This window comes from Amblyomma maculatum, chromosome 10, assembly GCF_055883805.1.
Source record: "Amblyomma maculatum isolate TAMU_Amacu chromosome 10, ASM5588380v1, whole genome shotgun sequence".
NCBI lineage: Eukaryota > Metazoa > Arthropoda > Arachnida > Ixodida > Ixodidae > Amblyomma > Amblyomma maculatum.
In genome coordinates, this window is record NC_139353.1 from 110,926,143 (window position 1) to 111,070,321 (window position 144,179).

Genomic DNA, 144,179 nt, shown 5'->3' on the forward strand with positions numbered 1-144,179 from the left:
GAAAAATTAAAGCAGTAGCAGCGTTTTCACACCTTCAAAGCATCACATTATGGTAAAAAAATTCGTGGCACGCTTAAGCTTTGCCTTAAGGGTTGACGGAAACACTTTTAACGCTGCCTGTGTATTGGGCGCTTTTTATATTGTTTTGGTTAATTCATTTGAAATTGAAAATTTTACTTTGAATTACCACAAAGGAGAAAAAAGGAAGGAGGAGAAAGATAACGAGGAGGAAAGGCAGGGAGGTTAGTACTGAGGCTATCGGGGTCAGGGTGGATGCTGGGAGAATAGTGTCTTTTTCCCAGGTGGCGTGGAAGGTTCTCAGCAAGCGGAATTGCAACCCGTACGCGTCAATCTCCAGAAGGAGCTGAGTGCAACCGGCTATTATCGATGTTTTGACTTTTACCACTGACCATTGAATCAGATAGCTGAGATAAACAAGATCGTAGAATTTTAAAGCTTTAATCACAAAAATGCTCGTTTACTAATTGACACTCTGAAAGTCATAGTATCGAGTTCCTTGGAAAATTAGTCTAATCAAACTTTTATTTTGCACTCATAAACAAAATTTCATATCCCAATAAAGGTGTTCCATCCACCTCGCCTACGTACATTTATCTTCCATTCACTCTTCAAATTTGTCCATCTGTACCCACAGAAGCTGTTATTCACCGACCACCCATAATCATTCCTCAGAAGCCCCAGCCGGCACTGTCCCAGGACTAAAAAAAATTCAGAGGCATGGGCAAATAGATCAACGAAAACCCAAAACTGTTAGCCAATACTGCTGTCGCAGATTTTGTTTATCGCACTCTATGATTGCCTGTGCATCTCGAATGTGTATCTTTAGCTGTTTTAACATATGAATATTTGTCGCGTGTCTGCAGGGTGCCGAGGCTCTTGACATCATGCCGAGACCCGGAAGCGTCCGAACCCATCTACCTTACCGTCTCGTTCCTCGCGCGGAATGCGCGAAATACATCTACGTTGCCAGGAATCCATACGACTGCAGCGCGTTTTTTTACGAGCAGTTGCTCAATGTACGAAGGAATGAAACCTCGAAGGAAGACCTCGAAGGCTTCTCTACGTTCTACGATCAGTTTGTCGAGGGCCGCGCCGTGTGTGGTGACTATTTGGATAACCTAATATCTTGGTACGCGCGGAGGTTCGACGACAACGTACTCTTCCTGACGTACGAGGAACTGGCCGGGGAGAACAAGACGACAGTATTGCGGATTGCTGATTTCCTGGGCGAAGACGGGGAGTACGGTCGGAAGTTGAGGAGCAGCCGTACGTTGTTGGAGAAGATCTGCTCGGAAACGAGACACGAAGGCGTCTGGGAATGCGTCGAGAGTGACACAAAACGGAGGATGCAAGAGGCCGCCGAAATTTGCGAAGAAGAAAAACCCGAGTGGGTTAAGCGACTGCAGAAGGCGGCGAACTCAGTACCCTGCGGGAAGCTTTTTGATAAGAAGGTAGAAGCGAGCGACCAGAATGTTACACGTGATTCTATGTTTACACCCGATATGAAGAGAAAGATGCAGGAGCGCATCAAATCTGTGGCCGGTAACAGGTGTGACGTAATGAACCTGTGGAACAACGAAGATTGATGCAAACGTGAAATAATATTCTGCTGCCACGACCCATGTTCGATAATATCCGAGGACTCGATGTTTGGATACTAATGTTTGTACACAACAGGCGTTTCGTTATTTTTTTTTTGTTTTTTACGATGTCTGAGGTGCGTTGGTGGAGACGACGGCAATTTACTTTACGAGAAAAAAAATGTATTTTTTTTACAGCTTACGGCCGTAGCCGTGTGAAGAGAACAGAAAGAAGTCAGTGAAATATTTTAAAGGAATTAGCGGTAAGGATTGCAAAATAAGTATTTCATGAACAAAACTAAAATCATTTATTATTATGAATTTTCAGACATGTGAGCTGTTTCGCTAGACGCTGTTACCCAATGCTGGTCTGGAGCGCTTATAGAAATAGACGAAACAGTCATTGTCATCGCGTTGAACGCCTGTGTCGTCGTATTTTGTGCTTCGTTTGTGCGTCTGAGCTGTGTTTACCAAAATGATTCTGTACAACTCTGTAGTGTTAAAGCGCACACGTGTTGTGTTCAGTTGCCAGCTATCACTGGAGTTCCAAAGGTTTCCCATTTTTTATAAACATTCGAGAGCACATGTGGATCGCTCTTTGAGCAGATGAAAACTGATAGAGCGTGTTTTTAGCTGGTTGATTTTTACCGATAACCAGAGTTTGTGTTTCTTAATGTGCGTTTTCGAAACAGATTAAGAAATTTATCCTTTTGTGCGGCGCAAATGTCAAAATATGAAACGTCGCAGTTAGTTCCTAAATTAGCAGCAGTGCGTACTTTCTCGCAATAATTTGATTGAAAATATTTGTTCAGAAGTATGCTAAATGCTGTTTGGTTCTCTTCTTAGTACAAGAATGTTTTAAATTTGGTTGCTGTTGTGGCCTTGCACACCAGCCATCGCTGAGCAGAAGGTTGCAGCTGGACCGAGCTGTCTTCCAGCTCTTATCGTTGGGCTTGTTATTCTTTACAGATCTGGACTGTAGATGAACACTATACCTTCATATCATAACCTAGAACACCAACAGTAGCTGTATCTTGGCCGGAGTCCAATATTGGGAATACAGTGGTAAAATGTGGTCCTACAATGGTCCGCATTTTCGACGATTCCCAAACATAGGTTTTGTCAGTACACAAAAAATCCAATAATGGACCAAGTTTCACGTGTTCCCGAATGTTACTTCAGTTTTTGCAATATCTTGCAATATTGGACCAGTTTGCATTTTGCCCTTCCAATATTGGACAAACCTATCTAGAAACTGGCAACATTGGAGCCTTTCTCCTGTGCACTCCCGATATTGTACAAGGTGCATTTAGAAACTGGCTACATTCTACCATTTTGTCCTGTGTCCTGATATTGGACAAGCCATAGTCGGAAAACCATAAGTCTGAAGCCGTTTTTAGACATTGGTAATTTGGGCCATCTTGTCTCTTAGTCTCGTGATGTCGGCCGTGCCGTTTTTGACAACGGGCTACATTGGACCAGGTTACCGTGTCTTCCCTATATCGGTTGTGCCGTATCTAAAAACGCTCCATTGAAACGGTTTGTCTCTTGTTCTTCTGATGCAGGGCCAACTCATCGGCTTTTAGAGACTAGGCGAAAAATTAATCGCCTAATATTTTTCCACAGGCTTTACTATAACCCTTCAAATTACAACATCGACGAAATAAATCCGGCCACTCAAATCTTTCCTCGCCGCGACCATGATCACAAAATGGAACCTTCTTTTGCGCGAACAAATTTGTTACAGTATTCATTCCTCCATCTCTCAATTAATGAATGGAACGATCTAAATAAAAATATTGTTTGCCTCATGAACAATGAAAAATTTAGGGAAGCCTTGGAAACGATGTTCCCTGCTTAGTCGGAAATGCTTAATAAATTGAGAACTGCGCCTGTTTTAAAGTTTTTACGCTCGTTTATTTTTGTTTTTGTCTGATTTGGGCTCGTGTTGCCATTAATTAGGTATGTAATATTGTTTGTAATTGTTTCTAGTTCTGTATATCACTTTTTTCATTTTTTCTTGTTAACATGTGATGACACTATGAAACGTTTTAACAATGTTTTTATGATTTCTCCCCCCCCCCCCCCTATGTAATGCCCACTTTGGCCTTTAGGGTAATATCATGAAAATGAAAGTGAAATTAAAAAAAAAACATCGACGATCGGCTAAGTTGTCTCTCGATATTGTTAGTGCTCCGTTGAAAACCTGGCTATGAATGACTCCAAGATAAATATTATGCTGCGATGATTATGCGACTGTAAACAGGTTTTCATATTTCTCTATGTTAACACGCATAAAGAAGCGATTTCACGGCATTTCATAAAATGAAATTTCAGTACAATGTCATTCAAACGCATTCACAGACTCGCTGCAGGCACCCAGCTTCGGGTCTGCTGTCCGCTAATTTGCTGTATAGCCGGTATTCTTATGCTTCCTTATATATCGCACTTTGGTTTCTGAGCAAATCGCGCATGTCGTCCGTGTACCGAATTGCGACACAATAATTTTAAAACGTGCACATGGTAGTTTTTGAATATTGATGACTAGTGAAATTGATATTACCATTTTTATATCTGCAAGGCTAATAACTCGGACTGAAATACATAATGTACTGCCACCTGGCGCTCCTAGTGGTGTATGTATCTAATGACGTATCATTGAAAAATGAGTTCACGTTTCAAACAACGCGTACTGCACACGCAGTAAACGACATCAGCAGTTAGTTGGCTGATAGCGACTGAATTTAGCGTTTTACTTTGCTCATCCTAAAGGGGAAATTTTCTTCACTACATCCATAATTCCAATACGGGTATACGTATGTAGAATGCTGCATCGCATCTGTGACGGGAAAACATTCGTCTATGCAGTATGCTGCAAAATGTATCAGCGCATGTTCCTGCCTGCATTGGTGAAATATTTCCTACCTTCCCTGCCCACGGTGATGAAGTATATTCTGTTCTCTGCGTAAAACATTGCACTCTCCCGGAATTTGTCTTGATTTGCCCTTGCAAATTTTCTACGTTTTTTTATGTTTTTTTACTTGCAAGCATGTTATTTTTTGAATAAAGAATAAGAAAAAGTTATCAGTTGTCATTCTGATGATTTTTCTTCGTTTTGGCTTATTCTAGTGTGGTGTTGCAGTACGTTTGGAATCCGTGCCCTGTGCAACACTTCGCCTAATTTTTAGATAGACTAGTCGCAAATGAACGCTCTACATAGTCATAGATTCGGATTACCTCTCAAACGTCTTACGCAAGGAAGGGTAGAATTTCTTCAATCGGCAACAAAATGAGCAGATTGACGATAAGTTTTTTTTAGTGTGACAGCTTATTTTATTATAAACCCTTCATCTGAATTATTATCTTAGGCATTGTCTTATTATCTGTTGCTCTCTATGAATAGCCTTTTTTTTTCACCATCAACCAACAGGTCTCAGCACCAGGTCGCACATATTAAGCGCCTGTTTGAATTTGTTTTACAGAAACCGGTGGCAGAGCTGCGCGCTTATTTGCTGGAAAGTAGTAGGAACAAGATGTTACATAATTAAAAATAAGAGAAAGGGCAAGACAAATGTATGTGCGAGCCGCGACCTGAGCTCGATATTCGCGGCGGGCAGAAAGTGCGAGACAGTGAGTGGACAGTTAGAGGTAATTAAGGAGAGGAGTAATAGGGATAAAGGAAAATCTCATAATAATAAAGTCTGAACACGAGCGCGACCCCCGCCCAGTGTACCTCTCGTCATGCGATTAAGCCCGAAGAGCGCGGTATTGCAGTTTTCCGCCGCCAGCTTGAAGACATCAGTACTGGCAGCGGGGATGGGGGAAAGGCGAACGCCGCTTATATTTTGTTTCTGACCGTACCTTTGACAGAACAATACCGTCTCTTCCGCATATTTCTTCCCGGTCGACCCTTTACCAGAAGAGTTCTAGCTTTCACCGTGCGAGGTGCTATTTCGTGTTTGTGACTTTACATGCTGACCTCCCCGAATCTGTTTTCCAAACTGCGTGCAGAGCGCCGCGCATGCACCCTCCTCCGCATATCTCTATGTTTTGTATTCCTATTTGTTAATTTTCTTTTCCTGGCGGGAGGGGGGGGGGGAGAGTACGGTCTCGTAAGCTCTCGGTCCGTACATATGTATATATGCGCACATAAACGCACATATGCGCGCTTTAAGGAGCCCTTGGAAAACCGAACGGAGCGTCTGGAACCGGGCATTTGCTCCTGCTGCTGAGCCCGGATCAGGCGTGTTTGTAGCTGCCAACGGGGCTACACAGTAAGTGCAATGGACTCGCCCGCTGAAACGCCGAAGCCCTCCTTTGCTCCTTAAATATTTGAGTCTTAGAAAGAAGACGTGCGTGCCGTATTTCAGGCCTACCGCCCCTTATGTAATTTTTATTTATTTATTTGTCTACTTATTCATTTTTACAAAGTACAGACAGCGCCCTCACTGGGGTACTCAAAATTGGTTTTCTTTTTGTGTTAAGGAGTGTGTCTACGTGTCGTCAGTGCATCTTCCAGCAACATTCAGAATCGCATGATTCAACTCAGCATTATGAAGCTCTTCGTGGCCTTCAGAAGCAAAAGCCACATCTGACTCGTGGTGATAGCTGAAGCGTACCTCAGAAACCCGGCCTGCAAGATCATATTTGCGAGTAACATTTTCATTTCGTCCTTTTATATTTTCAAACGTTCACAAATTAATGCACCTATGTGCCAGTTTGTTTTCCTTAGGGCGGAATAGAGAATGAGACAAAAAGCTGAGAAAAAGTTTATTATCAAGTATTTTAAAGCAGCGCTCACCGATTGGTATGAATTTCCTCATTCGTCGTTGCTAATATTGTCTTTTCACCACCTTTACCATGTCGTCTGCTAACTGTTGCGTTAGGGAACACGTTGGACACCTACCGTTCGTTCACGAGAGAAATCATAAGTGTTTCAGCTTCCCGTGCAGCGAGTCAGTACCGTCTAGATCATAGGCGATTGAGCGAAATTCACCCCAACCGGCAGCAATCTGGCGAAATAGTTCGAACCTATAAGAATCTTTTCGTTCTTCCCGCTTGACTAGCTTTATCCACTCGAAATGTTTTTTGCGACGTAGCGACAGAAATAGCGGTCGTGTTCATTTGAGTATGAAATAACCTTAAAGAAGTGTGCAATGCTTTCATGCTGTTCATATTAGCGTGCCAACTTTTTAGCACACACAGATTCCTTTAGGTGTGCAATTTCTGATTCCAGGTAATTCTGCCGATATTTCCTTACAGTTGTCTCACAGTTATACTGTCTTGTCCCATGGTACAGCATGTGTAGAGACCTGATATACCGATTACTTTCATTTACGCTTTAAAAAAACAAAGCTGTTCTAAATTTCATACGTTGAGCTCATATAGAAACCTTTTCTAAAGTATTTCCCTGGAATTAAAAAATATTGTTCAAAGAGGCTAAAATGTGCCATATCTATACGTGATAAAAAAAACAAAACAAAAAAACATCATAATCTAGAGAAACGAAGATCGGACATTTTGTTTTAAATATGTTTATATGTTGTGTCACACGGTGCATTTGGATATAAAATCAAATTGATTAAGACAGAAAAGGATATTTTGTTTTCAATTGCCCTGGGCTTGAATTTCAAAACTAAAAAAATGCTATCATTTTCTGCAAGGGGTGATAAATCTGACCTTGGTGTAATTGCCTTCGTTTGGACAGAGCGATCATCATTTGATCGCTCTGCCCAGACGAAGACAAGTCCACTTGTCGAAACGTTGGCTCGACCTACAAACTGAGGCTTTCCCCTCTACCCTTGTTCAGTGCTCTTTTAAACCGTGTCATCCATCCCCTTCCTCTCGTTCTACTTGTCATAATTAATTACACAGTTAGTTATCTGAGATTTCGTGGCTGGATAAAACTCAACTGTGAGAGAGGAGATACCTTTCAAGCAGAGCAGAGGTTCTCGAACCATACAAATGTACCTGTCGGCAAGGTGCCGTAGCCGTTTACCTTGCACCTGCCAGTCACCTACATTGTCACCTCGACATCATTAAATACTGCATACCAAACTTCCTGAACAATCTATTTTATTGATGGTCACCGAGACACCATTACTAATAGTTTCACGCCGCTTCCTACGAGGTGATATTTCACATTTTAAAATTTGTATTTAATTACTATAAGATGCTCGTGATACGGAAGTGTGTGCAATGACACATATGCTGCCCATTGTTTCGCTTTCTATGCTAGACTATCCAAGCAATCAACTTGATCTCTACTTGGTGCATTAAGGCCTTTGCTGCGTTCGTTACAGACGTCATTCGTGCAAGAAGGAATAACAGTTTTTAATTTCCAGGATTTCATCGGCATCGTCACATCGGAAGGAATAAGCGCTTCGCTGAGCCAATCGACCCTCTCCAACCAGTCACTGTTCCCATCCCTGCGCATCCTCTGAACATCTGGGTCTTTCCTAGCAGCGCATCTCCAATTACGTGGACACCCCGAACCGCTTTCCAAGAACTGTTCCTCTGTTCATTCATACGCATCCATGGGTTGCTTTTCACTATTAGGGTAGTTAAAACGCAGGCAGCCTAAAAAAAAACCATAGAAGATAGTTATTTTTGTTGAGTAAATATACCTTAGATATTTGGAAGGCTGCTTCCTTCGCACGGAATAGCCAGTCGTTGAACCTTCCATTCGCCTAGATATTCTGCCAGCAGGCACTGAAGCAGTGTATCCAAAAGTAAAATAAATACTTAGAATAAAAGGTAGCGCAAAAGGACGAGGACGGAGGAAGGGACAAAAACACGAGCGCTTCATGTCTGTGTTCCTTCCTCCGTCCTCGTCCTTTTGCACTACCTTTTATTCTAAGAATGTATAACCAGCTAGCCCAGAAACAAGTTTTATTAAAATAAATATTTTTTTCCTAATCCTTTTGCTGTCTTATTTTGAGAATGGTTCTAGTTGCTTACTAACAAAAAGATTCATTGAACCATTTGCCACAGAAATTTAATTTTGCGTCCCTCCTTACACTCTGAAATAGGAAAATAAAACTGTATATCTATGCAGAATAAGCTGCTGTAATGCTCGGTAATGCCTACCGAATGCGCTGGTTTATAACAGAACGTAAATGGAAACGCTAGTGATCATCCATGTAGGGAAAGCCACTGGTTTGGCCACCTTGGAGACACTAGTGCATCGGGGAGGTTTTTCTACACGGGCTATGACTGGAAACGCCAGCAATAAGCTACAGATGTAGTGCCAAACTGGCTGTACGCTGGAACAATACCGGCATGAACGATGTCTAACAACAGCAAATGTATGTACCGTCTTTGCCAAAAGTAACCAGGCTGCGTGTTCCGCTTCGCAGTCGGATATAGCAGGGAATTCGTACCATTTCTGGAGCTGTAAATCTGTGCTAAGTAAAGACGAGCTCCTGTCCTCACTTCTTAACAAGTTGTGGTCCTCTGGAAATACTTGTAGGCTTTATAATACAAGCAAGAAGCAAACCATGCAGCCTGGTTACTTTTGGCAAAGACGATACATTCCCAGGAAGCCGATACTGGCCTGGTATTGATGCCACTGTTTTTCAGCATTGGGTGATTGTTGGTTCAATGATGGTGTGCTGGGGAGCTGCCTCCCAGTACTGCATCGTTGGGCTTGCTGTTCTTCCCAGGCCTATATAGGAGCCAAAAAGTACTTTCATGGAGGTCCATGGTACGTATGTGGCGGTTAATATGCCGAAGCAACAGAGGGGCTTATGACATAGTGCTTGTATCTAGTAACAGTAACATTCGATTGCATCGCACAGCATGCGGACGTCATTGAATTTGCCCATAGAAGAAGACTGCCGCACCTGGTTCGATTCCGCAACGTTAGAATCAGCAACGCTCTCACCAAAGAGTTGTACATATCAAAATCGACGTTATTTCTATAGGGCAATTAGATGCGGTTATACATTGCTTTGATTTGTCGTACGTTCTTATAGAGAGCTGAAGAATTCTACTCTCAAATGTGGTCGAAGTTTCTTCAAGGCGCCTCTACTAGGGTGTTGCTGATGATTGGGAACTTGATGTGGAACGCAAGAACATCTAACATAATAATTAATTTTCTTTGCAGTGCATGCTGTTGGTCGTTAAGGCACGAAACACATCGATGTTGGCTAACAACTCTGTTATACCATCGTTCGCTTATGCAAGGAAATATATCTGAAAAAGAAAGTAAAAATGGCAGGAGGCAGGCATGTACGTCTGCGTACTTATTGCCGGGACAAAACGTGTGACATTTGACAAAATTTGTGCAAACTTTAAAACTTGTCCTTTATCGCTAAGATTGAAATGCGAATTGCGCAAATAAGGCAATGTGTAAATGACTCTGCCAGCAAGTTTCAATATCATAGTGAAAAGTTTTATGGGGACTTCAAACCTTTTCGTCAGCTAACGATGGCATGGCGTTTTAATACGTAACCTTTGATTGTCATTTTGCTCTTGGAATCGTATGGTTTTATTATAACTGGCCTTATTACTGTTAAAGCGAAACGCTAAATGGTCCAAGATTTACGGGAAGCTTGTTCGCAAACCAGCGTTTCGTCATGAGGACTTGTCTTTGGCGAAGAAAAGCCCGTTTATCGTTTATAGGTAAGCCAATCTTGTCGACTCAAAGGCAAGCGGGCTGAGGCTACCTGGCCACCCTTGTTGGTTTAGATTTGCGCTCTAACAGAGTCAGGCCGCAATGTCTTTGTTTACTGGGGATTCAATGTTATCCATAGCTGCCCAGAATAATGAATATGAAGAGAACCTTTCATGATTTGAGTTCTGAAGCGATTGGAGATGCACCTGACAGTGGCCTTACCGCTAATTGAACTATTGATAATTGCAGCGATTGTTCACGTTCATTCGATTGGGTGGCGGCTAAGTAACGAATACAAATCTTGAGGAAGTTCTCACGAAAACGAGATATAGAAAAACCATTTATACGTTCGTACTGGTTCGTGTCGTCGCTTAAAGGCGATGACTAGAGGGGCTATATCGCTATAAACACGGGGACAGAATCAGCAATGATCTGTTGATAGAGTAGTAGCAGGATCTTCTAAGAAGGTTTCACGTCATGGGGTCTTCTCCTCATAACTTGGCAAGTTGCGCAGCTGCTAGCATAGCTTCAACATCATGACGCTAGGTAATTTGTAAAATTTCAAGTGGAATAGAGTTCCTAAACTGAGGTTGACACTGGAAGCCCTAAGACAGCGCTGACAGCGGGTTCATGTGGGACGCCGGCAATCTGAATTTGTACAGCTCATTGATTTATAACTGCGTCGGCGCCTTATAGTAGTAGTATTAGTTTTCGAAACCGGTATGTATATAATGTTCGTGCGAAAAAAGTCTGATTGGTCGACAAGCGGATGACGCCACAACCACATGACATCCTGAGGTAATTCCGAAACTGCATACAAAATAAAGCTATGAAATATATTCAACAACATAAATTTGCTTCCGTCACGGTCTGAACCGAGGTCCTCTGCATGCCAGACGGGCACACAACGCGCGAACAACGACCTTCCCGACCTCTTCGCCTCACTAACCGACATCCATCATTTCAAGACTGCCATCGAAAGACAACTTTTATTGTAACCGCTGTAATCCAAGCCCATCCCTCATGTAATGCCCCTTAAATGGTGCATTTGAGGATTCAATAGATAAATAAATAAAAGTGTACGCATTTGGGGCGTATAACATACTTATTTGTGCTTGGGATATGTACTGATGTTAAAGTAGTAATAATTTTCAAACCAAAACGATTTAAACTACACAAATAAAAACAAAACATTCCGCTCTTCTTAAAGGCAGTTATAAAGTCGGTTGGAGTTTACTCTTATGGTAAAACCTAAATGTCCAACTATTTTTGTACAGCGGATGCACCCACGCAAAAAAAAATAAATAAGAAAATGGATACATTGAAATGCTCCTGACGATTTATTCCTTGCAAGCCTTCATTGAAAAATCCCTGAAGTGCTGAGATGAATTTCGGGAAAAACAGATTACGGCTGCTCGCAGTCACAATGACCTTGTAAATTGAGTATGCTCCTGAGAGGTTGCTACTCTGAGTATGCGCAGTTCACTTATCCTACTTATTTTATTAGAAGTTGCAGTTTGACCTTGGTCAGCTCTTTAAGATTGTTCGGTTCCGGCGAAGCGAAATCTTAAGTTGCGCTCGAAGTATTAAAGCTTCCACACTAAAATGGCACTTAATACAGAGCTGGGCTTTCGTGACATATTGTTCAAGCACGGTTCAAGTAAGGATATTTTTTGTGTTAGTAAACTTATTTATTGTAACCCCTTTTGCTCGTGACGTTTTTAAATTCATTCCTGCTTGGTTCCGATAAAGATCCTGACTGGCGCGGTACAAGAGCAGTAGAGAAGCTCCGAAGGTGCTTTACGGACCTTGGAGCTGTAAAGCTTGTTACAGCCTTAATCTTCTGCGGATCCGGCCGAACACCGTCCGTATTGACTAGGTGACCACGGACAATTATCTGGTGTTCGACAAAGTGACAATTCTTAGAGTTGAGGACGAGGCCTGTTCTTTTAATGCAGTCAAGAACGATGGCGAGGTGGCTATTGTGCTCCTGAAATATCTTTCCGAATATCACGTCGTGCAGATAGCAAATAAATTTTCCACTTAAGTCAACGCATAGTGATTTTCATGAATGGTTCAAACGTGGCAGGCGCATTTCACTAGCGAAAGGAAATGTTAATCTTATAAAGACCGTCTGGTGTCACAAATGCCGTCATTTCTCTGTCGCTCAGGTGCATTGGCATCTGCCAGTACCCTGATCTCATGTCCACGGAAAAAAGTATGACGCTGCGCGAAGGGAGTCAATTCCATCGTCAATAAGTGGACGCGGATACACATCTTTTTTGGTTGCAGCCTTAAGCGAACGATAGTCCACGCACAAGCGCAATATATTAGTTTTCTTTTTAACTGGAGCAGCCGAAGGACTGGAAGACTCCTGGATGACGCCACGCTGAGCATGTCGGGAACTCGTTCGTAAATTAGCTGACGTTCGCGCGGCGACACACGCTGAGGATTTTATTTGATCGGGCAAGAGGTTCCAGTATCAATCGAATGATTAATCCGATTATTGGAATCAGTGGCGGAGGATCCCTGGCGAAGTCGAAAACAGAAACATGCTTGGAAAGCAGGTCAGTCAAAATTCGGCACTCCTTTGCTGGCAGAGGTGTATTGCCGACTCTGCAAATGAGTGATTTTTTTCTACAAGAGCACAGTTACTTAGTGCCTCCACTGAAATCGACGCATCTTCCAAGAAATGAGTGATTTTCATGCCACGAGGTAAAGCGACGGGCTCGTCTGAATAGTTCACAGTCTACAGCAAGGTGTGGCCTCTGCTCACTGGAACTGCACAACGGAGCACAAATGCACTCTTCTTTGCACAAGTGTTGTAGGTTCCACTACGACATAGAAATACTCGCACGAATTTGCAGATGAAAGAACTTGGATGAATTCTCCAGACATCGCAGAGTCAAATGTATCTCCAGACACAAAAAAAGCTCCCGAATACAGCGACCACGCTTGTATAAGAGCTGACATGAGCTTAGTAGTCATTGAAATCTGTCCACTCCGGCAGTCTAATGTTGCACCACACTGTTTGTTGCAAAAAATCTATACCTAAATAATTTCATATGTAGAATAAGATAATACTACGAATTCTGTTCAAAACGTTTGGCCAGCAATCACAACGTTCGCGCAGCACACACAAATATTCACCACCAACACCACGGAATACCACCGCTTAATTCACGCTGAACATTAGATTACATCCCAAACAATTCTTGAATGCGAAACTCATTAGAGACACTGTTTCTCCAGTGTCAAGTAACACCATAATATAGATGCTATCAATGAACACTTGAAATTTGTTCTTTAGCATAAATACAGGCAGAGGTATCGACAACATTGATTCCCTGGCGATCTCACCTACATCCGCCGCGCCTTCTAGTTTCTCGAAGAAGAGCGACGCCGAAGAGTCGGTGACTGCGTCTGTGTTTGGGTTGGCGGCCTCAGGCAGCGCTCGGAAACAGGCGAGCCATTTCGTATCTGTGCCGGAAAGTAGTGTCCAAAGTCGCTGTAGGCGTCGGTGGATGAAATTTAGTGTTGAGACGGTAAGAAGCGTGGGACAGCGGGTGATGGTTGTGCAGCAGCAGGCCTCGTTGCCGATAGTACCGGGTGATGTGTCCGGTCACGCCACAGCTAAAACACACGGGCTCCAGACGCCACCGAGCCCAAAAAAGTGGGTGAAACCTTGTTCTGGATTGCTATTGTAGCGGGGCCTGTGTTGCTGACGAACCACCCCGCCTGTGTAGGCGGGTCTTCGTCCCATCCGTGGCTGGGGATTAAATCGTCATATTGTCTACGGCCGTCAAAGCGGGGAAAATTTAGAGCCGAAGTCCAGGAAGTAGATTATGTCGCGGGTTCAGTCTGCAGTGCGCAACCGTCATGCTGGTGTAGATTCCTGCACGCAACATCTTTTGTTATGCAGCAATTCTCGTACAATCTGGCGTATCAGATCAGCCATAGTCTTCAGAGCACTGACATCAACGCTCGCGAAGGATGTGACGTTGGTCAGAGGCCCTAGTGTGGGTGTGATGAGGCTCAACTTCAAGGTTTGAAACGTGCGACATGGCCTGATGACATCAGCAGTGGAGTTGAAATTATATTGGCTAATGAGGACCGTATAGACATCTTCAGCGGTGCCTTTGAACAAGTGTACCATTTTATCTTCATTGGATATCCGTGGGTTTAAAATCTTACACAACTTCAGAATGTTCTTTATGTATGTGGTGCATGTGTCACCAGGTACCTGGGCTAGCTACGTTTGCTATGCGTGTTCGTGCTTCGCTGATCCATCGCCAAAGTAATTCATTTCTTCTGCGAAACGATCTCAGCGTATGAGTCTCCAAGGTTGTCAAATAAAATTAGTGCAGTGCCTTCCAAGAAGAACACTACTTTCGCTAGTTTCATGGTCGAATCGCAACGATTATACCGGCTCGCCCATTCGTAATTGCTTAGCCACTCGTAGTCATCCTCGTCAGATTTCCCACCAAAGGTGCGCGGCTCGCGATAATGCTACCAGTCGCCCAACGTGTTACCCGGCCACCATCACCGTCTTGAGCATATTGAGTGGTAGGGGCGGTAAGCCAGAAAGTCGGCGGCATCGTCGAGTACCACGGGGATCTGTGTTGAGTTACTCCACAAGATCCACCGTAGCTGTAACGTACTCTGTACATAAGGGAGTGTTTATTTTTTGTAACAATTTGTATTGCCTCAGGGCCTCAGTAGGGTATGAGATGAAGGATGAACAAATGATTAAATGAATGGTAAAATGTTGGCTGATTTTATTAAGTAGAGAAGAGAGCGATCATGAGGTCCCTGCGTCCAAGCGACATATGAGGCAGGGTTGCTTGCTGAAAGGCCAGCTATCGGCAGGTGCGAAATTCGTGTCGGTTTCAGTGCTCGGCAATGCCACAATCAGTGGTGAATGTCGGCTATAAAAGTATCGTTTCTACAGATAGGACACCCTGGGCGGAGATATAACCATCGAATGTGAGACTACGTCCTAGTGACTGCTGGTGTGAGGGACAACGACGGATCCTCCTAAGCGCAACGTCCTCTTCACGGGTGAGACCGCGGGACAGGGATGCCGCACACGGAGAGATAAGAGCACGTGTACGACGCCGGAGAGATTATTTTCTTGATAAAACGCGGCTAGCGTCATCCAATTCAAGGAGCCGTGGAATTGATGAGCCTCGGCTCACGAGGCGGGTCGCTAAATCTGCTTGACTTTGGGAAGGAAGCAGGACACGTGGACCCACTCAATACGTACTGACTGCTAGATGCGCACCGCCGCTGCTGAATGTCTTGACATATTTTCAGGCAATGGCTGACACGTCGGAGCAAACGTACTGCTTGAATTGTATCAGTGCGGATGACAACGTTGCGGCAAGGAGCATGGGTATGGTAGCTACAGGGCAGAGTGCTTCCTGAACTGCCACGAGCTCAGTGCAGAACGATGTAAGTGGTTCCGAAAATTGAAATGTAGAGGTCTGATTCAGGCTAAGTCTCCATGGAAAGCAGATTGCTGTTTTTTCTCCACAGCCTTGTATGCTTACATCCACTGCATGTACACTACAATGAACCCTTGAGGCAGATGAGCATCTTGCTCTTCAAATCTCTGGCGAAGCAACGATGCCGAGTTGGCAGACGTTGGTCTGCGGTTATCATTTTACTTGTTGTCACCAAACTGTAAAAACTTCCGGGAGGGAGAACTGGCGCAGGTGTCTAAAGAATAATGTGGGAAGTTGCATACGCACTCAGTCTGCAAGAATCACGGCGCTGCTGCACCAGCTCATAAATGGCGTTCAGCTGTACATTCTCTTGTAACGCTACGACCAGTGTGAGTCGTGGAAGACATGTAATGGTCCTCATAGCTTCACGGTTTACGGCTTCAAGGCGATCCCATTGTGCTGTTGTAAGATGCTGGAACTGAGCTTGATAAACAATACGTGGTTGCAGAGCTGCCCTTACCAACTGGTGTGCAGCAGACGAGCCGGCGCCACCCGTTTTAGATGTAATTCTTCTAATCAAACTCAGAGTCTGAACTGCTTGCTTTTTTGCCTGAGAAAGCCAAGCTGTCGGCTGATCCTGACTGCTGAATCGTTAAGCCCATAATTTTTGCGCTTGGAGTTATACGACTGGATTCGCAGCATGTTTATGGCGTCTCCAGCGATTGGTGACCGACTTGTATGTAGTTTTACACGCGGAAAGCTGAAGGGCAATGAAGAAAGCGCAATCAGAGGTAATATCTAATGCTGATTGAAGGGCGGCCCCCTGAGGGATCAGATCTTGGTGAGTGCTCCATACCGTGATATCATCAGCGTATTGCAAAAACTTGATTTCAGGGAGGTCATGTAAGCGCCATGCAAATGGGATGAAAGCAATAATAAACAACGTCGGAGACAATACTGATCCCTGGGGCAGGCCGCCTGGCGAAACGAATGAACGAACTGCGTCACCAGAGAGGCGAATTTTCAAATTTTCTTCAGTCAAACATGATTCGACTAAACTGCGTAATTGCGGCGGGAGATGAGTCAATAGAATTCAGAATTGCAGAATGACTGATGTTGCCTTATGTTTTTTCAATGTTCATTGGCAATATGGTGCGCACATTGCGGCTGCGGGTAGATAATAGAACTGGTGATGCCAACGCCGCCAACCCGTCCTCTGTACCTATGTATGGAAGAAATGCAATTTGTGCGGGGTGATAAAAACCAAGCTGTTCAAGCCACCAAGAAAGTCGTGTGGCTAGTATTTCCTCTCCAAGCTTGCTCAGCGTTGATGTTAGGTAGATTGGGCGTAGGTTAGCGAGGTCTGTTGGAGGCGTTCCAGGTTTGGAAATGGGATCACGACAGCGATTTTCCAGCTTTTGGATACCACTCCATCCAGCCACACTTTGCTTATGGTGTCTAGTAGTTGAGGAAATGCAGCAGTACTGAGGTTCTTGTAAACCTCATACTTAATTTTGTCCAGGCCGGGCGCTGTTTTCCGTTTTGCATCAATTGCAACCAGTAGCTTAGACATAGAAAAGGGACTCGCAATAACATCTGCGCCGGCATCAGATGATAGTTTATATGCATCTGCAGGGATACCTGCTAAATTAAAATTAGCAGGTGAAGGAGGCAATGCATCGCACTTTGGGAAAAACTTTGGAATTCCAGGCGGCGAAGGCTAACATTGTCTGGCTAACTACCCTGAGTTACGCCATATTGGCTTATAGTTACGGTGTACAGCTGGCGTGGCCAGGACTCGCTTTCAAATTCTTGTGCCGTCCCTTAGCTGGGCTCCGTGGTGGGTGGCTCGGACTGCAGGCGGATAATATACTTTTTATGGCGTCTTCCAAACCAATTTGTTGCCTTAACAAACAAAGGCGGACTAATGTCACTACTCAATTGTTTCAGAAACCAAAACAATGGCTCCCGACGAGTCCCGTTGTACATAGTGAGGAATCGGAAAAATCAACAATGATTTCGCTTTTCCCAGTTTCAAGATCACTGAGTGGCAGTCTAGGCCCTGGCTACAAAGACGCAAAGCTGTATAATGGTGATGTACAGCTTCAGATCAGAGATAATGAACAGTACTTTAAACTCTCCAACTCAATGATATTTTGAAACGGTGCTGTTACCATCACTGGCTACAGATCGCTCAATACAGTTGATAGTGTAATCTCTGAACGTGAGCTTCTGACTGAACTAGAAATGCTGGATAACCTCAAAGACAAAAATTTCACTGACGGCCAAGGAATAAAAATTCAGAAAGACAATAAGAAATTATCAACCAAGCACTTTATCCTAACGTTTGCTGCTAGCTAACTTCCTGAATCTATTGAAGTTGGATACGCGTAGATCTGTCTGCCCACACATTCTTAACCACTGGCGTTGTTTGAACTACCAAAAATTTGGTCCTGGTTCCCAAACATGTCACGGTAACCAGACCAGTGTGGACAGCTCACACGGCGCTAATTATCAAAGGGACCACCATAAATACTCTAGATCATGCCCATATTGTAAACCTGAGAAAGACGTTATTACGCTAAAAACAAAAGAAAATATTTCCTACAAAGAAGCACGCCAAATGCTCTTCTCGGCAGTTATATTTTCGTTCACTAAAATGTGCATTTGTAGGTAGAGCGCGTATAGCGCAGGGCTGGCGCACTGCAACAGGTTTCTGCCCAAGCAAATATTCTCTGCCTGTGGAGTGGGCCATCCACTCCACAGGCAGAGGTAGCGCAAGTTGCTCTGTCGTCCCAACTCAAGAGCCCTCTGACTGCCTTGTCAAGAGCCCACAAGGCTTCTCCGAGTAGGGGGAAGCATGAAAGTTGCACATTCTGCCGCTCCGCGGGCCTCGTGTGCCTTTAGTCAGCTGATGGACATCATCCCCAGGACACCCTTGTCGCAGGGCTGGCGCAACTTCCTCAACAAAAAGTAAAAACTCGAATAAGGGGTCCGGATAATAAATAATTTTTATCTACACACCAAACACACAAATATGGCTTTCTTAGTACAATAGAACTTTAGTCTACAAAAAAAAAAAAAACTACAGTGACTATAAAAGCATACTTGAATCAATGACACCAATAGCCGTATGTATACAACGAACCTTGACCCTAAAAACACACATTCTTTAATATTATACAATCTTCCGCTGCGATAGAGAGCAGACAATATACGGTTGTGTGGTGTCGCAGGTATGACTCAAAATGGCACCCCAGCTCGAGAAATAAAGCTTAACATCAAACTTGAAGACGGACTCTAAAATCCAGAAAGTGGAAGATTTTATTCTTTAAAACAACGTGAGCCTAATGAATACCGCTATACCAACGTACTGCTCTCCCAGCTCATGTAGAATTAGCTGACTTGACTTTGCCTTCTCATCACCATCTGTTTTTAATCATCTTGACTGCTATGTTTTAAAGGCCCCCGCCGAGGGATTATTTACCCGCTTTTTTAAAGTTAACGTTATCTGCACCCATTATTCCCACACCTAGACGTTGTACGATGCAGCTTGCAGACTGGTCATTTTTGTGAATGAATGCCACGTTAGAAAAGGGATATTCATAGGAGCTCAGCATAGACAAGGTTATGAGTTTACAGCTTGTATAACACTAGCCATTGCCCGAACACCAGGACATGCACAAACAACACATAATGTATAGTGGACAAACGAATGCAGACAAGCAAAAAAAAAAGAAAACGCAACAAAACAAATCCTGGGGCGTTTTGCGTAGATACCCCACAGCAGAGAATGTATTGAACATTAAGAAGGCTCAGGCCAAGGTACGCCGAATTCGAAGGAATGCAGAAAAAATTCGTGGCAAGAGTATGTATCTTCAATCAGCAGTGCACCTCCCTCAAAGAAAATTTTGCAGCTGGTCCGGAAATTCACTGGAGATAATAAGCCATTCACGTCTCCAATGTTAACACCACCCGATTCCCAGACATCATGAGAAGAACATACTTATATATCAGGAGGGCATATTTCAGAGGTCTCAAGCTCATTTCTATACGCAATGTTCCGCAAACACAAAGCAATGAGAGAAAAACAAAAACTCTCCTCTGAAGCAGGCCTACAGGACGATTACAATCAAATTTTCACAATAGAGGAACTAAACAGAGTCTAAAACTTCGTGAAAAACAGCAGCTGGCCCAGACATTGTACACTACGTGATGCTAGTTAGTCTCTCTCAGGCTATCGAAGAGGCACTCGTGGCATTTTTTGAAATAAAATATAGATAACTGAGAAAAAACTGCAAACATAGCAAACAGCCATTGTGGTACCATTTTAGAAGCCCGGGAAACTTCCAACAACTCCTAACAGGCACAGTTCACTAGACCTTACCAGTTGCCTCGCAAAACTGTTCGATAGCATAGTAAATGCCAGACCCCCTTTTGTTCTTCAATCTCGGCAGCTGCTGCATATACATCAGTGCGACTTTAGAAGGGCAGCTTCAACAACTGGTCATCTTGTCCTGCCTAGATAACACAGTGCAGGAAGCGTTGATCCACAAACAAAACTCCACAGGGGTTCTCGACCTGGAGAGCACCTACGATAAAACGTGGAGGATTGGCACCCTCCGTGACATGGCAGACGTATTACCTACGGTATCATAATGAACTGGGTGAGCGTGTTCCAAGCTGACCGCACATTTAGAGTTCGCCTAGAGTTCACCTTCTCCAACATATTTATTCAAGAAAATGGCCTACCCCAGGAGTGCATTCTGAGAGCAGCTCTTTTCATATGAAAGATGAATTCTTTAGCTAAAGTAACCCCCAGTCCGTAATGTACTCCCTTTATTTAGATGACCTACAGATAGCATGCGCTTCCTCCACCATACCTACATGTAATGGACAAATACAGATGACAATAAATAAACTAGCTGCATGGACAGAAAGGAATGGATTTAAGTTTTCACCAAAAAAGGCAGTAGCGCCCGTGTTTTCAATAAGATGAGGCTTACAGGTTAGTCCCACGCTACATCTGAAACGACTCAATCCTGTTAATAATCTCGATCTGCGTCTATCACCTGCACCATAATAACATCCCCTGTAGCCAGTCTTTATGCGTACGCCAATGAGCCTCCACTAGAGGATCGTAGAACAGCACTGATGTGCACATACGTCCTAAACATTCGTTCTTTCCTGCAACATTTCTGCTACCCAGTTGTCACCTAATAACCATCTGAAATAACTTTTCAGGTGCCATCCCTAATCAACAACACACCAAATGTGAAATTTTCATTGGCAGCTAGGGTATTTAAAAAGAACGTAAAACAAAATTTAAATGAATATCCCCTATAATTACAATGGTGGTAGTAACTGCATTTTTCTCATAAGTAATCTTTTTTGAGTAAATATTTTTTGGTTTTAGTGAAAATATTTATGTTATTGACAGCGTGATCTGTTGATTTGTATATCTAATGAATACTGCATGTGTTCATATCTTTTACATATCGTATGTAAGTGTTGCATAATGTTTTTTTTTATTTTATATACACTAGAGGTGTGTGCTGTTATCTGTTGTTATCTGTTTTGGGAGCCAAGGCCCAGTCAGGCTTGCCGCCTTTTGCCTTGGCTTCCCCTTTCTTGTAAAAGAAAGAAATAAAAACAAACAAACAAACAAACAAACAAAACAAACAAATATTATTTCTCAACAAGCCACATTTTATAAGGCTTTTGACATTGTGATTTGGAGATAAATGCTAAAATATAAGCTTGTCTAATGATTTACCTAACATTGCATGATGAAATAACTCTCTACCGTCATGGAACAACTTCCCTGCAGTATGTGACGGTTCACTGAGACATCTGCAGAAAAAGAAAACACAGGAGCACATACTAAAAGAATTCGTTGCACTCCAAGAAAAATCTAATGCCTATATTGGAAATTATGCGAACGACTCAAAAACAGAAATGCATGTTGGAAGTGCAGCAGTTCAAGGTATAAGTAAATGACGGTACGACTGCCAGAGTGCGCCTAGGTTTTAACTGCCGAGTGTTACGGTGCAATTTTTGCTGTACAGGAGATGGTCAAGAAGAAAAAAAAACAGCGTTATCTGCACTGATTCTTTGAGCATGCTCACTGCTCAACAACCAAAAAGTGCTCATGAACCTTTATTAGTAAGCATAATACAGAACAGGTAAAATCAGAGCTGGAAAACACATTATAAAGTTCTGATGGCTCTCTAGCTCTGTTGGAATTGAGGGCAGTGAGAAAGTGGATGTATGTGCTGCACAAGTAAGATTTGTTGAAATTAGACAAATGAGCATGCCGCATAGGGATTGTTTGAAACTAATATACAGTAAACTCCTAGGTAAATGGCAAGCTACATCGAACGAACAACTAAACAAATTACATTGTGTAAAGCTCTTTTAATCTCAATCGACATCCTGTAGACATTTATGTAACTAATTTTATGTTGTTTACCCATTGGACACACCCGCCTCACTCACAATTTATTGCTCTCAAAAGAAGACAAAGCGCTCAGTAAAATGTGCAGTGATAAACTAACAGTAAAGCATCTTTTAATTTCATGTAGTGAATTGAAGATCTAAGAAAATATTTTATATTATTTTACTAGCAACGTATCCCATTACACCCCTTGCTCATTTTAGGCGAGCAAGCACATGTTGATTCTGCCCAGATTGTTATGTTTGTAGGTAATTTAGGTGGTCGCAGCGGAGCACAAGAACAAGATGACCAGCGTCGCAGGCTCCTCGAACCGAAAAGTCCGTGCCGTGCGTGCGAACCCAGGACGCGCCGTTCAACCTTATTTTTCCTTTCCCTGGCTGAGAACCCCGATCTCAGCGCCTCCGCTTTACAGCGTCACTGCGCTACAGACGGAATAACGAAATGTGCATGCCGACAAGGCAGGAATGAGGGTGCCTCTGCGGCAGGCAGGTCGGCGGATGAGGCAGCAACATCGGAGGGGCGCCCCTGTGGAGGAGCTCCCTAACCACTGCACCACCACGGCGGTGCGGAGGTGGTGCAGAACCGGTGAAAAGACTCGTAAGTGTGCCGGCCTGGCGAGCTGGAATGTCAGCAAGCTGCCGATGATTGTAGGCGCAGGTCTCAAGGTTAGTTTGTCCTTAAACTGAAGATGCATAGCAGCAACGTCAGTGTTATTTAAATAATTGCAAAGAAGAAAGTGTGATCAATGTAGCATCGCAGTAGCAGAAACGAGACAATGAGCGCGCTCGCTGTAGCATTTACGCTTAAGGCGAAGCTTAATCATTTTGTCTGAGATGTCTTGCATAGCCGTGTCTACGGTGGGCGAAAGAAAGAGTTCAAAACGGTTGTAGCGTTAGCTACACTGGTCGATGGTGAGCTGTTTCGTGTGGTTCCTAGAGAGTCGCGCTGCCCAAATGCGAGGAGCAGTGACCTCACACCGCACGCAGCTGGCGCGCCGTCTGCGCATTGATTGATTGATGAAATAAACCTATATTTTGCACAGATTTCGGAGGCCCTCTACTCCCCGCTCCTGGCACGCAGGATTGAGCAACGGGGGCTGGAATCACAGCGACTAAGGACTGGCGAATATACATACCCTGCTGCGAAGCGACGTCCCAGCTGACCAGCCGGTCTGCGCATTCCAGAGCAGTGAAGCCTTAGCCGCGGCAGACACACTGACGGGGACGCGTGCCCGGCTGTGCACCTCCGTCAAGGTATATGTACAATGGTAGCGAAGGTTCCATAGGCTCCCATTGGTCCAAAAAATGGCGGCTCATGGGCACCGCCATATTGGGGGGCAACTACGTATGAGTAACGTTGAATGACGTCACGCATACGTATGTTTTTAGCGCGAATTTTAAAGTGGTCTTTTTAAAGAACCCGCCTTTTCAAGCCGGTATCTCATGAAGGTTTCCTTTCAGTGCGCACCAACCTTTTCCAGTCAAATGTGCTCGAGTTCCTGCTAGTTATGGCCTTGGTAATGTGCAATTCGGAACCCAATGAAAGTTACTGGCAAAGAAGGCAGCATAGAAAGGCAGCAACACTTTCAGACGCTGGCTTATCTTGGCTGGCTAAGAATGCAATCATGCATGATTCGTAGGGGAAACCTTTGTGGAAATACTGGTGCTACTACTTTTGAGTACAAGGTATGATGCACAAAGCACAGGCTCAAGTGCACAGTTTGCAATACAGTGTACGGCAAGTATGGTTTTCATATTCATGCTTTATTACAGCAACCAAACAAATACAGTGATAAAGCACACCAACAAAAAATACACCTCACAGGCAGCTCAAGCAGTAGTTTCTTTAAGCTGGCTATTCATCTTAATGGTCACAGTGCGGATAGAAAAAAGCCCTGCAGTTCCACGAACGTTGCCAGGTAGGAAATTGAAAAGCATAGAAGACAGTGCTGCTTCAATTGAGGCAAACATGACATGACATAAGTAGGCGCATCAACACGGGTCGCAGTTTTTTTGACGACAGATACGCAGACGGTTCGAAGTGCTTGAAAAAAAACCCCGCAAGTCTCGCAGCTGCCATGGTGTCTTCTTCTCCAGGCTGACGTTGTGGTAGCACCCACGCTCACGCTCGGCACCTGGACGTGATGCAACGTGCACGTTATTCACAATTGCGCCGTAAGGAATACTGCATACTCCAAACGCCAATGCGTCATTATTCCTGTCAATGCTAACTGCAGTACATTATATTTCCATTATATCTGAACTATGGTAGTAAATGCTCGCCCCAAGCTCTCAGCGCCTAAGAGTGCGGTTACGTACGCTCGTCCTCATGGCATGCGGGTAGCTATACTTTTCTATGGTTAAGATTGACGAGAATGAAGTGCGTTTAAAGTTACCCTAACGTTCATGCATATGCAGGATAGCAATAAGAAGACAGGCAGTAACTCCCGAGTGAATTCAGTTAAAGCACCCTCAAGGCCGCGCATATACACGTGGCTGAATTTTGATACTACCAGTTGCGAGGGTCAAATTGGCTTCGCGGTGTTGGAAAACTATACAGTGTTGTGCTCAGACTTGTCAGGCAGCACAATTGGTTTTAAATTGGCCTTCCGGTCAGTGGCATGCGCGTGGTTGCTCCTGAGAGCCCGGTATCAAGTTAACGCTGGTGATAGCCGGCTGCATGAAACTCACCATAAATCAGACAAATGGTGGGCCTGGGGGGCCTCCTTCGCACAGCTCAGCACTTAAAGTGTGTGCCCTGTAGTGTATTACATAAATATCACCGAAAAAATGAAGCCACGTGCGCACGAACTGGTTACAGAAACAGAAGCCCAAACAAACAGAAACAGAAGAAACAGCCCAACGAAAGCATTCGGAGCATACCTAGAGCAGACGCCTTGTAGCAGACGACACTGACAACAGCTCACCTGTGAAAGTCCAGCGGGAAGCGGTGTAGCTTGACACCGACGCCACTGTCCATGCTGTCGCAATGTGCCACGGCGCATCGTTTCTTCACACGCCGCAAGCTCATCTTGAAATAAAGCGCTAAGCGCTTCAAAAGAACAGCGCGAAGCGTGCAAAGACGGAAAAAGACTTCGCACTGGCCGCACGTCGAAGGAAACGACAAAAACCGAGAAAACTGCCGCAGCGGTGCGGCGGGGTGCAAATTTTACAAAACGGTGACAGAGACGCGACGCGCAAGGACGACGAAAACTTCGCAAAAGGGGCATTTCGAGACTGGCGATAAGAAACCGCTTCGTGAGCTCCCGCGGCCACTGTGGCTGGGTGCCGAAACAAGGCCTGCAAAGTCAAGCTGCAAATGCACCGCACACTCGTCAACAGGGGGCGTAACAAGAACATTGCAAAAAATTAAAAATGGGGAGTAATATTTTGCTATAATAGTTTACCTATTTTATAAAACGTGGCATTAAAATGTGTATTTCTTTATGTTGTTTTATAGCGTTTTTATTTGTGCTTTTGAATTTCATTATCTAAGTGTTTTGGCCCCCCCAAAGTGGCTGTGCTGCTGTCGCGCTGGACCGTTTTTGGGCCCAGCCTTCGCTACCATTGTACATATACCTTGCCTCCGTTGCGTAGTAGCCGAACGCTACGTATAGACAGTTTACAGCGAGTAGTTCCACTCTTCCCTAACAGGTGGCGCCACTAGGACGGCCGTCATTGCTGGCCTTCGGAACGCATCGGCGCGCAGTGCTAACTGCTGCTGTGTATCTTGTGTAAGAATACCAGCTGACTTTTAAACAGCGCTGCTTTGATGCAGGTGTCATCTGTATTATCGAAGTATTCTGCGAGGAAGTAGAGCTAATGACCCTGTTGTTTATTGGCGGAAGAACAGAAGAGGGTTTCTACATAAGGTGCACATCATGGCCTAGGCAACCGTTTTTCTGGGAGATGTATCACGAGTTCATGTTTCTCTCTGGGACAAGAAAGCGCCTGTGAATTGAAGATAAAGACTATACCTCACGCCCCAGCTCGTTTTAGCACCGGCAGTAGCCATGGGAATGCGAGAACGACCCTGACGTTTTCTCAGGAATTGGATATTGAGTCTTTGCACTGCTGCAGAGTTTTTTTCGCAGGGCGTTAAGAGGTACCTTGACGTTGCTATTAATGTCTATGCAGTTATACGAATTGATTGCGCAGAGAAGGAAAGTTAGTGTGGGCATGTAAGTGAATCTGTTTACAGTTTACTTTAATTAGGTACTATTCCCTAGGATATGCGGGATCGAACCTCGGCGGCTGCTTTTCGCTGGAGCCAAAAACCCAGGCGCCTGTGTTTTGTGTGATATCAGTGCACATTAAGAACACCAAGGGGATGGGAATTTCCGCAGTCCTCCACTCATAGCCTGAATCGCTTTGGGACGTAACACCGCACAAACAAAACCAAACTTTAATTAGACAAGTACTGCTGAAATACATATGTAATAACTGCTGCTTTTATGAAACTAATGCAAGGGCCAATGATGAAATTTACCATGATAAGATTTTTTTTATATCCCCGCTTGTTTGGGCTGCGTACTGTGCGTTCTGAATTCCGGTGCAGTTTCCAGTCACCTTCGCCCGAGCGCAGGTGAACGCCGCTGAGCGCCTGATGCGGCCTTCAAGCAGCGTAATAGTCTTTTGAAGCCAGAACGTTTACAGGAGATAAAATTATATCTTATCAATTGTCGGGGATTACACGCGCGTCCATATTGAGCAGTAAGTATTGTGCACAATGTTAAATGAATATTCATGATGCGTCTCAGCCAGCATAGTCTTAGCATGCGTTCGCCCTTTGCGCAAGATAATGAAAAAAAATTAATAAGTTTGAGGGAATAATCAGTTTGTAATCTATTCAGTTTTACAGAAAGTCACGTTTTCCACAAAGAGCACTAGAGAGGGAATTGATAAAAAAAGCAAAACAAAACAAAACAAAAAAAGAGTCGACGGCTGATGGGTTTGTCGAAACGTTCTAGACAATGCAGATAGTTAGGAGGATGCAATAAATGAAATACGTGGGAAAATTAAACATTTTTTAGCACCTACACACACACTATGAGCATTCACAGGAAGTTTTTCGGCTGTCTACAAGCTCGTTGTCCCCAGCGATAGCGGGTACGCCGCACCGTGCAACCGAGTACTAGCGCGCCGAAAGCCGTCAAACCAGAAGGCCCGAAGGCCAGCGATGGCGGAAGGGTCACATGATCAAATATGGCAGCGCCCATGCGCTCGCGCTGTAAAGGGTCTATATCCTGTCATATTCCAGCTAAGGCACTGCCCTTTGTGGCTCTGCAGCCAGTACTAGGCAGGAGAGGGAGAACGACAGGCCCGTGTGATAGTGTTGCGCCACTACGCCCACTGTGCTAAATAAACGAGGAGAGATAGCAAAACTTCCCTCCTAGTTAAAAAGAGACAGTACTTTCAGCCATCCGCCAAGCATTGACCACCTCTTTTTTTGTCGCCACCTCACCTTATATGCGCAGACGGGACGGACTGAGTCGTTCAACAGTTAAACGCGATAGATGAGTGAATACCGTTGAATTAACATGCTCACCTCGTGTGCAGCCTCCAGAGCACTATAATCAGCCATTGAAAGACACTGGCGCTTCTGTCATCCGGTCTTCAAAGGAAACCTCAGTGACATTATATTTCTTTCCTTACACTACCAGTTCATTAGCACAAGGTTGGGACAGAGTTTCGAGACATCGACTACAGTCGGTGCTATTGAAATCTTTTACTTCTTTAATGATAATATTAACAGTCACGTATCACACTGGTGTCATGAATGTATTGAATAAGTTAGCATTCTAATTAAGATAAATTTCCTCTTTGCACGCATTGAAGAAATGCCTTAGGTTTCCCTGCTTTAGGATTGTAACATTTTTAATGTAATTGTGACGACGCGACAGCTCCTGATTGCCTAGTATGATTTTTTTTTTACGTGAATGCTATTACGATTTCCTGCATTACTTCACGGCATTTTAATCTTTAATACGCTCGATTCTGTATATGTTGTATTCCTTTACTTAATTGTTTTATTGCTTGGTATTTAGTGTCAGCACTTTCAGATATGATTGGTATTCATTATTTTGCTCCCTTTTCATTGCAACACGCTAGCTTCCTTAATTTCCAGTATTTCTATTTATGTGCATTGGGTAGTATGGGTTTTGTTGTCGGTTAGAACGTAGAATGCCATGCATTGTGGTTTCGTTCAGATCTTTCGTTTTAGCTTGTAACAATCTATCGAAGGCGACACTCTTTTATGACCCAATTGCCTTCTTTTGTGCTGTAATTGTCGATGTAGGAATTATTAAATGCTGTGTTAATGAAGAAAACTCTAGACTACCCGATGTGGAACGGTAGGAAAGAAGGATAGACAAGGCCGTGCCAGGCCGATTCCACCGGATCTGGCTGGCGTTCACAAATAAGGAAGCAATGGCTGAAGGGCCAAGAGGAAGCTTGTATATAAGGAAGGGGGCGTAAAGCGAACCCAGCGTGCAATTGGAACGATAGTGTCGTGTCCTTCGGGGTGTAGTTTGTTCACATCACTCCGACATTCAAGGAGTGCTCTGGCAGGGTATATAGCTCTCTGTGCTAAAAAGGCTTGTAGTGTTTTCCGTTTGCTTAACAAAAACATGTTATCCCCATACTTCATTGTGTTAGGAGCAGCAGCTTTCATTTCTAAGTTCGTGGAGAACATCCAAGCTGCCAACGCTTATGAAGAGGGTGAGTGCTTTTAAATTAGAAGAGCTAAGCAGGGACGTGCGTCAATAACGCTGCCAAATATTTCACTGTTACGCAGCAGATGATATTGACGAATAACTGCTTCTTAGAGGTTTATTTACAGTGAACGACTCAGATAGAGCAGTCCTCTATGAAAGATTGCTGTACATAGTGCGTGATTCTGTCTTCACGCAGGTGTTTCAAGGCGCGACCGGCACTTTGATAGAAGATCTAAGCGGACAGTTAGAGATACCAGGGCTAAATGACAGTGTCAAGGAGGTAAATAAGAAAGGCCAGAACTGAATGTGAGCAGGATAAGCGTTGTCGCGTAAAACATGCGAGTGTGGTGATCAATCTTGGCAGAAACACTGCCTTATAACCTGAACATTGAGAAGAGACCAAGTTCTAACAGGACAGCACAGATATATTTACACATGCGAATGCTCCGGGCAGGCCCACCCAAAAAATATGAAGAGAAAAAACGGTGGAGTCAGGTTAAGATTAACGTGCGGCAACATATTATGAATGACAAGTGCGTTGAGGCGAAAATTTCTTTAGCGTGCCGCGGGGAGTGCCGAAATAGGTGGCAGTAGGAGGTTTGTGTAGAGGTATGCACGGAGCCTTTCGTCGAGGCAAAAACTTGAAAAAGATGATGAAGAAAGACTGGCATGTCGAGACTTGGGAAGTCACCATTGGGTTTGCAAGCAGGTGAGCGAGGCAGAAAATAGTGCTTTACAAATTCACTTTAAAAATACTACGCTCATGCCCTGTCTCTCCATTTGACAAAAAGTAATATTGAGAAAAGTTTTTATTTGGCTCAGTTAAAAGACCTTAAGTGTGGGTTCAACAATACGCGGGAACTGGAGCAAAATGGGGGGTTATTTATTTATAAGTTTCGTACCAATCCCCTTGACTTAATGAAAGCATAACTGAGGATAAAGCTTTATCGAGCGTTAATCAGTTTCTATTAAATATATAGAAACTTCCCTGCATCAAAAGCAGAAATGTCTTTAGATTTGACAATCTTTCGTTTGCGGACTAGGCCAAGGAATGGAAATCAAGTAGGTCACCATGGACGGTTCCGTTAGTGCTTTGCTATAAATTTAATATCGGACGCACTCATGCAACGTAAAAATTTATTCCTGCAAAAGAAGATGAATTTACTTGCGAACGCTTTGGACAGCTTACTACCATCAGCATCTTACTTTGATGTAAAAAATGAGGATCTGGAAAGGATTTTGCTGAAGTTTGGTCAGGAAGGCATCGGCTAACAGCCTATATGCAATTTTTATGAGAGTGTGAGAAAGCTTGGGCCGAGTTATTGCCATACAGAACTTTCTAAAAGCGACAGCTTTTCAACTAACCTCGGTTGCCTTTTCGCCGTGTGCGGGTGTTTGTTCTTGAACCGAGGAGAAACCCCGTGGCAGCCATCACGTCACTCAGCCGCCGCCGAAACCGAGGTAACCGCGTGCTCGCCTCTGCATTGTCACGTGACAACCATGACTTCACTCAATCGTAGCGGCGCTGGAGCCATGGCACTCGCTCTGCTTAGAGAGCCTCCGTGGCCTCTTAGTGATGCCAATATATTCCAACAGCACACGACAATTTAACGGCAGCAGTAATAGGGGGGGGGGGGGGGGGGGGGGCTCCAGGCGACAGGCCTTCAGAGGTTGCGAAGACGACAGGCCGAATCCGATCATCAAGTGGATGTAGCTCGCCGAAAGGCTGCCATTCAGGGACGAAGAAAGGCGGTTTGAGCGAAACGTGCCTCCTAACTAATTAAAGCGAAAGCTTTAACGTTAAGGCCGGTAAAGCTTGGCTAAATGTCAGTCGTTGCCATCAAGCAACAATCATGTTTAGCCAAGCTTTACCAGGCTTAACTTTCAAGCTTTCTACCTGATTACTTAGGTTAAGCGGGGTTAAACGTTTCCCTTTTTTTCAGTCAGGTAGCGAACTGCTCGGTGGAAATATATTACAAAAGTTGATTCATTGTTTGATTCATTCAGACTTTTAAGCCAGCTAGAGTATATTTTTTTTATTCCGCAAGGAAAATTCCCTTAACTCTTGCGCTTGGCATTCGATAGTTCTAATTTCCTTAGCACCGTGAAGGGCCCTACGCCATGGTACGAAACAGCTGCGGAGAAATGTATATTAATTGAACTATGCTCCCACTTGTCTAGCACATTGGTGGCATGCCGACATGTGTAAAGCATCATAACACTGGCGGCATTACATAGCTTTTCTGGCACAAGCAGAATTTCTCAATTTTACAAATAATCTTTCGAAGTGTCTGTAAAGGGGCGATGTGTCATCAAAACTCCGTAGAGGTTTACCTATGGATTTTATGTTCTTGATACAAAGCCAAAAATCCCTGAAAGGCAGTTTGAATGAACCAGAATTCCGTTCCAGTGTATTCGCGTAGAAGAAGACTGTTTAGGGTTTTCCTTTAACGCACCTGATAGAGGAGAATATATTTCTGAAATTGCGCTAATCGAAATGGTACAACATAAGCAGTAAAGGTCGTTCTTCCCAGTTACGTGAAGGACAATATCCCCGAATAGTATACGAGCTAAACAATTTATTCAGAGCTCGCATAAGTTACAGTCCAAAACAATATGTTTGGGACACATTTTTGTCGTCGATTTTCATGTGATGACCTTTTGCAAGGCTATTTTAAAAGAAAACCACTTTCACTTTTTTTAATAGAGTGAAAGACGGCCTAATTTTCCTACTATGATAAAGTGATAACAATAAAAAACGCCAATAAATGTGGTCATTCATTTAAAATTAAAAATATTTCCCGAGGTTAGCAGGAAGTGATAAGCATACCGTGGAAACAATTAAGCATAAAGGTTTCTTTGAACAGTATCGACTTGAAAACCTATTTTTAAGGAATGCTTAATGTTCTAGAGAAGTATATGCGCAATCAATTCTTTTGGTTTTTGGTATGAAAGTGGAAAAGGCAAACAAGGGTTTTAAGGTTGCTTCTCACTAATAAATGACGCATAATGGCATAAAAAGACTGAAACAACTCAAAAGTAGAATTTTTGCTGTGGATGGTTTAAAGTGTGTCGTTCTGAGGTATTATTAAAACTATGGTTCCCATCTCAGATAACATAATGAGTTTTCCCAAGAGATTACAAACTTTCCGGAAGTAGCAACCTACTGTAAATCAATTGTTTCGACAAATTTCTGCATCATGATGGAAAATTCCATTCAGAGCAAAAGTGGCCTCCAAAATGAATAATATTTATTATCTGAGCACAAGTCTTTATTCACCCAAGGATTTTAAGACAGACCAGGGATAACAAGCTCTATCTCAACTCACAACAAATGCAAATGCGGTGTTCACGCAAGAAATGATAAATATTACTCAAGAGAGAAAAAGTTCGTTCTTGGATGCGGCGAATTCAGCAAAGCGGAAATGCGCGCACACAGGCGCACGCTTTTGGCAGCGCACAATGTCAGAAGCATTTAGAGCTTATAATAAGATATTTTCTTGCATTTCAGCTACACGACGGCCTTTAAATTTGACAGAGTGCACGCAAGAAGGGATATTCAAGTGCTACAGCCAGTACTCGTCGGTTCTGGACAACCAGAAACTTTTTCCGAAGGGCGACGGCAGTTTGGACAGTGGCGCCTACACGAAGGTCTGCAGGTATGTATCCTGTTGCCGAAAATCTAGAGGGCAAGCGCATAATAATAAAAACGAACTAAGAGAAAGCTGCCACTTCTTTTAGTTCACTAGCTAAGGTACCCGTCCCAGGCGTCCAGTTAAGATATGCTTAAACAAAGTGAATCATCGCTGTCTTCGCTTCCTTGTTAGTTCATAATCTTTAGGCAATATCTAGCAGTGGTAAAGCCCTTACACTACCCGTGCACAAATCCGTAAACGGCTCGCTGGAAAATGTTGGAGGAGGCAATACATGATACACGGTTTATTATGGAGTGTCATACAAAATGTCCACCTTCATATATAATCTAGGATGTTTATGACATTCCAGTGTAAATCCTTGATGTGCTTATTCCATCATACAGTTTTTTCAGCAAGCCAACGTCCAAAAGAAGAAACAATGAATGCCCCAGTGACACTCTGAGTATTTTATGTCGTGTTTCGAGCCGAGGCCTGCCCTCTTCAGATGATGCTTTGGAGTGAGAGAAGAAACCAGAGGATATATTTAGAGTCGACAGCGTATGAGCAGCTCTTCGCGTGCCTCTCCTTCTCGGTTATTGCTGTTTGTCGCATGCACTGAGCCACTTCAAGATCCCGCCGACACACTACGCTTCGCATCGTGCATTCATGGTCTCATTATCCGCTTGCAGAGACCTATATGCCTACAGTAAATACACGTTGCTTTCATTCTGACTTGGTTAGTTGCCATATGATACGCGTAGGCATCCAGATATGGCTGCCTGCAACAAAAGGCTGCTACCAACTGCTACCAAGCCCTCCCATGTTGTGCGATAGCGCCCCTATCAACTCACAAATGAGACCTATTCGCGTGATGTCACGCTCCCTGTCGACCAATCAGCAACACGGCCATGTCACGTGCTCTGGTGACGTCAGAACAGTAACGACCAATCAAGATGTTTCAAGATTAGGCATGCCACGCCTTTTATCCGATGTTAATACTTCTGACGCAATTTTTTTTTTCACGTTAGAAAATGAAACGCAATAGCGAAATCTCTGGGAGATCCACCCCAACCTCTGGCTAAAGTGCATGCAGAGCAACGGAAGATTGTTTGGGCTTGAAAGTGTGTTGTCTTTATATTCAACTAATTAAGTATAAAGTTTTGCTGAGCCTCAAGCGAATTCGGTAGATCTCTTCTTCCGCGTGCTCAAGTAGCAATACGGGTTTCGAAACATTGGTTACCACAGTGGCCTGCGGACATAGCCGGCAGCGAGCAAAGCCGGCGTGAACGCGGCTGCAAAGCCAGGGTAGCTGTTGTGATCGCCGGTGTTGCGAACAGATTGGCAGACAATTACGACGCACATGAATGCGAAACATGAGTGCATTTCCTCAGGCATTACGGTTTTTCTTTGTACTGAGATAAATAAATTGAGAGACATGCATACGGCTGGACACTTAAAACTACTCTTTACTTTCTCATATGCATAAGTACACTTCAGCTGTCATTCATTTCCCTGATCTTGGATTTTGAAAATGCGGCTTATGAGCTGAGAAATGGCAGGTGTTTTTCGGATGTCGGAACAGCGTCCTGTTTCTTCTGCAAGGCGGGGCCTATCCATGAGTTACGCGAAGGGATTATAGCAAGAGGATCAGTCGGCACGTCCCGTTGATCTCTTCTCGAACGGCGTTGGCACGTTTCATTTCTGCGCGCTCATATTTCGCCAAAATATGCATCATATGACGTGATCTGAGCTCGAACCCTCTCGCTGTCCCCGCCGTACACCCCTCAATTTTCTACTTAACGTTTCCGCCTTTCCCTCTTCCGCCCCTGCTCTTCTCTCTTTTTCTCAAACCGAACCCCCTTCTCCGCGTTTCATTCTCGCCCTAGTACTGTACCATTCCTATGCTCCTGCCATAAAGTCTACTTTTATGGTATTCCCCTCCTGCTTCTTGTAATCCTGTGGTTGTCCCTTATGCTGTTGTTGTTATAACTCAGTCTTTCAATGGCACAGTTCCCACTGTAACCATTCTCTGGGTCTTTCCCGCGTGGAAGCCACCCTTCTGGTGGGCAAATGCCATGGTTCCCGCCACATTCCGAAACCCCTAAGGCGCCCATTGCCTCTTGTACCTACTCTGGTATTTCTACTCTCTCCAATATCGTGCTCTATAATTACCTATTTTTGCACCTATTATCCATTGCAGGTAGTAGGCGGACTTAGGAGGATCTCTCTGCTATCCGCAATGCCCTTAAAATTCGCCAGAGTCCTTCCACGCCCTTTCAGGTCCCGAAACGCCGCCAGAGCTTCATATAGGGTCAGCAATGGCTGCTAGAGGCGCAGCTGTGCACTGATGGGCAGCGAGTCGCTTCCGGAGCTGCCAGCCGCCGTCATATTACGAGCTGCAGTTGCACCTAACCGTTTGAAATGTCTTGCGATTGCCGTATTGGGTGACGTCAGGATGTGCTCTCAATTAGGCAATTGCAGGGGAGAAAAGGACCACGCTGATGATATGAATATGCCTCATAGCAGTTTACGCCCGGCGTAATAACGGCGCCTCTAAAGCCTGTTGTATATTAAATTTATACCGTTGTTTTTATACTTGTAGCTTATTAGGCGAATCAGAACGATATTTACTTGTCTCCTGCCTGCCCTCTGTTCTCTCCGACCGTAAAACGTACACAGCGTAATCGAAATACCACCGTGCACCATATTCGACACCCCAAGCGTGACCGATACGCTAAAGGCATGATAACCGATTTCCTCAGTCTATATGGTTTGTCAGATCATCAGCAAGCTCATTTTTTGTGCTGTCTTTGCCTTTGTCGCACTACTGTGCCGTACGGCGCCAGCGTATGGCTTCATCGGTGGCACCTCGTTGTCGAGATAGGAGCAGTGGGGCGGCGGTCTGCCTGCATGCCGGCACGATGTCCTGCTGTCAGTGGCAACCAATACCTCCAGCCGTTTTCCCTTGCCCCCTCCATTAGCCACGTGCTACAGTTCTAGTGACGTTTACTTCAATCTCTGCTTCAAGGTTTTTTCTGCCACTTGTTTTCAAAATTTCTGGTTAATTCGCGAAACCAGAGCTTCAGGATGATGATACAGTATTGAGCAGTTCCCTCGTGTCGAGGTATTTTCCAGTAACGCGCCTGCGGCGACGACTGCAGCTCGCAGCTGTGGTTGTTTACCAGCTGTGTACGAACGAATATTGCTGTTTACATGAATGCCAGCTGCGCTGTCTTGATATTCTAGATCCTGGACGCGCTGTGCCGAAAGCAGCATCACTAGCTTTTCACAGCACGACAAATCTGCCAGTAAGGACAATGTATGCGACCGCACCCCCAGGAAGCTCAATGGCTTTGTGCGACTGGCGCTCCCTGCTTATTGAGTCTACTACAAGCAATATAACCAAGAGTTGATGTCAAAGCCTTCTGTGAAGTGTTCGCGTAGAAGCTAGTGCAGCGAGTGTTTTAGTTAAAGTGACGTAACCTGTGTACGCGTGCCACTAAAAACTGCAGATGTCGGCCGCTTTCAGTGTTACTGGGCAGATCGATTTACTTCGACGTTGTCGCTAATTGCATGCACCTCCTGTAAGTTACACAATCGCAGACTTCGCGGTACTCTGGCCTGAAATACACTCTATTGCAATCTGCATTCACTAAAACGTCAGCATTCACTCGCTGCAATCGCCGAACTCTCATTCCGAAATCCTACGGACGCGATTTGTCTACTCATCGCGGAAGTGAGTCGGCGTCGGTTGTTTTGGTTTGAGGGTATTAAACTTTTTGACAGACTCGCGTGCATTTCAAGAAATGTTTATTTTATGCTTGCTGCGACCTTGAAAATATAGTTTTCTTGCAATTGATTTGGAGGTAAACATGGCAAACGTTCATATGCACATTGAAATTTGCATGAAGAAAGCGCATGGGTGTGCACAGATAAATAAACTAGAGAAACAGACAGAAATGTCGCCTGTACATTTGGCAACATCTTTAATGGAAGGAAAAATGTTATAAAAAGTCAAACAGTCAAACTCACTGGAATATAAAACGACTAAAACAAACCATGACAAGAAGGAGAAAAAACAAGAACGTGGTCAGACCTCACTGCCACATGATCGACTGCAAAAAATGCAATATAGAATAAAAAACTATTTCCAACTAAACGCATACAGGCAAATAACAAAAACGAGAAAAATAGCCACGGAAACAAGGCCAGACCTTTGTTCACTTGCCCTGCTGCGAATTGCTGCTGCAACCATTTTCGTCGCTTCGTGAGACTTCAAGCTCTAATTTAGAGCTAAGAAACACCAGCTTCTGTACTCTACGCCACTTGAGCCTATCCTGCTCTTGCTGTGCGCAGGTCCAAAATCTCACGAGTTCATCTCACATGCGGCAGTAGAGGCTGCGACACGTATGGCAGCAGCCTCCGAGGACAACAAAAAGTGTCACTCATTTTTTTATTTCACCAAGTAAACGTACCGAAACATATGTACGAGCAGCTACAAGCGAGGAAAAAATATGATTTGCTATTTCAATCTAGCTGTACAGCCTGAATATCAGATACAACGCGTATTTAATTTTATTTTTAATTCGCGAAAAAAAAAAAAAAAACGTTTTTCTTAGTTTTTTTCAAGCCTTCACAGTTTCCGGAAATTTCCCATTCCTAACAGTAGCGCAGTCATAGCTCAAATTTCAGCGGTGCCGGCATCGGAAGACGGCGTAGACGCTTCCTCACTGCCTGTCTCACTCGCGCACTCTCTGTTTCCACACTTATATCTCACGCTTCTTTCGCTTTGAGAAACTAAAGTCGGCTGTGACCCTTTCTAGCCAAGCCATAATTTTTTTGTGACTGTTTGTCTGTGTGTGTATCTGTGTCTGGGGAGGGGTGATGCACGGCCTCCACGAACCTTCATAAATTGATTCGCATACCTTTTGGGGTCCCAGAGGTCTATAAATTTGCATTGAGCGGGGGCAAGTTCAAGGGAAAACCGAGAGTTGCCTCAATGAGCGTATTATGGAGCATGCCAATAATTCTCTCAACAGTGTAGAAAGAAACTTGGGGGTCCACTGCCTAAACTGCACCTCCCGTTGCTGTTAGCCCTTTCTCCATGAATGCACTCTCACTGCGAGAAGTGCGCATCATATACCACGTGAAATCAGAGAAGCCGCCCACACTGTAAGCTGGGCAAAGACTGTGTAAGCACACCCTAGATAGTTCTAACAAAACGGGAATTTTAGCCAGGTACAGTTATAGTAATTCGGTCGCCCAACCTCGAAGTTTTATAGTTTAGGATTGCTGAATTTGGCTTTTAGCTGTTATTGGCCCCTTTTGGAATTTGCTATTTTCGTCCTTCTGCTCTCAAGGGCTTTTACCGGCTTTATCACTATCTTACTGCACCTTATTTTATTTCAGCTTTTAATGGCCTTTTTAAATAATTTATTGCATTTTACTTTCATGTTGTCATTGCCTATTGTTATTTGTTCCTCGTTTACCACTTATCCGCCTAAATCTCTTCTCTGTCCTTCAATTTTGTTTGTTCCCTGGTACAGCATTATTATCTCGTGTCTTTTTCACCTATGTTACCCTTCTGTCGCTTGCAAACCTAGAAGCTGTTCTCCATCCTTCCCAGCTCAGTTTTCCGATATATGCCGTGTTTCTCAGCAAAAAAGAAAAAAAAACAAAAAAAAAAAAACAGTCGAAGACAGTGCGTTGTCGTCATTTTTTTGTCAGTCCGTGTCTCAATGTGCGTTTGTTTTTCCAAAAGTCCCTGGAGAGTCGGCGGACCACAAGAGTTCCACGGACTCCAGTTTGAGAAACTGCTTTAAACCACCACGGTGGTATTGGGTTTGAGTGCTATTGTGGGAGGAACGTTATGACTGTACGAAAAAAGTTGTGTCTAGATAACCAAATAAGCATTTATGGAAAAATTCAATTTCCCATGAATTCAGCAAATTCATGCCTACACCGTCGTAGCTGCTAAATCGTCTGTGTGTTTTGGCTTTCATTGACCTCTGTTCCACATTTAACCTATCTCAGCTCCTAGAGGAACTAACTCGAGTCCCCCCCCCCCCCCCCCTCCCTCCTTCTCTTGATAGGCAAATGTGCTGGATTTTGTGCTCACGAACTATCCTGATTCTGACACCTCCACAACTCTACTGCTAGATGCCAGTGACCCCTTAACAATGCACGGCACTATGCAATCACCCTTGCCCCGCCTTTCCAAACGGTCCAAAAAATAATCCGAGACTACGGGAAATCAGAATTCCAAATATTTATTTATGTCTTGAAATGTTCGTTGATGCATTTTTGCCATAATTCTGGGAATTAGCAGTGCTTCAAAACTCAATGCTATTTAGAAGATCGTGGCGCTCATTGATAAATATATTTATCTTCAGCGTATATTTGGCATTAGGCGCTCGCCCAGGCTTAACGTAGACTCAGAACGTTATCAAATAGGAAAATAAGAATCATGTTTATTCTTACAAAAATGTGAACATTTAAAGAGAAATGACGGCTTACCAGTCCAGTGCGGCCGACTATAAAAACGCTCTCTTCAGTACTAAATACAATTAGTTTCACACCAGTCTTCCTTGCCACAAACGTTTTGGAACGTGATTAGCATGCATGAATTCAAAGATATTTCTTGAAGAATGACGAAGAATTTGTTTTTGAATAAACACTGTTGTATCCTTCATGGTAACATCTTCTCATCTTCTTTTTCATATGCTTTACCAAGAACCTTTCTTCCTCTTTGTTCGCACGACTATTTACAGATGGATCCTGTTCTCATCAACTGGGTAGGCATGCCTGATCAAATAGAGGCCGCGAAAATTTAATTTTCAGCTGCTCGACATGATATTACCCAAATAGGTTTGAAACAGCACCCAAACTTACTCATCAATTATATTTTTCGCATGACGTTCTGCAGTCATTATAGAGTGCTATTTTACAAAACGAATGTAAGGCGGGAATAGTGGTTCCTGTACATTTATATGGTAGTGTCGACAGCCCCCCACAACTATAAACCGATTTCATTAAAGTTCATTTCATGCACCTTACTTGAACACAATCTATCCTAGCCTAATCTAAATCTTTCATCACTGATTTAGCTGTTTCTTCGCACCCAATTAGCCTGTTAAACGCAACTTTTCGCTTTTGAAAATGATTCACTTTCCACATTGAATTCTCCGTCATTTCAGATTTGAATTTTCAGTTATTATTATTGCAAACGCAGTTATACTGAGGCACAGCAACTTCTAGTTACCAAGCATAGTTTATTAATGTTGATGCTAATCTTATGAAGTGGATCGAGTGCTTTTAGGAGGAATGTGACTCACCGTATGTTCCGCAACATCCGGCGTTACTTAAGGTTTTGTACTAGATCTTCTGTCTTCCTAATTAATATTAAAGAACTTCCGTATCCCATCACCACCAATCCCACCACAATCATCGTCATCATCATCATCAGCCTGAACATTCCCACTGCAGGGCGAAGTCCTCTTCCATATTCCTCAAAATAACTCGGTCCTGCGCTAGCCGCATCCACTTGACCCCTGGCAACTTCTTAACCTCATCCGCGCACCTAACTTTCTGCCGCACTTTCTATGCCTTCCTTCCCTTGGAATCAAGTTTGATGCCCTAAGCGACCATCGGTTATCTCCTCTTCGTACTACATGTACCGACTGTCAGTGGCTCACAAACCGGACATCCTATCCATGATTGTGTACTATGTCAAAATATTGTTAAAGGGCGGCCAGCCAATGAAAACAGGACAAATGACTGAGAGATGATGTTCTATGACCATAAGAAGCCGTTTAATGAAATGTGCGCCTGGCGCGAGCGCCCCTTCTCGCGCCACTGCCCGCTTCTTCCTTCTTTCAGGTCCGTAACCCTGCCCGAGAGCATCAAGCGATCGTCCCGATCGTGGACGAGAAAGTTGGCCGATGTTTACGACTTCATGACATGTCGATGGGCGTGACTGGACGGCTCACGAAGAAGAGGAAGAAGTAAGAAGACAACTGCTTGCTGCCACGATGATCCTCGGATGAAGCCTGCCCAAGATGCTTTCAGACCACTGGTCTTCAAGGTCCGATGGCCGAGGCTCAGGCACGAACCGCATGGTATAGGCAGGGGTCTTGTGTTCATGTGGGGTGGCGTCTTGGGTCTTTAGGGTCTCAGGTCGGCAAATCGGGTCAGTAGGGTAGCATGGTTCTGTTCTCGCTGTATTATGGTCGTGTAGGTAGCGTCTCGGGTCAGTCTCCTCCGTCGTGTCTTGTGGTCAAGGCTGAGGAAGGGGCGGAGGAACGGCAAGGTCTTGTTGGGTCTAGCAGGCCGGGGACCAGCCATGGGATGTCTCCTAACATTTCGCCGACGACAAAAGAAGACACAGGGCGCCGAAGCTCAAGACTAGGATGAGGGGTCTGGAGCACCTCCAACCAAATGTTACGGGACGGCGACCCTATGAAAACAGGAGAACAGAGGACCGAGACATGATGTTCGATGACCGTGAGATGTTTAATGAAATATTGCGGGCCTAAATTGAGCGCAGCTGCACGCGCCACTCCCCGCTTCTTTCTCCTTTCTGATCCGTATCGATATCTAGCCCCTTTGATGTAGTCACACACTCATACACTCTTCAATCTGATCTTGATACCTTCTCCACTTTGTGCCACACCGGGTCTATGAAACTAATTATTGTCAAGCGCAAAGTAATAAGAGTAGCACGTACGCTTAAGAAGTCTTCACTCCCCTTTATATATGTCCTTGGTTACAGGTTTTGTCGCTTATGCATTACAAACTTGTGGAAGATACATGTTGAAGAGTGAACATAGTAGTAATGCTAACAAAACGCTTGGCGTTTCTTTTGCCGCAATATTTTTCTTTCACCAGAGGCATTGAAAGTAGTGATATATGTATGTATGTGTATGTGTATGTGTATGTACACACACACACACACACACACACACACACACACACACACACACACACACACACACACACACACACACACACACACACACACACACACACACACACACACACACACACACACACACACACACACACACACACACACACACACACACACACACACACACATATATATATACATATACATTGTGGGATCCTCTATGGGGCTGCGGCTCCGCTCTCGGAGCCAAATGCCGCTCCGGTAGCTCAGACTGCACTGCAGTGGTGGCTCCAATGAACAAAACGAACACCGAGGACCAAAGGGTTAACAGTTTATAGGTCTTCCTTGGCCGCGCGCGCGATCATGCAAAGGCTGGGGCCGTACTGGCTTCGTGGACGCATCCACTCTCTCCACCCGCCCGGTCCGCTCTCCTCTCAATGCACACACAACACGCGCACTCACTCACTCACTCACTCACTCACTCACTCACTCACTCACTCACTAACTCACTCACTCCCGTATGCCCAGAACCACACCCAGCCAACATACAGGGCGCGCGCCCCCTCGCCACAGCAGTCATGACATAGAGGGGGAAGGAGGCTGGCACGCAATATGGAGAGGAGAGGCCGCGCTCCCTCCTCGCCGCCACGGCGTAGCCAGGGGAGCGGTGGTGGTAGAAACATTTTATTGCCATTGCAACAAACATTGGGGGCGAAGCCCCTTGCATGGTACTTGTGTGCTCCCTTAATACACGGGAGACACCCTTATAAGGTAAAACAAAGTCCTTAAAGACCAATCTTCCTCATAGCACTGGGAATGATCTTGCGTTGGTCTTGACTTGAGGTGCCTTTTATGAGAGACTCCCAGTAGGACTCTGCGACGTTCGATCATGGGGGATGAAGAAAGGTGGGGCATGTAAAAAGGATGTGCAGGAAGTGTCCTGGTTTGCAGCAGCGTCTGCATGATGAGGAAAACTGGTCTGGGTATTGGGAATGTAGAAGTGTAGGGTATGGAGCAGTGCGAGTCTGCAAGTGTCGCCAGTGTACGGACTGCGCTATGGTGAGAGAAGGGGCGGAGGGTGTATATTCCCTTCGTTTGTCCCGGTAATACAAGAGAATATCACGGAGGGAGAGCAGGCGCTCCTCGGCCTGTAGAGGGAGCTCCATTCCTCTAGCCTGGAAAGTAAGACCTCTGGCTAGGAAATCAACCTCCTCGTTGCCAGGAAGACCAGCATGTGCTGGCATCCAGATGAGGCTCACGGGGTGCCGGGGCTGCCAGAAGCGTAATATTTTGAGGAGCGCTGCGGGATAAATAGGCATTGGCATAATTTGGAATTGCAGATTTGGAGTCAGAGATAATTTTTGTGGCAGATGTAGAGATGAGAGCAAGCGCAATGGCTGTCTCCTCTGCCTTTGTTGTGGATTGTTGGCTGCAGCCAGGACCACACGGGAGCCTGACGTATATTCGGCTGCGTTCATGTAGACCACCTCTTTGTCCTCGCTATATTGTCTGTGAAGGGCGTGAGCCCTGGCTATTGTGCGGCCCTGGTCTAGCTCAGGGTGCATGTTTTTAGGGATGGGCGGTATGATGAGGTTAGAGCGGAGGTTAGGAGAAAGGGGGACACCATCATTCGGATGTAAACTGGGATAAGGTTTAGGTGAGATAATAAAGTGCGGCTAGCCGCCGAGTTGGATAGGACTGATATTTGTGCCGTTAAAGTAGCCTCTCTAAGTTCCCCGAAAGTGTAGTGCTAGAGCACATGGTTGCCAACCGGTGGCAGGAGTACCTGGAAAAGGAAGACCTATATCCGGACACAATTATCAGCTTCAGGCGCAGACTCAGCACTCAAGACGCCATGCTACAACTCAAGCAAGAAATAATCGACAAGACACAAGACAGCAAAATTCTGGGACTTGATTTACAAAGCGCATTTGACAAAGTCAAACACTCAGCCGTATTAGAACAAGTATCGAGACTCAACATGCGGGTAGCGGGCTACAATTACATGCAAGGCTTCTGCACGCCGGAGACCTTAAGTTCCCCGAACACAAGCTCGGTAGCACGGGTACCCCGCAAAGTTCAGTTATCTCGCCGTTGCTCTTCAACCTTGTCATGATCGCGTTAGCGAGGGCACTAAAAGGACCGCCGTCCGGCATACGATATACGTCGACGACATTACCCTGTGGGCGGCAGGCGGCACCGACCCCAGCATTGAGCAGCAGCTCCAAGAGGCTGTTACTGCCATCGAGCAACACCTTGACGGAACAGGCCTAGTGTGCTCACCCGCCAAATCCGAACTGTTCGTCCTCACACCATTACAACCGGGACAGAAACGCGCTCCCCCTCGGGAGTGCAATCACATAAAGATCGTGACTGAAACGGGGCAGCGCATCACCGAAGTTCCCAAGCTCAGATTCCTGGGCCTGCTACTAAACAAGAGCGGCCGCAAGAACGAGACCATCAACAAAATTACCACCAAAGCAATGGACTCTATCCGGCATATACACCGAGTCTTGACACGACGGGCAGGCATGCGTGAAGACAGCCTTGTGTGGCTCGTCCAGTCGTTCGTGATCAGTCACATCGCCTACGTTGCGGACTACCTCAACCGGCTGGCCACTGACAGGACCAAAATAAACACGCTGATCAGATGGGTTTACAAGACGGCGCTGGGATTAATGGGGACCACGAGTACGGCTCGGTTCCTGCAGCTCGGCGTCCATAACACCTTAGAAAAATAGCCGAGGCGCAGCTCACTGCGCAAATGGAGCGCCTCTCTACCACCAAGACAGGCCGCAGTATACTGACGTCCCTGGGTTACAATCCCAGAGCTCCCAGTCGACAAGCGTGCCAGATAAGCGATGAGGCGTGGGCCCACATTCCCGTGGACCCCATCCGAAAAAACATGCACCCCGAGTACAACCAAGAACGGCGGCAGGCGCGAGTCAAAGTCCTCGTCGAGCAACACGCCCAGGACCCGCACGCCCGGTACGTGGACGCAGCGGAATACAAGCGAGCAGGATTCGTGGCAGTGGCGGAGGCTACCGGCATCAAGACGACAGCGAGCGTGCGGTGCACGGACGCCACAAACGCCGAGGAAGTTGCCATCGCTCTGGCGATCTCGGAGGCCGAGTGTCGCACCCTGCTCAGCGACTCGAGGAACGCTGTGTGCAGCTTTGCTAAGGGGCGAGTGTGCGCGCCGGCGGCCGCCATCATCAGTAAGCTCCGGCTCCAACACCGCGGCAACGCTATCCGCATCAAATGGGTCCCGGCACACGCGGGAGATTGTGCATCCTCACCGAATCACAACGATACGGCCCATTCGGCGGCGCGAGCGCTTACCTTCCGCGCCCCTGAAGCGGACCGTTCCGAGTGGTGGTTCGAAACAAAAGACCGAATGACCAGTTACGAGGAAGTGACTAAATTTTACCGCCTAGCTCGACGGACAATGCCGCCGCCTCACCTGGCACTTAGTCGGGAGAAGGCGATCATCCTAAGGCAAATGCAAACCGGGTCACTCCTAGCCCCGGCAGTGCTACACGTCCTCCACCCAGACATCTGCACGCGTGATATGAGCAGTGCATGTCAAGTGGGTCTGGCGGACCAATGGCACATCATGTGGGACTGTGCCAGGTTCCCGACCGAAGCTGCATCCAGGACATACCCGCCGGAACTTCAAAGTGCTGTGCAAAATACAGACAAGGACATTCAACTATGGGCCGTCCAGCATGCCTGGGGTGCGCTCGAAAAGCACAAGCCTCCAATCCCATCACAAACGGGCCAAATGAGGTTGTGCCAGCGTCACGATGATTTAGCCCGTCATTTGCCCTCTCCTTAATTAAGTTATACATACATACATACGTACATACATACATACGTACGTACGTACGTACATACATACGTACATACATACATACATACATACATACATACATACATACATACATACATACATACATACATACATACATACATACATACATACATACATACATACATACATACATACATACATACATACATACATACATACATACATACATACATACATACATACATACATACATACATACATACATACATACATACATACATACATACATACATACATACATACATACATACATACATACATACATACATACATACATACATACATACATACATACATACATAGACCCAGCACACGGATTTTGGATACTAGTGGAATCGAATGGGTGTCTAGCTTGAGGGATATAGGCGGAATACCCTGAATAGTATTGCTTGGGACGGTAGAGAAAGAGTGAAAGCCCGCGTCGCTTCTACCCTTTAGTGCTGTTGGTATGCTCCGTGGTCTGGTTCCTCGGTAGTTCCCTGCCGCTGGACACTAGGTTGTACCCCGGAGATTCAGGCTCTGCATCTGGGACCGTGGTCGCTGCTGCCGGGGTGAAGGCGCGAAGTTAGAAAGCTGGAATCATGGTCGACGCCCTGGGATTGTCAACCAGGGCAGGAGGCAGGGCTCATTCACCTTCGCCAGCCAGGGTTGAACAGGCGTACTCGAGTCCGGGAAAGCCCAGACGGCGGCGGGAGAGGTCAGTGTGGGCTGGTATCTCGTCGCCCTCCAGTTCGTGAGTTATTCGAGCTCAAATGCGAGCTGCTCCAAGAACGAGCTCCAATTTGAGCTATTCTGGGGACCACTGTATGCCTACGAAGCCATTGGAGTGGTAGACTGAACATCACCTTCACCGTTGCCCGCCATCTGAACGCAGACAGCGTGGCCCATGCGCCCCGAGTGCCGGTGTCATAAATAAGGCCAGTCGGCGGGCTAGGTCCCTCTGAACGTGCTCAACACAGGCTTCGCGTACAGGAACGTCGCTGGCTTATGTATCGACACGCGCAGGATAAACACGAGACTTCTCGTGCCCTTGCGGTTGACATTAGGCGACTTCTTCTACCTTCCGCACTGTAACATAGCGGAAAGGACTGAATTCCCTTGCATTTGCTCGCGCGCGAACTCGCTCGTCTGCATTTCCTGCATCAACAGCTCAGATGCGAATTGTGCAAGCAGGGACCGCGTTTAGGGCCTGCATGCGCGCTCTCACGCATGCGATCTCAACGATTTCGCTGGCTGCGGGTGTTATAGCGATGCCGGTAGAGACTGGCCTCGGCATTGCCCGCCTCTGCGCTCTACTGAACGAGGGGCGTTTTGGCTTCCACAGCATCTCTCTGGAAATACTGCTTCAGCTATTCCACGTGAATGGGTTCGCTTATTCGGCCTAACTTCGGGCCTTTCATTCGGTAAACCTGCCTTGACTGTTTCTCTGCGATTAAAAACTCTCGAGACTCATGCGGGCGCAAGGTTGGCTGCGAATCCTGCAGATGCGTCGCTGAGAACATGATTTCGCCTCATAATCATGTCTCCTAACTGGAACTCAAGGTGTTATAGGCTTTGTCGTAGCTCGCCTTCTGGCTTTCCCTTGCCTTCTCACATCTGCGGCTCGCCTCCTCAATGGCATTGTCCAAACGCTCTCGCAATCACCGTGCGTAGTCGTCGACATTGCTCTCGACTTTGCGGACATCGTCCGACCTATGGGTCTGGACCGTGCCCGTTGGCGTGTTCAGCTCCTTGCATAACAAGATAAAAGCCGGCGTGAAGCTGGTAGAGCGATTTACACTCGTGCGCAGAGCGAAGGATATGGCGTCCAAGTGCTCATCCCAATCATTATGCGACCGCGCATATGCGCCCAGGAGCGGCTTGATGTCCCGACTGCGGCGCTCGTTCACGTTGGACTGGGTATGATAGCACGTGGTTTTCTGCTGCCGTACTCCCATTGGCGCGCGTATCCCGAAGCACCTTCGACGTGAAATGCGTGGCGCTGTCGGTTATTAGTCGCTCTGAAAAGACAAAACGAACAAACACCTCCGACAGCTTTCCCAAGATCACCCGGGCAGTAGCTTTCCTCAGCGGGTACAGCACAGCGAAAGCACTGAAATGACATGTAACGACAAGAACGTATTTGTACCCCCTTCTGCTGCGCGGCAGCAGCCCCATTAAAATCGTATGCCAGGATCTCCCATGGCTTTGTGCTTATGATGGGCTGGAGTAAGCGATGTGGCTTTCCTCCTCGAAGCTTTCTCTCTTGGCAGATGTGGCATGTTCGCACGTATCGACATACGTCAGCCTTCATTACGGGCCAGGAAGCGAACCGACAAAGCTTCCATGTGTTTGGGGCGCGCCCGTGACCGTCGACGTCGTGATAGTGCCTCGTAGCGGCGCGGCGCAGTTAGCACGGAATCACGACTTTAAAGCGCTCACTGGAGGCTTCTTTTTCTGGCACGTATTTTAGCAAAGCTCCTTCATGGTCCAGCTGGAAGTTTTCCAACTCACTCGTAGCAATGCCAGCTGCACTAGAGTTAGTGCCAACAACTCTGCCAGTGGCTTCACAGCGCAATTTGCCTGAGTTGTCGGAGCATCCGTCTCTTCATAAGGCAATTGATTACCTCCTGACAGTACGAATCTTCCTGCTGAGCCCTGAGAAGCTCTTCTCTGCTGAGCGCAACTTCGAGGGGGACCACTGCTCCCACAAAGCGCACATGCTTTTGGGGATCCGCAGGCGAGGAACTCCCCGCTGCGCGCTCCCTCCGCAGAGGGGGACGCAGCTGCCCTTCCGTCTCCTCCTCGTCTTCGCCTGCCGGATGGGTGTCAGTGACCGGCGCCCCTGACAGCACGTCAGCGACTGCATTGGCAGTCTCGTTTAGGTAGCGCACTTCGAACTCTAAGCGTTGTAGTGTCAGGGCCTACCGCGCAAGCCTACTGCTGGGCTCGCGCAGGCGTTTCAGCCATGTTAAGGCCATGTAGTCGGCGGCCAAGTATTCCTTTTCCGTCGCTGAGTAATTGCGCATGACTCGCAAAGGACACTCGTCGCAGCTGATCTCCATCCATCTGAAGGAGTACAGCTCCCACTCCGATATAACAGGCATCGGTCTGGATAACGAATGGTTTGTTTAGGTCAGGTACAGCAGCGATAGCGTGCGAGAGCTGGCGAAAGCTCCTTTCCTGCTCATTTCCTCATTCCCAACTGGAAGACTTTCTTAGCAATTGTAGCAAGGGCGCTTGCAGTTGAACACAGCTAGGAATGAACTGTCGGTAGCATCTAACCATACCAAGATATCGGCAAACAGCGCTGACTACGGTAGGCGTAGGAACCTCGAGAATCACCAAAAGTTTCCCTGTATCAGGAGACAACTGGCCCCGTTCAATTCGATATCCAAGAAGGCTCACCTGAACCTGGCATCTCTGGGCCTTTGCGGGATTGTGCGTGAGGCCAGCGGACCTGAGCTTTCCCGGAACGTCTCTGAGGGGATCGAGGTGTTCCTCGAATGTGTGGGAATAGACTACCACATCGTCCAGGTAGGCGAGGGCGCGATGCCATTGGGCATCGCCGAGTACGTGGTCCATCAGCCTAGGGAATGTGCTCGGAGCGCCTCACAATCCAAAGGGCATTCTCATGAAGTGGAAAAATCCTATGTGACGTGAAAACGCCCCTTTGGTACTCAACGCCTGGTCGCATTTCAACCTGCAGGTATCCCTTGCTTGCGTCAAGTATTGAAAAGAACTTAGCGCCGCCGAGATTGAAAACAATCTCGTCTATTCTCGGGAAGGGGTATGCATCTTTCTGCTTGACCTCATTCAGACGCCGATAGTACAAGCACAATCGCCAAGAGAGATTTGCTTTGGCAAAAGCACCACTGAGAACCAGCAAGGACTTTCAGAACGGCATATAAGACCAGTATCGAGCCACTCCTGGAGCTCCTCATCAATCGCTTGCCTTTTAGCAGCGCTGACGGGCCTTGGGTTGCATTTCCAGGACAGCGCGTCACCCGTTTTTATCCGCTGCTGCACAAGATTGGTGCATCCCTGCTGGTCTGTGAACACCTCGTCAAAGTTGTGTAGCAAGGACAAGAGTAGGGCACGTTGGTGCTGTGTCAGCGCACCGGCATCGGCCAGCAATTTCTGCATTTTCTTTTCCGATTGCGGATGAAAAGCGTGCTGACAGGCCACCGCTACCGATCGCAGCAGCTGACACGGAAGCCCACTGGCTCTTTTCCGCCGGCAGTGGGCGGGTTGCAATGCATTTTGTTCTCTTCCGATTGCTGAGAAAGAGCATTGAGAGAAGCCACCGCAACCAAAGCTCGGTCGGCGGGGCGAGCAGCGCTCATGGGAGGTATGCCTCCCGTCTGCGAGCGTATCGGCCGTGCGCGTTGAGAACGATTGCGTTGTAACCGGCGGGTCGGCTAATAGCCTGAGCGGGGCACACGGGCTCTCCCGATAACCCCCATTGGCGATGTCTATCACCAGTTCCGTTTTAGCCAAGAACTCTTGGCCTAGGATAATTGGTATTGTCAGGCCAGGCAGGTGAACAAAAGGCATTCTGCGTACACGCTTATCCCAGCGCACTACGAGACGACTGTCACCCCAGGAGCGCCCATCTCCGCTAGCGAGCTGGAGGGGCGTTATTCGCTGTCACATCCCAACGGACCATCGTCGGAGCTGGGAAATGACCGCGTCTCCAATAAGCGAAATGCTTACACTCGTGTCCAGCAGCGCCTTAAATGTAGCTCCCTCCACGGCGAGGTCAACGAAAGGCACTGACTTGTAATTTGGCTATCCAACCTTGAGTGCGGACGTGATGGGTACAGGCTTCCGAGGGTTTTAAGAATCCGCCGGCGCTGCTACCGGTGGTCTGCCTCATTTCCCGATCTTGAGGTGCAGTTTCTGGCTATGTGACCCCTTTGGACACAGCTAAAGCAGCGCACAGATCGCCATGCTTATTGCTGCGACGCTCGGCGATTTTCAGAGGCACCCCGACCGTCTGACCATATGCGGCCCTCCGGGGCTGCGTTCTGAGTAGCTGCAGACTTTTGCGGCTGAACCCCGCTGAACTAACGGGAGTTGCAATCATCACTGCGCAACCGGTACCCATAGGAATGCAGGTCGGGATCCGATACTTCGAGCGGCAACGGCTCGCTCGTCAACCCACTTGCCTCAGGAGTGCACTCACTCCTTACCGTTGGCACAACTCAGCTTTAGGGATTCTCGAGCCGGTGGCCGGGGCCGGTATTTACGAGCCGCACAAATCTCAGCCTGGCCTCTACAAGATTCAATGGCAAGCTGGTTCAGGTCGATGTATCGGCAGCTACCCAAGTAAAGAGCAAATGTGGGGTGGCACTGGCGGAGGACGCGTTCCACTAGCTCCGAATGTGAAGCTTCCGGGTCGGCGTACTCGTACAATTCCTGAATCGCTCGTACGACCTCTACAAGCGATTCATCAGGTGCCTGTGTCCGCAGCTCCAGCTCTCGCCGCATTTTCTGCTTGTAGTCATACTGAAGGAACTCCTTCCTGAAAAAGTGCCACCGGGCGGCTTGATCGACGAGTACGATTGGCAAAGCTCGTCTCAGAATATTACTCTCGCTCAGGTCACTCGCAAGTTCAAACCGGCGCAAGGCCAGCAGGAAGTCATTAGCGCTCTGCGTGTCGCTGTAGCCGCTGTAGGTCGGTATCGGTACGCCGATCCGAGGGCCAGGCGAGCGCGCCTGCTAGAACAGCTGTTGCAAAGTGGATGCGAGGACGTTTGCGGCGTCTCCCTCCGGATGACATACTGCGCGCTCATCAACCTTCGGGTGTGATGCGCGTGCCGCTGTTGCAGGCGTTGCCCAATCGGGGCCAATGGGCCATCCCGACTGAATGCCGGGTGAATAAAGCCTTCGCCAACGGGCGCTAGCTTGTGATGCAGCTCGGGACCTTCCGATGCTGGGTACGCTGCATGCCTCTCCGTCAAAGGGCGGGGAGCGCTTGCCGCATTTGCAAGTGTAGACGCAATTTGGCTACCGGGCCAGCCTGCGTGCGCAGCGGGTAAAAATTTGGAGGACGCTTAAGCTTCGCCTTCAAGAGTGGAACGCGATAGCGTTATTGCACCTTGTCGAGAAAACTTATTAAACGCAAGGGTATTGGGGCATCCTCGCACCGGTACCCGCGCGGCCCGAAGGGGAGAAGCGGGTGAGCGAAGATAGTGATCTAAAGAAAGGAAAGACGCTTGATTCTACAACCCGTGAGGGTGCACGGCGAAACGTCAGGGGCGAGTGGCGCGCCACGTGTCGGGGCAGCGCCGTACATTGCGAGGAGGGGTTCTTCTGTGTTTGCCGCAAGATGGCTCTGCATGTGCGCAGAGCGCAGAAGAAATGTAGCGGAAACGTACTTCGCTACTCGTGTAACTGCTCGGTAGTTGGTAGCTGGTAGCTGGTAGTTGGTAGCTGGTAGCCTGTAGTTGGTAGCTGGTAGCCGGTAGTTGGTAGTTGGTAGCCGGTAGTTGGTAGCTCGTAGCTGGTAGTTTGTAGCTGGTTGCTGGTAGCTGGTATCTGGTAGCTGTTGCTGGTAGCTGGCTGTTGGTAGCTGGTAGCTGTTAGTTGGTAGCTGGTAGCTGGTAGTTGGTAGCTGGTAGCTGGTAGCAGGTAGCTGGTAGCAGGTAGCTGGTAGCTGGTAGCAGGTAGCTGGTAGTTGGTAGCTGGTAGTTGCTAGTTGGTAGCTGGTAGTTGGTAGCCGGTAGTTGGTAGCTCGTAGCTGGTAGTTTGTAGCTGGTTGCTGGTAGCTGGTATCTGGTAGCTGTTGCTGGTAGCTGGTTGTTGGTAGCTGGTAGCTGTTAGTTGGTAGCTGGTAGCTGGTAGTTGGTAGCTGGTAGCTGGTAGCAGGTAGCTGGTAGCTGGTAGCAGGTAGCTGGTAGTTGGTAGCTGGTAGTTGCTAGTTGGTAGCTGGTAGTTGGTAGCTGGTAGTTGGTAGTTGGTGGTTTGTAGCTGGTTGCTGGTAGCTGGTAGCTGCGACTTCTGTAAGTAACATGCTCATAATTACCGATATACAAAGCAGTATAACGTTTCTAAGGCAATACCGCATTCACTAGAAGCGCTTTTGTACCGCTTTCAAGCATCGAACTCGTGGCTGAGTGGTAGCGTCTCCGTCTCACACTCCGGAGACCCGGGTTCGATTCCCACCCAGCCCATCTTGGAAGTTGCTTTTTAACGCGGTATTATTTATGAAGTGCATGCCAACGCCGCCGACGACACCGGCTTTTCTGCGGCACGAGCTCCTTAACGCTCCCGCGTTAAAATGAGCGAAGAGTAGTTGCCGCAGACTGGCGATGGCTGTACGGGTAATTCGGTTTGCCTGTATTAAGACTCATTTGGAGAACTGCATTGGCAGTCGCACCTGTTACATTGCGGAGCAATTGGACCTGTAAGCCACTGCGACTAGACACGGGCTTCGGAAGCTGGTCGGGAGTTCCCGGTGCGAACATACTAACGCCGGCCGCATCGGCGGGTGCGCTAGGGGACGCGTTCAAAAAACGGAGCTTCTATAGCCGCAGCCATCGGACGGTTCCGGCTGTTAGTCTTTACCGGGAATGCACGGCGCAACGGTTCGGACGGCAGCCGCGCCTGCGGCATCGTGCAACACGCCCAATTGACCTCTCACCATCGCATCGGCGGTTGGAGTTGATGAACCCAGATAGCTAATGCTCGAGATCTCCCGAGCTCGGCCGCAGACTTCGGCCAACATAATTAGGTCAGACAGCCCGTAGCGCGGGCTGGTCATGTTGTTCATAAAGAGCTAGCTTTCTCCGTTGGTACGCGAACAGGGCCCCACGTTTGGCTCCAAAATGTGGGATTCTCTGCGCGGCTGCGGCTCCGCTCTCGGAGCCAAACGCCGCTCCACTAGCTCAGACCACAGTGGTGGCCCCAATGAACAACACGAACACCACGGACCAAAGGGTTAACCGTTTATGAGTCTTCCTCAGATGCGCGCGCGATCATGCAACGGCTGGAATACACCTGATCACTCCGGCTGGCTTCATGGATGCTTCTGCGCTCTCCGCCCTTCCGGTGCGCAATCTTCTCGGTGCACACAGAACAGCCGCACTCACTCACTCACTAACTCATTCCCGTCTCCCCAAAACATGGAGGAAAACCACACCCAGCCAACAAACGCAGCGCGCCCCCTCGCCACAGCAGTCAAGAGAGAGAGGGGAAGGAGGCTGCCACGTGATCCGGAGAGGAGTAGCCGCGCTTCTCCATCGCCGCCGCGGCGTAGGTAGGAGGGGAAGTGCCTTCCCACAATATATATATATATATAGCAGATCAGAAGAAAACACTACCCTCTTCCCCCAACGTGGCAGGCTTGGTTAGCATCTGACCAGCTGAGTGATCAATTGGCCTCGGTGACCCTGGCCCAGGATATTCTTGACGCTTAGAAATGCATTGAATAAAATTGTTCCCTCCTCCTCCATGGTTTGGATTTGTTTGTGGGATTTAACGTCCCAAAGGGACTCAGGCTATGAGATACCCCGTAGTAGAGGACTCCGGAAATTTCCACTACCTGGGGTTCTTTAACGTGCACTGAAATCGCATAGCACTCGGGCGGCTTGTTTTTCGCCTCCATTGAAAAGCGGCCGCCGAGGCCGGGATTCGATCCCGCGTCTTTGGGAACTATAGTCGAGCGCCCTAACCGCTGCGTTACCCCGGCGGGGAAAAAAAGTACTATGAACCAGAAATTATATGCTTATACAGCAGGCTTACACATGCTTAAAACATAACAAGGTTATATTGACGTTTCGAATGGGGACTAGTCTTCATCAGAGGGGCATGTTGCAGAGCCAGATCCGTATTTATAGGGCTTGGAGGGAGGCAGCTACACTGCGCGTGAATTAGACCCCTGAAAAAGAAAAAATAATGATAAAAGCAAAGAGATTCAAAAATGGACACGGCACCTAATGAGTCCCTTTTCACAAAAATGTTCAGTAGTCGCAGTAAGCTGTAGACGGGGGCGCAACATAAGATTCGGAATGCACGCATACGCCCCCACAAACACAGACAGCAGCCAGTCAAGCATGAGTTGCGCAGGGGCAAACATTCTAACAAAAGATGAGGAGCGCAAGAAAAAGCAGTATGGCAGGTGTGCGCGGAACGCGGTGCCTTGGTCAACAAGTAATCTAGCCCCTCAAAAAAGTACCCCAGCAGGACAAAGCTGTGAGGCAGACACCAGGACTATGATTCTGGAAGTGTGCCTAGCGCCTTTCTGCCTCAACTTGCGCAGCACACAATAGACACGCGTCCAGATGGCAGCGCCCCGTGAATGTCCAGTCACTACGAAACGTGAGCAAGACAGATAAAATAGAAAACAAAAGCAATTGTACTCTCTTGGAGAGAGCGAGATACCGAATTCCAACTAGAAAAAGGAGTAGGTAATATTGAGAAGTGAGATCGAAGAACAAAAAAATTGAAAGAAGGAAGCAATTATAATGAATAAATGAAGCTAAGGAAAAGAAAGAAGGAAAAAAAGAGAAAAGTGAAACCTTCTAGAATTGTTGTCTACCGGGGATGTGTGGGCGCGATTTCACGAAGCTAATAAGGAATTTTAAACTATAGGTAGATATGTGGGTTTTCCAGGGCTCTCATTAGGTTCCGAGGAAGCTTATTTGAATTTAGAGATAAGATACGACTCTCCGACTTCCCTGTGATGTTGTGTGGAGAAATTTGATTCCAGTATGGTTACCTTTACGTTAAAGCTTCATTTTATACACATGTTTATATATATATATATATATATATATATATATATATATATATATATATATATATATATATATATGTATATAATACACATTGAGTATGTACTTTCTGTTTGGGGTCTTTACTAAATCACTCATAGAAGCCATGGAATTCATCCAAAATCGCTTTGCTCGTTGTTTTCTCTTAAATTATTCTTGTTTAGCTTATAAATAAAAAATCAAATCTTCGTTAGCTTTCTGTACGCGGTCGTTTTTGTTTTACCCGTTAAGAGCTGAAATAATCCATGCTTATTACGTTTACATTTATCATCGCTCATTGACAATATATTGAAAGTTGGCTGGCTGAACTGCAGAACTAATCTTTACTTCCAGTTCTTTGCTTAATGCACCAGTTGGCTTCAAGTGTGCTGTATTAATCATCTTCATTACCACTAAGGTTGCCCATTGCATCTGTATTTTTTCTGTTTGCATTCTTGCTACGCACTCGTGTCTGCAATTCCGAACGTATCTGAGAGTAAATGAACTAATTGAAATTGCGCCATCATCTGAGGTGGAATGGATAATGCTTTGTACTAATAGTTAACAAAATTGGTGGTGTAATCCGTTTTACGTCTAGGTTATTTAACTGCGTGAATACATGCGTTATGGCCCATGTTCTGTTCGGGGACATAAATTACACATTGTAAGGACACTTAGTTTTTGATCACGCATGTGCTTCTGTCCTGTGCTGTCGCGCAATACAGCGAGTAGCGATATGTGGCAAGTGAAGTAGCACACAAATCAGGGCTCCTCCTCTGTCCTCTTCCCCGGATGCTTCCTTAGGCGACTGCGCTCTTCGTCTCTTTCCGTGGTTAGCGTTCTCCTGCGTCACTTCCCAAGGCGATAGCGTTCTCGGCAATAGACCTCTCCCGGTCCTCGCCACGAAAGACTTATCAGAGGAGGTGCGAAGGGGGCGGTCGCCACGTGGCTCGGCCTGGTAGGCAAAACATTCCGCTGCTGGTGGCATGGTGCGGAGGATTTGGTCCCGTCTGGTGACAACTTGCTTTGTTTTTCGGAACGCCGTGAAGCTCCCGCGTGGTGTTATGCGATATTCGATCGCAGATGACCAACTGCATGTTTCGTCTCTTCTATACGCGGCCCAAATGTGTCTTTCAGCTCTGCAAAGAGCGAAGTGACAAACGTCGTGAGCCGATAGGCCTCGATATTGTTCTTGACAGTAAGCACGTTTTTCTGTGTATACAAGTGCGTTCGCGTAATTCTCAGAAAAAAAAAACAGGAACTTATTAGTTTGCTTTATTATCCTTCCGAACGAATTGTGCTGAATGCTGGCCAATCGGGCTCTAAAAGGCCCAGGCGGCATGCAATCATTGCAGCGCTTTTAGAGATTCTTGCTCTGCATTGAATTTATTCCAGTTCAGTAGGCCATGTTCAAGGAGCTAGCTCTCTTACAAAACAGCTTCCAAGGTCATGCCGCGGAAGTACATGATCGCACAAGTACAACAGCATCCCTTGATGGAATCGTTATAAAGCTCGTTCAAAAGCTATCGTGTCCCAAGCGAAAAGTTTTACTGAAATTGTTAGGCGCCCCTTTGAATATTTCCATGCCTTGCACGAATATTATTATGTGGAACAAATTGAGCTTTGTTACTTTCCATACCATATGGTACTCATTCGCATGTTATTGCTAGCTTCCTTGTAACACAGTTTTGGTGACAGTACTGCACAACTAGACGGAAATACGTTTTTTTTCTTTGTCTGCCTGAACATAACGAAAACTAAAATCTCTGTACTTGGGATGGAATTCATCCAGCAAAGCACGAAACTCGCGCGGGCGCTGTTATTTTCGCCCATAACTGCCTACGCTTTGCGGGGCTCACAGTCGATTTGTGAAGATTAAGAAAAAAAGAAAAGAAAATGGTGTTTGTAATTTGCCTGCATTGGCCCGTTTTATAGCATGCTTACGTCCTATCAGTTTGAAGCGTTTGGTATAGGACTTCAGGTCTTCCGCAGGCGGCCGTGCCAGTTCATGGAACAAAAATAATTGCATGCATGCTTGCCAAGACTATCACCTTTTTCAAGGTAAAAATTGCTAATAGGTGCGTGTACTAAGGAGTGACGCATATTGTGCCAGATCCGAATATGGCTAACGCAAGATTTGAAGCAATAAGAGCACAGCAGCGGACAGCTTCCCGCCGCTCCTTGCAGCAGGAAGACCCGGCTGAAAGGGGCGTTTTTTGCCCACCAAGACGGGTTTTCTTCGGCGCGCCCCCATCGTCACGTGGCTCCCTGACACATTGTTTGCGAACAGGGATAGGTCTATAGCTTGTTGACGATCGGCAGTAGCACTCGTGGAATGTTCCTCCAATGACGACGCCAATGTGTAATGTCATAGCGTCTTTGAAAAGACAGGTGGCAGTTGACGAATGAGATATCAAAAACTAAAAAAAAAAGTTAGTTGTGGTTGAACTCTGGTAAACCTTAGATGAATTGCGATAGCAACGGCGGAAGCTTCTTAATCTGCTACATTATTACCCTGTCACTCCCTATCAGTGTAAGGTGCTAAATTATTGGGGTCATTTTTCATCCTTTAAGAGTATAATGCAAGAGCGTAGGCTACCAACCCACATATAATTGAGAAGGGTTCAACGCTGCTGAACCGAATCTGGAGCGAAAGCATTAGCTGCGGGTGGCCGAGCATTCTTCATCTTTTTCGTCTTTTTCTTCGTCGTCTTCTTCTCCTTCGTCTTAATCATCTTCTTCTTCTTCCTCTTTTTCGTCTACATCTTCTTTGCCTTCGTCTTAATCTTCGTCTTTTTCGTCTTCGCGGCTGTGCAAGGTGAAACGTGGCCCTTCACGGGACTACACGAAGAGCGAAAACCCGGCGTGGTATTGCTAATACAATACAAATGAAATGCACGAGTACTGGATCACCTGAGTGGTCGGCTACCTGTCCTCAGGTGGCAGGAAATGGCGTGGTACAGGAAATGTTTGGCGCAGGGCAACAGGCGCTTGAACCTATTCCAAATAACATTCTTATGCCTTCGCAGTGCCGTTATTGAAGGTAGTGAACTAGAAACACTATTCACAGTTAGTAGTTCACCTGACATTATTTTGAAGCAACGCTTATACTTCATCAGCACACGAGAATTTCTCAAACTCTCCTGATTGTCACCAGACCACCTCATGATGTCTATCTCTCTTGGTGGCCAGAACCGTGACGGACAATGGCAGCTCAAAATGTAGCCATTACCTGCATTCCTGCATTAATTTCATTAGATCAGGTTGACAAGTGGCCTTCGGTAATTCGAATGGTTCAAGGGTAGCAAAAAAAAGACTTTGTTTTCAGCTGGACTTAATATTGCTTATGATCTTTGCAAGAACTCGCTATTGCAAAAGGCACGAAGGTTATACTTTGTATTAAACCCTTACAGGGACCTCTCCGGGGAATCATTGTGCTACGTGGGTTTCACTCGCTGCCCAGAGTCGATGAAGCACAACTTCACTCGAAGAGAAGATGGTTTCAGGAAACTCCGAAGCTCGGTTTGTGAGGGGACCTTGAAAGGTGAGACGTAGGCTCCAGACTGGCGCTGTTTTTATACACATGTGACCTGAGCAAGATAAGTGCTCCCCGCGGTGACCTCGTGGAGTTAGTAAAGTGCATCTTGGACTAAATGCCTTGTTCGCCAGCGCCAGGTCGGGGTTCCAACGCTATTGACAATTCCAACGAGAAAACAGGGGTACTGGTGAAACAAATCTTTCAAGTGGCTCCAGTCTCGGTGGCTGAGGGGGGTGCACGCTCGACTACTGTATCCGAGGTTGCTCGATCGAAATTCAGCAGCGGCGGGCGCTTTTCGATGGCGTCGAAAAGCTAGGCGTCCATGTGCCGTGCAATGCTGGTGGTCGTTAAAGAACCGCAGGTGGTTGACACTTTTGGAGCCCTTCACAACGGTGTCCATCGTAGCCTGAGTCGCTATGAGAAGTTAAACCTCACAAACCAAACCAATTCTTCAATGAGTCTACTTGCACTCACAAAGAAAAATATTATTCGACGGTCGCTATAGACCTTTTTAGTACCCTTGGAGGAACCCGTAAGGACAGGGGGGGGGGGGGGGGGGGGGAGCGTGTCAAGCCTAACGTTCAATTGTTCCGGTGCTACGAGCTCAGACCACTGTGCAGCATCCCAGTGCCATTCTACCTATTTATGGAAAGGTCTATATCAGCAAACGTGTCCTTCAGTCGTGGAAAAAAATTATAACCCCATTCTCGAAGAAAGCTTAATTTAAAGCTGATGACGGAACTTCAGATTAATATCCCAGAAGTTTCGCGAACAAGTTTTAGCTCTATATAGGCAGCTGTTCGTGGTGCAGTTGGTCAAATCTGGTCAAATTGGTCAAATTTGGTCAAATCTGACGTCAAGTAAAATGCTATAATGGCGCGTTCCGGTGGCTCCGAGTAATAAAAAAAGATATAGAAAAGAAAAATCGCACCAATGATATAAACGGTTTAGCAGCGTAGATGTGTAGGTCAGTTGGTGAGACATAAGGAAAATAAAACCGCAGCTGCGTCTGTGTCTGCTGCGGTTTTATTTTCCTTATATAAACGGTACTGGGGACTAACTACGTTGAGAACTAGCACTACTCATTATAAGTGTTGAAAATGTTGTGCAGCCTGTACGTCAGGCGTTGGCAACACGAGTGCATCAACGACATAAATCGAGACCATAGAATACATATTGCATTTTACGCTTGCTAGGACATTTCTTGGCCGCTCAAATGGAATGCTAAAGCCAAAAATTATTGTAGGATGGTGAAGGCGTCTACGGGATTATTCTTGCCATTCGAAGATGCAATCCCATGTGCGTACGGAGAGCTTTTAGGCAAAACTAACAGAGAAGAGTCGATTGCATTGCAGAAGTGAAAGTAGTGGAGAAAATATCCGAGTAAGTAACAGTCCCTGAGACTGTAATTCAGAATTGATGATTCTATAAGAGCCTGACCAGGGTGCCTGAGTGTTTAGGGCGCTCTACAACAGACCGCGACCAGGGTTCAATCCCGGAGGATATTACGTAGAGTTCATTGGATTTCACATACAGAATATCGGCTGTGAAGGGCTGAAAAAGGAATGTATGCATGCCTCGTCCAAATCCTCTGAAAACATGTGGTGCCTGAACGACACTCCCACATTCCCGATCGCCAGCAATTAACGGCTACGGATCACTTCACAGAGGCGGTGGTCACGACTGAGACACATCGAAAGGCGGTGGTAATCTGTGGATTCGGATATCATGCGATTGCAAAAGGAAGCTGGCAAATTCACGCTATAAGTTAGTGTTCAGTTCAGCCTAGCAGTGCTGCTGAGGTACTAGCATGGTTCAACTAGGTTTTATAAATATGAGTTATTTTGGAAGGACACTTAAAGTACGCGAAAATCTAAACAGGGGAATTTTGTACACTCCCCTTTCAACGCATTTCTCATTGGTACTTTGTGCCGCATGCCTCGTTTTGTTTTCCGGTACGGGAGCAAAGGCCCTCCTAGCTTTTTTTCAAATTCTGGGAAACTTGGTGTATATGCGACACCACGACAGGTCTGACGTCATCCAGAAGGATGTCTGGCCTAGTTCTACTAGAATTTTATTTCTTGCAGGAGACGTTTGATCACGGCTCTCACGTGCGAACCAGGCATCCCGGCTATAAAGAACCTAGCAAATTGCTGACTAAAACTTTCCCGCATTTTGTGACGCCATGACTTTCTGAGCACGGAATCATGGCTTCTTTGCACATGGGGCGTAGTGCCAAGTTATAACTGCACACTCGATCAGCACCGAACTCATTTTTCACGTCTGAAAAATGTGATGAATTCTTATGAGAAAGTTCATTTGTAAATTCTAGGTGTTTTGCATCCCCTCTGAATAATGATAAAAATTAGTTTAATGAAAGCTGGAATTTTATTCTTTGATTAATACAACAACAAAATAATCTATACATCTAAGAGGTTTATAATCCTTGTTATTTGGTAAAGCCTGCTGAAGGACTTGTGCAACCTGAGATAGAAGATATGAAACAGTACAAGTGCCAGGCAGGACTCAATGAATAAACCTGCTCTCTGCAGAAAAGGTTCTTGTCATATGAGATACACGTGGATTCTAGATAAAACTATAGTAACGTTAAAAAGTAGTCAATAGATACACTAGCTGAGTTCTGAAATAAAAACGGGTCGTTTCCTTAATTGCCGAGAACAGCGCACCATGAGCAATGGGTTAGAGAAACTCACAATGTCTTCTGAAAATGTACTACCAACCTCTGGATTGCTTTCAACGGCGCCAAAACCTTGATCGTCTGGTCAAAAATATACCATTTAAAAGAATGTGAAGCAAATAATTAGACAGATATAGGCTCAGGTGTGTCCGCCACGAGCGATTTTCAATCGCAGTAGTTCTAAGCCACTAGTCCTGCTTGTGGGTTTTGAAACAAAGGAAAACTCTCATTTGTGTTCTTATCACTACTGCTAACTTGATTAGCCAGGCTGGTGAAATCAGGACAATTACACAAAGTCAAGGTGGTGGATTTCAGTTTTGTAGTGTTCACAGTTCCATGAACAAAATTCGTTCTAACAGCCTCAGCTGCTCATACTGAAAAGATGTCATCAGAGATAAATACAAGCCCACCCTTGTTATCTGCTTGCACGGGTCGCAGTGAAATATTCTTGGAGTATGAAGCGATGGCTCTAGTTGACATTTCCAGGCGCCGAGTGGTACTCAGGTAACCAGAGTTGAGAAGGCTGTGAGCGTGCTCTAGCAGACACATGTAGTGCGTCTCTGAGGTGGTTTTCCTGCCAGTTGATGACCTAACTTCACTGGAGGCCCTATTGGTTCTAACAGCGCACTTTTGGTTTTGTTTACCATAACCAACTTTTCCTTCTCCGACAGCATAATATTGGCCGCTATCAAAAAATCACCTATACCTTTCTTCCTCTCGTCATCTTTTCAGTTCCTTAATAATGCATGCGCAGTGCATTATTAAGGAACTAACAGTTATTAAGGATGCTCACAGTTGCTTCTGCCAGCGATGCGGGATTGTATGCAAACCAGGCAACACGTAGGAGGTCGTTAAAAAGGGGAATTTGGAGCCAAAGTTTGGGTCTGAAGATCTTGGTTTATCCTTTTGAGGTGACCCCAAGAAGAAAGCACAGGCCGGAATCGAAATAAAACCGTGCCATTCTTGCTCCAAAAGTCTATCCTCCTAGTACGCCAGGTCTTGGATACCACACAAAACACCGAGCAGCCTATGGGGTGTTTCCAGATAAGATAGAACAAAGCATGGTCGGTCGATATTTTATATATTGTTTCCTGATGACTGTAAAGATGAGATCTGCACTTGGATTCACTACCAAAGCCTGTTTCGAGGCACAGGGAATTAATAAGGACGAAGAGGTGGAGTACCGCGCTTATGTTCTTTCCTGTTTTGGACAACTTTGGTAACGAATTACACAAAAGATATTATCTTTAGATAGCCGAAGATTGTCTGACAAAATATATGTGTTTTTATGTATAATTAGTTAATTTTTGTTTCTATGGGTAGTGTATATGCTTTTACTAAATTTCTCGAAATCGGCGCAGTATATGACATTTTACCTATTTGCAGGTCTTTATCGCAAACAAGGTTCATGGTAGAGCAACACTGATTCCACACTATGTTCTCAGCATACGTGTCTGTCAAGCTGCTAAACCTCATATTTATATAACGGTTTATACAGAGATAAGATCGCGCTAAGTTCAAGAAAACAGCCAACAATGAATATTTGTGAGGACAGTTAATGTTGCTCAAGTAATCGGCCACCTCAACAAGGCCCTTGCGCAGGGCACAGATCATCACCCAGGTCTGAAGATTCTACGATATTTGTGAATCGCCTACAATGTTTAAATTTTGGCATCATATTGTAACGGGGAGAAATATATTTACAAAAGAAGATGAAAGGTATATGCAATGAGAGACAGCTATGGAGCAGGTATTGAGGGCTCAGTGTTCTGACCTTTGAGCGCCCGTTTCACCTGCGCGGGTGACGGCCGCTTCCTCATGAGAAACTGCTGCGCCAGGTGCGATCGGTGAAAAGCATGAGCGTGGCACGCCAGTGACAAAGCAAGATTTCGGATGCCAAAAAAAAAAAGAAAAATAAATGAAGCATGACTATTGGCAACTGCATGCGGACGCCTGTCTCAGATGACGGCAGCCAGACGGCCTGAGCGGGGTATTTTGCGGCGCGTTAGATTTGCTATTCACACTTCATGCCGGCACGCATAGGCGAGACGGCATGGAACAAAAAGGCAATGTACGCTGTAGGATCAGAAACAACTCAAAAACGCTGTAGAAACAACTTCAGTCCAAAACACTGTGTTTTAATGAGGCAGTTCTTCATGCCCCGCACAATTTTTTCATTTCGCTATAAAGTATTCAGAATACGTTGCGTGTGCATTGAACTCTATCGTCTTTTTGTGTAGTCCGCGTTATGGTGAATGTGAATTGCGAAAAGCGCCTGTGTGTTGCCCGATGCCCAAGCGTATCAGGAACTCCACGCACATAAAACTGATTACGAATCATGCATTGCGGTGACTGTCACAGCTATCTTGCAATGTCGAGATAAAAAATGGCTAGATAGAATATAATATTGGGTGGAGAACGACGAAACGAAGTGGCTTGCTCGTGCGTGGAAGGTGAAGAGAAAGAAGTGCGTCGAACGCTGGACCCTCATTGCCTGCTCCTTAGCTGTCTCTCAATGTATACATATTTCATTCTCTTGTGTAAATATATTTCTTCCCGTTACAATATTATGGCAAAAATTAAAAATCGTTGACGATTCATAAATGTCGAAACATTTTCAGACCTGCCTGGTGCACTGTGCCTTCCGCAAGGGTCTTAATGAGGAGGCTGTAATTACTTGTGCAACAAAATTATGCAATATATTTTGAAGATTTTTAGAGGAGAAGTAGAGGAGAATAGGTGGAAAAAGTTTAAAAGAATATCAAAAATGTTTTTTTTTTTAAACTGTCCACAGGAATTTTCATTGCTCGCTGTTTTCCTAAAATTAGCGCTATCTTAACTATGTATTGACAGGTTATATACATGTGAGGTTTACTAGTTTTATAGATAAGTGTGGTGAGAATATAGCGTTGAATTGTTGCTGCTCTAGCATAAACGTTATTTGAGATAAAGACCTGCAAAATAGGTAACATTTTGTTTCCTCAGCCGATTTTGTGAATTAAAAAAACAAACATGTAAACTACCAAGAAAAGCGAAAATAAATAAATATAAAAACATACATATATTTTGCCCGCGAATTTTCAGCTTCCTAACGTTAATATAGTTTGTGTAATTCATAGCCAAAGCTGCCCAGAACAGCAAAGAAATGAAGTGCGGTACTTCACCTCTTCGCCATAATTCCCTGTGCTTCGAAAAAAATTGTGGCAGCAAAACCAACTGCAGTTATCTTCTTTACAGTCATCAGGGAACAATGTATAACATTTCGAAATAAATATAATATGTCGACTGACCATGCTTTGTTCCATCTTCATGGAAACACCCTATGGAAACCGGGAAGGCGCTTCGTTCCGTCGTCTTCTCTGCTTATTTCCTGGTAGAACGAAAGGTAGAAGATGGTGTGCATGGTATGAAGAACTGAACAAGAGTAAATAGGTTACGCCTCAGTTCGCAGATGAGCCAACGTTTTGATAAGTGGACTTTTGTCTTCGTCTGGGCAAGACGACGCCCAGACGATGCCCAGACGAAGATAAGTCCCCTTGTCGAAACGTTGGCTCATCTGCGAACTGAGGCGTACCCTATTTAACCTTGTTCAGTTCTTCTTCATAACCTGCTTATTTCCTGTAATTTGGGCAGTTAGTATTAAAAATTAACTGTAACCAGCTAGCCCGTACTGCAAGTTCTCTTAAAATACCGTGAAGTATTATACAGATACAGGCAAAAGCTATAATATTCAGAACTGTAATGACAAAAGTAGAGGTGCAGAAGATTCAACCTTCCGGTAGTAAAAGAAAAGGATATAAATAAACCTTTACAAGAAATTCAACTGTATTAAGCAGCTGGTTAAGGGCCGGCAACTGCAGAAATTTTGATGAACGGCGTGAAGACTGTGCAAGGAAACCTTGTCACAGTGATTGTAGCGCAAGTAACAATCCTGTTCAGGCTGAATGTCCCTATACGCGATTCTATTACTTTCTTTGTAGCGCAAGGTAACCTGAGGGTTTTTCCAAGTGACCGCAGTGAAGCACAACTGTTTTCGTTTGATTCAAGACTTTTCCAGGTTCCTTCAGGCGGTTATTTGCATGGTTTTTCAGCGACTTCAAACAGTGGGCGACCGAATTCTGCGGGCATTCATAGTTCGACGACCGACGAGCACGATTACTTCTTTTGGCGCCCCGTTTTGCTTTATTAATTTGGAACCGCAACTGCCCAATACACAGATTCTTTCAGTGCAACGCTAGTCTCTTATTTGCTCGTCTACGGAATTGTCACATACCACGCGACGCCCGATGGAAGTGCTCAATCCCAGTCAACGTTCTTAGAAGGTTGACCCCAGTCAACGTGACTATCCCCTGAAGACGGAATTAGCTGGGCAGGCACAGCTTCTGGCTTTTGTCCAGCGTTGTGAGTCCCCCAGCTGCCAAGGATAAGCGGATGAATATGTAGAAGACTGGCTAGATATTTTACAGCACGTGACCTCTCTCAAAGCCAGGGACGTCTCGACGAAGTTGAAACTAGTTCGCACTTCAGGAATCTGCTTCAAAAGAAAGAGAGCGCTAAAACAGGACAGAGATAGAATACAACTAACAGACACAGCTCTGACTAACAACTGAAGGTTTGTTGCATTGCTCTCAATAAATATTAAAACTAAGAAAGAGAAGGCGAGGAGGAACCCCTCTTGTCACTTCTTGTCGTCATGAGTTTGCAAGATATCCAATCTCTTTTCTTGTCAGTGCCATCGATAGTGTGCTGAAAATGATGTACCAACTGGCCCGGCAACTTCCTATAATGCAGGAATCTGCGCTGACCTGGTTTGAAAACCTCGAAGTTTCTTTTAAGGATTAGAATACTTTCAAGACGGAGCTTCTGAAGGCATTTGGAAGAGCCGTTAAAAAAGAACGAGCACATATCTATCAAATGAGTCCACCCTGGTTTACGTTGAGCCGATGAAGCGTCTCTTCCGCCGGCCAGAGCCTGACATCACACAGGGGAACAAGTTGAACATGTTGATGCCTACCGTGAAAGATCAACTATTTGTTGATCTTCTTCGGTAGCCGCCAAATATGTTCAGAGCTCTCTCAGGAAGGAGCGATTATCAAAAATACCTTTCAAATAACTACGCATCTCTACAATGGGCCTCTTTAAGTTCTGTCTGCAAGCCACTGCGATAGCACACCTACAAGCGAGATAGCCTCAGTGAAATTATCCGTCATTTCATTCATGAAGAATTGCGCCGACTACTGCCATCTCAAACGCAGTTTCAGGTTGCTTAGCTCACGGATGTCATCCGTTAGAAAGTACAGCTAGCTTTGGGCGTTTCTAAAGCGACTGCTCCGACGTAACAAAACCAGAGCTATGCACTACACAGCCGCATTACTCCGTCCTGCTTCCCGAGGAAACCTGCCCAATCTCCCCTCGACACGAACAAACCGCTCCCTAACGCTGTCCGTTGGTCCTGGCTGCCAAGCGTATGAGCGATTTTCAGCTCCCAGGAAATGCGAAGTGTGGAAAACTCGAACCAACCACCTCATCAGCTTTCTCTGTGCTGAGGCTGGTCACATCCTTTGTCACTGTACATACAGACGAACCGGCCGGCACGCTTTTGCCGTAGACGCATCACGGCCCCGTAATTGCGAACTACTACAGGAATTCTACGATTAGTGTGCAGGATAGAGTACGCGTCGTGAAGCCACCTATAGCGCTCTCCCCTACACCACCACATACACCTAGTCCGACACCAGTCATCGCGCAACGTGATTTCGGGAATGGGCTTTCTGAACGAACATCGGGTGATGATCGACCTTCGCTCAGAGCTCATCAAATTTTAAACAGATAAAGCCATACCAGCTGCGCCATTGTAGACACACCAGGTTGCCCTAAATGTCTCCCAAGAGGAATCAGGCGTACCGCCCCGATTAAGTGCCGTCGTCTCTTGTTCTTGGAGTGAATTTTCTACAGTGCGTTTTATGCATAAGCGGCAGTTTAGACTATAGCTTCACATCCCACTCAAACACGCGAACGAGCGGCGCGATTTGGGGACAAATCAGTTTCTCAATCTGGCAGTGGTGAATTTCATCTTACAGATCGTAACGCTTGGGTAGCCCCGTAAATTGCAGAAACGAAACTGTTATTTATCTGGTATTAAAAGCCAAGTACGTCTAAGACAAAATAGGTGGTTGTATGTAGGTAACAAAAGATAAATTGCGCTCCTCTTGCCACAAGTACAATGACATCATATCAGCCCCATGTGTTTTCAATGATAAGTTTCTCATACCTCTCAAACGTTCAAGACGGCAGTCAGTGGAATGAGATTCATGCAGCATACGATTCACAGTTTTCAGAATAGAGGAAGGTTATTTACGACAACTCTCTTTGCAGGGCTACTGAAGACAAAACTACGCAGCAGAGAGGACCTGTCTCCTGCGTAGTTTTATGTCTTCTGAATGTCTTACTAACTAGCCTCTCATCTCACACTTCTAGAACTCTTCGCCGGAGCGGTCATGTCCAAGAATTGCACAGATATGCCGAAGCTTACGGCATGTTTCGAAGAAGAGTATGGCAACATGACAGGAAGTGAGCTGGGGACCGAAGAACGCCTCTGTCGGTAAATATCTCCAGAGTTTCCACAACCATGAAAGACACACTAAAAGGGAAACAAAAAAGAAAAGAACACGCCTAAACTTCGCCTTTATGAGTTCAACGCGATAGTGTTAGCAGGCTCCGTTCCCTGTCCTTAAATCACAATGCTTTGAAGACGATGGATGGATGTATAAGGCTTTGAATCGGGCTTTTGCTTAAGTGCCGCATCGCACTTAAGCAAAGCGGAAATGTTCTTTGCAACTCGCTTATCTATTATCTCCGTAATTGCTTTCTTTCTAATGGCGACCCTAAACATTAACTGATGGTTATACTGCAGTGCATAGAATAGTCTCACCTTCATTCAGAGAGCAGCAAAATGGTTCTGTGGTGGAGTGGTTGCGGGCGCGCCTCGCTCGGCGAAGGAATCGTGTTCGATACCGCGGGTCTCCGCAAAACTTTTCATTGCTTGTTTACCTTCTTCGGATGATAGCCTTACAGCCACAATGCCGATACCAGTTTTTCTGCGACACGGTGCACTTAACGATGTCGCGTTAAAAAGCAATGTGAACGTTAACGTGGCAGGAAGTTCGATTAAGCATGTGGAAACGCGGGTACCGTTACTCGTAGAATCATGTCTTTCAAAAGCGCTTGAAAGTGAGCGGCAGGACCTTTTTCATTGCAAACTGGAATGCCAGAGTCGCAATACTAGTAACAATCGCCGCAGCCCTTCTCCGTTCCCTTCCTCTCATCTGCCCATGATACTTGTGTGTTCATCACTGATGATTTATTCCGAGTTCATTTTTAACAGTTCGCACCAGTCAGTTTGTACCATTCCCCGTGTATGCCTTGTGCTGTTGTGCGAAATAAAGTCGAACTTGCATTATAAAATAGCTTAAAGCGCTTGACTTACTCACTACCCTGAGTGTAGCATCACTAGAGTAATTTTCGGCGCCAACAGGAGCAACGGTGCCTAATCGCTAATCTACGCTACACGGGCTACTCTTCTTCAGGAAGTAGCGGTAGGTTATCAGGCGATCATCTGCTAATTTGTGATGGTAATTAATGTTAATGAGGCAAATGTGTAAAAAAAACTATTTCATCCTTTCAAGAGTTTGTAGTCGTAGGCTATACTTGAGTTTATTTCATGCCGCAGAGAGCAACCTCATAAAGTAGGTGTCTCCTTTTGTCGTTATAATTCATATTTTTATTTACTCATTCAAGAAATAGTTAACGAATGTACCCACCTGCCCAAGTCACTTGCCACAATCACCGACACGCTTGGATGAAATCTGAAATCAAAGAACATATATGTCGGCCCTAATCGGGATTTTGCCATGCTGTTCTTGTTTTCGTGTTTCCTTCTTCTATTTGTCATTTCTTGTACTAGGTATACTGAATACATTTTCTCATTCCGTTCTGTGATGTCTATCGGGCTCTGAATAAATAAAGAAATAAATAGACAAATAAACAAAAAATAAATATACAAAATAGATTCATTAACTAAGTAGCATAAATAAATGAACTGGCAATGAAAACTTTGCTTATTGACTTTGGGAAGCTAAAGAGATTTAGATGTATGGAGAGAGGGATGAGCACGCTGGTGTTGCAGGGGAGGAAAAGAGAAATGTAAGGTATTTAAAGAGACCATTCGATTACAGTTAATCCCCTTACACTATTGTGGTACCACTTTGCAGAGATGAAAAAAATAACCTTAATAATAGCGATAAGCTCTCATTCGATAAAGCCAGCTAATAAATGAAATCTGGTATCGCCACTTACAATCACTTGCACAATTAAATGGGAGTGCGAGCGTTTCTTAGGTGAAATAATAATGGCCTGATAGGAAGGCATGCATCTGCACAGCTACTGTCGAGATGTAATCCTAGAAAAAAAAGGGAGAGGTAAAGTAAACATACAAAAAAAAAAGAAAGCACGCCTTCATTGTTCACTTCAGTACTCGACTAGAAAGTGGAAGTTAAAAACAGTACGACTTCATTTTCTAGTTTTGTGCCATATGCGATATGTTTACGCGGGATTGACGATCGAGCCTGAGGCCACGAAAAAAAAGAGAAACGGTGGAGGTTTGTGCGGCTGTTTATGAAACAGTCTATAAGTCGCAGGCAAAAAAGAAAGAAAAAACACCCTGAGGGGGGCGCGAGAATAGTGAAGCGCTCTGCTATATTCGACGCATCTTGGCGACGCATTAGAGTAGCAGACGCATTAGAGCAGCCGATCCCTAGATTCTTTACATTTTAGTTAGCGGCCAACGGTTGTCTCTTTTTTGCATTACGTTTCTTAGCGAGTGGAGTGCTCTCTGCCGCTTAAAAGACATTATCGCAGTAATGCAATACGCACATGTGGCAACAACAATCTTATACGACGATTTGGTGGGACTGTGGTTAGGGTGCTCGATTGCCGAACCCGAGGACAAGGGATCAAATTCCTGCTGCGGAGGCCGTTTTTCGGCGAAGGCGAATAGCAAAGCTCCCGTACATTTTGCTCTTTCAATGTACTCTGTAAAGCCCCATGTGGCCGACATTTTCGGAGCCTTCCACTGTGTCGTTTGGGTTTGGGGCGTGTAAACGAAATCAGTTGGCCAGAAGAGCGAGAAAAAATTATACGCATTATCCTCGAAATGCTAGGAGGATGAAAACGTATCTACATAACACTTGCAACAAACGCTGAATATAGGGTCATTTCTGCGGATACCTTTATGTCTGCTAACACGAGCATGTCTGCCACACTTGTTCTTCCAGGGAAACGGCTGCAATCAGGGTGTGCAAAAGAAAAACTTGGATTCCTTCGTGCCCTTTGTCTATGGAAAACAGCATGGCCTTGGTTGACACAGTACTGGATGCTTTGGAATCACTGCGGGATTGCGAAAGGTACCTGGAATGTACCCTTTGTTTAACATGTCGTTGAGTTGGTTCCTACGCACACTGTGCCTTGGCGTGCGTTAGAACAGCGGTGATCATTTTTTATTTTTATTTTCGGCGACCCATCCCTTCTTCCTAGGTAGTCTGCTATCCCTAGGTTCCCCACCTCTCTGTTTACTTGCTGATTTCATATCATACTGGCGACTTGTTCAAACAACGCTTTGAAAAGTGAGCCACGAAAGAAGGAATATAACGCCAGTAGGTAAAGCTGTATGAAGGATATCTATGAAACGGTTCTCCATTTTGTGGTTTGTTGAGCTGTATGGCACACAGGCAGAAAAGACCACCATGCGCGAGTATCGATCTCTCTCTCTCTTACACACACACACACACACGCACGCACGCACACACACACACACACACACACACACACACACACACACACACACACACACACACACACACACACACACACACACACACACACACACACACACACACACACACACACACACACACACACACACGCACGCACGCACGCACACGCACACACACACACACACGCACGCACGCACGCACGCACGCACGCACGCACACACACACACACACACACACACACACACACACACACACACACACACACACACACACACACACACACACACACACACACACACACACACACACACACACACACACACACACACACACACACACACACACACACACACACACACACACGCGCGCGCGCGCGCGCACACAAAACCCAGGTTACCTGCAAAGCCTCGGATATCGAGGTTTGGTGAGGGCATTGCACGTTGCTAGGTGGACGGTGAGTTCGCTGTGTGTCGGCTTACGTTTTCTCCGGGCTGGATAGGCCTGTTGACCAGACTACGCGCAATCTCGGCTCATTCGTGCTTTTGCTGCAACGAAACATAATTCCACGAATACCATCTCGCTGCAATGCGTTTTGCATATTATGGTACATAGGTTCACATTACAAAAATGGTCTTAAAAATAAATTACTGTTTATTTTTGTCACAACCGAGAAATGAAATAATACAACATAGAACTGAATTAAATACCACTGCGCACAACGATAAAAGAAAAACAGGCGAAGGAGAAAGCGTTAAACCGTTATTTGCTTTTTCCGTTGAGATGGCAAGCAATAGCGAAATTATTTGATTGTAAACTATGGTCAACTCTGCCAAAAAACAGAAAAGGACTTTATAAGCACAAACAAATGTTTGGATATTGCAAAAGATAAAATGTATTTATGTTCAGCAAACAATAAATTGAATTGCTGACGCTTATCCTTAAGGGGAAGACCTAAGCAATTCTATAGAAAACAAAAACAGGCGCTAATATTTATGTTTAGTCTGGATAATACGATACATTACAGCACCTAATATTTATGTAGAAAGGATGACATTTTTAGGAATATGCAATAAATTCGTATATGCCATTTTCTTTAAAATTCGAGTCAAATTTATGTTGGGATTTTAGTGAATTTTCACCGATATCGTAGTGTTGTGGACAAAGAACGAATAATTGGAAGAAGTGTGTTCCTGCTGAGGTGGCTTCGTATCGCTCCTCTGAAAAGCCTCGCCATCTAAGTAAATGCGTGCCCTCTCTCCAGACAAGTTTATCCTCGCCTTCCAAGGAATATAGCTTCAAACGTCCTCTCGCTGTCAGGTTTTGAGGCCTCCAGCGCATGGTACCCATGCATAATTGCAACTGAGCTAGGCACTTAGGCTAGGCCTAATGCCTCCGCTGCCACGCTGGCCACGCTAGCTTCACCGGCGTCGCTCGCGGAAACACCTGCCCTGCCATCGACAAGTCAACCTGAACCTCGACTCCAAGCCTAGCTTGGTGCCGAGGTTCAGGCTCCCAACAACGACGATGCCGCCTTCCCAAAAGTGACCTGGTCCCTGGGCGAAGCCCGACAATGACCATCCTGTCAACACGCCGAGATAGGCATCCAACAGTGCGACAGGAGACGTGCTCTCCAATGGACCTATCGGCGACACCATCCATGTCAACAAGTCCCCGTGCCTCTCACAAACGTCCTTCGGAAGACAATCAACCGAATTCGTCTTCGGCAAGTGATGCCTGTCAAGGAAAGCATTCTTGTTTAAAGATGGAGAACCAGGTTGCGCCAACACTGGAATCTACATCTTATAAAGTGATGATTAGAGCTCTAGCCAACAAAAGCCTCACGGATATACCGAAGAGGATTCTCCAGGCTAACTTGGACGCGTGTCTCGGAGCCAGAGGATTTCGGGGCTTTACGGCCAGGAAGAAGTCAAACACTATAGCTTTGTGGCTTCCAACACTCACGACGGTGGAACGTATGCAAACGCTTTGGTGTATTTCCATCACAAGTGAGCTCTCAGGGCTTGTCCAGTTGTATCTAGTTGAAAGCTGCGACTTGCAGCATTGCCTCGGTTACAACATCGACATAAACGAGGATCAAGTCACACTTCAACGTGAGCTGTACTGCTCCACGCACCGGGTCATCCATACACGGCATATGTGAAAATGGCGTTCTTGCATGTAACCTGCAAGGGCTTCCAACACCTCCAACCTGCCTATACTACTACGGCTGCATTTTAAGACCTCGGCCATATTAACCGAGTGTGGTTTACTGTTACAACTGTTTCCAGACTGGGCACATGCGCAAATCTTTCCCTTTCGCTAATGCCGATGAAGGAAAAGTTACATACCAATGCGGCCTCTAGAAATCGGACGACCACGAGATAACATCTCCAAGTTGCCCGACAAAGCAAAAGGCAACACAGAAGGCTCGTCTTTAGAACACTAAGCATTGGCCAATACAAGACATGACACCAGTGCAGACATGCAATAACTTCGCCGCTCTCCAGTAGGATGAAGAAGAGTGGCCAGAGCTCCCTGGGCCCGCTTCGAATGCACCTCCAACTAAGACGATGTCTAGCGATACGGTGCTCAAGGAATGCCGTCGACAACAGCCAATACAGAAGCACACTGAACTACCAGAGGATGATATGGTTGCAGTGAACGAGCAAATCACTCGTCTTTTAGCAGAGGTCTACAAGCTCCGACAACACCGCGAAACGCTTACTCGACGTCGACGAGCTGCCAATTCTATCAATGGCGCAGCACCGTCGTCTTCTTCCCGCAATAACTGCGACATTTGCTACCTCTTCCCACTGTACGACAGTGCCCACAGATACTCTGCAACATCACTGCTCCGCTATATGGTCAACCAGTTGTCAAACCTGACGTCCGTGATACTGCAACGCTTGGACTAGTACCCGCAAATGGCGAATATCGGTCGTCCTGCTGTGCTACAGTAAAACTGTAGAGGCATTTTCACGAAGGTGGGCGAGCTCAAGACCCGACTACGAAGTAACAAGCTCCAGGTATGGGCTATGTTACTACAGGAAACAAACGCCTTACCAACCATTCCCGGCTTCAGGGGCCACCCGTCTTCTTCCATGACCGACAGTCGCGTGCAGCTCCTGCTCCTTCAGGAAAGGCGGCGGTATATGTTGATACGCGGTTTACTTATGTACGCCTTTCTTTCGAAACCTGCTGCACTTCATATCAACAGGTTGTAGTAGTTGCTGTTAAATTTCTGAATGGAACCGTTGTGATTGTTTCATAATACATTAGACCAGCGGGAGACGCCCCTTCTTGTATTAATCTTGGCGGGTCATTAGGTGCCCGGCAATAACCCGGCAATACTCCGCGTGTCAGATTTTAGTCGGAGGCGACTTCAACGCCCCTCACCCGGATAGGGAATATCCGACTACAAGCCCTCGTGGTAGGCGTGTGCGGAACGCCTTCACTAATGCCCTATTTGTACTGCTTAATCACCCTAGGACAGCAACGCCTGTGCGTCACATACGTAATGCTGCCTATGCACCGGGCTTGAAATGGTGATCGGACGTGGGAACTCTTTCGTTGCAAATGGAGCCAGACTGCTGGGGAAGTGATCACCACCCTATCATCATCGGTCTCCATCCCTCACGTCTCCGCCCTTTACAACCGCAATTGTCCTGTGATCAACATGGACAACTTTCACTCACCTCTCGATAGTCTGTCTTCAGATTTGCCTTCACTTCTTGTTGAGCGCATACAAAGTGCACTAAACAGCGCTACGATTACTACCTGGATTGATTTTGGTCGACCGGCACCAGATCTCGGCCTGCGTAACTTGTCGCTGCCCGCCGTCAAGCCGAACAGGCTGCAAGGCGAGACCATACTTCGGCGCAGGCACGTACACGACTGCATTATTTTACTGCTAAGGCTCGGAAATATGAACGCGATCTCTCGCGACACCAGTGGCATGCATGGTGCGAACAATTTTCTGCTAAATCCTCGAATGCCTCACTCTGGCGAACGTTTCGTGCAATGGAACATGGTCGCCGCTCTACTGACGCAGGAGCAACTGCATGCTTTGTAGCTAATTTGTCGCCGGATGATTTCACCAATGAAGCAGCACGAAAACGTCTCCCACAGTATGACACAATGCCTCTTTCAGCTGCTAATTTTAATTTGGCAGGTATACCTGCAGATGCATACACAGTAACATCTGCTGTTGGCGCAGATTGAATTTTGAGTCCCTTTTCTATGCCTGAGCTACTGGCTGCAATTGATGAGGCGAAACAAAAAACAACGCCCGGCCCGACAAAATTTAGTATGAGGTTACAAGAACCTGAGTGCCGTTGCACTCCCTCAACTACTAGACTCTAAACACAATGCATGACTGCATGGTGTCGTACCTGATAGCTGGAAGTCCGCTTTAGTGATCCCTATTCCGAAACCAGGAAAGCCCCCAATAGACCTCGCCAACTTGCGATCAATCTCCTTAACATCAACGCTGTGCAAGTTTGTAGAGAAAACCTCGCTACACGACTCTCTTGGTGGCTGGAACACAACGGTTTTATCACCCGCTCAAATTGGATTTCGTACATATATAGGCACAGAGGACAGGTTGGCGTTAGTGGCATGAGAAGTTCTGTCATCTACCTGCAGCCGCAATGTGCGTACTATATTGGCAAAGTGCGTTGAAAAAGCATACAACATCAGTCATGCTGCAATCCTGAGCGCCATTGATATGCTCCACCTCCCTTTGAGAGTATGCAGTTTTGTCGCATCATTTTTTGACAGACGAACACTTGCAAATACGCCTCAGTGCTGAGGCAGTTGGTTCATTCGTTTCACTACTTGGCGTGCCCCAGCGATCAGTATTGTCACCGACAGTATTGTCGCCGACGCTGATGACATCACGGTATGGAGCACTCACCAAGATCTGCGCACTCAGGAGGCTGCATGCCATTTAATCAGCTTTAGATAATGCCGCTGATCGACCTTTAGCTTTGCTTGTGTAAAACTACATACACGTGTGTCGCTAACCGCTGGGGACGCCGTAAACTTACTGCAAATACAACTCGTCTCTGTCTATCAGGCACCCCACTACAGGAAAGCCCGAGCGTAAGCATTCTGTGTTTAACGATTCACCAATCAGGATCAGGGACTGCTTGGCTTTCTTAGGCAAAGAGCAAGGTATTCAGACTATGGGTTTGATTAGAAGACATGCTCCGAAAACGGGTGGCGCCCAGTTCCAGTATCTTACAACACAATGGGATCGCCTTGAAGCTGTGAACCGAGAAGCTATGAGAACCATTACATGGCCTTTCACGAATCACTCCGGTCGTAGCATTACAGGAAAATGAGCAACTCAACACCATCGATGAGCTGGTGCAGCAGCGCCGTGATGCTCGCGGACTTAAAAGCCTCTTTATCAGATTCCATGGAAGCATTGAGGGCGTATGCAACTTCACATAGCATCCTTCAGCCACCTGCGCCTGCTCTCCCTCCCTGGAAGTTTGTACACTTAGGCGACAACAAGCCAACCGATAACCGCAGACCAACGTCTGGCAACTCGGAATTGTCCCTTCGCCAGAGATTTGAAGTGCAAGATGCTCACCTGCCTCGAGGATCCACTGTATTGTACGTGGATGCAAGCATAGAAGGCTGTGAAGCAAAAACAGCAATCTACTGTCCGTGGAGACCTAGCCTGAATCATACTTCTACGTTTAAACTTTCGAAACAACCTACATCTTTCTGCGCTGAGCTCGTGGCAGTTAAGGACACGCTCTGCTCCGTGGCCACCATTACTATGCTCCCCACGGCTCGAGTTGTCATCCGCACTGACGCACTTCAAAGGGTGCGTTTGCTCCGACATGTCAGCCGTTGCCCAAAAATATGTCAAGACATTTACCAGTTTGCGGCCAGCATCCCGCAGTAAGTATTGAGTGGGTCCCACGGAACCTTCTGCCTTCCCAAAGTCAAGGAGATTTAGCGACGCGTCTCGTGACCCAAGATTCATCATTACCACGGCTCCTTTTATCAAGAAAGGAACACCTCCGGCGCTGCACAAGTGCTCTTCTCCCTCCGTGTCGGTATTGTCAATATCTCATGTACCGCTACTTCAGTGTTAGCCACTGCCGTTATGTATTGCGATTGTGAGCCTGCCGTGTTTCTCGTAAGCAGCTTTTTTTCTTCACCCCCTCCTGTACTTTGGCAACATGAAATAAACATGAACTGAACTGAAATGAAAAGTTTATCCCGAATAAAGAATAACGACTGCATAATACAAAGAAAATCAGCGGCAACGCCTTATCGCATCGTGACAGGATGTATAGCTTACATTGAGAATTTTCAGTACGAGCGCTATGTTTATATTCATTTTTATAATCTTAAGCAATAAAATGCAAAAGAGTCTCCTATATTTATGAGGTGCTGAGGATTGTTTATGAAGGTGCTTATTGAATATGGAAGATTAAGTGTGTTTTATTTGCAACCAAAGTTGTCCCTCTTGTCCTGCTTTCAAATTGGCCACATTTGAGGCATTGTAACAAAAACACCCAATGGTTTAGGGCGCCAAATGTTGCCTCAAATCAAGAATATAATTCAAGTGTTTTTGCAGCGTGTCGCTCTTGAATGCAATCTTCGGGATGCTTTAGTTGAGCAACTTTGGCAACGAAAGATGACCTAGTAGCTCTTCCTAAAGTAAATGTTTACACCGGTATTGAGTAAAAATCATCCACGAAAAGATTTTAGTGGCAAGCAGCAGAGCTCAAAACTTGCAAGTTTTCGAAGTTGCGAAAACGGCGTTTTTTACCATTAGTGCTATACGATGTCTTCTTCTGTAAAACCTACGGCGTCTTGAAAAAAATTAAGATTCATTCATTTGTGCCGAGACATTTACCCACTACACAGAATGTTAATTAAAAACAAAAAAAAATGTTTATGAGACCTAGTTTACCGTTCTTACCTGCACACCCATATGATATAACTATACTGGGAGTCCCAGCTAAATTTAGTCAAATGTTAAAAAATACCACATTTAAATTGGCGAGCTGCGTGCATACGCTTCCAGCCACCTAGTGCACCACAGACAATCTTTAGTTTTACAATTAACTATTTACTAATAAGGGTAATTTTTCTGTGTTACTAAATTTTGACTTTACATAGTAAATGTGATTCGCAAAGTTGTAGAGCACTTCTAGACTCCTTTCCATTTATTTAAGGTCAAGAAAGCCTCGCGCGTATATTGTTCCGCATAGGAAAGAAAAAGCCTGCGAAATGCAGGAACTATCAAGAGACTAACGCATCGTACGCCAGTATTGTGCTATTTTCGACCATGGCTGGAGTGAACAAAATCAACGGTCGCCGTGACTCGATGGCACAGTTCCAGCGGTAGGCTGATATGTTTGGGATGGTTGGAGCGAGTTCAACGCTGACGGTGAAACTTGTACTGCTACATGCACAGACTGCTCACGCGGTCGAAGAAACCGCTGCAGACACATCAGCCTGTTGTTACAGTGGGGCCGTGCAAGCAGAGGATTTTCTCCTTTCAAGACTCAGTTGAGAGCACCACAATCGTAACGCGTGAATTTGGTACTAGCGATAATCACGTGATTTGTTTTTGTATTTCGCGGGCAATAAGTGCAGCCCGAAAAAGATACTCGTGAAGCTTACTGTATCGAAAATAAATGGAATAGTACTTTTTGAAGGTGCTCACTAATTTTGGACACCACATTTACTCTCTAATGTCAATATGCAGTCGCATGCAAATATTATAATAATTGCGAAATAATTACAAATGGAAAAGTTCTATGTGGTGCGCAAGACGGCTGGCAGCTCCATGAAACTTGTTAATATATATATATATATGCTTGCGAAAAAGACGTTCTTGGCTGCAGAAGAAATAAATAGCGAAGATCATTAACACTTCATTTATTCTTCGTCAACGTTTCGCCCGGGGTCCGGTCGAAACGTCGACGAAGAATAAATGAAGTGTTAATGATCTTCAATATATATATATATATATATATATATATATATATATATATATATATATATATATATATATATATATATATATATATATATATATATATATATATATATATATATATTCTTCAGAGCGTACAAGCCCCGCGGATAGGACAATTCAGTGAGACGCTATGAATCCTAGAAGACCCGCCTAATAGTTATCATTGTTTTCACGGTATGTGGGCTATTGCGGGCAAAGTAGTATGGCTGACAGACTGCAAATGTTTTACTTAGAACCTGTTTTCGTAGCATGTATCGTCAAGGCCCTGCGCTGAACGACAGCAGTGACCCCGCTGGAAACCTCACCAACCTTGCTCTCATGGTGACAAGAATGGGACTTACTCCGGAGGGATATACCCAGGCAATCGCATCTCTCTCGCAGAAGATGGACGCTTTGGTGGAGGCAAACGAGCGTCAGGAGACGGCAAACGCCAATATCTTAAAGCTCATGGAATCAATCGACGGAGTTCTTCACAAATTACAGAAAAAAGTTTCTCGACGTTGCCGGTTTCCTTTGGAAGCCCCCGGCGAGAAGCCAAGTGCCGAGCCCACCGGCACCTGAAGCAGTTCACGGTGGTTATTTGGCGCAAATATGCTATTTTACTATCGCTAAAAATTCATGATATGCACTGTTGCCGGTGGAGTTTGTATACTAGTTATGATACGTTTGTGCTGAGTTAAAGCAGCTTGCTTCCTGATTATCGCCGTATATGTGTATCACCTTTCACCAAGCAAATAAAGGTTTACTTAATAACAATACCACTACCTACATTTGTGCTACATACAGGTAGGCACAACAGATGACTATCGAATATTGTCAGTTATTGCAGGAAGAATAAAAAGCTGGAAAGGCCTGCTGCAGACCGCTACAACTGTTTATGTTCGCACAGGTTACGCAAAGTGGTGAAACTGGGAGCAAATGTCTTTGTAGCCTTACATGCACAAGTTCAACAATCCTGGAAGAAGGAGTGACATCGCTGCGACCTTGTGCTGAAGGTTTATATACTTGACAGCAAATATTTACACATGGCTGTTGCATTCGCAAGCATGTAAGCAGGTGCTTAGGTTTTGTTCCTTTAGGCGGGCGAAGTAAAGGAGACCACAAGTAGTTGGGCGTTTAAAAGACAATGGATATGCGGCTTAAGCATTTTTTTTTATTTGGAACAGTAACTTTACAACACTACAATATGCACTATGATTTTGGACTCATAGCCAAGGGATAGTGTAGGGACCCTACAAAATATTCTACAAGCAACTTATCTGCAGCACGCGATGACGAACACATTCCTTGATGAATAAAGAATCTGAAATTCACAAGAAATGAAGACAAAAATGAGGAAAGCGAACGCAATACAATTATCTTCAAAAACAAAAAAGCTCAATTTACACCATAACGTCAAATGTTGATCAAGAACCTTTTCAAAGTTTGCAAATAATTTGGTCCCATTTTAATGTCATTGGGAATGCCATTCCAAATCAAATCTCCACTGAATTATATTACAGGTTGCCCATAACTATTGCGACACACTGATAAATTGAAATGTTTGACACTAGCTGCTCTTGTCTCTCTTTTCGGACGTACACATATGTTATGAGGAAGTGGTTCATTAAACGTTTGGATTTTGTGAATTGTCTGCGCAACCTTTTTTACCGCTCTCTTCTGCAGACGGATAACTCATTCATTAAAGTTGCGCTCTTTCTTAATGTTGCCCAGAATAAACAAATTTTCTTTTCGGTTTAAGCTGAAAAAGTCAACGCTGCAATGCATCACGAGCCAACGTACTCTGGCTCAGTCTTGTACACGTTATAGAAAAAAAGGAACCGATTACAATCACCTCATTTCAATGTAACTAACACCAAGTATAACCCCGGATAAGTGTATGATAATTACAGAACAGTAATCGATTAAAATTGCGTTTGCTTTTCAAACTTTATTGTCATAACGCAAATTTGCAGAAACTGATATAACCTAGCGTGGCTTCCGGGAAATCTTTTACGTTAATTTATTTTCATCAGTATTTGTTCAGTTACTGATTTTTCAACGTACCTAGGCCTTCATTTCAACTCCTGTCAGTGTAGCGATAGAAGCTAGGACGGCAGCATATCGTATAGGAACACCCTTGGGCTTCCTCTATGAATCACCATGTTTTATGTGTGGCGCTGTGAAGCAGTGCAGGTAAGTTGACTAAAACTGTGAAGAACTGTGTTATTGTTTTCCTTAAACCTCACAGGCGGCTCCTCGTGCGCAAACATCCGGCTGAACTCTTCGATAAAAAAACTGGAGCAGCTTCCGGCGTCGTCCGTCACTAAACACTTATTTCTGCTTATATCGAGGAAATGCAACAGGTTCCAACAGAAGCTACAGCAAGAACGATGACTGCAGAGTGCGAAATAAGCCAGGCAACCATGTGCATCATCGAGCAGCTGTGAAGACAACACATCGTCACAGGCGCTTGGACTCTGTATCGTTTCCTGCAGATACGTAATTGATAACTGGTAATCAGTTGCTGAGGTAACAATTGAATTATCTGAAATGTTATTCCTTGAAAATGTGATTTACTGATAACAAACATACTTAAAAATTTAAGTATTTAAAAGTAATCAATTATGTACGTTTCTGCTCTTTAAACCAGGCATTGAAACTAGATTTACCACGATATTAACTTTCGATCCCATGCCATGATATAAACTCTACGTGAGAATTTGTACTATTATCTCCAAAAGCGACTAACATTCGTTGAGACTGATGCCGGCGATGGTGTTCTCACACCAAGAAGTTTCGCATATCGTCTATTAGCTGCATTCAGCCACTGAGTTGGATAATTAGGAGAGCTTTGCCCAATATGCTGCCTGCCACGAAAGGGAGTTTGTTCCTACAAATATGTTTTGTATATTTAGCCCACTGTTCTTTTTTTAACTAAATTCTTTCCTTAAACCTCTTGTATATTTACTATTAAGTTTTTCTACACCAGTTCCTGCGCACTTTAACTTCTGCACATTGTTTTCGGTATTTTTGTATTCTCTTCTTCAAATTAATTTTAGCTACTAAATAGAATTGCGTCCATGAACGATTACTATTCAGATCTTTTCTATATTACTCTTGTCTGATTTAGCTATATTGTGTTTACTTATGTATATGCTGCATGCCTTGTAATGTACATTGAATATGTTGACTTTTTTGTCTTTCAGAATGGGCACTTTCGTTTCCTTGCTCTTTATTTAGAGGAGATGCAACACCGAGATGAACATTACAGTAGGGAGAGTGGTACATGCAGATTTGAGAGCCAGCGAGAATAATTTGCTCATATGAAAACATTGGCCGTTCCTTACTGCCTGAGAGTTTGACAATCTGTTTTCATAAGTGAAGATCACCGCAAACAAGACAAGACATATTTATGCACATTTAACACGAAAGCTTAGTAGGACCCCCATAGGCAACCGCATCAGAACTAATGCTACAGAAAGGAAGAAATTGCATCAAATGCCTTAGCAACAAAACAAAATACATCAGGGGTCGGACAAGAAACCCTGAAATTAGTAGAGAAAGAAAAGGGGAGCCCGGTAACCATATAAGTGCAGTCATTAATTGTATTGTGAAAGTCTATTTGAATATAAGCACCTCACACACATATTTTCGGACGTTCAATAAGTGCTCCAGTGGAGGAGAAAGATAAATTGGTGTGCTAATTGTTGTGTCTTGCGCGTAGTCGTGTAGACGGGGGAACAATGAACCGCTCAACCAGTGCGCGATTCCCGCCGCGGTGTTGTGTTCGCAAGGGTTGCGCGTGTGAACTAAGGACCAACGGCCCTCTCCTGTCTACACCGGCCAGCCGTGTCTGGAGAGAGATGACTTCGGATCGAGCTGATGAGCGGCCGCCAGCGCGCACCGCTCGAGTCGAGTTATAATAAATAGTGTCTTGTGTTCGCAAACGCCTTGTTGTTTCAAGCCAACCGCGGACATAACAGTGGCGACAAGGTAGCAGGTCCGAGCTAAGCGTTAAGCTACGCCGTACAACAATGATGGCTACGCTCACGCTTCCTGGACGAATACCGGAGGTCAGCGTTTCCTTATGGACATTGTGGTTTAGACGCCTTCAATTATACTTTGAGGCAAACAACATCACGGAGAATGTTCAGAAGAGGGCCCATCTGCTTACGCTGTGCTGGGAGGAGGCGTACGACACCATTCGCGCTCTAGTCCAGCCAAGCACTATAGCTGCCGTGGCCTACGACGACATCGTAGCTGCACTGCAGAAGCCCTTCGACCCACGATCATTCAAAGTCTACAGCCGGGCTCGCTTCGAACGACGTGACCAGTTGAAGGGAGAAACTGCAAGTGCCTACGTGGCGGCACTAAAGACACTGGCTGCCGACTGCAACTTGGGGACTCAGACTGCGAGCACAGCAGCCACCGAACAGTAAGCCGGAACAATGTCATCGCTGTCGCTAGCTACCCCACAATGGTCCCCGTGGGCATCATGCTGCGTGACTGATTCGTGTGTAGACTGCGTGACGAGTCCTTGCAACAGCGCCTGTTCCCGGAGAAGGATTTGACATTCACGAAAGCCTATGACATCTTCTTGCGAATGGAAAGTGCGGAGCAGCAACAGCGACAAATTCGGCGATCTATCAAGCCAGTGCACCAGACAAGCTATTCGAACAACCAGAGCCACAACATGAAGGCAAGTTCGAAAAAACTTCCAAAGGTCCAACGGTGTTGGCGCTGTGACGAACAGCATAATCCGCAGGCGCGCCGCTTCCAAGCAAGTACATGCAACTTTTGCCACAAGCGTAGGCATATCGAAAGCTTGTATAACTAAAAGAAGCAAGGTAAATAAGCCCAGTCACGCAATCATAGCATAGACACTTCTGAAGTCACGGCACAAGTTGAGAAGCAAGGGTTTCAATCGCCTCCGTCAGCGCTGTACGACCTAAACAGCGTTGCCAACATCGGCACGCGTCAGAAAATAATGGCCTGTTTGACCATACACAATAAGCTGATCCAGTTTGAAATCGACTCCGGAGCTACATGCACCCTAATCAGCGAGGACACCTTTCGAACAACGTGGCCGGAGCACGCACCCAGACTAAAAGACGAAAACACGCACCTCAAGACGTGGTCAGGTCAGAGCCTGCCGCTACTGGGTAGCGCCGACATCGACGTTGTGTACAACGGGAAGAAATGCAAGCTGCCACTCTTGATTGTTAAAACCAGTGGATCCAGTCTCATGGGAAGGAACTGGTTTGACGCACTTGGGATAACCATCGGCGGCGTCCACCAGACTGGAACGAAGGCAGTGTTGGAATGCCTTCAAGAGACGTACGAGACCATCTTCTCCGATGACATCTCAGGACGCGAGGGACCTGCTGTCGACCTGGAGTTGCTCAACGATGCCAGTCCTAAATTCTTTAAGGCAAGACCAGTAACTTTTGCCTCAAGATCTGCAGTAGAAGCGGAACTTGATAAATTGAAAGAACAAGGCGTCATTGAACCAACACAGCGCTCGGAATGGGCAACACCACTCGTCGTAGTTCGGAAGAATAATGGCACCCTATTACTATGCGGAGACTCCCGGAGCACAGTGAACACGTTTACCAAGCCGTTCTCATACCCGCTGCCAACGCTAGGGGAGGTCTTCGGCACAATGCTTGGAGGGAAAATTTTCACCACCGTGGACCTTACGCAAGCATACCAGCAGCTGAATGTGAGCGAATCAAAATCTCAGTTGCTTACCATCAATGCACTGAAGGGCCTCTACAAAGTCAAACGACTGGCATTTGGCATAGCGGCAGCCTCAGCAGTCTACCAGAGGCATATGGAGACGATACTTCTTAGAATTCCTGGAACATGCGTTCATCTCGATCATGTAATCGTCACAGGAGCATCAGACGAGGAGCATGCTGGACGTTTGGGACAAGTGTTCGAGAGGCTAGCCAACGCAAACTTTTGTATGAGCAAAAAAACTGCTGTTCTGCTTTACCCGAGGTGAAATTCCTTGGTCATGTAATAGACGCTGAAGGCACATCCATCCAAGTGATGACAAGGTGCGAGCAATAACGGATGCACAAGCTCCAACTAACAAGCAGGAACTGCAATCTTTTCTTGGACTCCTTACATTCGATGACCGGTTCCTAGAACAGCGAGCGACTGTGGCCGACGATCCGTATAAAATATTGCAAAACGAGGTTCCATGGACCAGGTAACCATAGGTATCAGGGGTCATTCGTGATCTTGAAACGGCTTCTTTTGAAATGCCCAGCCCTAAAGCATTACGACGAGAGCAAGCCCTTGCTCATAGACTGTGACGCGTTACGCCACGGCGTAGGTGCTGTTCTTTCACAAGTTGACAGTCATGGAAGGGAGGCACCAATTGCTTTTGCGTCACGCACTCTATCAACAGCAGAGCGCAACTACTCTCAGCTCGATCGCGAGGAGCTTGACGTGGTCTACGCAGCCGATCACTTTCGCCAGTACATTGCTTGGCGAAAAGTAATGTTAATAACAGATCACAGGCCACTGCTAGTCATTTTGGGTCCCCAGAAGTTAATACCGCAGATGTTGTCACTACACATGACACGCTGGTACATGAAAATGTCAGCATACGACTACGACCTTGTACACCGATCGGGGAAGAAGCACCAGAATGCAGACGCACTGAGCCGCCTACCGCTGAGATCGCCCCACGAAGAACCGCCTAGCCCGGGAGAGCTGCTGTTTTGGCATCCTCGAGGCGCTGCAGATGAAGTTATGTGATATTAGGAAGATTGTTAGAGACCGGAAAGCGTGGCGTGATATGCTCCATAGAGTCACGAAGAGTCGGACACGACTGAACGACTGAACTGAATTGATGACTGCTGAACAGCCCTGTACACCCTCTCCGCTTCATGCAATGTCCATAATGGGATCTTTAAGGGTTAATAAATGATGATAGTTATGTGGTTTCAGGGACTCGACGATCTCTGAATCTGACCGAATTTACGCAAGATGACATCTTCGAGTGCTACACGCAGTACTTGTCGGCTTTGAAAGACCTCAAACTTTTAAGGAATGACGATGGCAGTTTCAACCACGTCGCCTACACGAAGACCTGCAGGTATGCACCCCATCGTCGTAGATAAGTTGCACACACTAAATGCAAATACAAAAGAATTAAATGCTGCCGTTCCGGTTCTCTTATCTGCTATAATAGCCGTATGGCATTGCGTTAGAGAATGCTGAAATAAAATTCTCCATCGCAGTACTCGGCTCCTATTTGAGCACCATCTTTATATAGCCTTGACTGGTGTAACGCATTTACGCAACCCCTTCCCTAACCTTAAAACCCGTCATAACTAAAAGTCGCTGGTGACGGCGCCAGCGACGCTTCGCATCACATATACCTTGTCTTGAGCCGAAGCGCGCATCGTTCAAATGGTACTTTGAATGTAACACAAAATCAGGGAGGACCTATACACATTTACAACTGATTGCAGTAAAGTGAGAACTCCACTTAGGCTACTTGTTCTCCGTCATTTCGACTCGCCGCATAACCTGACCGTAGGAAAACCGGACATCGCGTCTTGAGCGAGATACACGCGTGGTCTCATTTTACGCTTGCAGATATCTTCATGTAGGCAGTAAATACACGGCGTGGTTGATTCTGCCTTCATTAGATACACGGATGTGTCTAAATACGTCAACGTGAAATCAAGTTCCAACCCGCCCGCCACCGCGTTCAGTCCTGACACATTACCAGTGCGCTTTAAATCGACCATGGCACGTTTTCTATTGACCTTCTGTTCCCGCCGAGCAGTCAAGAGATCGTCCGTTTCAGGTGGCCTTGTGACGTGAGCATTGTAATGACTAATCAGCGAGTGTAATTCGTAAGCACATAATTTTCCCCTGTTAAGGCTTCCAAAACTGCGACATTGAATAATATAAACAGAAGAGCTACATCCGAGGGAGGTATGCTCAGGGGTGGCCTGCGGATCTCTCACGCAAGTGCACAAAACATCGGACGGTAGTTTCAGCCATCGAAAGCTGTTAGCTAAAGATTCACCACAGGTAAAAGTCACCTTAGGAACACCTCGCTACCGACGTGCAACATGCCGCTGATCCATGCGTGAACTTGGTCGATCTCTGCGACCGCATGATAAAGGAGCAATGCGGAATTAGAAGCCTCTGATGCCACGATAAAGACTAAAAGTTTGGCAGTAGCCTGCATTCGTAGCCATCCCATCCCATCGTTCTTTGCAAGGAGAGATGACAGCCTCCGGAAACGCAGATGTAATGTTAAGGTGACTGTGGTGGTGGCCTTTGCTTTCGGCGTCGCGACGAAGGTTATAAAAATGAGAGGCAATTACAAAACTCTGTAATGCGAAATTTGGGCGCGGCTGTTTAGGTACTTCAGTTTTGCGGTACGCTGAAGCACGGCCTGTGGCGCTAAGGGTGCAGGTCTCTTACTGCTTCCCCTATGGGAAGCACGTGTCCTCTGAAAGCGCACGCCTGCTTCTCGCCTCGTCCGCATGAGCTGCTGTCGCCAAGTCCTGATATTTAAATCATGTGGTGTATACAAAGACAGCGTAACCAGGGTTGGAGCTCAGCCATCATTGAGTTACAAGACGCTGGAAATGTACCGTAGGTGTGGACGCTCGCACATCTCAGTGTGACTTGCCTGGTCGCATAAGCCTTAAATACTGACGCCAACACCTTTGCAGAGGCACCAAGGCACCGGGCTCTGCAGTGTGTATTTTGGTAGACATTAACCTGCGTGTATAAATATAAGTGACCTGAAACGTTTGCATGGCCAGCTTCTGAAAAAGAAGAAATTTATACCTTAAATAAAGATACTGAAATCGCATTCGCTGCCGTTTTCTTTTAGCGCAAAAGCGGCATTGACGAGAATTCGTGACGCTCTATAGATTCAGTGTAAAGAACAATTTTTATTTATGGTCAGAATTCCGGTTGTCAAATGCAAAGAACTCCTTACCGTGAAGGTGCTCTACGTTCACAACGTATCCGTCGGCAGAAAGACTGCAAATGATCAAGTCTCGCATCTAAAGTACATCTATGAAAGATGTTAGTGGTTACAAACATGAATAGGCAACATGTTTAGACTGAGAAATGAGGCAATAATAACTCTGAAGCAGTGAATATACTAACAACCAAGAAATCATTACCGTCTAAAATTGAGCATTCTTTCAAAAATATTCCATGCACGTACGACATGCGAGAAACGTTCATTCTACGCATGCGTGAGGGAGGGGGTATTTTGTTGTGGACGTACTTTGCATTAATTATGGCCAGTTTCGAAAGCAGCTCATCCACGGCATATGTCTCGGCGCGGAGCACATGGTATGTTTAATCTATGCCCAAGGTATTCGCATACAGTACGACTTGTGTAAAAATTCAACCAGAAATAGAGGTGCCTTTATTTCGCGTTTCTAAAGCAGCTCACCTACGAAGATGGGCTCAACGCGGAGCACATGCCCACGCTGGAAAGCTTTGATAGTGCCGACAGCGTCCCCAAACTTCATAGCGCACAATTCATAGAACTGAAAACGGCAAAAATACGTCTGGTAGGAGGAAGCCGGGCTATTTCCTATTTCTCTTCTAAACAAGAATATCCTACCGATATCTTTGTTCTAATGTGGACCACACGCTTACCACCTAGTAGACACAACTGCCTTTCGGTGGTGTTCTAACTACAAAACCAGTGCATGACAATAGGTAGCCAGGCGAACACCACACGCCGCGCTGAAACAAGCAGGAAGCACGCAGTAATGTGGTCACGCCCCTAGTGGTGGCGGAGAGCGCAACTCAAACAGAATAGCTGCGATTTCTTCCGCGGCGATAGAGAAGGCAGTTGGAAATATCCGGCGCTCCCCTCGATACCAACCTGGCCAGAGTGAAATAATTTGAGAGGCATGACTATATATTTGCCTCCTTGTGTCTGATCACTTAAACAAAACTCTTTAGTTTCTCGTATATAGTAATCATCTTCTTTATCTGTTATTGCATAGAAAAGATACGCAAAGTTGATGTCGATGGAGACAGCTTATCCTTAGCCGGAGGCTAGTTTCAGGTCCATCACAGATGTGTTATACATCTGGGCAGCTGATCATGGCTAAAACATACTTATTGTCACGTATGTCACGCACTTCCCGCGGCCCTGTATTGGAGGAAGATGAGGTTTGGCGGGATAAGCAGAAGAGGAAGAGGAAGCTGGGTCTGTCCGGTATTCTCTTGAAGAGGTGGCCCACTTTGTTTTCCTCAGTCATCCAAGCGTTAACTATTTTGCACAGCTTGAGGACTTATATGTAATTTGTGCAGGTCTCCCACGGTACTTACGCTCGCTGATCCAGAGTGTTTGGCGATCTTTTTTGGAGCATTGGCATCTCCAAATCCCACTTTAATTTCTTCAATGAAGCAAGCACAAGTTGTAAGGGATGCTTCATGATTGTCAAACCATGTTATACGCAGTTTCTTCAAGAAAGGATACCACATTCGCCTGCTTGGTATTCGGATCCCAGCGGTTGTATTTGCTCACGCGATTGTAGTGGGTGAGCCAGGCATCCACGACTTCCCCAGGCTTGCCATAAAAGTGTCGGGGTTCCCTATAAGGCTGTGTGGTGATCGGTTGTGCTGCTAGCATGAGCTGTGTTGAAACATCTGCTTGCGCCATCTTCGTCTGTAGCGGGGGTATCCTAGCAATTCTTCGGCTTCGGTGGTGTAGGAGAGGTTCCGTGGTAATCTATAGCCCGCAAGCTCCACCATACTTGTTACGAGGGTTATTTGCACAGATTTTAGAATGCGCTGGAGATTAGCACACCATAGCGGACAGACCCAGCTTCCTCTTCCTCTTCTGCTTCTCCCGCCAAACCTCATCTTCTCCAATACAGGACCGCAGAAAGTGCGTGACAATATGAACATTTGAATAGCTGTGGAGGTATACTGTTCTGACAGCATGTTTGTTTATAGTAGATGATATTAATGGTCGAGAGTGACTTAATGCCGAATGGAATGACATTCAAAACTTTAGCGCTGACAGCTGCTATGATTCGCCGACTGTATATATTGTGTTTTAGGAAAAGTAAGGTTGTTGCTCGTAGCTTGTGATACTTGAAGAAAGCTTCAGAACTGAAGAAACGTTAAGGCAATTTGCGTTTACAGTAGTGTTCACTAAAAGCTCTGTTTTGGGATAGTGAATTAAATGAAAGCACATGACAGTCTTTTCCCATTTCTTGGTAAAATGATTATTACAAATGAGGTGTGTTATCTGAGAGGCGGCAGATATCTTTGAGTTGCCGCAAGCCCTCCCCGCTCGAACGGACGGGCCTATTTGTAATCAACAGGAGGTGATCACAGAAGAGGGAGAAACCGCCTTTTTTCGGCGACCTCGTCTCTCAGCGGGGTTGGGGGAGTGTGTTTGAGGTGGGGAGTATCTTGATGAGCCGCGAATGTCGGACCAAAGGTAGCTGGAGCGTGCCATAAGGTTCGAATTGTTTACTTTACCACAATGGCAATAAGATAAAAAAGGTCAAAATGACTTGGATTGAGTTAGGTCCCCTTATTCAGCTCAAAATGAGAAGGGCCGTGGTTCAAAAAGAGATATGCAAGATCTTTCCTGGTCTTATTTGTTTCAGTATGCATTAGAATGCACATTTCTGCAGGTTAGCCCTTGTTTAAACATGTGGATTCGCAGGCACATGACTCCCGTTTATACGACCTCAGCTACTGCAGTTGCTGATTTGACCCATACTTAAGCGCTTCACCCTTATCTTCATTTAAGCTATATCACCTGCATACTCAGTAGTACCTTGCGTATCGGCGGCCCATAGGATTTTCAGAAGGGTGAGAGCTTTCGTACATCTCTGTACGCAAAGGCAAGATTTTAATTTTGTTCTAATACAGAAAAGATAAGAGCCAGAATAAAACGTACAACTACCAAAATATTGCACAATCAAAGTGCACTACCATGTGAATTAAAAGCGAACAACGCCTTGTATTATTAGTTGAAAATAGCAGTGGATTTGTAGGTGAATGGATATCATGGTGCAGCGGTGGCGTAACGGTAGAACATCCGCCTCGCATGCAAGAGGACCAGGGTTCAAATCCCGGTGCCGCGCAATTCTCCACGGGATTAAAAAAAAACCGCGTGTCGATGGAATTGCATAAACAGGTTAGGGGTGCGACCTGATGCCGGTGAACACCTCCGGCAACGCACTCCCTTACCAGAACAGGAGTTGGCCTCCTTGGTGCAGTAATTGGCCTCCACCACTCATGATAAGCTCCACAAAACCCCGGTCCTCCGTCACCAGCGGCTGCGGAACAACTGACCACGGCGGCGGTCAGACCTGTGACGCAGCAGGGGGTGCTAAGAATGCTTGGCTCCGCTGGACAGGCCGCCATTGGAAACTGACCCTGGCAACGTTTAATGCTAGAACCCTGCTCTTACAGGAACTAGAGGGTATGAAATGGGATGTCATAGGGCTTAGTGAGGTTAGGAGGCCGAATGAAGCATATACTGTACTGAAGGATGGGCATGTAGTGTGTTAACGAGGTTTACCAGAAAGACGAGAACTAGGAGTAGGTTTCCTTCTCAATAAATATATAGAGGGCAATATAGATGAATTCTATAGTATTAATGAGAGGGTGGCAGGCATCGTAATTAGGCCTAATAATGCAAGATGTAGAGGGAATCGGGAAAGTGCGATGCAGTGACCACAGGATGGTGAGGTCCCGAATTAGCCTAAATCTGAAGAAGGAACGCAACAGATTAGTAAGAAAGAAACCCATCCACGAATTAGCGGTGAGGGGGAGGGCAGAAGAGTTCAGGATCTCACTACAGAATAGGTATTCAGCTCTAACCGAGGACGGCGACATTACCCTGGAAGCAAGGAACAATAATTTCAGAGATATCATTACTGAGTGCGCGGTAGAAGTAGGCGGTATGATATAGAGAGAGGATACCGGTAAGCTGTCTAAGGAGACGAAAGATTTGATTAAGAAACGCCAGAGTATAAAAGCTTCCAATCCAACAGACCGAATCGAATTGGCCGAGATATCAAAGCTAATCAATAAGCGCAAGGTGGCCGATATAAGGAAGTATAACATGGAGAAAATTGAGCATGCTGTAAAGAACGGGGGAAGCCTTAAAGCGGTAAAGAAGAAATTGGGCATAGGCAAAAACCAGATGTATGCGAAAAGGGACAAGGCGGGCAACGTCATCACGAATATGAATAAGATAGTTAAAGTAGCCGAGGAGTTCTATACAGATTTCCACAATAGCCAGAGTAGTCAGGACCGTAATGAGATGGGTGGTAGGGAAAAACAGTCAGACGTTCCACCAGTGACGAAGGGCGAGGTCAAGAAAGAATTATAAACTATGAAACGGGGGAAATCAGCTGGAGAGGATTAGATAACTACAGATTTACTGAAGGACGGGGGGGGGGGGATATCGTGCTAGAAAAACTGGCCACCCTGTATACGCAGTGCCTGATGTCATCGACGGTACCGGAACAATGGAAGAATGCAAACATTATCCTCATTCATAAGAAAGGGGACTCTAAGGACCTTAAAAATTACAGACCAATCAGCTTACAGTCTGTTAAGTATAAGGTATTTACTAAGGTAATCGCTAATAGAATCAAGACAACCTTAGACTTCAATCAAGCAAAGGATCAAGCAGGGTTTCGGAAACGGTACTCTACTATCGATTATATCCACACCATCAATCAGGTGATAGAAAAATACTCGGAATATAACCAGCCCTTATACATAGCATTCATTGATTACGAAAAAGCATTTGACTCAGTTGAAACCTCGGCGGTCATGCAGGCATTGCGAAATCAGGGGGTAGACGAGCCGTACGTGAAAGTGCTTGAAGATATATATAGAGGCCGCACAGCAGCCATAGTTCTGCATAAAGGAAGTAACAAAATTCCCATAAAGAAGGGTGTTAGGCAAGGAGACACAATCTCCTCAGTACTATTCACAGCTTGCTTAGAGGAAGTATTCAGAGACTTGGAATGGGAGCAGTTAGGGATAAGGGTAGATGGAGAATAGCTCCGTAATCTTCGATTTGCTGATGACATTGCCTTGCTAAGCAACTCGGGGGATGAACTGCAAATAATGTTTGATGACCTAGACAGGAAAAGTAGAAATGTAGGCTTGAAAATCAATATGCAGAAGACTAAGGTAATGTTCAACAGCCTCGGGAAGGAACAGCAGTTTGCATTAGGTAGTGAATTACTGGAAGTAGTAGGCGAATATGTCTACTTAGGACAGGTAGTAACCGCATTATCCGGACCATGAAAAAGAAATAACAAGAAGAATAAGATTGGGATGGAGCGCATTTGGCAAGCACTCGCAGATTATGACTAGCAGCTTACCGGTATCGCTATAGAGAAAAAGTATATAACAGTTGCATCTTACCTGTACTCACCTATGGCGCTGTAACGTGGAGGCTAACCAAGAGAGTTCTACTTAAGTTGAAGACCACCCAGAGGGCTATAGAACGAAAAATGGTAGGGGTAACATTAAGAGATAGGAAACGTGCAGAGTGGGTCAGAGAAATAACTCAAGTTACCGACATTCTAGTGGAAATTAAGAAGAAATGGTCATGGTCAGGACATGTAGTGCGAAGAGAGGATAACCGATGGTCGCTAAGGGTAACAAACTGGATTCCAAGGGAAGGAAAGCGTAGCAGGGGGCGGCAGAAAGTTAGGTGGGCGGTTGAGATTAAGAAGTTCGCAAGGGTCAAGTGGATGCAGCTAGCACAGAACCGGATTAAGTGGAGAAATATGGGAGAGGCCGTCGCCCTGCAGTGGGTATAGTCAGGCTGATGATGATGATGATGATGATGATGATGGGTGTCATGTTGGAATCTGAGTGTTGCAGAACGCAGTACAAAGAAGATTTTGTTTTATGCTGAATTTTATAATCTTAATGCTTTGTATAGTATAATCATAAATTTCGAAAGGCAGGAATGTTATACTGCGTATTAAATGATTACAGTGGCCTTTACGGGTAATCATCCTGTTACGTGGGTTTTACTCTCTGTCCTGAGTCGATAAATCTGAACTTCCCTTCAGAAGATGGTTTCAGGGAACTCCGCCACTTGGGTCGTGACGGGACATTAAAAGGTGAGACTCAGATATTGAATTCGTGATTTTTTTGTCCCTGTGATACCTGAGCAATTGAAGTGCGCCACATGGTGACCATGAGAAAGAACTGAACAAGGGTAAATGGGGTACGCCTCAGTTCGCAGATAAGCCAACGTTTCGACAACTGGACTTGTCTTCGTCTGGGCATAGCGATCATCACTGGCAGGGGTATAAATACGCTTTTGCTTCCGAAGAAGAGAGGCTGGGGAGGGGAAAGTGGGTGTGAAAGAGTGGGGAGGAGAGGATGGGTGAGAAGAAAGCGGGTCATGAAGTGAAAAAAAAAATCTTCAGTATGTATTTATCAGCCATGTAACCAGGGATTCTGTGGCCTGCAAAAGAATTAAAAGCGCCAGTACCAGGAAAAACTACAGGAAAAACTACAGTGGTATTTAATACTCCGATGCCCTTCCAAACTTAAACAATATTCTGCGGAAATACCATTCCATGCTAACGTGTAACGAACGCCTCAAGAAAATATTTCCGGAGGCACCAAGGGTGACATACAAACGTAACGCGAACCTCAGAGATATTCTAGTACATTCTAAACTCGACAACAAGCATCCAACACAACCACACCCTTGCTCTCGACCTAGATGTAAGACGTGCAGTCATATACAAAAAGACACCACTGTTAAAAGCAATGCAAGCGACTTCACTTTTCACATAAAATCAGGCTTTAACTGCACGTCTTCAAACGTTACCTACCTTCTAGAATGCTCCTTTTGTCATAAAGAATACATCGGAGAGACAGGGCAACCAATGAACATACGGCTTAATGGACATCGGACAGACGTAGGCAAAAACCTCGCGAAAGCAGTTTTCTAGCATTTCAATCAGAAAGACCATAAGTTCGAAGAAATTAAATTATATATTCTCCGGTCAGGCTTTAAATCTGCAAGGGACAGAAAATATAGAGAGGCTTATCTAATTCATAAATTTAGAACATTGGAACCAGCAGGAATAAATATATTTAAGAGAACGTTAGAATCCCTTAGGTATATTCCCTCTCCATCATAACTATTCGGGAAAACAATCTCACATAGCGTTAATTGTACAGTTTATTCACAACGCATGTACACCCTATTCCCTTCCGCAATAGCGTAACCCTACACGTTCCTCTAAACACATTTCCTCCTTATCACTTGTTGCTTGAATTTGTCCTCAGACATTTATTTATTTTTATTATTATTATTTTTTATTTTTTTTCTCATGTCAGTTGCGGTTCCCTGTGCGCTTATTATCCTGTGACTTTATATTTCTCTCTCCCCCCCCCCCCTTGCAGAAACCTTTAAGAATTTTCCCCCTTAGGTATATGCCTTATCAGGGCCCTTCGCAAACCCTCCCTTTGTAAGGTGCATCTGCACCAAACCCGCCTTAGTGGGGACTAATCATCCACCCGGTACTGTGATTTTGTTTTTCCTCGTACTGCCGCTTTTACTTTTTTTGTAGGCCACAGGATCTCTGGTTCTAGGTTGAGATACATACTTAAGATTATTATTTTTTTTTCACTATGCGGTTATTATCCTGTGACTATGTACTCCCCCCCTACCCCTCCTTTTAAGAATTGTCCCCCTAGATATATGCCTTATCAAGGCCCTTTGCATAGCCTCCCATTGTAAAGTGTATCTGCACCTAACCGGCTTTAGTGGTGACTAATCACCTACCCGGCACTGTAGTTTTTCCTGGTACTGCCCCTTTTACTTTTTTTGCAGGCCACAGAATCCCTGGTTCCATGGCTGATAAGTACATACTGAAGATTTTTTTTTTCCACTTCATGACCCACTTTCTTCTCACCCATCCTCTTCTCCCCACTCTTTCACACCCACTTTCCCCTCCCCAGCTTTTCCTCTTCGGAAGCAAAAGCGTATTTAAACCCCTGCCAGTGATGATCGCTATGCTAGACGAAGACAGGTCCACATGTGGAAACGTTGGCTCATCTGCGAACTGAGGCGTACCCCATTTACCCTTGTTCAGTTCTTCTTCATACCGTGCAAACCATCTTCTTCATTTCGTTCTACATGGTGACCATGTGGTTTTAGTTTGGAGTGCAGCTGGGATCAAAGGCTCTTCGCGGTGGTAAATAGTGCACGTCGTTGTTGCAATGCTGTTGGTGATCAACGAGAAAATAGGTAGTGGTGGAATGAATTCTTCATTGCATTCGTTTGCGCCTACAGAGGAAAGAACAACGGTCGGCCGCTATAGAACGTTTCCGCTATAGCTTGTTCCGCGACGCTAGCGCTCATTTTTATACACATCGCGGGGAAGCGGCTCAAAGCACTAGCACTGCGGCTAGCGGAGGTGACGAAGCTTCCTGGATGCTGAGGTCTTTGTGTGGTTCTGGTTTTGTTTCCTTTATGGTTTAAGGTACTCCATAAGTTTCTTCAATATGACAGGGGTTGACGGCTGTGGGGCAGCTGGCGCAGGTGCCCGGAAAGTATGCCCTAGGAATATGCTGTTGGCCGCCTCGTTGCCGTCGAGTTTCTTGTGTGCCGGTACCCCCAAAATTGTGTTTCAAGATGCCAATGCTATTGTGCTGCTCCATTATTTTGTCTGCCTCTTTGCATATCCGTCCAGGTGGAAGGCTCGACAAGTCGTTTGGGAATCACTGAGCATTATTTGTTTTCTTCATTGGTTGTTGGAGTGTTGGATTACCAGGGCGATTGCAAATCTCTAGTCATCCTCTATGCAGTTATTGGCCTTGACCGATGAGCTAGCCATCTCTCTTTCAATGTGGGCAACTGTGGTAGCTACCGTCGCTTTTCTTCTCAGACAGGCAGTGCATGCACATAGCGCATATCATTGTTGTTTGTGATGACTTTTTTTGTTTGTGGCGACTTTTCGCTTGTGGTCTTTCGCGGTTTTGTGAGGGGTGCATTCTTTTGGGCATTGGAAGAAGCTTGTATTCAAGTTCTGCGTTAGGGAGTTGGTGAGTCGCTTGAAAGATTAGGTTGCTCGTTGATGGGCCGTCCCATGATGTTCAGCAAGTGTCTACCTGGCTGAAGTTGTTCGAGTCTGTGATCTTGGCAGAACAAAATAGCTTCTTTGCGTCCTTCGTACGCTGTTGAGATGCCCATTGCCACAAATGCTTTATTGGATGAATGGCTCGGTAATCCGAGCACTATATTATATGCTTTCCGCCTCTGCGCTTAAAGTTCTTGTGCTTCCATTTTTATATGGTAGGCTGTAGGTCCATTATCATCGCTGTTGATATTGTGATCGCGTCCTTTTGCTTTAACCCTCCGTTCCTGTTTGCTATTCTTGGGACCATGCCGCAGACCTGATCAGCAAACAGGAGGCATTAACCTGGAGAAACCTACAGACTAGGACCTTCCCGAACCTAGAAAAGGAACACAAGATCTGACTGTAAACATTCGCAAACACCTGCACCGCTTGCGGAGAAGTCTCTGACACCATTCACATGATACGAAATTGCAAATAACCATTAGCGAAATATGAAGCTCGTGCCTTGCCTTGTTAAGTAACTCAAGGGACGAACTGTAACTAATGATAAATTATCTAGACAAGAGAAGCAGAAAGATAGGCCTGAATATTAATATCTGGAAAACTAAAGTAATGCTGTACAACCTGGGAAAGGAACAGCAGTTCAAAATAGGTAGCGAAGCTTTGGAAGTGGTAGGCGAAAATGTCTACTTAGAACAGGTACTGACCGCAGATCTAGACCACGAAAGGGAAATAACAAGGAGAATAAGATTGGATGGAGCGCACTTGGAAAGTACTCAAACATAATGATTAGCAGCTTACCGGTATCGGTCGAGCGGAAGGTGTATAACAATCACATGCATGCCGGTATCGATATGGGACTGAAACATGGAGGTTAACGAAAGGGATTCTATTTAAGATTAGGACAATGTCGAGGGCCTTGGTACGAAAATTGGTAGGTTTAAAGTTAAGAGATAGGAAGCGTGCAGCGGTGGTCAGAGACAGAGAAATAACTCATGTTACTGATAGTCTAGTCGAAAGTAAGAACAAATGCAAATGGGTAAAACATAGTTCGGTGAGGATAACCGATTGTCTTCAAGAGTAACCAATCAGATTCCAAGGGAAGGTAAGCGTAGCAGGTGGCGGCGGAACATTATATGGGTGGATGACATTAACAAATTTGAAGGAGTCAACTGGATGCAGCAGCACACGACCGGGTTAATTGTAGAAAAACGGGAGAGGCCTTCACCCTGCAGTAGGTATAGGACGTCCGCCTGTTAATGAAAACTCGAGCCCTCAGCGAAATGAAGTTGGAGGCTGCACTGGCCCACATCCCAGGCAGCACGGACCACCAACTCAATATTGGGACTGTGTTGGCAATCCCCGGTCCTACATAGGGACAATTTTGCCAATATTTGGTCAATATTAGGCGAATGGTTTGGGTTGCCAGGAAGAAGACCGTCCAAGCTGCGCACGCTGCTTTCCAGGGCCCACGCCATGGAACACTGGAGTAAGGAAACCCACCCATGCAATTCCGTGACCCAGTTCATTGTGTCTCTCTATGCGCAGCCGATGGGCTCGGGCCCGGAGAGACGTATGAAAAACCGGCGCTTTTTGCCAATGAAAGGAGTTTGCAAATTTTTACGCGAAGCGTTCCGAGCTCGTTGCGGTGAAAAGCCGTCGACGTAATCCGGGTTCAGAGCGAACTTTCAAGGACGAGTCAAATTCTTGCCAAGGAAACATTTGAGTGTCGTCGTCAACGATGAGGCAGCCGCCGGAACTACAGATCTGATTTGTGATTGTCAAGGTAGATGCCGTCCCTGTGTTGTAGGACATCATCAAGCTGCGCTATTATGTCAGGGGGAGTCGAAAGAAAATAAGGGAAAGCGGCAGATGCCTTGTTTTTAGTAGAAGTGATATATTTAGTGTTGTTGGATCGATTAGGAGCGGTTTATAGTATGATGATTAGCGAGTAATGATTAGCGAAGAAAACCAGCATGGTTTAGACGAAAACTCTCACGTCTATGATGCTGATTTTAAACGCATGTTGAGATCTGTGGCTAGTACTAGGACAACAACATTGTGTGAAACTGCACCACACGCATGTAAAAGTGCGTGGCCTTCGTTTGAAGATGCGCCCTTGCTTGACGGCGGTGCTCGATGACCAGGAGGACTTTTTAAGACGGATGTCGAGAAGGCGGAGAAGAAGGCTCGGCATGAGGCAGCTAGACGGTTGAAGCGAATGCGGGATGCCGAAGTAAGAATATTAAAAGCGCGTGTGAACACACTAGCATCAGAGTAGTAACAAACTATAGACTTAATTGTGTCAATACTTTTCGTCTTTTTAAAGGATTTGGAAAAAAAAATTGATTTTTACTAGAATAAAAAAAAATAATGAGCGATGCAATATTATTTACGACGCATAGTATGCTTTCAGAAAACATAGATCAACAAAAATACCACTGCTGAAGCAAAACGAACTCGTTTTACATTCTCTCGAAAATAAAGATGTAGCCCTTTTAATATACGTCATTCTACAAAAGCTTTTTATTATTTAAATTACTCTATCGTGGTACAAAAAAGCTTGCAATGTACGCTTTCGTGGAACTGTGGTATCGCTTTTGACATTTTACCTAAATGATCGCAATCAGTACGTGTATTAAAATGGCCATTCTTCCAGTATATTACTCATTTCTGCAGGCGTGCCCCAATGAAGTATTCTAAGCCCATTTCTGTTTAACATGTACCTAGATGACATCGTAAACATCGATCCCACGCTAAAAGTTGTAATTTATGCTGATGGTATCACACCGTTATTTACTGCAACCAGCTCAGATGAGGTGATTATTCGGGCAAACAGAACGCTTGACAAATTAGACAGATGGACTGACCTCAACAAATAAAAAATAAACGCTAGTAAAACGAAGGCTGTCCTAAACCGTGCGAAAAACAAAAATATTAACATTAACACAGACAATACGTTAAAGAACTCAAAAGCGATTAAAATACTTGAAGTATATTTCAGCAAAAATACGACGTGGGACAACTATGTGGACCACGTTATATCAAAACTGTCTTGCATCGTATGACTGACGTACGCAAGCAGAAATATTTTACACCCAAACGTTAAACGTTTACTGTACACTGAGGTATTTCACTCACACATAAATTATTAAAAACTGGTCTGGGAGAAAACTTGAGAAAAATCTTACTATTGCAGAAATAAATGTTAAGGGAATATACTCCCCAGAAGTCGCTCTTCGCAACCTCTGTTTTTGGATTATTGGAAAATAGACAACCTATACCCTCACTGCTTGTGTTCATGTTACAAGTTTGAAATAAAAACCAACAGCTATTTCCTATTGCGGTTGGCATCCCTTTGTAAAAGAACACTAACTTAAGAGAGTAGAAGCACACAGCCTTGGTTAATAAAGACATACAGGATCAGTTATGGACAACAGAAGATAAGCAGAATGTTACCGCACTTGTTAAACTGCAGTTAAAATAACGGTATTACTCCCGAATTAACTTTGAAAAAGAATTGAAATTGTTTTTGACAAAAGTCCTTTCACGTGATAGCGTATCTCCTTTTTTCTTTTTAGGTACGCTGAAGGTTTTATTGAGCAACACTCTTCTGTGAATTTTACAGAATGCGCATTTGATTCCTTCCGTCACTTCCTTTAACTAATGCAACTTTTTCTTTATTTAGGCATTCTCAGGTGTGTATTTTCACATATACAGGATGTCTCACGTAGTTCCATAGTTTTGTTTTTGTCTCATTTTTAGAAACAGTTGATCTCACCTTTGTTACGTTATGACTGTGACGTGATGTGATGTCACGTGTCTGCAATGTGACTGTACTAACTTCACCCATCCCTCTCTCACAACTTTTATATCCACTAACCCTTTTCCCCCAGTGCAGGGTAGCAAACCGGTTTCTTTTAACGGTAACCTCCCTGCCTTTCCTCCTCATCTCCACCTCCTCCTCCCCTTTGTAAAGAAGCCATTCCTGTAGTGTCGCTCGTGGGTTTCGGCTGTTGCTGCTATGTTGCTCTGCCTGAAAGTTTTTCTGGTTTTGTTTTTGTTTCTTGAATCCTGTACGCTGGGGAGCTGGGAACTTGTCAAGATGAATGTTCAGCTTTTTTTTCCGTGCTCCCTCATTTCCTGAGTGAAATAAAGGATATAGTTAAGAATGATATGATGATCGCGCACGCTGTCGTGTCCTTTCTTAAGGCCAAGCTTAAGGCTCTTCATAATGTTTTATTTCTTCGGCTTAAAATGATATATATTTAGACTCCGCTATAACGAACACAGTTTCAACGAAATTTGCTCTTGAAGAAAATATTTTTAGTTCTCCGCCAGCTAGGCATATAAGTCAATAAAAGAAATTTCTCACCACAACGAAGCATTTTTCTGGCATGTTCTCGCTTTAGCGAAATTTTCGCTCATTGATCTGCGTTTTAAAGTTGTTATGCTATTAGCTTCCAGAACGTTTACCGTCTGTAACTTCTCGCACATCCATGCCGCTTAGTTTCACCGAAAAGAGGTGCCCACTGGAGCATCCATAAACAAACTCTAGAGGGGCGCCGTTGCTGGGTAGTGCTGAAAGCTGAGTTAGCCACATTGTGACAAGGGTTTTGCCAAGTCGGACCCAATGCCAATCAGTATTTATTCTAGATCACGTAATCACAGTTGCAATGCGGTATGCGGCTACGCATCAATGGCCCGAATCATCAGACCCGTTATTTGTGCTCGTGTGCGGTCTAAAGCAGCATGGCGACAAAGCTGAAGTTCCTTTGTTTGGAGTTGGAGGCTCGATTCATTAGCAATGCAAAAAGCGGCAGAAAAATGGAGACATTGAAGCGAAATTTGGCATCTGCAAACGCACGCTGTCGACAATTTTGAAGTTCGCTATTTTGAAGCTTGAGGTTCACCATAACGACGCACGACGGACAATGAAAGCCTTGCACAACATGCATTTGCCCTGCCTCCTGCAGTGGCTTTGATGGACGCTTTTGACGTCATTAATAATTTACCTGGCGCGACGAAGACGCCACGATGCAGTTGCTGATTAAGTTCGAAAATCACACCACGTTGTTGGTATTCAAAGGACGCAGGAAAACGATGACCGTCTTGTTTTGGAAATAAATTATCTTCGTAAAGCGTGCAGTCGAATCCGAAAAGCTTTATAGGCAGGTTTCACCACAACGAAACTTACGCTTCAACTGAATTTTTCGCGTGTCCCGACGGTCTTGCTGCAGCGAGGTTCGACTGTAATGGGAGACTTCTTTAATCTGCGCTCTCGCAATCAAGAAATTAAGATTAACCAACAGACTGTGAACACTGCGCCTTGTTTCGGGTTTTAAATAGGAGCTATGAACCTTGTTACTACATCGATTGCGTTAGCAGGCTCCGAGACATTAAAAGAAGTGGACACGGAATAACTACAACAAGGTAAGAGACGCAAGAGAACGACTGTTTGAGGGATTAAAGGCCCTAGCGGGATCATGGTGTAGGGAAGTCAGGAAATGGCGAGAGTAATAATTTGTCGGACAGTGCTGTTGAGGGGAAGAAAGGGTGAAATGTCGTGAAGATCAATTACGCGCGTGTACACAGCGATGAGTGCTCCGGACGAAGGTCGAGGAGCGAGGAAACGATGAGACGCCTGCTTCCCTTTAAGGTCAACCGCGTAGAGGAGGAGCACTCAATTCTCTTTGATGACAGTCGATTAGTCCGTAGCTCCACCAAGGTCAATGGAACTAACGTTTCCACACACGACAAGCCACTTGCTTCAGTCGCGTGACAACTTCATAACATGCTACCGAAGCCGTGCAGTGCATCGTTTCGCAACGGTTTGCGACGTCTCCGCGACAATGGCATAAAACAATCCGTTTCCTTATTGATGCATGTCGACAGTAAGCAAGGGGAGAGACGGCGCTGCTGTCCGAAATCAAGGATCTATCTGACTATCACGATGAGTGGTTCCTAATGACCTGGGTCATAAATCAGAAAACGAGGGATGCCTTTCATAAGGCAGTTTGCTTCTATATGAAACGATTTCAAGATTGCAAAATTCCAAGTTCTTACTCAGGATTAAAGTATACAGTGCTATAATATTTTCTAACCCATTCCAGCAATCTATTCAGACAGCCTGCATTCCGGAGGACCGTAAGATTGGGAAGGTGGTCCCATTGCACAAATCTGGGGATAAGCATTCACCTCATAATGAGACCCATTTCAGTAACGAGCATCTCATGTAAGATCAAGGAACATATCAATAATTTAACTTTAATCTTTCCTACAGTCAAATGCCTTTTTACTGATCATCAGTATGCAGTTCACAAGTCTTTTTCCTGTGAAACTCTTTCATCGTTTGCTCATGATCTAAATTCCATTCTTGAAAGGGGTTCCATAGTTGACTGTATATTTCTAGATTTCGCAAAAGCGTTTGACAAGGTTTCTCGTCAAGTGATTTTTCTGAAACTAAGTAAACGTAACGTTGATGCTAACGTTCTTACATGGCTGCATTCCTTCCTCTGTGATCGTTCGCAATGTGTCGCAGCTAACAATACTTCCTCCTTCACTTCTCCACTTGACTCCGGCGTGCCACAAGGCTCCGTGCTGGGACCCTTGCTTTTTCTCATCTACATAAACGACTACCCAATAACTTTGCTCATCAACTGAGCTTTTTGCTGATGGTTGCGTCATATACCGCGAAATTAACAATGACTTTGACGTGAGTGTTCTTCAATCCGATATCAACCATGTTCTCGAGTGGCTCATACCTGTAACTGGTAACTAAACACTAATAAATGCAAGTACATGCGTGTTTCCGCCATAATACTGTATTACCGTCACAACATCTAACACTAGTAACCTGGAATCTGTGAATTATTACAGATATCTAGGTGTATGTAACAAATACCTAGACCATGTAACGAACGACGCTAATCGCATGGTAGGATACATACGCCGCAATTTTCAGCTTTCTTCTAGTTCTATATAATTACAGCTTTGAAAATCATTAGTTCCACTAAACTGGCAGTCGGCCAGAATCGGGCAGCTCTCTTTATTCCCTGTAATTATCCCCGCAACTCCAGCGTCACTGCCATGAAAGCAACCTTATCTTTACTATTGCTATTGCAGCGTCTAAAAATATTCGTCTTTGCCGGTTATATTAAATATATCATAAACAGCCAAATTCTGAAGAATCAGTTGATAATGTCACCTTGTTACGTTTCAGCTCGAATCGACCACGTTCATACGTTTCGTGTTCATTAATTCCACATCAATCATTTCTACAATTCATTCATTCCCAGCATATCAGCAAGCTGGAATCGCCTTCTCCGATTATTGTCGAAATATCCAATAACTTTAAGTTCAGTTCAGTCGTTCAGTCATGTCCGACTCTTCGTGACCCTAAGGACCATATCACGCTACGCTTTCCGGCCTCTCACTATCTTCCCAACATCACATAACTTCATCTGCAGCGGCTCGAGAATGCCATCTAATCACCGCGTTCGCTGCCCACCCCTTCTCCGGTGACCCTCAACCTTTCCCAACATCAAATCTTTCTCCAGCGGCTCCTCTCTTCTAATCAGATTACCTAAATAGCTGAGCTTTAACTTTAGAATTTGAACCTCCAATGAGCAGTCATGGTTTATGGTTGACAATATCGACTGATTTGATCTTCTGGCAGTTTAAGGAACTCTCAAGAGTCTCCGCCAGCACCACAATTCAAACCCGTCAATTCTCCGGCGGTCTTCCTTCTTCCCAGTCCAACTCTCGCATACAATACATTGCAACTTGGAAGACCATAGCACGAGTTATACGGATTTCGGTTGGCAGTCTAATGTCTCTGCTCTTTACTATGCGGTCAAGGCTAGCCACGACTCCATTTCCCAGAAGAAGGCGTCTCCTAATTTCATGTCTGCAGTCTCCTTCCGGGGTAATCTTGGAGCCCAAGAAGAGAAAATCTGTCATCGCTTCCATCTCTTGTCCCTTCACGCTCCAGGACTTGATAGGGCAAGACGCCACGATCTTTGTGTTTTTAATGTTCAGTTTAAGCCCAAACTTCTCACTCTTTTCTTGTACGCTCATCAAAAGTCTCTTGAGTTCCACTTCACATTTTGCCATTAAAGTGGCATCATCAGCATATCTAAGGTTGCTGATACGTTTTCCAGCAATTTTCACTCCAGCTGAAGATTCGTCGAGACCGGCCTTCCTCATGATGTACTTAGCATATAGGTTAAATAGGCAGGGCGACAGTATGCAGCCTTGTCTCACTCCTTTCTCAATCGGAAACCAATGAGTAAGACCATGCCCAGTTCTGACTGTGGCCTCTTGCCCTTCATACAGGCTCCTGAGGAGACAGATGAGGTGAATTGGAGCTCCCATCTCTTGGAGAGCTTGTCACAACCTGCTGTGATCTACGCAGTCAAACGCTTTCGCATAATCAATAAAGCAGAAGTAGATGGGTTTTTGGAACACTCTTGCTTTTTCCATGATCCAACGAAGGTTGGCAATCTGGTCTTTAGTTCCTCTGCCCTTGCGAAACTCAGCTCGCACGTCCGGAAGCTCCCGATCCACATACTGCTGCAGCCTACCTTGGGGGATATTCAGCATCACCTTGCTAGCATGCGAAATAAGATTGTTCGTGCGGTAGTTGGAACAATCTTTGGGACTGCCTTTCTTTGGAATGGGGATGTAAACTGACCTCCTGCAACCCTGTGGCCACTGCAGGGTTTTCTAAATTTGTTGACATAATGTATCCAGAACGCTAACAACGTCATGGTTGAGGTTTTGAACCAACGCAGCTGGAATGCCATCAATTCTGCTCACTTTATTCTTAGCAAGGCTGGCTAACCCCATTAAACTTCACTTTTCAGGATGCCCGGCTCCAGATCAGTAATCACAACCCTGTTATGTTGGGTTTGCACATCCGGGTCCTTCCTGTACAGTTCTTCTTTGTATTCCTGCCACCTGTTCATATTCCCGGAGGCTTCAGTGAGGTCCCGGCCTCGTTTTTTCGTTATCACGCCCAGCTTAGCATAGAAGCTTTATTTGATATCTTTGATTGTCTTACACACAGCTCTTGTGTTCCTCAATAAGCTGTTGTTCTCAACTGCTTGGCCGTGTATATTTAGAAGACATTCTTATCTCTCCTTGCCATTTTCTGAAAATCCACATTGAGTACCTTGTATCTTTCACTTTCCCCCATAACTTTTGCCATCCTCCTTTCCTCAGCTAATAGCAAAGCCTCTTCAGATAACCAGTTTGCTTTCCTGCATTTCTTTTGCTTTCGAACTACCTTAGTAGCAACTTCTTGTATTATATCAAGAACATCAGTCCGCATATTTTCTTGGACGAGTTGGTACTCATGTACTACTAATTTAAGCCGCGCGAACACGAAACAGTGCCTGTACTGTGGCTTTCTTTTATCTTGTCCTTTGTCTTCGTGTTCGTGCTGTTTGAATTAATAATCAGTCCCCATCTCTGGAGGCTCTCTGTCTTCTAGATCTAATTCTTGAAATCCATTCCTCACTTCCACAGCATATTCTGATGGAATTTGATGCAGATTCTCCCTGAATGGCCTTCTAGTCTTCTGCGGTTTCCTCAATCGAAGCTTAAATTTGGCAACAAGAAGCTGATGATCGGTGTCACAATCGGCGCCAGGCCTTGCTTTTACTGCTTGTATAGCGCTTCTCCATCTCTGCCGGCAAAAAATATATACAATCTGATTCCTGTACAGATCGTCTGGTGAAGTCCATGTGTACAGGCACCTATTGTGCTGTTAAAATAAGTATTCGCTATCAGCAGGCTGTTTTGTTGACCAAACTCTACTAACTTCTGCCCAGCTACATTTGGCTCACCAAGACTGAACTTGCCTGTAATTCCAGATATTTCTTCACTCCCCACCTTAGCATTCCAGTCTCCTATGAGAAAAAGGACGTCTGATGATGGAGTGCAGTCTAAAAGGCATTGCATGTCAGCATAAAATCTCTCAACGTCAGCTTCTTCAGCAGTAGTGGTTGGTGCATAGACTTAGATAACTGTTATATTGAAGGGGTGATCTTGGATCCGAAGGGAAATCATTCGGTCATTTTATCGGTTGTACCCTAAAAGTGCTTTGCCCATTCTTCTGTTTACTATGAGCGCGACCCCATTCCTTCTCCTGGATTCGTGCCCACAATAAAAGACATAATAGTCGCTGGAATTAAAACTTCCCATTCCGGTCCACTTGAGCTCACTGATACCCAAGATATCAATGTTCAATCTGTCCATTTCTCTCTTGACGACATCCAGTTTACCTTGCGTCATAGATATTACATTCCATGTTGCTATGTGATATATCTCCTTGCAACATCGGACTTTCCGGTCCCTTCCGCCACTCATCCACAACTGAGCGTCCTTTTGGCTTTAGCCCAGCCGCTTCATTCGTCCTGGAGCTACTAGGAATCGCCCTTTGTTTATCCCCTGTAACATGTGGGACGCCTACCAACCTGGGGGCTCATCTTCCGGCGCCATATCATTAATGCTATTGTGACTGGCCATAGGGTTTTCTTGGCAGGAAATACTGGAGTGGGTGCCCATTACCTTCTCCAGTGAATCACATTTTCTCAGAACTCTCTGCCGTGACCTGTCTATCTTGGGTGGCCCTACACAGCAGAGCTCACGACTTCATCGAGCTTCGCAAGCCAATCCGCCACGACAAGGCAGTGATCCATGAATGAGATCATTGCCTTAAATTTATCTTTAAGTTCAAAGCTTCTGTAATTAACCTGCTAGAGCCATAAACACAAGATAGTGTTGCATTGCCGTCGTTTATTTAACCCCATTTTCTTCTCATTGCAGTCTTTCAGACGGGTGTGCTATCCTATTTGCAGGCGCATAATACTGCGTTCATTGTTGTTTTTCTTGTAGTTTGTTTCTTTGTTTGCATTAGTTCTGCTTGCGCTTTGTATACTTATGTGGCACTTTTTAAATTTATTTGACTTTCTGTCGTTATAAAATTAAGTTCCTTTTTATTATTGATGTGACCTTCTTGCTTCTATCCTCGTGAACCGCACATATATTTGTTATATATGTTTATTTTACTGCTGCTTCGTTTATTACTTTTGTTTTTGTAATTCCCTCGAGTCCTGAGGGTAAATAAATAAATACATAAATAAATTTTAACATGGGGGTTTATTGAGGTACTCAGGCTGGGTAGATTAGCGGAGAAAACAGCGACTCCACAGCGAACACAGTCAGGTCCAACACGCGTAGCGATCACGATGCCACCGACTGGAATGTTCCTCGTGCACTTCTTCCTCTTCACAATTACCTGCGGGGCGAAGATGAGAAATCCTGGCGACTTACGGCGTGAGCAAGATGGCAAGGTCGTAATAAGGTTTGAGGCGCTGGACGTGAACAATCTCACGTCCACGCCGGCGTAGATCATGAGACGGCGTAAGAGATTCCACCACATAATTAACCGGAGAGGTGCGCTCCAGAACACAATATGACCCATGTTATTTAGCAAGAAATCTTGAAGACAGTCCAGGAGCATTGTAAAGTATCCACAGCCACACAAGAGTGCCAGACGAGAAGTCCGGCGTCGAGTGTTAGTTGTCATGGATGGATGTATGGCGGTAATATGTGTTAGATGTGAATGCGCGGAAAATTTGTCGACAGCCTTTCGCATGCTGGGATGCTTTAGAAGCAGGAGTATACTCGGATATGTCTGGCTGATACGGGAGTATGGTGTCGGTTTTAGCAAAGGGGTGATGGCCATAGAGGAGAAAAAAGGAGAGAAGCCAGTAGTAGACTGCATTGTGGTATTATAAGCATAAGTGACATACGGAAGGACGAGGTCGAAATGTGAGTGGTTGGAGGCGGCGTACATAGAGAGCATGTCGCCAAGGGTACGATTGAAATGCTCAGTGTGGCCATTAATCTGGGGATGATTGACGGAGGTGGTTCTATGAATAAGTTTGCCCTTAGTGAGCAAGGCTTTCACAACGTCACTTGAGAAACAGCGTCCTCTGTCGCTGAGCAGCTCTCGAGGTGCGCCATGTCGAAGAACGAATCGCTGCAAAATGAAGGAAGATACTTCTGACGCTGTGGCAGATGAAAGTATGGCGGTTTCTGCATATCTCGTCAGATGAACAGTGGTTACGATAGCCTAGTGGATGCCAGCTGCAGTGTAGGGAAACGGCCAGTACAAATCAATGCCGACGCAGTCGAAAGGGCGGGGTGGGCTGGGTAACGGCAGCAACTCTCCAGCAGAACAATGAGGAGATGGCTTGCGACGTTGACAGGTAAGGCATGAATGAACGTACTTGAGTACGAAGGTGTACATGCCCCGTCAGTAGTAACGCAGCCGGCGACGAGTGTATGTCTTGAATACGCCCGCGTGACCGGATTGTGGGTCAGCGTGGAAGTGTTGCGAACGTAGCTGCCGGGGAATAACTAGCAACCACTTGCGGCCATCGGCGCAGTAGTTGCGGCGGTAGAGGGGGCTATCACGAATGGCAAAGTGGGAAGCATAACGGCGGAGAGCACGCTGTGGAGGAGCAGCTGTAGGATTGGAGATAAAATTGAGGACAGAATTTTTCCAAGGATCTTGCCGCTGCGCTGACGGCATGTCACTGATGTGAAGCGATGACGGTGAATCATCTGAAGAGGAAAAGCTCGCGACCTCAGCTGTAAGGGGGCAGCGGGAAAGAACATCGGCGTCATGATGCTTGTGGCCGCAGCGGTGAACAACGAGGACATCATATTTCTGAAGGCGGGAAAGCCAGCAAAGCGCATGGTGGTCCGTCACTACCTCAAAACAACGGCCATAGAGGTAAGGCCGTAATTTAGTAAGAGCCCACATAATCGCTAAGCACTCTTTTTCAGTGATAGAGTAATTGGATTCAGCCTTCGTGAGTGTATGGCTAGCATAGGCGACCACGTATTCAGTATAGCCTGATTTGCGCTGAGCGAGCATAGCGCCGAGACCAACACCACTGGCGTCCGTGTGGACCTCGGTAGTGGCTGTTGGGTCGAAAAGACGTAGGACAGGCGCTGCCGTGAGGATGCGGCGTAAAGCATTGAAGGCATCGTTGCACGTTGGCCACCACGACGAAAGGTCGGAACTGCCGGACAGAAGTTCTGTCAAGGTAGCAGCAATGGGGGCAAAGTTTCTAATCAAGCGGTGAAGGTAAGAGCACAGCCCGAGGAAGCTACGTAGATCTTTAATGGAAGTCGGTTTGGGAAAGGCTGCTACGGCACGGAGTTCTACAGGCTCTGGAGATACGCCTTCTTTGGAAAATGATCGAGAATGGTGAGCTGGCGTGCGGCAAAACGACATGTTTTCAAATTCAGCTGCAGTCTGGCCTGATAGGCAGGTCAAAACGGGCTTCAGCCGGTAGAGGTGTGTGTCCAAGTCAGGAGAAAAGACGACATTGTCGTCGAGATAGCAGAAGCATGTCTTCCCCTTTAAGCCACTCAAAATAGTGTCCATCATCCGCTTAAATGTTACCGGAGCATTACAAAGGCCAAACGGCATAACTGTAAATTCGTACAAGCCGTCGGGAGTTACAAAGGTAGTTTTGGGGCGAGCAGCCGCTTCCAGGGGAAATTGCCAGTACCCGGGACGTAAATCTAGTGAAGAAAAGAACTCGGCGCCTTGCAAGCAATCGAGAGCGTTGTCGATGCGCGGGAGAGGGTAGACGTCCTTACGCATAATCTTATTATGGCGACGATAACCGACACAGAAGCGGATAGAACCATCTTTATTTTTTTACGAGGACAACAGGTGACGCCCAAGGGCTGCTTGAGGGCTGAATCACGCCATTCTGGATCATTAGGTTGACTTGCTCTTCAATAGCTTGACGTTCGGCTGCAGACACACGATAGGGGCGCTGTCATGGTGGAGCGTGGGTGCCGGTGTCGATTCGATGAGAGACTAGAATCTTCGATGAGTGACTGTGCCGATGAGTGACTGTGCCAAGTCACTTAGGGATAAGTGCAAAGGATTGAACTGATGTATGCAGCCACCCTGAATGCAACAATAAAACAAGTAAATGTACCTTATATCATCATTATCACCATCATCAGCCTGACTATACCCACTGCAGGGCGAAGGCCTCTCCCATATTTCTCCAATTAACCGAGTGCTGTGCTAGCTGCATCCACTTGACCCCTGCGAACTTCTTAGCCTCATCCGCCCAACTGACTTTCTGCCGCCCCCTGCTACGCTTTCCTCGCTTTCCTTCTCTTGGAATCCAGGTTGTTACCCTAAGCGAACATCGATTATCCTCTCTTCGCACTACCTGCCCATGCCCATTTCTGCTTCTTGAATTCCACAAGAATGTCAGTAACGAGTTATTTCTCCGACCCACTCTGCACGCTTCCTATCTCTTAATGTTACCCCTACCATTTTTCATACCATAGCCCTCTGCGTTGTCCCCAACTTAAGTAGAACCCTCTTGTTTATCCTCCACGTTTCAACCCCATAGGTACGATGCAACTGTTGTATACTTTCCTCTTGAACGATACCGGTAAGCTGCTAGTCATAATCTGCGAGTGCTTGCCAAATGCACTCCATCCCAAGCTTATTCTTCTTGTTATTTCCTTTTCATGGTCCGAATCTGTGGTTACTACCTGTCTTAATTAGACATATTCGCCTACTACATCTATTGCTTTGCTACCTAACGTAAACTGCTGTTCCGTCCCGAGACTATTTATAAAGATTTCATAAATTATAAGCAAAAAAAAAATAGCGCAATGGCAACATTTATGGGACAAGAAAATCAACAATAAATTACGTCTACTGAAGCAAGGGGTAGAGGAATGGAAAACGTGAAGTCACCAAGAAAGTTTGATTGAAGTGGTTCTGTGTCGTCTTATTTGTCACACACATCTTACACATACCTTTTTAATAATGAAACAGTATCAGCCTACTTGTGAACAATGTGGAGAGGTTCTTACACTGAACCACATCCGAAAGAGTTGTACAAAACTTGAAAACCTGCGACAAAAGCCCTTCTCGCAACTGTATAATGAACATATACCATTACAGTCAAGCTTACTTTAAGAGAAAGGTCCCTCGTTTATATGTTCTGCATATATTCGTTCCTAAGAGAAGCAATGTTTCTAAATAAGCTATAGAACCTATAATAACGTCTTAAAGCCTTTTAACCAAGCCCAGATTAAAAACCTTGCTTTTGGCGCATGATAGCCTTAGCCGCCTATGTGCCATAAAACACAACACAAAACAACCCTGCAGTACTAAATAAGCGTATCGTATCCTTGCAGATGGAGTTTCCGTTTCTGCTCATATTGATACCGGCGCCCAACTGTCTGTTCTCAGCTCATTTCCTCTTCACCTCAAGAAAGTCCTTACGCCAGTCACAGTTCCTGTCGTCAATTGCGTGGTTGGCTTACGGCACGAGTTACTATTGCTGGCCGTAATGCCCTACTGTTGTTCACCGTCTTACAGGAATGCCCCCATGACGTTATTCTTCAGATTGACTGTTTAACACATCATTATGCACTATTGACTGCCCTACCGGCTTACTTCGCTTGGACCTTCCGTTCTGCTCTCAAGTTTTACCTGCTCATCTCTCCTTCGCTCAGCACAGTTCTGCCGCCTTCCTCCTGAAGCTGCCGTTTACATCCCTATCTCGCCATTGCCACCCGTCCCAGAAGGCGACTATCATTCGTTTCTCGTTACTGATAAAATCCTGCACAAGCACTTCATCCTTCCTCATCTAATTGTACATATCTCTCAGAACTCCCTGCCGGGCTGGCGCAGTGGTTACGGCGCTCGGCTACTGTTCCCGAGGATGCAGGATTGAATCCCGGCCTCGGTGGTCGCTTTTCGGTGGAGGCGAAAAACAAGCTGTCAGCTGTATGGTGTCAATGCACTTAAAGAACCCCAGGCGGTCGAAATTTCCGGAGTCCTCCACTACGCCTTCTCTCATAGCCTTAGTCGCTTTGGACATCAAACCGCACAAACCAAACTAAACCAACCAGATATCTCTGAACCGTACCACTCTTCCAGTCCTTAATTTCAGCTTGTCAACTGAAGTTTTGCCCGAAGGCATTTCACTAGCTTCGCTGCCCCGCTGACCGATTGTGCCATTTAAGCTCTGACTACAGATCATCCAAAATCCGTCTCTACAGCCCGTCCTCCATACTGCACATCGCGTCGTATTCCTGTTAACAGAATTATTACAGCTAATCTCCCACCTCAAATCGCTGGAGAGTTGCACGAGCTTTTGCTCACCTATAGTGACCTTTTTAAATTAGGTACCAGCCCATTAGGTCAAACTACGGTTGTCACTTGCCACATTGACACTGGTGACGCCAGAACAGAACTGTTTACCATTGCTGTAAACTACACCCGTATTACTGAAATCAGGTCTACAAAAAGACGAGTCAGCTTCAGATTTACACTTCCGGGATTGCACATGTAGGGCCAAATTAGAATTCGCCTTCCCTCCCACAGAATTAGAGTGCTCCGTCAGGCGCACATTTATACATCTGCCAGTCTGCCCGTAGTAGCACCGGCCACAATTGACCGGAATGCGATAGACCATATTCTTTCTGCAGGTGGTGAACGTTTTCTTATGTGACACTGCACAACAAAAGCTATCGCGAGCTACACTGTCGAGCCCCTTTCTAACTCTGGCGCACAAGCCTCCTATCTTGTTTCTCGCTGTAAATACAACGTCAACGTCGTACCTAGCAGCAAGTTTCTCAGCGGGCGGCGCGAAACGCCATTTAGGTAAGGTATGACAGTCACTTTCTTTTGCCGCGGCGCCACACTAACATCAACCTGCCCCGTTTCGCTCTTCCTCGAACGTGTTAAAACACGTTCTGACAGACGAGCGAGATGGACAGTTGGAAAGATCAATTTTCCCAGTCGTCAGTCTTGTTGAATTTCATCACCTTTTGGACTGGACAAGAAAGATAAAAGTTGAAGATCATGCCTTTACTACTGCCATTTGAATAAGATAACCAAAAAGATTTATATCCTCTTTCGCGTAGCGATGACGCCCTAGATAGTTTGCATGAAGCAAGCTACTTTTCATCCATCGACCTTCTTTCTGGCTAGTAGTAAATAGCTGTCAACTAAAGAGACCGTGAAAAAACAATGTTCAACACCCCTGTGTACCTCTGCCAATATAAAGTCATGCCTTTCGGCCTTTGCAATGCCTCAGTAACTTCGAACGCATGAGGGACTCTTCGCTTGGAGGCTTCGAGCGAATCACATGTTTGTATTATCTTAACGGCGTAATTTTTTCCTCCTCTACATTTGACAGCCACCTCCTTTGCCTTTCTGCAATTGCTCTTTATCATCGCGCCGGACTACGCCTAAACTCCAAGAAGTGCAGCTTCGGTCACCGAGAAATAGAAGTGTTTGGGCTCTTAGTCAATACTGCCGGAGTTAAGCCTGAAATTGACAAGATTCGCTGTGTCAGAGTTTTTCGACTCCGCGTTCATCTAGCGATGTTTGAAGTTTTATTGGTTTATGCTTCTATTTCTGACAAAATGTCCCGAACTTCGCAGCACTTGCTCGTCCTCTCACTCATCTTCTGAAGAAAGCCGTTTCATTCTCATGTTCATTCATTCGGAAGAAGTTGCAGCTTTCTCGGAGCTTATTGCTGCTCTCACTGCTCCACCCGCCTTGGCTCATTTCAACCCATTCGCCACAACAGACCTCCGCACCGACGTAAGGGGCCATGACATTGGAGCTATACTTGCTGAGAGACAACACGGCCACAACAGTGCAATTTCATATGCCAGCTGCCTCTTATCTACGCCGGAATAAAATTATTCTATCACAGAGCGGGAGTGCCTGGCGTTCGTTTGGACTATTACCGAATTCCGCGTCTATCTGTTTGGCCGTCCCTTTACTGTGGTAACAGACCATTATGCCTTGTTTTGGCTTTTCTTCCTCTAAGATCCTATTGGCTGTTTGGAATGCTGGGAGCTACGATTGCAAGAATATACATTTCCCGTCATCTAAACATCCGGCCGGCTTCACCAAGATGCATATTGCTTGTCCCGTCATACCGTCGACTGCCATAGTCGTTCGGACCCCCGATGATTACGCCTGTGCCTTGTCTGTCTCGCCCTTTGCTAATATTGCCGACGAACTGCGCTCGGCTCCTTCGCTACATTCCCTTATCCTCCGTCGTACCTCCGATCATCCTGACATATCCCTCCCCTTATTTGCACCCCATGGAAACACCGTATACCGACTTAATATGCGACCAGATGGCAATGACCTTTTGCTCCTCGTTGCCCAACATCGCCTATCCACCACTCTTGAAAAGTTCCATTATGTTCCCACTGCTGGAGACCTGGGTGTCTCGCGCACATACGACAGTCTGCGCCGAAGTCTCTACTGGCCGGAGTGTTGTCAACTAGACGGAAACACCGAACACAGACACATGTAATGGCTGCCGGTCCCCGGCTTCCCAGCCAACAGCAACCTTCTGAGAAAGGGCGAAGCCGACAGAGTGCCTCGAGCACGAAAAGGGCTTTCCTGGCCGTAGGGAAGAACGGGAGTGCTTTCCACGAAGGCTACTCACAAACGCCGCTTTGTAAACAGCCGCGCTCATAAATTGTGAGGCCGCTTCGCCGGCGCAGGGCTGTCGGAGCTTAAGAGGCCAGCGCCTACAGTAACAGGGAAAGGAGAAAGACGGCGGCCAAGCGTTCAAGTCGGCTACACAACACAGAAGCTCTTTTTATCCCGTCCTTTTCGGACGTACCATGTAATAAAGTGTAATATAGTCTCCTATTTCTTTTCTTCAAGCGTGTTTGACCCATTGGTCCTTGTGTCTTTATTTGTCGTCCGGGCTAATATATTATTTCAAAGAATTCAGGAAAAGGGGTTAAGTTGGGACGAGCCTTTGGCCCTAGAGTTGGAAGCGGAGTGGACACATTGGTGTTCAGACCTCGTGAAGCTCAAGCAACTAAATTTCCCACGCTGCATCGTGCCCAACAATGTAATTTTATGGCAGTTGCACATTTTCTGCGATTCAAGCCCACAGGCTTACGGCTCCTGCGCCTACTTGAGGATTCAGGACGACAACAGGAAGGTGAGTGCCAGCCTTCTTTTTGCAAAGTCAAGAGTAGCACCTCTGACAGCTCTGTCTTTACCTCGACTCCATTTAATGGAAACCATGATTGGTACAAGAATGGCAACATATTTGCGAGACATAGTCCCCCATGCAGTGGAAACATATTCTTGGTCTCACTCAACTATTTGTCTACATGGGAAGATCTCAGCCAAAAACTGGAAACCTTTCATGACGAACTGAGTTGAAGAAATACAAAGTGCAAGTCACCCAGAGCAATGGATCCACTTCCCGGCTGAAAACAATCCAGCCGACTGCCTCATTCGAGGAATGAGAGCAGAGACAATCTTCACAAGCAGATATTGGTGGAACGGTCCTGATTGGCTCGCGAAATCTGCTGGTATCTGCCCATCGAAATTTTTGCTCGAGTGCGACAACGTATTCATTGATGACGAAAGAAAGAAGTTGAGCCGGCTCCTGATTGAGGCATCCCATCTGCCACATTTGTTACAGGCAGACACTTTCAACAATATCACACGCTTGCTGAGAGTCAGCGCATGGGTCATAAGATTTGTGAAAAACTACCGCACTAAAAACAAGACCACTCTTGCATACCTCACAACAGCACAGATACGTGATGCTGAAAGTTACTGGCTAAGGCAGGAGTGCTTCCAGTTAGCGATGAATGCTCTGTCTCTTGGGGAGAGCCTACCGACATCATCCTGGATACTCCAATTCAAGCCCTTCCTGACGCAGACGGTTTGATGCGTGTAACTGGCAGACTTCAGTTTTCACCAATTCCTGAAGATTTCAAACAACCGATGCTCCTTTCAAGAGACCATGCGAAGGCCATTAAATTGGTGTGATGTTCTGGATCCAAAGCTGCCGGTAATAGCAGGAGTGAGGCAGGTCCCTTGCTCTGCCCCTCTGGAATTTTCCGACGAAGCTCGACCACACTTGGTATTTCCTGATTATTATGAATTTATTTACAAATTGCGCGCATTTCGTACGTATCACTCGGAGCGCAGCCTCTGCGCATGACACTCCAGTTCAGTCTCTTCTGTCCTCCTCTCTCGTCCCTGCATCCACCGTGCTCGCTCCGACCCCTCTCTCCCTCTGAGAGTCCTCCTCGCCAGACCAAGGCTATCTTCGCGTCCCAAGCTCCCAACCTTCTCGATGGTTTGAACACTTGCCAGAAGCCGGCGCCCGTTGAAAGCACCCGCTCCCAGCCACGGGCAGCGACCTGCTCGGATGACACGGGAAGTACGCCATGCGGGAGCCCATAAATTTCTCCTCCTTGCCTTCCTCCAGGCGCTGGTTCTCCGATACCCATCGCCATTTCGCTGCTGTGGTTTTGGGAACGTGTTTAGTCCCCCAACGCTTCGCGGGACGCACGGCATACACAAACACGCAAAAGCCGATTGTTCGTTCTCCCGGTGCTTTGAGCAACACACAGCGCGCACGACACCCCCATAGCCACTGTGATGCATGACTTCTAGGAATGCAGCACACTTCAGCACCGGTTTCGCGGCACTCAAACAGGGCAGACGTCTCGTGACTCCATATTCAGAGCACCATGGCACCCCAGACAAGGCGGACACACAGAACACAAATAACAGAAAAAGGCGACCAAGGGACATTCGTACTCCCTTTCGCCTCCTACCCTCAACAACGGCACTATTATCGCGAGCTTTGGTGCTGACCGTTACACTTCCAGCTGCGTCTATGCTCTCCTCTCTGTTGTCGCCATCCCCGCTTAGTGCGGTCACCCCTACTGACGATACGGTTGCACCTTCTAACCACTCCGGATGTGTATCATTATCAGAGATCGCATCAACCTTTGATGCCTGCTTTCTCGTCACTGTACAGATGCTTGCAATGTCTAAGACGTCTGAATCAGTTCCTTTTAATTCGCCTTTTTTTACCGCGCCGTGGCCAACCACTCTGACCTGCTTCCGCACGTCTCTCAACATAGAGTCGTCTCTGCCTGAGGGGCGAAAAACCTCACTGAGTTCAGTAGCACCATGTGGCTCGCTGGATGTAGTAATAGCCCCGGTTTCCGCCGCGACTCCGCACAATTCATCACCACTGCTGCCCGCTGGAGTGGTCTGATGCGTTGTCACTGTGGTTTCTCCCAGCAACAGCGCGTGCGTGTCCGGGCTGATAAGTGCATCTATCCCTGGGGCTAACCTGTCTATCAAAACACAAAGAACTTCTGTGCCAGCCGTGGCTGCACCTACGGTTTTAGGAGTAGCCAACAGTTTCAAAGGGATGTAAATCAATTTTTCATGCATTTGCTCGCCAAACGCACCAGTTAATTTTATGCTTGAACCGGTAAGCGACACATGGTCTCCCAGAACTGATCGTCTGATGACATTGACCTGCGCTCCTGAATCCAAGTGCCCCACGAATTTGGCTTTTCCTGATTATTATGAATTTATTTACAAATTGCGCGCATTTCGTACGTATCACTCGGAACGCGGCCTCTCCGCACGACATTCCAGTTCAGTCTCTTTTGTCTTCTTCTCTCGTCCCTGCATCCACCATGCTCGCTCTGTCCCCTCTCTCCCTCCGAGAGTCCTCCTCGCCAGGTCCAAGGCTGTCTTCGTGTCCCAAGCTTCCAACCTTCTCGGTAGGCAGAACACTTGCCAGAAGCCGGCGACCGTTGAAGGCACTCGCTCCCCGCCACGGGCAGCGTCCAGCTCAGATGACACTGCAGTGCGCCCTGCGGGAGCCCATAAATTTCTCCTGCTTTCCATCCTCCAGCGCCGGTTCTCCGATCCCCACCGCCACTTCGCTGCTCTGGTTTTGGGAACGTGTTTAGTGCGCCAACGCTTCGCGGGACTCACGGCATACACAAACACGCAAAAGCCGATTGTTCGTTCTCCCGGTGCTTGGAGCAACACACAGCGCGCACGACAGCAGGGTTCCCTGTTTTCCTCTGAGACCGACTAAAGCCGGCGACCACTCGAACAGCGCCCCTCCGAAGTGATAGAGGGAGCGGTGGCCATGCTTTCGATGTCACTAGCATTGACTTTGCTGGACCCTTATACACAACGACCAAGAAGGTTAACTCCAAAAGCCACATCGCCCTTCTTACCTGTGATACAACGAAGGCCATTAAATTGGAGGAATTGTCTCCAATATAACGAAATAGTGTTTTTTGCTTGTCTTAAGACGTTTTGTTGCCCGTAGAGGAATGCCATCGGTGATTTGCAGCGACAATGCATTGGCATTTAAGGAGGCATAAAAGAATGTCAAGACACTCTGGAACATTGTTCGCGGTAGAGAAACGCAGGAATACAGCATTAAAACTTCAGGTTGGTCTAGTTGGTAATTGCTTACTGGAATTATTTTGTTAGCTGTGAAAGCACTACCACAATTAAAGAACCCGATACATAAGAGACACCCGCTAGGCTGCAACTAGTTTTCAAATATATATTTCATGTATTTGTACAGTAAAAACTAATTGCAGTGTAGCGGGTGTCCCTTGTGTTTCGTGTTGCTGCTGGTGCCAAGGCTCAGAGGGAGAGCCAAGACGAAAATGAAGCAGCTTTCCAGGTTGCGAGGTTGTTCGAAACTAGGTTTGGCCCACCAGGGGGTGTCAGTGTTTTTACGTCTAACAAATGATTGCAACAAGGACTACTGCAGTCCAAGTCAAATCAGCTGGAAATTCATAATTGAAAAAGCAGCCTGGTGGGGACGCTGGTAGGAACGGATGGTTAAACCCGTAAAAATCGCCCTACAGAAAATCCACGGTCGTCAGAGTCTCTCCTTTAAAGAGATTGCAACCGTACTGACCGATGAAGAAGCCACCATCAATTCCCAACTGCTAACTTACACGACAAATAATCCGGGTGAGCCATCTATTCTTACGCCGTCACATTTGTTGACTGGCAGGAGGCTGACTTCCTTCCCTGAAACGCGCTGAGCCTGCGTTCCGTCGTCCACTGCTTCGGACATTACTTGCCGCTTCAAGTACCGACAATTTATCGTCCACTCCTATTGGAAGCGAGTGCGAAGAGAATACCTCTTGCAGCTACGGTAGGATCAAACAGCGGCAGCATTTCCGGCCAACAACCTGCAAGTCGATGATATCGTCATTTTCCACGAAGATAATGCACCAAAGCACATGTGACACACCGCTCGCGTCTTGAAACATTTCAAAGGTCGAGATGGTCACGTGCGTTCTTGCGCCATAATGATGCTATTGGGAAGAAGCTACGGCGCCCTGTGCAACTCCTCTACCCTCTAGAGACGAATGTAAAATGAGCATACTCATTTGCAGGGTTGTGAGCCAGACGAAAACACCGAACACAGACACATGTATTCCCAGCCGACAGCAACCTTCTGAGACAAGGCGAAGTCGACAGAGTGCCTCGAACATGAAAAGGGCGTGCCCGATCGTAGGGAGCGACGGGAGCGCTTTCCACGAAGGCTACTCACCAACGCCGCTCTGTAAACTGCCGCGCTCATATATTGGGGGGCCACGGCGCCGGCGTAGGGCTGTCGGAGCTGAAGAGGCCAGCGCCTACAATAACATGAAAAGGAGGAAGACGGCGGCCAAGCGCTCACGTCGGTGGCAGAAGCCAGAAGATCTTTGTACCCCGTTCTCTTCGGACGTACCATGTATTCGAGTGTAATATAGTCTCTGTTTGCTTTCCTAAAAAACGTAGTTGTCTGTTCACGTTTGTCTAATGTCGAACCCTAGTTCAAAAGCTATCTCACACGGGGCTCTAACGCTCCGCCCAACACTACGCTGCTGCGAACTGTGTCAACGTCGGAAGGTACTCACAATTCTGCCTTCAGGAAACATGGACACGATTCCGACACTGACTAATCCGCTTTCCGGCTTTGGCTTTGACCGTCTTAGGTCCTCCCAGTGTCCGCCTCGGGGAACAAATGAATCGCCGTCGCCACCGATTACGCTACACGGTGCGCTGTGACCCGAGCTATCTAGACCAGCTGCGCCACAGACGTCGATGACTTCCTTCGAGAACACGTGATTCTTCACCATGGCGCCCCTCGTGAACTTTTAACTGACCGTGACCGCTGCTTCCTCTCACGAGTAGGTGATGAAATGCTAATTTCGTGCTCCGTCCGCCAGAAGTTCATCACTGCATATCACCCCCAGACCATTCCTCACGGAACTCCTAAACCGTACCCTCACAGAAATGCTGTCCATGCATGTGTCTGACGCCCAGTGGGATTGGGACGTTCATCTCCTCTTTCTGACGTTCGCCTACAACTCGTCTCTCCATTCTGCCGCTGAATACTCTCCATTTTGTCTAGTATTCGGTCGATATCAATTACAGCTCTTCGATACCTCACTACACGCAGCAGGCGCCGCCAGTACTTACGCCAGTGACGCCATCGCCCGCGCTCACGATGCCAGCATATTGCTCGTGCCAGGCTTCCTGCATGACAAGACTCCCAAAAATGCCGGTACAACAGTCGCCATCGTGGTGAGCAACACACTCCTGATTTCCTTGTCTTACTCTGGCTCCCGTACGGTCGGGTGGGGTTGTGGGAGTGGGGTTGTGCCCGTTACACAGGCCCGTACTGTGTTTTGCGTCCCGTGGCCGACGTCACATACGAAGTTGAACCTGTGCATCCGAAGTCCTCGTCCGCAGTACAATTCACCGAAATTGTGCATGTGTCTCATATGACGCCCTATAATTCACGTTCTACATCACTACCGCAGAAAGCACCGGCACTGTGCTTTTCCTTTGGGGGTAGAATTACTAGCGATATTCGCTGGTGGTGCTCCAGTGGACTCAAAAGTGGGTCCTCCATAACTGAATGGCTTGTTGTGATGGCGGGTTAGATTAAAAATTTAAATCCTCTATTCGTCACGCGGAAAGAACAGACACTATGCCATTGCTGTCGGTCATCGAGGGACACCAAGGGACGATGCATGTTCACTGAGGTGGTCATATCGTGGAGGAATTGTACCCAAAAGCAGTTTAGTGGTCCATTACAAATCGTGTAAAGGTTGCGTTCTGCTTTCTGAGCGGTGCACAGTTCTAGAATGTTACTCCACGAAACGTACGAGGGAAATTTTTGAAGCCCTTATCAGCGCACGCAAAGGGGCTTCATGTACGAGCAAACCTTCATTATCTTTGTCGTGCCACTAGACGGTCTATCTCAATTCTTGATTGACGAGGCCGGTAGTTCTTGCTTTTTTGTTTTTTAAGTGTTGGCGTTCCTGTTTTCTGCGCCCCTGTCGTTGTGCATTCATATGCTCAGGTATTAAATACGATCAGTTGCTAGTCAGCACTCATGTGTCTATTCCTTCCTTTCCTTGTCTCATGTCCTTTCGCGCTCTTTCTTTTTACGATGTTAAACCAGCAACTCTTCCAAAAACACAATTGAATGCTGTACCTAGCAACTCGCCTTATGCCCTTATTTTCCGGGCGTATTCTTTATTATTGACAGCTGCGAGCTCATTATAGCTTCTAAACCAAGCTGATAGATTTCGGTCAGAGCAGAGTATTTCTAAAGCGGCATCCTTCTATCTTCTGTCTTAGAGACAATTAGAGACCGTTTTGTTTCTTTACTACTTTGTTCCGCGTCTTACTCAAGAGTAGGATAATTATATGCCTGACCATTTTATGGCCGTAGTATCACAGTCTTCGGGCACTTCCATACGCTTCAAGATGCCGGGAAAAGAGGTCAATATAAAGCCTTGTCCTTAATCAGGCCTGGCATCTAGGCTCTTCTACGGGCTCTTGCAGTGGTCGCGTTTAAAGGGGGAATTTGCCGTATGTATGTATATCATATCCGAACTCGTAATTTGAACGTTGTACTGCCGATATGCCAGCCAATAATGGCAAAAACATCAACTGTAATCAAGCGCTGGAAGGCAAGGGCCAATCACGAACTGAGGCCAACCGGACGACAGAACGAATAATTGCTTCCGGCCGCGCGCCTCTGGCGGTCTGCGCAGATAGGCGCTAGAAAGAGCAACGAACTTTAATAGTGAATTCATTCGTATTCTGTGTATAGCACTGAAGTATTGAATTAAAAATACTTTGTTCTATTCAGGGCACCATCTAGCGTAATGCGAATCATAACAATAATCTGCAGACGAAAGTAATTCATGGCCCCTTGATAGGTTCATTCGCTCCTGTCTGCAAATTCGCTCCTGCCTGCTCCTGTCCGAAATCCCCTTGCTCTTCCTACGTGCTATGCAGCTTCCACATATCGAGCATTCATTCCAAGCAGTGAAGAAGGATGATTCATTGGGACTGAAATGAAGAATCAACATTTTTTACATCTCTACGGCTAAAATTGTTTTATTGCGAAAGCAATACTAAGACAGCCAAAGCTAGACCTCGGGTGGCTGTAGCTATGCCGTGAAGAGGCGTAGCTGTGGTCTCCTCGTAAAGAAAAAGAAATCAGCTGGCCATGAAATTTGAATTCAAGTTACCCCTATGCCACGGGCAGGAGCTGCCAACTCGGGTCGCTCCTTTCATATGGAAGGGTGATATCTGAATCAGCCTGCGAGAACCGTTTGCATTCTCGTTACACCACGCAGGCACGTCCATATGGCTTGGCTCAAGTGTGACTTTATATGTGGGCTAGTAGCTTACGCTCTCACGTCATACTCTTAAAAGACGAGCTCAAGTGTTCTCAATAATGCAGCACCTCACACTGATATGGCATGATAGAGGAATAATGTAGCTGGCAAAAGAAGTTTCTGCCATTGCTTTCGCAATTCAGCTAGGGTTATCCAGAGCTAAATCACAACTTTTTTTTATGCACAGTAAATGCCGATCTTTTGTCTTGTTCCTCGCTTTCAGTTGCACAGGTCCTATTTGCAGAACTTGCGCTTTTATGGATAACGCTGATTGCACCAGGAGTAAGTTACTAGTCATAGCTAAATCACTATGCTTGTGTGTGGCTGTTCCAGATGCTTGATGTTTGGGAGTCGCTACATGAAACAATCATGTCAAATAAATCCCGGCCTGGCCAGCGAGTCCTTGGTAGTATTCATTCATTCAAAATATTTGAATCCATTCCGCACTTCCAATCAGGAATGGGGTGTGCGTGCTTATGACATACATATGCATATAGCAGCCAAGAGAATAAGAAAGCAAGGTAGAATTTAGCGTCCGTAGCAGCAGGTCATAGAGCAAGCTAATTACATGTAAAAATGTGCGGTCACAACGACCCTTACCGGCATATAGCAGCAAATGACCCCCGTTCCTGCAGCAAGCTACACTCATACGTGTCATAAGTTTAGATTTCCTTCGCTACTTATTAGGCATTATTTCTAAACTCATACCCACGCTTTCGTAGATATCAACAACGTCAATTGTGTTTCATTGTCTTGCCGGCGATATATTTTTCTATCCCTATCGCTAAGCCACAGCGCACTGGATTCTATGGTTTTTGTTTTATTTTCCCGGATGTTCTGCTATGTCTTTTTTTTTTTTGCTTCATGAAGCACACGTGCTCTAACATGTCATTAGGCCGTTGGTGTAGGCGGATGAGGGCGGCACCCGAAACAAGCCTCAAGCGCTGATAACGTGGCTGACCTTCAAGGCGCTAGGACAGCTTGAGAACGGCGTGTACACTATATATGTGGCAAACTGAACAGTAGCTTCAAAGGTTTTGCTTCTGAAGGTGGCCTGGGACCGCTTAGTAAAGCAATATGTCCAACAAGGAGTTCATCGGCTTCAGGGCGACAGCCTTTATCGCTGTAGTTGTGCTGAGCTTCTGTGCCGTCAGCGCTTTTGAAGGAGAAGAAGGTGAGTAGTTTCAACGAACTGGTGTGAGATGTGGCTGCGTACTATACTTATATTCATGATACATATTATTCCTTCAAAGGCATAACACATTGATAGAACCAGGTGGCTTGTGCCCTCACAAAGTAAAAATAAAATAAATCCTAACGATGACAATAATAGCTTCGAAATAGAGAATGCCGCACCAAAACAGGCTCAGTCATTTAATGTATTGTTCACGTGCTCCAATCTGCTCATTAACACGCACACACTCACAGGCAGGCAAATAGGCACACACGAGCGTGAATACAAGCACATGTCTAGTTATACCATGAAGCTATAAGCTTTCAAATAACGTCCAAAATATAAACTTATTATCCCGCCGATTTCTGAATTAAAGTTTGTTTGAATATGTCTAGTTGCAGTTTGACGTTAGAAAATATAGAGATGGTCGCTTCGCGAAGCGAGTACATAACACTTTTTTTTTGTGGAGCCACTAATCATCACTAGAGTATAGTCCAAGAGTCCACTGATGAGAATGGCATGACTTAATGACCTAATACGTACTTCAGGGCAAAGGAAAGAAATCGTAATCAGCACTGCCTAACAAGCACATCCCTCTTTAGCCCCCAAGAATACCGCAGATAAATCGGAGATCTGCGAAATATGAAACCAAAAAATTAAGAACAGCGGAAGGCTTTCAGTGTATAATGCCCGAATTAGTGTCAGTGATCAGGAACAACTCGGCGGCAATGTTTCCAGTAGTTGAGCGAGCAGGCCGATCGAAACAGAGCGCCCAAACTTCTTGGCTGCGATGAGAATGTGCATAGAAGACACTCTTGCAAGTATCTCGAACATCGACAGACTGCCTCACATGATGTATACTGATTCCCGTTGTCCTGGATGCGCCTTGCGGATGGAGCAAAGGAATGGCTTAGTGTCATTGGCACTAAAGTACAAGACGTAAAAACATTGTGTAGCAACGACATAAGTTGCCTCCAATAATGGGTAATTGTCTAGTGGCGTGCCTTGTTGCTAGGGCACAACAGTGAACCTAAATTGCGCTAACTAGCTTTTTGTTGCTCTGTAATACAGAAGGCGCTCCAAACGGTCCTCTCTTGTAAATAAGGAAGAAAAGATTATTAAGATCGATAATTCGCGCTGTAATGCGTGTGTATATGTGTTCGTACTCTAAAAGCATATGTGTGTATATGTGTTCATACTCTAATTGGCTGTATAACCAAGCTTCTACCCAGCCGAATCTATTGCTGGCTGATCCCACTTAATTGGCTCTACAGTCAAAGCCAGCCACAAGTACTCACACGACCGTCTGAGGCGAGCAGGAACATTTAATCTTGTGTAGCGTAGTTGCATAGCAACTACATCATTATACTTAACGACGCCATGGCAGCCGTGGTGATGCCATATTGAGATGGCGACAATTCTAACGTTATTGTGTTTTGGTATGTGTACATTGGTTTAGGCATGAATAACAATGTCTAATTTCTTCCCGCTTGGTGCACGAGGTAACTGAAGAAATGTTGCCGATTTTTGACCTCTTCCAGGTGTTAAAATATAAATTGATGGTTGACTTCGTTCTTGAATGACGCCAAATCGAGTAGAGAAAGTGCTCTCAAAGACAGCTTTCCATTTTCTCTGCAAATGATACTAGATATTGAAGTTTATTATTGCTTAAGCATTGAGTGACGGCGGCAAACGACCGGGATTTAAATTAAGCGGCACCACTATATGAGGAATGAACCCGTCTAAAGCTATTTCCTCTGGCGAAAACCCTTGAAACTCGCTCACATAACTTTCTCTATTCTCAAATAGAAAATTGTTTTTTGTAAGACGCTGTCGTATTTTGTTAGGCGGGAAATAAGATACCTCTCGTTGTGCGTCCTTAGCATGCGCACACACCAAAATAAACTTAGTATGCCGGAAGAGATTCAATGGGTAATTGAAGAGTAATCCAGTAAGAACTGCTTTTGCATGCACCCCAGGCCACACTGCGGAGCTGAATGACTGCACGCAACAAGAAATTTCCCGGTGCTACACACAGAACCTCCTTAATTTCTACAGCTACTCACCTCCCTACGGCAGCGATACCACATTGAGTGAGGACACCTACAACCAGGTCTGCAGGTAAGGGCCTTTCCTCATTTTGGTATCAAGAACTGCCTTGTGGAAAGACTGTTGGCGAAGAAAAAGGCTTCGCTTCCATAAAATGAGGAGCTCCTGAAATCGAAAGGATTACAAAAAGCATTAGCACGATGGAGGCGAAACGAAGGGGCGTCCGTGTGCTGTGCGATGTCAGCGCACGTTAAAGATCCCCAGGTGGTCGAAATTACTTCGTAGTCCTCCACTACGGCTCCTCTTTCTCTCTATACACTTTACTCCCACCTTCCTCCCTTCCCTTACGGCGCGATTCAGGTGTCCACAGAGCAAGTGTGACAGATACTGAGTCCTTGTCTTCTTGTGAACCAAATATTATTATTATTATTAATATTTTTATTACAAAAAGCATTGCACATGCGGGCCCACAATATAGTAGAATGCGTAAGAAGATATTTTTAACGCACGCAAACCAGTGTATTGTCTTCTTTTTAACGTCACCAATATTAGACACGAAAACGCAGGTAAGGCTTTTATGATGCGAAGGCTAATATTAGCTTTAAAACTTGAATTTTAATATTTTTAAAAGTTGCATCATTAAAATCAATCAATAAACTGAAAGTGGTTCTAGGTGATGTTCCTCAGAGGTTAAATGCGGGCTTTATGTTCTCATCAGCGGCTATTCCTTATTATTGCACACCGTCGCAGAGGAATGACGGAGACTTTTGAAATAAACAAGTCCTGCTTTCCTTTCCTCGATTTTTACCGTTTGCTTTTATACAGACGGTGTACTAAAGTTACGATTAATCGAACTGAGTTTATATGCCGACCCCAATAGAGCCACATTGTTAAGTGTTTAAACAATCAACACCAATTACATATTTTGTCGAAACAGTGGGCCACGGAACAAATTTCTCCTTCGAAGAGGCGCATTATTCAGGAAGTTACAAAATGCCACTAGCAAGATAAAACATGCGCCTTTTCGCGTAAAACAGCGGAGGATACACTTAAACGTCTGTTGTTCCTGCCATTCTACCTAATATTATTTCTAATATTTATCTGTTATCTGCATATGTAAAGCCTGGCCATACCAATGCATGGCTTTACTAACAATAACACCCGGACTGCCTAATGATTACGTGTGTTTTGGCTCAGTCTGAGGGCAGCCCTTTGACATTGAAGGAACTCTTTAGGCACCATCTACACCTCTATAAATATCGAGCTCGCTACTGCTACAGACAAAGTCTACGCTATTGATCTATATGAAGGATGCTGAATTCACCCGTAACAAAGCTTCCCTGGCGAAGTATACTATACTCTTTGATAAATTTAGATTTCGCTGTGTGCTACCATAAAATGTGAGAGAAAAAAGTAAGTCCGGATATTCATTTATTGATTATCCCAAAATCACGTTTTTTTTTATTGGCCGAAAAAAGTTAATACGTTATTATCAAATATACCATTAATGTCAGCAGAAAAGTTTAAATTTCGTGTTTGAGATTATTCCACGTCATATTTCGCTTGACTGCGCATAACATATTCACATGGTTCGCTAAACATAATAAGACCACAGGGTCTGCTTTTGAGTGATATTTGTAGCGCCTATCAGACAAAGGTAGCCATATAATATATAATGAGCCTTCTCATAATCCAGAGATTTTCAACTTTGGCGAGAGGTTAGCCGCAACTTCTTCACTATCACCTCGAAAAGCAGACCTTGCGAGCTCCGAAGTTTTGACCACCACTCTACAAGATATTTATTTATTTATTTTATGACAGCCCAAATTCCCAGTTTGTGTCGTCTTCGCCGTCAATCAAATCACCTGATTGTTGGAATCATCGGAACCCTATATGAGCATTGCTGCCGCCAATTCAGGTTCCGGCGTCTCCACCAATCAGATTACCCAAGGTCAGGGCGAAAACGGCCGTTCTCAAAGCGATGCAAACTTGGCATTGGCGCCGAGAACTACTTTATAAGGCACGAAGAACAAACAATTCGTCACTTCGCGTACCATCCGCTATGATCGCAATGGTACCAGATAGAGGTAGACGAATGTGGACGAGGTCAAAGTTATGGAAATGACTCCCCTCCAGTGCTACGTGTTATAGGTACGATGACCGTATAATGGGCGTTGCCGCTTTCCGCTGTCTTGAGAGGATGACTGTTCGTGCTCCCCACCGAAATTGGTTTCGCAGTGCGAAAATATTTACAATATTTATGGTGATGGTCTACACCCGCCGGCATCTCGAACGCAAGAGCGAACAAAGGCTACGCAATTCCTGAAACGATGAGAGCGTGGAAAAAAACGAGTACGTGTCATGTGTTCCATTCTGTGGCACGCAGGTCCTGTTCTGCAGCCCAGCTGGAAAGTGCCACGCCCATGTAACAGTAGCTTAAGCAATCCTTGAACTTACCAATGCTTCGACACGGACGTTGAACATTCTTCTTACAGTCTCGGACATTTAAACTTAAATTGAAGTATATAAGTTTCATGAATTTTTTAATATGCGAGCATTCAGATGCAACACGAGGTTTAAGCGAAGACCTCAAAAAATATTTGATGCACTATACGGGTAGTAGTTAGTGTCAGGGATTCAGGTTAAGGAGGAGGTTTGCGAGGGATTCTTCCTTGCCCAAAAATAGGTAGATCAAAGATAACTTTCGCAGTCCATGGTTTTATCATTCACATCACATCAATTCTGGTGACCTCGAGGGGCTCTAATAGGGCGTGGAGTTTGAGCTGTGATTTGTATTTTTACAGAGCCTTTAACGAGACATCTTCATGCTACGCGGGATTCGACCGTTGTCCCGACTCAATGAAAGCCAACTTCACTCGAAGAGAGGAGGGTTATAGAGGGCTTCGCGCTTTGGCCTGCGACAAGGAAGCGTACCAAGGTAAGATTTATGACGCAATTTGTGAGTTTCTTCACAAGCTTGGGCATATCGGTTAATGATTTGTTACAGAACAGGGGAGAACTATGGGATAGAACAAGTCACAGAACTTGTCTTTTGTTCTGTCCAGTAGTTTTGCGGTCTTATCTGAAAACAAAATATTAGGCTGTACAGACCAAGCGTCATTAGTGCGCTCAGTGGACGACGGGTATATTCAGGGGTATTGCTTATTACTTGTATGCAACTGTTCATGTAGTTCAGTGTTGTTCGTTCCGTGTTCTATATGTAGGAACGAACGAATGATAGTACTCGAAACAAACAGGAATGTGCTCTCTTTGCTATCGACACAAAGGCACAATATTGTCACGTAAAAGTGCACTATTTGTGGCAAAATATATTTCTCGTTTTTATCTTGTTTACTGGATTGTCGCGAATAAAACGATGAACGGCAGGAACCTATATACATACGCCTGCCATATCCTCAAGAAAACAGTACTCTCTGGCATCGGATAATTCCGACAAGGAATGCGTTTACAAAACACATCAAGAAAGTTCTTTTCTAGATTAAACCTATCGGGGCCCTTAAGTACTTACAATCTGCAATGGTCAAAGTTTTATACAACTAGACTGAAAAAACAAAGCTATTGTAGAAGAAATTCACTCGCACAAAAATTGAATACGTCAAGAAAATAGCAGGCATGCTACGAGCGTTTCGACACATTGTATAAATAGAACCGCTCCTACGCATACCCCAAACGTACCTGATACACAGTAAATGCAGGGCTCAAAATTGTGGAGCGACTATATTGAAAACAATATTCAGTGGCTGCATCGTTCAGAATTACAAACTACGCAGAACCGGAAATAATAGCAGTGAACTTTTCCTGGACTTCTCAGCGCCGTTCAAAGTAAGTGCTCAGGGGTAAACTCGGAGGCTCCCTTTGATATATTTCTATCTCCTCCCGCAAAACAGAGCTGTTGAAACGACCACTCCAGAAAAGGGAGAAATATTCGTTTTCTTGGCATGCGGCGCCAAACAATCAAATTGTCAAAAGTGCCTTTCCAAATTTTTCAATATTAGAATAAGACAACAAGTTGATGCCTTCAATGTACATCCAAGCTATTATGTCGACTATTATTTGAATGAAGCCCTAGGTACTTTCTCAATGTACCGTTTTCTTGTCCGCCATGTTTGGTGAATGCTGGACTAATTCCTCGCGCCTTGGCCAGGATATAAGCCCGTGAACCTTTGCTTCGTCTGCCAGCGAGATGTAAAAGCGCGGCCGTGTTATGAAAAACTTGTAAATAACTAAACAAATCCTTCATGCTCCCTAGGAAGCCGTTAACCACGCGCTGTTTTTTTTCGCTACATAATCACTGCATACGTGCGTGGTTCAATAGGATCAGTATACTTTGTTGACCCTAGCTCCCTTCGGGAATCTTGGTAATAATATTTATGTCCTCAAATTCCGTGATTTTTGCGGTAGTTCAGCAACAGAAGTGAATGCAACTTGTTTGACTGCAGTTTTGCGTGTGGTGAGCCAGCTCGGCATCCCTCAGTCGGTCGCCGGTTATGGCGACACTTTTGTTCAATTTATTTTTCACCTTTCACCAGCTATAGCGTCGCCATGGTGGCACTAATTTAAGATCCACTCGTCTTTCCTTATTTAATTGCGGCAAGCGGTATCGTACGAGCTTTTAGATCATACTGTGGACAAAGAGCTCGTATGTAAAAAACTTGTTTACCGCTCGAATGGAAAAGGACAGGTGACATAGAAACGAATTGTGCCCGTGGCTGTGGTTCCTGTTCTTGTCCATTCGCGCAGTAGTGCGTCTGATCAATTTCACCAAATTAGCCCGCAGAATATTCAGCAATGAAAGGACTAGCACCGGTATCATTATTTCTAAATTTGGTCACGTGATCGGTGAAGCTTGCTATTGTACTTGCTCGTCGGCGAAATCGCTCGTGTCTGGCTCCAGGTGGTGCAGCATGTTTAGGCATGCTAGCCTCAACATACCCTGGCCGAAACAGATTCTGGAAGTTCGGGTTAACCGTTAAGCCAGTAAGATCAGGCTGCTTGTTCACGGCCGCCGGGCCTTCCCTGTATCAAATCAACTCCTAAGCGATAGGCATCACGACGTAGCCACCCCACTGCCACCTTTGCAACAAAATGTCGGTGATGCGTACTAGCAAATCTAGCCCACATAGCCCGCATGCAACAAACCAGTACCCGTTGTCTTGTCGATGCCCAACACCTAGCCTACTGCGCCTTCGTCCCTATACAGCATGTGAACGTCGTCAAGGCCGGGCAGGCTCCCGTTCGAAGTTACTGCCGGCTGCACCTTGTTGAGGCGTTGCCTCTTATGATAGGGCAGTGATCTGCTGCCCGTCTCAAAATTTCTATCTTAATGGCATTTAGGTTAGTTGCGTGCATTCGGACACACAGTGAAAAAAATGGCTGAAATAGTCCGTCCAACAACCCACAGGATTTCAAAGATCGCTCAGCGTATTACTCTGCCGACAGCAGAGCCATTACGGTTGTGGTTGGTCACCGACAGTCAACATTTGAGGATCAAGGGTTTTCCCCACTGTGTCCGGTTCGTTCATGATTGTGATTTCTGAAGCTTCACCATACCTTCCTTATGCTCGCCGAATATAGACCAGAACAGGGAGAGTAAATTGAACACCTCCATTTACAGAGCGCTGTAGCGCTTTATTTAGGTGCCGCAGCGAAACGACAGCTCTGGACTGCTAAACTAGACGGTTACGAACATACATAGAGCTTGCGTGTTTACGTTTAAGTTTTAGCGACTACTTGCTCGCTAAATCGTCAAAAGTGAATTTTAGCCGCACGGCAAGGACAGTTTGCACATCTAGCAATTGCAGAGCCATGGTACAGGGCGTACAAGTGGAGCGAATGGTTCGGAAGAGCGCGGTACCTTGTTACGGAAACCTCATGTGGCTTTGACGTTTTCCAGTTGATTTGCACGCCCATTAATACTCCATGCAACTAGCAAGAAGGCTACGCTGCGCAATACCATATATATTCAGTGGTGTCTGCAAAACGTTGTTGTAGCTTGCACCTCGCAGAAAGGCGCAATGCCGCGATTGTGATCAAAAACATCTCATTTGCTCTGATTCCCTGATGTCCCCGCTTTTGATTGAGCAAGGAAGAAAAAGTATTTAGTTTATAAGCAGAGCTGGAGCTAGGAGGAAATGGTTTTAACAAGCCTTGCTGGCGGGGCACTCCGGTTTTTTCATGCTAAGCAACACCAGCCGCTCACATTGCATTTCGTGACTTGAAGTCCTTGAACCTCTATGTTCTTATCTATACTCACTCGCTCAAGGCATCGCCATCTGATCTGCAGCGCTACCCTTGACGCCTCCATAGTTCGCGCCAATTCTGGCCCGACGTTAATGGCAGGTCACACGCTACAAAGATTATCTGCTACATGTTGTGTGGTACGGCGCTTAAGGCGAGACGTTGTGGCGTGCCCAAAAGAGGAAAGCAGGAACATCGATCCCTGTGAGGAAGTGTACAGAAGGCGGCTCTAAACTATGTGTGTGAACTACGCGGCGAGCTGTTGCTGCATGCTGTCGAGACACGAGCGGAAAACGATCCTCAAGTTGGTGGAATAAAACCAGCGCGAACACCTAAAATTACATGATTCACTTCCAAGCGAGGAATAGCAAGGAAAACTCAATGACTATGGTTTTGATGGCAGGATCAATTTCAAGACAGCACTTTAGGTTTCGTGCACTTCAAGATAGACAGATAAAAATGGTGTCAAATGGTATCTCCCCTCCTGCAGGCCAATATCAAAAGGGCGCTCTGCCGGACGCATCCGCGTGCATTCGTGCGCCCTACAGAGTTTTGCTCGGGGCTTCACACTGTGCTCACATACCAGCATTTCTACAGTCATGCCGACCAGACTGATGGAAAATGAAATAGGATTTATTTCTTGAAAAATGTTTTTTCGCCTTCTCATTTCGAGCATACTTGTCAGCGCAACGAACTCGACAGATGTGCTTCACATCCCGGAGGTCTCATTGAAACAAGTGTGCACAGAATTCAAAAAGGCCATTTTGCATTGTTCATTATATATTACTGACTGTTTGGCATCTTTTAAAAAACAATAAATTTGTGTTTTAGGAAGTTTGAAAAAAAAGTCAGGTGTTTTCCCTGTAACGTACTCAGGCGACACAAATTCAGGCTAATAAGCAGATAACCTATGCTCTTTTTCCCTGAAAGACAAGTCCCCTGCCGAAAAAAAGTCTTCTTTACTTAAAAGTTGGAGGTGTTTTAAAGTGTTTTTTTTTATCAACAAAGCCTTATTAAGTGTGCATATTGTAGGAGTCAGGTAATCCATATTTAACACAAAAACTACTAACGTATCAGAACGACTGGTAAATTTCAATGCCTGGAGCTCTATACCGCGCGCTTCAGGAGCACGTGTCCCAGTAAAGGGTATCTTAGGCGCGATCACCTGGAAGCGCCGATACCTTGGCCACAGCGCACCATCATGGCACTACTAAGAATGCATGGAGGCAGAAACCCGCCGCAGTGGTTCAGTGGCTTTTGATTCTCGGCTGCTAATACCATAGCCACGGCATTGAAACCGTACTAGGGCGACCAGCTTTAAATCGACGTGAAATGAAAAAAAAAACAGCCCTGTGCGGCATGAGGGCCAATTTAAAAGTGCCTTTTCCTCGCTTCACCAAAACTGCCTAGCCTAGTATAGTCGTCTGAAGCTGAGGACGCTTCGAAGTCGTGCTCTAACGTTATCAAGTACACTTCCTCAGTTCATGTGAGGTGTCCATCCCGTCATTTCAATGTGTGAAGAAGGCTGTTATTTTATATTCCCGTTTTCAGATGTGCTCACAATGAGATATTGCGTGGACCCACGGAAAATGAGCGAATGCATACAGGAAGAACACGGTGAATATGAGTTTGACAGAGACTACGAGAAACTATTTTGTGCGTAAGTACCACTAGAGTTTTCCTAATGGTGTTTTCAAAAACGCAGTTTCTTGAAGACATTTTTGTTTTTTTCCCCCTTAGCACTGTGCAAGCAGTCTTGAGAGCGACTGGATGCTGCAGGCACAATAAGCTAGTGATAAACCGTAAATAGAGAGAGGCCGTGTTGTTTACTAAGATGTATGTGGGAATAGTGATATGTCTAGGATATCAGGAGGCACTCAGCTACTGGTAGCATCGTTGTTCACAAAGTTTCACAAATTGTAACACAAATGAGGCCTTTAGCGCTTTCTGCATGAATGCATATCTGAAGCGAAAATTAGGCACCCAGAGGGTCGGTGCAAGTCAAGGCTACTTAAGCTAATAAGACATAGGCTAAACCTGAAACATCTCAGTAAGGTCGAAAGTTGGCCTAGTTGAATCTTATAGTGAAGGTAGCACCAAACACGAGGACCAAGATGTACTAGGTTCGATCCCCGGTGACGCCGGGAACCAACCAGTGACTTCCGGGTACAGAATGCCCCCCCCCCCAGCCTGATGGTCGGCTCTTCAGGGGTGAAATGCTTGGGAAAAGAAATCAAGAACCAAAAATGATAGTTCAAGAAAAAAAAGGGCCACATAATGGGCTTCTGTCACTCGAGGCGGACATATTGTTGTCCTATGGCGGAATGGATCACTGTCCCAGTGGCGTAAATATTTGGGATTTATGACCCCTTTCTCAACCATTTCACCCCAAATAGGATTCTGTACTTCTGTAGTCCTTGGTAGTCGTTTTTTTGTGCTACCTTCAATCTGACATATCGGCTAAGACATAGAGAGAAGAGAGAATAAGCATTTTTATTGATGTATCGAAACTGCAAGCTTAATGAAGAACAACCGCAAAACTATTAGAACAGCTGTAAATTATTCTTTCAGATTATCAGTTTCTGCAGCGACGCTGGGACTTTTGTTTTTCCAAGGTTTTAATTGCTCACGCAAGCCGCTTGGCACTCACGTCCATGTTGTGCCTCTTTTAAAGGTCACGCCTCTTACTTTTTGAGAGGCCCTGAGAGCGTGAGAGGCCCAAGAGAGCTTGAGAGGCCCAAAATCGGTTTTTGCACGTTGTTGGCGCACCAGCAATGGTGAAAATGGTAGTGGCGTTTGGCACCGTACGGTTAGCACGGTATTATGTAAGCTATCTGTAATAAATAATTTATTTTAATTATTTTCTATACTCTGAATCACCGTAGCATAATCGAGGTGAACATGGTTATCTAAATTATGATGGAGCAGAGATTCAAGCAAATAAAAATAAAAAAAGAGCAGTAAAAAGTTTGTGGGCCGTGACATATAAACAATAGTGAAACTAAAGTCATGTCACCCCTGCACGACATCGCCACGTGGGGGCTGTTTCTGTGAAAACAATAAGTATAGAGGTTATGTTTGATTGCCTCTAGAATCGTTAACAAGCCCCAGGAGTCGCACTATCACAAAACCTAGCTGAATCACTGTTTTACTGAGGTCCAGAACGACGTCAAAACACAGCACTACACTTGAACGGCCAGTGAAACAAACCAAGTAGGAAGTGAAAATTATAACTTGCAATCCCGTTAACTCAGCGCCGTGCTCTCAATAAACGCATTATGTCCTAATTTCAAAGCTACAGCGCTCTCTATCGCAGCTAATCGAAGTAAAGACTAAGCTCAGAAAGCTTGGCTAATCGGTTTCCAATACAATTGTCATGTATTATACCAGCGCACAAAAACACACACGGAAGAAAGTGGAGAATGCACCAAGAACTTTGGATTGCAGCTGAAGTCTGTTCTAGAAGCAGGTGTTTTATGCACAAAGGGGGCACAAGGGCATAATAAAAGCATTCCTCGATCAGATAACATCCAGATAACGACCAGAAAATAAAAGAGAAACATATACAGGTGGCACGAGCACCACGCCACTCAATTTCATCACATCGACGCGCCATCTCATCGAACACGTGGCTGACCCAACACGTCTGCCCTAAGATAATATATATATATAATTTTCATTAACCATAATGAAAGCTTCAAATCAGTTTCGAAAGCTTCAAAGCACTCTTGAACGTGAGGAGTGCACGTCTCCTATTCAAAAACGCCAGTCTTGTGTGGGAAACGGTGAATGTGGTCAGCTTGGTGACCTCCGTCAGTTAACAAATTAGCTGTCCTGCAGTCTGTCCGACGTAGCATTTGCCACAGGCGAGGAGGATGCTGTACTACACCAGGCCTACTTTACATTTAATGAGGACTTGCAAAAATACTGGTACGTGAGACACGATGCATTTTCAGCGCAGCATCGGCGTTCTACGGTGCAAATGACGAATAAACATAGGTAAGAGGGTAAAAAAATGAGGGATTACTTCCTTACTTTCCTCCGCCGAACAACGCTTCTAAAGAGCATGACCCACACACGATAAAAGGAGTAGAGACAAGACCTACCTATCAATAATATCGGAAATTTGCAGGCTTTTGGTAAATGTGCTTACTTATGTTCTTCGATAATAATGTTTTGAAAGTGTTTTTAACTCTACTGTTCATCATTTCTCCTGTTTGTCTTGTTTCATCCTCTTAATCATATCTAGAAGTAAACGTATGACTATCATGGAGCTCCTCTAACACGCTAGAATGCTAGCTTTCCTTGATTACCTAGTTACAATTGCTCAACGGAATTTAAAATATTACCATCTTTTCGTAATATTTGAGTATGACACGGAGGTTTAAAACGGGCGTTGACAAACAGTAAGCTTAGTTTCCCACGACTCATTGAAGTTGCTTGAAAGGTTGGCTTTTCTGCGTTTTATGAGTTGTGTTTAGAATAGGTACTCCTACCTAACAACTATACAAAAACATAAGAGAAATACAGTACCGCATGTTTTGTTTGCAGCTTGAAATGACACTATTATACCTGATATACTTTCAGGTATAGTCCGACTCAGAAGGCCTGCTACGACAGGGCATGGAATTCTTCTTGCACACTCTCTCTGGAGTCGAGACAAAGAGCCGTTACCCGAGTTATGGCTACTGGAGAGTTGTTACACGACTGCGAAAGGTATGCACTGACCCATGGCTTTTCTAAGGACTGAAAGGGGTCATCTCGATGTGTCTGGGCAATGTTACGGTACATATGTCGGCCCATATTAGCCTTATATTTTACCTAGTGGGTCAGACTTTTTATTATATTGAAAATACTAAAAATAAAAGAAGGTAAATCTACTATACAGGATTTTGTAAGTCTCTTTTTGATATCACCTTGAGAGCTAGCTGTCTAGCTGGCTAGCTACTTCGTGTCAAAGAAGTACCTCAGTGGGGAACCGAGAATCACAGTGACCCTTGAGGTTGTTAAGACTGAAGCGCGGTCGCATGTTTTTGGTCCTTACTCAACAATCTCGAACACAAGTGGGGGTCGACTGCGAAGTTCTAACTCTTCAACAAGTGTCATACAGCTTTGTGGCACCGGATGCACTCAGGATGTAATCTGTCACCGCTTTGAATTGTTACCAAAGTTTTTCCACTGCATTTAGGACGGAGGTTACCTAATTATATTCCAGTGCAGCTTCAACGCCATACCGCATTGAAGCTTCTCAAGAATTAAGGTTTTTCAACTGCTCATATGATTGTTCTAACCAGATATGCAAGTTTCTGGCTTCTCGAGCACAATCTGAACTCAAATGTTTTTCCTGTTAATCCAGAATATTGTTTTCATTTCATATTGATATTGTCATTTCACTAGGAACTATGAATATTGTTATTGCAGAATTCTTTGCAAGAGATAAGCAGTGTGAAGCGCGTCACGAGAAAGAACTGTTTGCACGTGCAATATAAAGAATTAGGTGGCACTTTGCATCTCCACTTCACACTACGTTTGGGGTCGTGCTTTTAACCACCTTTTCAGTTTTGGGGATTGTACTTTGTGTTTTTTTTTTATCTTTATATTTACTTCGGTGATGACAAAAATGAGTAATGTAGTCTGTTTAGGGGAAAGATAATTAAACACAAAGTAGAAGGAAAAACAACGTGCCGATGGTGGGAACCGAACCCACGACCTCCGAATATCGCGTCGGGTGCTTTTCCAACTGAGCTACATCGGCCGTCGTCCCCCTGCTACTTTCTTGGGTATTAATGTTGCCTTTATACGGACCATGAGAGTGTCCACCAGCGCCACCCTCAACCATAGCGGTGGACGTGGAACGTCCTGTGTTACCGCCAGCGTCAGGTAGAACGTGATCAAGAGCGAGGGCGAAAGCTGTGCTAGAACCCTCTTATGCTACCTATAGCTTCAAGACTGCCAGAACTGAGACTCCCGTAAGCTACAAACAGGTAAATGAAGGGGAAATGAGGGTGCTCGTTGTAATACATGAAGGAAAGAAGCCAACAGTCGGCGAGGCCAAAGAAAGCATTGGGGATCGTACTTTGTGTTTTGTTTTTATTATTTACTTTGGTAATAACATAGATCAGTAATGTACTCTGTTTAGGGGAAAGATAATTAAACACAAAGTAGAAGGAAAAACAAAGTGCCGATGGGGGGAACCGAACCCACGACCTCCGAATATCGCGTCCGGTGCTCTTCCAACTGAACTACATCGGCCGCTGTCCCCCCTGCTACTCTCTTTCTGCTACTATCTTTCCCCTAAACAGACTACATTACTAATTTATGTGATTACCGAAGTAAATACTAAAAAAAAACACAAAGTACAATCCCCAATGCTTTCCTTGGCCTCGCCGACTGTTGGCTTCTTTCCTTCATGTATTTCAACGAGCACCCTCATTTCCCCTTCATTTATCTACATGCAGCTTACGGGGGTCTCAGTTCTGGCAGTCTTGAAGACACAGGTTGCATAAGAGGGTTCTAGCACAGCTTTCGCTCTCGCTCTTGATCACGTTCTACGTGACGCTGGCGCCACCCAGCGCCACCCTCAACCGCTATGATTGAGGGTGGCGCTGGTGGACACTCTCATGGTTAGTATACAGGCAACAATAATACCCAAGAAAGTAGCAGGGGGGACAGCGGCCGATGTAGCTCAGTTGGAAGAGCACCGGACGCGATATTCGGAAGTCGTTGGTTCGGTCCCCACAATCGGCATGTTTTTCCTTCTACTTTGTGTTTAATTATATTTCCCCTAAACAGACTACAGTAGTAATTTATGTGATTACCGAAGTAAATATTAAAACACAAACCACACAAAGTACAAGTACAGTCCTCAAGCTTTCCTTGGCCTCGCCGACTGTTGGCTTCTTTCGTTCTTGTCAGTTTTAGTAATTGCAACAGAAAATCAACGCAAATGCTTGGAAGGGAAATCACCATTGTTAACGCCGACAGCAAGTACTATAGCGATCACGGAATGACGAGATATGCGGACGTGGAAAACCTGGGTTTCAAGCCACCGAACTGAACGCGCTTCCTCTCTCGTCTCTGGCAGCTTTCTGCTCTCCCTACCTACCTTATGAATACCATGCCTTCATAGGAACCGCCATCAGATGCCGCTGCCACAACTAATGGAGCGAGACACTCTAGGTTAAGCGCTTGCACCAGTCATTGTGTGATTGGCAAAGGTGACCGAGAGCTGCCTTTTAGAGCGCGGTAATCTCCGCGTTTGTGGTAAAAGGCGTGTCACCGTGAATGTTTCGCTTTCTGTTTGCTCTTGCCCTCTTACTATATATTGCACACTGCCGTTGGTGGGGCGAGACTTGGCCACTGCGCACGTGCAGTTTTCATACGGTAATTTCCACATTCAATAGACGAAATCGTACACCAAGATTCCGAATGATAAATTAGTAAACTGCACTGATTGCAACATTCATGGTATACTAGAAAAAAAGAGACGAAGTGTAAACACTGAGCCAATCATTTAACGTCCGAAAGATAACGCAAAAATCGTATTTGACAACAAGTTCCTCACCTGTGTTCGCGAAGTTGGTGTTGACCATACGGCACTTATTGGTAGTTATGTTAGCGCACACACGTATGGGCTATGCATGTCGAGGCCAAGCACAGGAGAAAATGCAACAGGCTGCGCGTCAATGCAGCTAGTAGTGATGCTGGAAGCAAGGCGAAGTTGGATGTAAGTAGTTGCTAGGTCTTTTAAAGTAAACGAAAAGAAAATTCCAACTAGAAGTGGCCACAGATGTTCAATACAGCACTAATGTTGCGCCAGATCGAAACGGCAGCCATCACAGTGGCTTGCGCAGACTCTCACCGTAGGATGTCTCGATGCGCAAGCTGTCCAAGCGGCACCAGATGCCGGTTGCTATCTATACAGATACGCGTGAGGTAGGCCAGAGAAAACTGAAATGCCCGAGACGGGATGAAAGAGTGGGTGCGGGCGGGTCCATTATGGGCGCAGTTTTGTCATGCGACCCCAATTCGTTCTTGTGGTTTTTAGTTTAGCGGATATTTATATGCGTATACCTAATCACCGCATGTCTCATGCACATAAGCACTGGCATTGGTGTGACAAGGTGTGGCAGCTGCGCTATCTTCATAGGAAAAAAAAAACAGATTTCAAGCAAGATTGAAATGGCGGACCCGTCTTTACCATCTCCTTGATATCTGATGTGCGAGCCTATATTTGATGCCAGTTGTTTTCTGTTGTCTCCACATTTACCAATTATTGCACTTAGTGCTTCTTTTCCGGCGTCACTCGCGGTAAACCTGGCGACCTATTTCTGGAGTATTTTGCTCCCAGTTCCCCCAGGGCCTCTCGCTATCTTCACGAGACGAAAAGTGGGCTTCATACAAACTCTTATCTTATTTGTAGCAGGAACGCGGTTGAGTGTACAGAAGTGTATTATTGTCAGCGATAAGTTATATGTCTCTATAGTTATATTTAGGTTGTTGTTTTGTTGTGATGAACAGTGTACATATTATTCGCGTTTCCTGTGTTCAGCTGCGGTGCTTCAGATTCGAAATGTTTTGAGAAAGCTGCCTTCTACCGGAGAGTTTTGTTGCAGCGCATGCTTGAGTTTACAGAAACGTTAATTGTATGCTCGTGCACTGTATATTGATGATGCATTTTAGTATTACGCTTTTCGAACACTAATAACATCATGGTTAGCTCAAAATTCGCGATTAACGTTTAAGAGTACAGAGTTTGTATTTTCTAAGGCCAAAATCAAGTCAATAAAAATCCCTGACAAAAATGGTCCACTTACGATGGTGAATTCTTGTTTCTGACCTCAACAATCGTAATGATGTACAAGAGGCCCCGTTGCTTTTAGTTATATTGCGTGTCGTTAATTTCAACGTAGAGCCCTAACAAGTTCCTAAAAACACAATACTAGCCTACGCGTTGAAGAAGCGCTACCAGCCATCCAGGAATTTTGTTCTTAACCTGCTTTCCGGCCAAACTCCATAAGAAAGGGTGCAACTGATGCACTTTGGCAGAGTTACAAGTGCTACCCAGTTTTCTTTTTCACTACCTGGCCGGTTTCCGAATAATACTGTACAATTTTAATTCTCTACTGCGAAAGCGTCCCGATTTCTGAACGGTTAAAAGACGCCACTCATGTTCACATTTGACATATCAAGTGATCTTTGCTGCAATTTGGTTAGAGCCGCTGTTCTTGCGTATGGTGGTGAGCATGATGCTTCGGAAGGTTGTTGATGGCTGAACAAAATAGTTAGTACCTTAGCGTTAATTGAAATCTTATTCGCACAGTGACATGGAGCGTTCAATGCAGATAATAAATCCATAACATTGTGCTCATATTAAAAGGTTTTCAGTATCCCAACATCACAAATATTGTCATGTGGTAGTACAACGCCACACGCACAAAAAAAGAAAACAGACTTAATAGCACTGAAATCAACTCCTTATTGGGCTGACTTGCGCCAGCAAAGGAACTGAATAATTCCGCGGCGGCGATAGCAGCAAATGTGCTCAATCGTTGAACAAAAAAAATCCCGTCCCTCTCGTCAAAGCTCAATTTAAAGGTGGTGACGAAACATCTGGCTAAAGCCGCTAAAGGTGACTAGCATAACCAGGAACACGCGGGGGCTGGAATCTTTGAGATACATCTTTGCATGTCTTGCACGATAAAGAAAATGATAAAGGTGCATCTCGCGACAACGAGCATGAGTGTACAAAGAGTACAGAATCGATCCGTGCACTACAATCACACTGATAAGGCCGGCTCTAACAAGTACAGATTAGAACGGTACGCGGGAATATTACTGCTGCATGGTGTCAATATATATTTATTATTGTCATTCTTTCAATAATTTTCTTAAAAGCAGCTCTGCTACACACAGCACGCACTGTTGAAACGCCAGTGTTGACTTATTTTTGGAAATTGGATCGGCAGTGTTGTTTTATAAACGACACTTAATTCACAAAAAATGCAATCAGAAGTGTCGCACACTCTAGAAAATCCGCGTTACTGAATGGCGCTGACTATCCACATCTCCCCACTCCTGCCCCTCATAGAATATTACCTAACTTGGTTGAACCAAAACTATTTCATTGATTTGTGAGGACGCAACGACTCTAATAGATACTTCCTATGGGAGGCTTTGTACTGAACGCAAATAGGCTGAGTGCTTGACCCGACAGCCTAAAAACATGAGTTGGCTCTCGCTTCGCTCTCTCAAGAGACGCCCTCGGCTTAGGGACATTTGCTTGGCTGGAATTCAACGGGAAGGTAACCACGTGGGGTGACCTTTTGGTGGCCAGCTTTTGCCGGTTGCATTTAAGATAATAGACCAGAGCCAAAGGTGAAGAAAATGAATACATCTTAGACTGCTTACTCATGTTTGCCGGTTTTCGAGTATATTCCTGTGTTTATTCAGGCTGGCATATGAAGCTTACACCAGCAGTCCACGCAAGATAATATCGGCCTTTCTGAGAATGATTAAATTAAAGACTGCGTCTTTGTGAACGGGATAAGGCGTACCCAATTTTTAAGCTTATGAAAACAGCTATCGAAAGCAATTATCATGCCCAAATGTAGTCTGTTCACCTAGGCTTAAATACTGTTCTCCCTTAGTGCGTAATATGTTAGAAACTTGAGATGTGTTTTGAACAAGAACAAAAATTATAAAAGCAATTTTCTACAAACACGTTTTGGTTCGGAGTAGTGAAACGAAAATACCGCGTTTGGGCGAATAGTTTCGTTGTTACGTTCATAGATGTTAGTGCGAGATGTTGATGTGGCTACATAGAAAAGATGTTTTCATGCGCAGTGGTGTTGCAGTGAGTCATTCACTGCGATTCTTTGCACTTTTAGTCGAAC

At 45.5% G+C, this 144,179-nt stretch overlaps 3 protein-coding genes across 3 annotated transcripts in view; all 3 read left to right on the forward strand.

Annotated features, from left to right (window-relative positions):
- The window catches only part of LOC146177237 (sulfotransferase 1C3-like), a 12,555-nt gene extending 10,948 nt beyond the window's left edge, over nucleotides 1-1,607 (forward strand). The window contains exon 3 of the mRNA XM_084581108.1: nucleotides 885-1,607. Coding sequence (XP_084437234.1) covers nucleotides 885-1,607 — 723 coding nt within the window. The remainder of the gene's footprint in view (nucleotides 1-884) is intronic.
- A 26,992-nt stretch (nucleotides 1,608-28,599) lies between these two features.
- LOC146177238 (uncharacterized) lies at nucleotides 28,600-79,942 on the forward strand. Its single transcript, XM_084581110.1, has 6 exons — nucleotides 28,600-28,841; nucleotides 32,349-32,496; nucleotides 58,405-58,535; nucleotides 67,705-67,828; nucleotides 70,560-70,688; nucleotides 79,320-79,942. The coding sequence occupies exons 1-6, from the start codon at nucleotides 28,751-28,753 to the stop codon at nucleotides 79,630-79,632; spliced, it is 936 nt and encodes a 311-aa protein (XP_084437236.1). The 5' UTR covers nucleotides 28,600-28,750; the 3' UTR covers nucleotides 79,633-79,942.
- A 44,823-nt stretch (nucleotides 79,943-124,765) lies between these two features.
- Nucleotides 124,766-144,179, forward strand: part of LOC146177239 (uncharacterized) — a 22,135-nt gene continuing 2,721 nt past the window's right edge. The window contains exons 1-5 of the mRNA XM_084580408.1: nucleotides 124,766-124,977; nucleotides 126,957-127,098; nucleotides 129,831-129,964; nucleotides 134,836-134,944; nucleotides 137,872-138,000. Coding sequence (XP_084436534.1) covers nucleotides 124,881-124,977; nucleotides 126,957-127,098; nucleotides 129,831-129,964; nucleotides 134,836-134,944; nucleotides 137,872-138,000 — 611 coding nt within the window. The 5' untranslated portion in view covers nucleotides 124,766-124,880. The remainder of the gene's footprint in view (nucleotides 124,978-126,956; nucleotides 127,099-129,830; nucleotides 129,965-134,835; nucleotides 134,945-137,871; nucleotides 138,001-144,179) is intronic.

Bases quoted from the DNA above. Each gene is read 5' to 3' on its own strand.
- LOC146177238 (XM_084581110.1), top strand. From the start codon at position 28,751: ATGTTATCCCCATACTTCATTGTGTTAGGAGCAGCAGCTTTCATTTCT. The intron at 28,842-32,348 runs GTGAGTGCTTTT...CTTGCATTTCAG, and splicing joins TGCCAACGCTTATGAAGAGG to CTACACGACGGCCTTTAAAT. The intron at 32,497-58,404 runs GTATGTATCCTG...AAACCCTTACAG, and splicing joins GCCTACACGAAGGTCTGCAG to GGACCTCTCCGGGGAATCAT.